This window comes from Anomaloglossus baeobatrachus, chromosome 4 (genome assembly GCF_048569485.1).
Source record: "Anomaloglossus baeobatrachus isolate aAnoBae1 chromosome 4, aAnoBae1.hap1, whole genome shotgun sequence".
Taxonomy (NCBI): domain Eukaryota; kingdom Metazoa; phylum Chordata; class Amphibia; order Anura; family Aromobatidae; genus Anomaloglossus; species Anomaloglossus baeobatrachus.
Genome location: NC_134356.1, coordinates 389,447,230 through 389,591,408, shown reverse-complemented (window position 1 = coordinate 389,591,408; position 144,179 = coordinate 389,447,230). Strand labels below are relative to the sequence as shown.

General features: G+C 47.4%; 2 protein-coding genes across 3 annotated transcripts in view; both read left to right on the top strand.

The window, feature by feature from the left end:
- Positions 1–140, top strand: part of HSPA14 (heat shock protein family A (Hsp70) member 14) — an 81,256-nt gene extending 81,116 nt beyond the window's left edge. Inside the window, exon 14 of the mRNA XM_075345243.1 lies at positions 1–140. This exon is cut by the window's left edge and continues 729 nt beyond it. The gene's annotated coding sequence lies outside the window, so the exon portion shown is untranslated.
- Positions 141–43,295: 43,155 nt separating this feature from the next.
- On the top strand, positions 43,296–133,728 carry SUV39H2 (SUV39H2 histone lysine methyltransferase). Of its 2 annotated transcripts, XM_075345241.1 has the most exons (7): positions 43,296–43,334; positions 57,697–57,842; positions 76,006–76,677; positions 104,908–105,054; positions 125,195–125,324; positions 129,177–129,229; positions 130,493–133,728. In XM_075345241.1, the coding sequence occupies exons 1-7, from the start codon at positions 43,316–43,318 to the stop codon at positions 130,547–130,549; spliced, it is 1,224 nt and encodes a 407-aa protein (XP_075201356.1). In that variant the 5' UTR covers positions 43,296–43,315; the 3' UTR covers positions 130,550–133,728. The 2 variants fall into 2 exon arrangements, with proteins under 2 accessions (XP_075201356.1, XP_075201357.1); XM_075345242.1 differs by having other exon boundaries at positions 129,177–133,728.
- The last annotated feature ends 10,451 nt before the right edge of the window (positions 133,729–144,179 follow it).

The following is a 144,179-nucleotide window of genomic DNA, read 5'->3' as shown; positions in this document are numbered from 1 at the left end:
GTGCTGAAGTTTGTGAGTGATTTAGCTTATCCTAGAGCTGGATTCACCGTTACACAGCTCAGTACTAATGTATTAATCTTCCCCATGCAGCTGCTACTTCTGCAGATATCTTAAACATAGAAATAAAGAGCAGGAATTCATTGCTGTATGCTGTGTATCTTTGCAGCTTGTCTCCAACCACTAGTCCAGAATGAAATGATAATTATAGCGAGAGGCTGCAATGGTAAAACTGGTGAAAAGTGATGATTCAGAATATACATTGCCTTATAAAAAGTTCATACTCTGTGTATTTTTCCACATTTTTTCACTTTACACCTATAAACGTTAACCTATTTTATATGATATACCAACATTATGTAGCAAGTATTTGTGATCTGTAAGATAAGTGGTACATTATTTTCAAAATATTTTAAAAATATAAATCTGAAAATTGTGATGTTTGTTTTCATCCCCCCTGGTTCAATACTTTGTAGTACCACTTTTCGCTGCAATTACTGCTGCAAGTCTTTTGAGTTATGTTTCTCCCTGTTTTGCACATCTAGAGGCTATTTGTCCATTCTTCTCTGCAAAATGGTTCTAGGTCAGTGAGATTGGATGGAGTGCATCTGTGAACAGCAGTTTTCAAGTCTTGCTGCAGATTCTCAATTTTTGTCTGGACTTTTGACTGTGCCATTCAAACACATGCTTTGATCTAAACCAGTTTTTCAAAAACGTCATGTTTTCAGGATTTCTTTACTGTTGAACAGATGATGGAATCTATCAAGGCATCACCTGTGCTATATTAAGGATATCCTGAAAACATGACCTGTTGGGGGTGTGAGGACTGGAGTTTGGGAACCAATGATCTAAACCAGGGGTCCCCAACTCCAGTCCTCAAGGGCCACCAACAGTGCATGTTTTCAGGGTCTCCTTAGTATTACACAGGTGATAATTTAAACACCCATGCAATGCTAAGGAAATCCTGAAAACGTGCACTGTTGGTGGCCCTTGAGGACTGGAGTTGGGGAACCCTGATCTAAACCATTCCATTGCGGTATGGCTGTATGTTTAGAGTTGTTGTTGTGCTGGGAGATGATCCTACGCACCCCAGTCTCAAGTCTTTCACAGCCTAGAATTTCACTGTCCCCACTGGATAAAAACATCCCCCACAGCATGATGTTGCCACTAGCAGGTTTGATGGTGTTTTCAGGGTGTTTGTTATTATAGATTGGGATGATAATCTATGTAAAATTACCACAATCTAAATTCCCTATCAGTGTGGGAGGAACCCCACGCATACACAGGGAGAACATACAAACTGCTTGCAGATATTGTTATTGGCGAGACTTGAACCCAGGACTCCAGAGCACTGCAAATCAACAGTGCTAACCACTGAACCACCCTTGTGCTGCTGTTGGGTGAAGTGCAGTGTTAGTTGTATACCACACATAGTGTTTTGCAAAGCTCTATTTTCGTCTCATCTGACTAGAACATTGTCTTCCACATGCTAGCTGCCCTCAATTTACTACTGAGGTGACTTCTGGAGGCAGTTGGTCACTCAGAATTTTATTTAGGGGTCTCAGACTACAGAAGACTGAATAAATCAATTTTCAGAATAATGGTTTTATAAATATTTAAAACTATGTCTCATTTCCTTTACAAGTCACAAATACTACTTAGTTTTATTATATCACATAAAATCCCAATAAAATAATTTAAGTTTGTGGCTGTAACGTGAAACAAATGTGGAAAAGTTCAAGGAGCTGTAAATCTGTTTTCTCTGACGCCTCATTGGGGGACACAGGCCATGGGTGTTATGCTGCTTATCCATAGGAGGACACTAAGTAGATGCAAAGATGCTAGCTCCTCCCCTGCAGTATACACCCCCCTGGCCCAGCCAGGCTACTTCAGTTTTATTTTAGTGTCTATAGGAGGCACATCTCTGCAGACTACTGCAGCAAGAATTTTTTTTTTAGAGGGCGACTGTTCCTTCAGGGACCGATTTCCCAAAACCATCAACAGGCGGGAACGCGGAGTGTCGCCTCCCCGTACCCCCTCCTGCGACGCTGGATCCTGGGGTGTTAATCACTGGACGACGGGTCTCACAGGACACCGATTTTTCCAGAGCCCAGAGCAGATGAAAACTTCCTCAGTCCCTCTTGCAGGCTCTGAGTTGATACACGCTCTGCACCAGCGTGACCAGACTGCCATCTCCACAGGAGCTGAGGTGAGAATTCCGATTTTCCAGAGCAGATGGCAAAACTTCCTCACTCCCTCTGGCAGGGTCTGAGTTGATACATGCTTCGCACCAGTGTGACCAGGCACAGCAGGCATCAGACTGCCAACTCCACAGGAGTTGAGGTGAGATCAGTCTGATTTTCCAGAGCAGATGGAAAAACTTCCTCAGTCCCTCTGGCAGGGTCTGAGTTGATACACGTTCTGTGACCGGGCACAGCATCTCCACACTAGTTCCCTGACAGAAATTGGAGCAAAGGTCAGATCCTCCTTGATTGTATTCACATGGGCTGATTGCAGACTCCTGCATAGCATTCCACCTGTGGCGGGGGGAGGGGGGAGAGCTCCCTGGACTCAGTGCACCCGCTGCTGCGGTACACTTGAGTTTTTTCTGTCCACCATTGTTGTGCAGGCCTGGAGGGGGGGAAGGGGAGTCCCTTCCCACCATTTTTTTGTTTATTATTTTCTCATGCTTTCTTGTCGGAGCTAAGCCCCGCCCCCTCCGACCCCTCACGAAAGCGCGCGTAACCCTCCTCACACAGGATCTGCAGAGCATTGCTCCCTCTTGTTGTGATCAGAGCCTATGAGTGTCTCTCAGAGCTGGCTTCCTCCTTCCCACAGGAACTGTGACACAGGAGGAGGGGGGGAGGGGCCATCAGGGTTCTGGGTGAGTTATAGCCTCACTTGCATATTAGCTCTGCAGAGCATTGCTCCCTCATTGCAATCAGAGTTTGTGGCTCATCAGCCAGGGGCTGCAGTCACATGTTTTATGCTCTGCACAACTACAGCAACAACTATAAGACGCTGGATGATAGCACCTCTTCCTTCTGTGAGTCCGGTGCCCCTGTAGCTCACCCCCCCACCACCAGCGCAGCAACTGCTGCCAGCCCAGAGCCTATGGCTCCCAGTCCCCCGGAATGGGCACAGTTCCCAGAACCTGGTGCTGACTATGCAACATCGTCCTCACACCCCTCGGGGCCCCTGGACAGAACTCAGCCTGATGACACCTCTATAGAGGGTCCTTCTGATAAGAATCAGCCCTCTGCTTCACTGGTTGCAGATCAGAAAAAGGGCATGTCCCCCATGGTTCTCCCTCTGAGGTACACAGATGGGGTTCTCCCACATGTTCCGCAGTCTCAGGAGCCGGAGGAAGGGGAATGATGTTTGTACCGGGATGATTCCTTGGTTTCAAACTCCCCGAGCGATCAAGCTGCGATGGATTTGCTTATTGCAGCAATCAACCAAAACTCTGCATGTGAAAGATCTCCCATCCACTACTACTGACCCTGCGGTCTCCTTTAAAAGGGTGGAGAAACCTCAAAAAAAAAACCATTTTTTTGACGGCGCTTCGGTATCCATAAACTCATGGAGTCCCGATACCTCTTTGACTTAGCTGTCTCTAAGGGCTGGGCTGATCTGGCCTCGGTGGACCCTCACCTGGCTTCCGCCTGCCTGAAGGACCCTCCTGTCTTTTACTTGATGGATTGTCCTTCAAGGACCCGACAGACAGACAAGTGGAGCAGCTTGATCGCTCTGCCTCAAGGCCGCGGGTCCCTCTCCCCTTCCGTGTGGGTCGCACAGGCACCAGGACTATGTTTCCCTCAGACTCTCACAGATGTAACAGTTCACATTGCTGCGGCGGCAGAGTACCTCATGCAGGCCTCCCTTGATGCTGCTACCTGCGCAGTTATTGCCGCCTCAAATACCATAGCCATCCGTAAGGCCCTCTGGTTCCGATAATGGAGAGCGGACTCTGTCTCTAAGAAGCCTCTCACAGTACTCCTTTCCAGACCGATGGTTTGCCGATCGTCTGGACAGGCTCTTTTTTTTTGTCTGACGCCACGGGAGGAAAAGAGTACCTCCCTCCCCCAACTCTAGCCCAGGATGTTTTTTACTAGACACGCAGTGCCCGACCTTCTCAGCCCTCCTCGAGTCCACCTCGTCCTGGCAGTCTAGACAAAGACCGAGGAGTCTCGTCCTCCTTCATCTGGGCCGCCGCCTCAGACCACAAATGGGTGTGATACCTTGTGTCTTCCGGTTACCACATTGAATTCTGGACCCGATCCTCTGGTCAGTCTTTTCTCTCAAACCCACCCAAAGGCTCCAAAACACCACGAGGCCTTCTCAGCAATCCACTCCCTTCAAACGGCAGGGGTGATGGTACCTGTTCCGGACGGTGAGAGGTTCAAGGCCTTCTATTCCAACCTCTCGTGGTCCCCAAAAAAGGACGGGTCAGTTCGTTCCAACATGTGCACGTAAGGAGATTCAGAATGGACTTCCTAGGGTCCATTATTACTTTCATGGTCGACGGAGAATTCCTTGCCTCCCTAGCTTTCAGGGACGCGTACCTGCACATACCCATCGCTCCAGCTCACCAAAAGTTCCTCCGCTTCGCGGTTCAGGACTTCTTTTTTTCATTTGTGGCCCTACCCTCGGCTCTGCCACAGCACCAAGGGTCTTAACTAAGGTCATGGCAGCCGCCATGAGTGCCCTTCACGCCAGGAGAGTGGCTGTTCTGCCTTGCTTGGATGACCTCCTCATCAAGGGCTCAACCAGCGTGCAGATTTCTGTGGGCACCCTATCCCGCTTAGGGCGGCTTCTGACTCCAGTCAAACCATCCCCGGTCCCGTCAAAATCTGTCACCTCCCTGGGCATGTTCCTGGACACTCTTCGGGGCTTGATATTTCCCCCTCAAGACAAGGCAACCGCTCTACAACAAGCGGTACACTGCCCTCTACGTACTCCTCTCGCTCCACACGATTCAGTATGAGAGTACTACGTAGGAGAGCGGCGGCTATAGAGGCAGTGCTGCTCGCTTAGCCACACCACCGCCCACTGCAGATTTCGCTTCTAGCTGCCTGGGACAAGAGCCCCTTTTCCTTGGACGAACTTTTGACCTGACACCTTCAGTCAGGTATGCGCTTTGCTGGTGGCTTCAGTCCTCTTCCATATCGAGAAGGAGTTTTTCTCCCCCAAGTGGACTGGCTACTCCTGACCACGGACCTCTTAGTCTGGGGAGCAGCGTACTGGCTCCACACTGTTTCGGGACGTTGGACACCCCAGGAGTCTTCCCTTCCCAGAAATCATCCTGAAAATCAGCACGATCTTCTCGCGCTCAGGTCATTCCCCCCTTCTGCTAGCAGGTCGTTTTGATTCGGGTCCAATTGGAAAATGCAACAGTTGTGGCCTATGTCAATCGGCAGGGAGGTACCAGCAGCAAGACAGCTTATCTCGAGGTCCTCAGGATCCTCACCGGAGCCAAATCGACGGGGCCTGCGTTTTCAGCGTTACACATACCGGGAGTAGGGAACTAAATCGCCAAGGCCTGGCCGCCAGAGAGTGGTTTCTCCACCCAGAAGTGTTCCCACACATCTGCACTCACTGGAGTACACCAGACGTGGATCTAACAGCCTCAAGGTTGAACGCAAAGGTACCCGCGTTCTTAGCCAGGTCACGTGATCCACAGGTCATTGGCGCGGATGCTCTAGTCTTCTGAAGTCGTTTCCATCTGCCTTACATGTTTTTTGCCTCTGCCCCTGCTGCCGCGAGTAATCAGGAAGATCAAGGCAGAAGGAGTCCCGGTGATACTAATAGCACCAGACTAGCCCAGGTGTGCCTGGTATGCTGAATTGGTACAATTGCTCATGGCGCCTCGTAAGCATCCCAGACCTGCTGACCCAAGGACCCATTTCCCATCAGAACTCCAGAGCCCTGAAGCTGATGGCCTGGCCATTGAGACCTGGACTTTAACAAGAGCGAGATTCTCCTGCGGTCATCTCCACCATGTACAGTACCCGAAAGCCGGCCTTCATCCCGTTTTTACCACCGTACGTGGAAAACTTTCCTTTCCCAGTGCAGGGAATCTAATGTCCAACCTATGCCTCTGGGATCCCCAGAATTCTTGATTTTTTTTTTGCAGTCAGGTTGCAAAAGGGGTTGGCCCTCAGCTACCTTAAGGGGCAGGTTTCATCTCTATCAATACCGCCTAGCTTGCAATCCGCAAGTCAAGACTTTCCTAAAGGGTGTTTCCCATCTAGTTTCCCTGTATAAATGGTCGCTGGACCCATGGGACCTCAATCTCGTTTTGGACGGTATCCAGAGGTCCCCTTTTGAACCTCTTAAGGAATCTTCTCTTGCTCTTCTCTCCTGGAAGGTAACATTCTTAGTGGCGATTACGTCCATCAGACAAGTTTCGGAACTGGCAGCACTCTCTTGCCTTGAACCCTTTCTGATCTTTCATCAGGACAAGGTGGTTCTACGCCCCCTTCCGGATTTTCTTCCGAAGGTTACTTCCCAGTTTCATATGAAAGAGGACATTGTTCTGCCTTCCTTTTGTTCACACCCAGTCCATAGGGTGGAAAGGTTCCTATATTCGCTAGACCTTGTGAGGGCTCTCAGATATTACGTACCCAGGACAGCCCCTTTAGGAACATAGACTCCTTGTTCGTCATTCTTGAAAGGCCTAAGAAAGGAGAGGCAGCTTCATAGGCAACACTGGCTCGCTGGATTCGCTCTGCGATCCAGGAGGTCTACCGCTTGCAACTCAAGCCCATTCCTAGTGGGCTGCGGACCCCTTCCACGCGAGCAGTTGGCGCCTCTTGGGCCATTAGGCATCAGGCTGCAGTGGAACAGAGGTATAAGGCTGCGACCTGGTCTTGCCTACATACTGTTTCAAAGCATTACTGAGTCCATACCCAGGCTTCGGCTGAGGCGAACCTAGGTAGGAAAATTCTGCAAACGATAGTGGAGTACCTATCTCAGTAGGCGCTCCTGGCTATCTGGGACTGGTTTCTAGTCCTTGGGTTGCGTTGTTTATTGATTACCCACCCATGGACTGCTTTAGGACGTCCCATGGTCCTGTGTCCCCCAATGAGGCGCCAGAGAAAAACGGATTTTTGTGTACTCACCGTAAAATCGTTTTCTCTTAGCCATCATTGAGGGACACCGCACTCTCCCTTTTGCCCTGTTGGGCCTTAGCTTTTTTCTGTCTCAGTACTTTTTTGTTATGAGTATTCACTCACGTTTTTTGTTACTTCTTCTCCTACTGCTTGTATACTAAAACTGAAGTAGCCTGGCTGGGCCAGGGGGTGTATACTGCAGGGGAGGAGCTAACATCTTTGCATCTACATAGTGTCCTCCTATGGATAAGCAGCATAACACCAATGGTCCTGTGTCCCCCAATGATAGTCTCATTGGCAGCACAACAGCTGGAGATATTCTCCTCTCTGAGAGCTCATAGGACAAGTGGAAATTTCAGTTGATACCTGAACACTATTAGCTGTCCTGAACTCCACCTAATTGTGTAATTTAATCTTTTATTAGTGGAGTGAGCCTTGTGCTGCTGACTGGGCTAAGGGAAATCGGTTTACATTTTAAATCCTCACTTACCTTTTGTGTTCCATACTGCAGCACAACAAATGGGGATATAGCAAGAAAATCCATTGGGAGGGTCCAAAGCTCAACATTAACTACCAAAAAGCATTCTTTCCTATGGATCTTTAAATAGTCTTACACTAGGTAAAGAAAAGTATTAGGAGTGTACGAGAGGCTACGTTACATGTTTACTTCCAATAAATTGGGATTTTGATCTGGCATTAAATCCTAAGACTTACGAAAAGGCTTGTTTAAAAAGCCTTTTTTGACTTTTAGGATTGCTACTTTATACAACAACAGACGAGGTGGAGGAAAGCTTGACACGCCCAATAGAATAGGTCACCACACATCCATGGAGTGCAACGATATAAAGTCTGCAAGGTGGACTGTAACTTGAATAGAAGGAAAAGATATCAGCACATCAACGTAAAATAATTTCTTTCTTTATTGAAACATAGTATTAAAAAAAGTCCATCCATATTTAGAAGACCGACGCAAAAGAGCGTCCTTAATCATAGGCTTCCAATAGGTGGCGCTAGAGTTTGTCTCCTTCCTCACTGGAGGGACAATTTGAATGTTTGCTCCACTGGCACAAAGTGCATAATACAATACTTGAGGTTGAGATACTAGGCCTCTAGCATATATCATTGAATTTTTGAATTGTAAGCTTACTACAACTTTCTTTTGAAGCTGTGGCTGATTTTATTTGAGGTTTTCTCTTTTTTGGGTAGCAATGTATTTTGTTTAACCCCTTCACAACAGGCCGATTTTGCGCTTTCTATTTTTTTTGTAGGTTTTTTATTTTTTTTTCTTCATTCAATCTGGTCCTGTAAAGGCTTGTTTTTTGCGGAACGAGCTGTACTTTCTTTGTCGCTCCATTGGGAGACCCAGACAATTGACAATTGGGTGTATAGGCTATGCCTCCGGAGGCCGCACAAAGTATTACACTAAAAGTGTAAAGCCCCTCCCCTTCTGCCTATACACCCCCCGTGCTCCCACGGGCTCCTCAGTTTTTATGCTTTGTGCGAAGGAGGCAGACATGCACGCACAGCTCCATAGATGGGTCAGCAGCAGCTGCTGACTATGTCGGATGGAAGAAAAGTGGGCCCATATAGGGCCCCCAGCATGCTCCCTTCTCACCCCACTCTTGTCGGCGGTGTTGTTAAGGTTGAGGTATCCATTGCGGGTACGGAGGCTGGAGCCCACATGCTGTTTTCCTTCCCCATCCCCCTTAGGGCTCTGGGTGAAGTGGGATCCTATCGGTCTCCTGGCACTGAGACCGTGCTTCATCCACAACTCCTGGGAGCCTGCTGGATAGGAGCCGGGTATCGTTCAGGGACATGGCCCTGCTACTTGGAGGTACTCTGTGTCCCCGTGGGGACCGAGCACAGCAACACTCCAGCATTGCTGGGTGTGCTAGTGCACCGGGGACCGCGGCGCTGACCGGGTTAAATGTGCCATTACACACTCAGCGTCGTTGAGTGTGTTTATGTAGGGGGACTACCGCGCTGACCGCCGCCGCCATGTTTAACACTGAGGCGCGGCTGGGACTTGTAGTGCGCCGGGGACTTCCGCGCGGCCGAGCTTTTACGGCGGCCGCGCTTATTACTCGAGTCCCCGGCTTTTTTGCGGCCTAGTCTTTCTTCCTCCCGCCCACAGCCCTGACATGCAGGGGAAGGGCGGGACACTGTACGGACGAGCAGCAATGAGGGCTGGAGCATGCTTTGCATACTCCACCCCCCTCACTGTGCACAGTGTGGCACCAGTTCCCGCACTCTCTGGGTCACGCCCACGGCTCCCTCCTCTCCTCAGGACGCCGGCAGCCATTCCTGTCAGCTCCTTGAAAGCTGCAGAGGGGGACAAATTCTGACAGACCCAGGCAGGGACCCTGGTGGCCTCACAACCGCTTTAAGCGGGTGGTATGCAGCACCTGTGGTGCTAGCCACATTTGTGCAGGAGTGTAATTTTAAATTATATGTTTATAAGATATACTTTACACTGTATGGTGCACAGTTGATTCTGGCTATATATTGTGTTGCTCAGGGAAGACAACAGCATGGCGCCCATAAAAGGCAGGGGTGCCAAACCACAGGCTTACTATGCTGCCTGCGCCGCATGTACGACCCCGCTACCGGCAAGATCCACTGAGCAATCCAGACCGGTATCTCAGCACAGGGGCACTGTTGAATCATTGCTCCCTGGCCCCCCTCAGTTGGACCAGCAAGGTCCCCCCGGGGTGTCTCATAGATCCCAGGGTGAGGTCTCTGATACAGACCCCAGCCCCTGACCGACTAAGCGAGCTCGCTGGGAAATTCCCTCGACATCTTCATATTGGTCAGGGTCTCAGCGGGGGGAATCTCTGGAGGATGAAGCGGAGACAGCTGATCAGGATTCTGATCCTGAGGCCGCTCTCAATCTTGATACGCCTGACGGGGACGCCATAGTGAACGATCTTATTGCGTCCATCAATCAAAGTTGGATATTTCTCCCTCAGCTCCTCCAGCGGAGGAGTCAGCTTCTCAGCAGGAGAAATTCCGTTTCAGGTTTCCCAAGCGTACACAGAGTATGTTTCTGGACCACTCTGATTTCAGAGAGGCAGTCCAGAATCACCGTGCCTGTCCTGATAAGCGTTTTTTTCTAAGCGCCTTAAGGATACACGTTATCCTTTTCCCCCTGACGTGGTCAAAGGTTGGACTCAGTGTCCCAAGGTGGATCCTAGACTGGCGGCTAGAGCCATACTTGCAGTGGAAGATGGGGCTTCACTCAAAGATGCCACTCACAGGCAGATGGAGCTCTGGTTGAAATCCATCTATGAAGCTATCGGCGCTTCTTTTGCCCCAGCATTTGCAGCCGTATGGGTGCTACAAGCTATCTCAGCAGGTCAAGCGCAAATTGACGCAGCCACACAGACGTCGGCATTTGCGTCTTACGCTATTAATGCTGTCCTGGACTCTGCGAGCCGTACGGCGGTTGCATCCGCCAATTCGGTGGTACTCCGCAGGGCCTTGTGGCTACGGAAATGGAAGGCAGATTCTGCTTCCAAAAAAGCGCTTAACCAGTTTGCCAATTTCTGGCGACCGATTGTTTGGCGAACGTTTGGATGAAATCATCAAACAATCCAAGGGAAAGGTTACATCCTTACCCCAGCCCAAACCGAACATACCCCAACAGAGGAGGGGGCAGTCGAGGTTTCGGTCCTTTCGGGGCGCGGGCAGGTCCCAATTCTCCTCGTCCAAAAGGCCTCAGAAAGATCAAGGGAACTCCGATTCATGGCGGTCTAAGTCACGTCCTAAAAAGACCACCGGAGGTGCCGCTACCAAAGCGGCTTCTTCATGGCTTTCGGCCTCCTCAATCCGCATCCTCGGTCGGTGGCAGGCTCTCCCGCTTTTGCGACACCTGGCTGCCAAGGGTAAAAGACCGTTGGGTGAGAGACATTCTGTCTCACGGTTACAAGATAGAGTTCGCCTCTCGTACCCCGACTCGATTCTTCAGGTCATCCCCGCCTCCCGAGCGAGCCGAGGCTCTTCTGCAGGCGCTGGGCACTCTGAGGGCAGAAGGAGTGGTGGTCCCTGTTCCTCTTCAGCAACAGGGTCACGGTTTTTTCTCCAACCTGTTTGTGGTTCCAAAGAAGGACGGGTCTTTCCGTCCTGTCCTGGACCCGTAACTGCTCAACAAAGACGTAAAGACCAGGTGGTTCCGGATGGAATCCCTCCGCTCCGTCATCGCCTCAATGTCCCAAGGAGATTTCCTTGCATCGATCGATATCGAAGATGCTTATCTCCACGTACTGATTGCTCCAGAGCACCAACGCTTCTTGCGCTTCACCATAGGAGACGAACACCTGCAGTTCGTGGCAATGCAGTTCGGCCTGGCTACAGCCCCACGGGTTTTCACCAAGGTTATGGCTACTGTAGTAGCGGTCCTCCACTCTCAGGGTCACTCGGTGATCCCTTACTTGGACGATCTGCTGATCAAGGCACCCTCTCAAGAGGCATGCCAACACAGCCCCGACGCTTCTCTGGAGGCTCTCCAGAGTTTCGGGTGGATCATCAATTTTCCAAAGTCAAATCTGACACCGGCCCAATCGCTGACATATCTTGGCATGGAGTTTCATACCCTATCAGCGATAGTGAAGCTTCCGCTGATCAAGCAGCGTTCACTACAGAAAGGGGTGCAATCTCTCCTTCAAGGTCAGGCACACCCCTTGAGGCGCCTCATGCACTTCCTGGGGAAGATGGTGGCAGCAATGGAGGCAGTCCCTTTCGCGCAGTTTCATCTGCGTCCTCTTCATTGGGACACCCTACGCAAATGGGACAGGAAGCCGACGTCCCTCGACAGGAACATCTCCCTCTCTCAGTCAACCAAAGCTTCCCTTCGGTGGTGGCTTCTTCCCACTTCATTATCGCATGGGAAATCCTTCCTACCCCCATCCTGGGAGGTGGTCACGACGGACGCGAGTCTGTCAGGGTGGGGAGCAGTCTTTCTCCACCACAGGGCTCAGGGTACGTGGACTCAGCAAGAGTCCTCGCTTCAGATCAATGTTCTGGAGATCAGGGCAGTGTATCTTGCCCTAAAAGTGTTCCAGCAGTGGCTGGAAGGCAAGCAGATCCGAATTCAGTCGGACAACTCCACAGTGGTGGCTTACATCAACCACCAAGGCGGAACACGCAGTCGGCAAGCCTTCCAGGAAGTCCGGCGGATTTTGATGTGGGTGGAAGCCACGGCCTCCACCATCTCCGCAGTTCACATCCCGGGCGTCGAAAACTGGGAAGCAGACTTTCTCAGCCGCCAGGGCATGGACGCAGGGGAATGGTCCCTTCACCCGGACGTGTTTCAGGAGATTTGTTGCCGCTGGGGGATGCCGGACGTCGACCTAATGGCGTCCCGGCACAACAAGGTCACGGCATTCATGGCACGATCTCACGATCACAGAGCTCTGGCGGCAGACGCCTTAGTTCAAGATTGGTCGCAGTTTCAACTCCCTTATGTGTTTCCTCCGCTGGCACTGTTGCCCAGAGTGTTACGCACGATCAGAGCCGACTGCCGCCGCGCCATCCTCGTCGCTCCAGACTGGCCGAGGAGGTCGTGGTACCCGGATCTGTGGCATCTCACGGTCGGCCAAACGTGGGCACTACCAGACCGACCAGACTTGCTGTCTCAAGGGCCGTTTTTCCATTTGAATTCTGCGGCCCTCAACATGACTGTGTGGCCATTGAGTCCTGGATCTTAGCGTCTTCAGGATTATCTCAAGAGGTCATTGCCACTATGAGACAGGTTAGGAAACCAACGTCCGCCAAGATCTGCCACAGGACGTGGAAAATTTTCCTGTCGTGGTGCTCTGCTCGGGGTTTTTCTCCCTGGCCTTTTGCCTTGCACACTTTTCTGTCCTTCCTTCAATCTGGACTGGAAAAGGGTTTGTCGCTCGGCTCCCTTAAGGGACAAGTCTCTGCGCTCTCTGTGTTTTTCCAGAAGCGCCTAGCCAGACTTCCACAGGTACGCACGTTCCTGCAGGGGGTTTGTCACATCGTTCCTCCTTACAAGCGGCCGTTAGAACCCTGGGATCTGAACAGGGTGCTGATGGTTCTTCAGAAACCACCATTCGATCCAATGAGGGATATTTCTCTCTCACGCCTTTCGCAGAAAGTGGTTTTCCTAGTAGCAGTCACTTCACTTCGGAGAGTGTCTGAGCTAGCAGCGTTGTCGTGCAAAGCCCCTTTCCTGGTGTTTCACCAGGACAAGGTGGTTCTGCGTCCGGTTCCGGAATTTCTCCCTAAGGTGGTATCCCCCTTTCATCTCAATCAGGATATCTCCTTATCCTCTTTTTGTCCTCATCCAGTTCACCAATGTGAAAAGGATCTGCACCTGTTAGATCTGGTGAGAGCACTCAGACTCTACATTTCTCGTACGGCGCCCCTGCGCCGCTCGGATGCACTCTTTGTCCTTGTTGCTGGCCAGCGTAAAGGGTCACAGGCTTCCAAATCAACCCTGGCTCGGTGGATCAAGGAACCAATTCTCGAAGCTTACCGTTCTGCTGGGCTTCCGGTTCCCTCAGGGCTCTAGGCCCATTCTACCAGAGCCGTGGGCGCGTCCTGGGCTTGAGGCACCAGGCTACGGCTCAGCAGGTGTGTCAGGCGGCTACCTGGTCGAGCCTGCACACTTTCACGAAACACTATCAGGTGCATACCTATGCTTCGGCGGATGCCAGCCTAGGTAGACGAGTCCTTCAGGCGGCGGTTGCCCACCTGTAGGAAGGGGCCGTTTTACGGCTCTATTATGAGGTATTATTTTACCCACCCAGGGACTGCTTTTGGACGTCCCAATTGTCTGGGTCTCCCAATGGAGCGACAAAGAAGAAGGGAATTTTGTTTACTTACCGTAAATTCCTTTTCTTCTAGCTCCAATTGGGAGACCCAGCACCCGCCCCTGTTTTTTTGTGTACACATGTTGTTCATGTTGAATGGTTTCAGTTCTCCGATATTCCTTCGGATTGAATTTACTTTAAACCAGTTTATAATTTTTTTTCCTCCTTCTTGCTTTTGCACCAAAACTGAGGAGCCCGTGGGAGCACGGGGGGTGTATAGGCAGAAGGGGAGGGGCTTTACACTTTTAAGTGTAATACTTTGTGCGGCCTCCGGAGGCATAGCCTATACACCCAATTGTCAATTGTCTGGGTCTCCCAATTGGAGCTAGAAGAAAAGGAATTTACGGTAAGTAAACAAAATTCCCTTCTTTTAAATGAATCCATGAATCCATTACCACAGTGTACTGGAAAAGGCAAAAAAAATTCCAATTGCGGAAACATTACAAAAAAAGTGCGATTGAACTATTGTTTTTGAGATTTTATTTATTGTGTTCACTATATGGTAAAACTGTTATGTTGGTGTGATGTCTCAGGTCGGTGCGAGTTCGTAGACTCCAAACATGAATAGGTTTACTTTTATCTAAGGGGTTAAAAAAAATTAGAAGGTTGTCCCAAAAAAGTAACGTACGTTTTGCGACATTTTCCGTGACCCGTAGCGTTCTCATTTTTTGGTATCTATGGCTCAGTGATAGCTTATTTTTTGCGTATCAGGCTGACATTTTTAATGGTATATCTTTTGCGCAGATGCTACATTTTGATTGCCTGTTATTAAATTTTGCGGAAAATCTGCAGTAACCAAAAAACGTAATTTTGGCATTTGGAATTTTTTTGCCGCTACGCTGTTTACCAATCAGATTAATTGATTTTATATTTTGATAGATCGGGCATTTCTGAAAGCAGTGAAAGCAAATGTGTGTATTTTTTTTAACCTTTTAATTTTCAGTGGGGTGAATTATTTGAACTTTTAGCTTTTTTATTTATTTTTATTTATCTAGCTCTTCTAGGGGGCTATAAGGATCAGCAGTCTGATTGCTCGTTCATTTCTCCCGATCAGAGCAGCACCGCTCAGACCGGGAGAAATGATCATCTCTTGTAAGCTGCAGTACTCTGCTGTTTCTTACAGGACCTTTTAGTCAAGTGAGCTACAGGAGTCATCACATGACCCTATGATACCATGACAACAATCGGATCCACGTGATCACGTCACGTGACTTCCGGTGGCAGCCTGTGAGTATTTGATTACCGCGACTGCCGTTAAAATGGCGCTGTCACATCTTGAGAACGCCGTTTAAGGGGTTAACAGGTACGGGTGGATAGCGATTCCACTCGTACCTGTGAGGCACACGTCAGGTGTACAAATCGTGGTCTTTAAGGGGTTAAAGCTAGTGGTCATAGATGGCACAACGGTACTGTCCTTGCCGTAGCAAGAGAACTCCGCTGTGAATGATGTTCAGTCACATAGTTTACTGGAGAACAGGAAAAGGCAGCAAACATGACTAATATTGACAAGAAAGTGGAAACTTTGGGTTAAGCAATAACAAAACTTAAACACGACCTATTCTGGATGGCATAGAAAGTTCCAAAGAGCCTAGAGCAGGAAACTCTGTATGGATATTTTCAGACGTGGTCTGGCAGAAGCCTCAGTAAAGAGACTTTTTCTAAGAAGGCAAAACAAACATTTATATCTCTTTTCAAAAGTTTCCTCAAATGTTCAAAGTGAGGGCCATACACATGCAAAATGTTGAGCACCACAGTGTATAGAAATTAACGCTTTTTTTGTGGGGTTTTTTCCTTTTTAGGAGGTTTACTAATGGTTTGTAATTTGTCAGGATATTACAGTCCTTTGGATGTCAGTAGAGCAGGATGACCTTCCATCAAAAGTCGTTACGTTTGGCTCCTTTGAGACCATAGATTTTTATTATCGCTATTCAGCCAATTCAGAATTAGGGATATGAGAAGTGTGATTCTGCTATAGTTAACTAACTGGAGTAAAGAAAAATCCATGGTATTAACATAACATCTACCGGAAAGTTCAGGAGCAGTTGTGGGCATATGACTCCAACATATCCCAAATCAAAGGGTTAACAAGGCAAAACATGAAGCGAATTATCTTCAAGATATTTAGGCTTAAACTCATTGCATTTTCTTAGGATGAACCTAGAAGATTAATGATGTCTTAACATGCTTGTCTGCCTAGTGCTAGGAGTCTGATGTAATGGACACTTTTGAATTGTGCTGTAATAAGCCACAGTATAATTCTTCTCCAAAAAGGCAAAACAAACATGTATAGTAGCCAGCAACCTTAGAATAAGACAAAGGCTACGGATAAACTCTACATTGCATACACTTTTATATCGTGTGTATTTCCTTCCCCCAGCAAAGTCTATGAGATTTCTATTTTACTGTCTGCACAGTGTATCTTTTTTTTTTGTTTGCGTTTTTGAAGATGCAGCATGTCAATTCATTTTGCGTTTTGTCCATACGTTTCTTAGTAGTGATGGGAGGACTGGCAGATCAGTCCCCTGCTGACTCTGGGTCGGCAGAGGATTGATCCCTGGTATATGGCCAGATGCAGGTCCCCATATAAAAGTCTATGGGGACCAGGATCTGGCGCAAAGGGGTTGGAGCAAGCACTTCATACTTACCGATTCACCGACCCAGCTGTAACACTGCTCCTGCTGCCGCTCATTACCTTAAAGGGGTGGTTCACCCATTTTTTTATTTTCTGTAGGAGTTCTACTTACCTTTCTAGGCGTTTTCTCCATTGGCTTCTGTTTCCAGTTCTGGCACTGAGCGGCGCTATCCTGCACGCTCAGTGCCTGTCACATGACCCCCTGGAGCTGTGGCCGCCAGTATCCTCTGACGTCCCGGCATTTCCGGGCTCTCAAACAAGACGGGTATGTCAGAGGAGGCTGGCACCACTTAGATTGAGTGACAGGGCTGTGGGCGGTGACTACCGCACATCACAGCCCAGTATCGAGGGGAGGATCCGGAGGACGTCAGTGTGGAGCCGGCGTCCTGCAGATGGTGAGGCACGGGGCGCCAGTGTGCAGTACAGGGGGGGGGTTCTTCAGCTGAATCCCCCCCTGCACGTAAGTATGTGATCACACTGTCCACCCGCCCGGTCTGCTGCGATGTCAGGAGAGCGGCCGGTGTCGGGCAGAGTGATCATCTGCTCCTCCCAGCAGCAAGACACTGACAGGCATGTCACCGCTGTGCTCTGCCATCTGTCCTGCTGCATGGGACCAACTGTCTGCACTCTGTCACCTGCACCACAAGTCACAGAGTGGAGACAGTTGGTGACAGAGCACCTCTGCCCCCCCCCCTTCTTTCCCCACTCTCTTCTCTCCCCCCACTCTTCTCTGCCCCCCTCTTATCCCTCTCCCCCCCCTCGCTCTCTTCCCCCCTCGCTCTCTTCCCCCCCTCGCTCTCTTCCCCCCCCGCTCTCTTCCCCCTCCCCCTCGCTCTCCCCCCGCGCTCTCTTCCCCCCTCGCTCTCTTCCCCCCTCGCTCTCTTCCCCCCCTCGCTCTCTTCCCCCCCCTTGCTCTCTTCCCCCCCCCTTGCTCTCTTCCCCCCCCTTGCTCTCTTCCCCCCCCTCGCTCTCTTCCCCCCCCTCGCTCTCTCCCCCCCCTCGCTCTCTTCCCCCCCCTCGCTCTCTTCCCCCCCCTCGCTCTTCCTCCCCCCCGCTCTTCCTCCCCCCCGCTCTCTTTTCCTCCCCCCCGCTCTCTTTTCCTCCCCCCCGCTCTCTTTTCCTCCCCCCCGCTCTCTTTTCCTCCCCCCCGCTCTCTTTTCCTCCCCCCCGCTCTCTTTTCCTCCCCCCCCGCTCTCTTTTCCTCCCCCCCGCTCTCTTTTCCTCCCCCCCGCTCTCTTTTCCTCCCCCCCGCTCTCTTTTCCTCCCCCCCGCTCTCATTTCCTCCCCCCCTCGCTCTCCTTTCCTCCCCCCCCTCGCTCTCCTTTCCTCCCCCCCCTCGCTCTCCTTTCCTCCCCCCCCTCGCTCTCCTTTCCTCCCCCCCCTCGCTCTCCTTTCCTCCCCCCCCCTCGCTCTCTCTTCCCCCCCCTCGCTCTCTTTTCCTCCCCCCCCTCGCTCTCTTTTCCTCCCCCCCCCTCGCTCTCTTTTCCTCCCCCCCCCTCGCTCTCTTTTCCTCCCCCCCCCTCGCTCTCTTTTCCTCCCCCCCCCTCGCTCTCTTTTCCTCCTCCCCCCCTCGCTCTCTTTTCCTCCTCCCCCCCTCGCTCTTTTCCTCCCCCCCTCGCTCTCTTTTCCTCCCCCCCCCCTCGCTCTCTTTTCCTCCCCCCCCCCTCGCTCTCTTTTCCTCCCCCCCCTCGCTCTCTTTTCCTCCCCCCCCCTCGCTCTCTCTCTCTTTTCCCTCGCTCTCTCCTGGCATGGTCAGTACAGAAATCTCTCCATCGTGGAGGGGTGAGAGGGAGTAATAAACATGGAGTCCCTACTGTGTATTTATTTCTAATAAAGTTTTTTTCTCTGTGTGGTCTTTTTTTTTTTTTTTTAAACCCTTTATTGGAGATTCTTAATGGCCAGGTCAAACTTGGCCTGACATTAAGAATCTCGGGCTTTATACCAGCTGGTAAAACATAGCTGGTATTAACCCCTTATTACCCAGCGTGCCACCTGCCACCAGGGCCACTGGAAGAGTTGGATACAGCGCCAGAAGATGGCGCTTCTATGAAAGCGCCATTTTCTGGGGCGGCTGTGGACTGCAATTCGCAGCGGGGGGGCCAGAAAGTTTGGGCACCCTTCACTGCGGATTCCAATCCCCAGCTGCATAGTTGTACCTGGCCGGACTCAAAAATTCGGCGAAGCCCATGTCATTTTTTTTTTTTATTATTTCATGAAATTCCAGTTCCGGTTTCCAGCCGGGTACAAATGGGCAGCTGGGGGTTGGAGGCAGCCCGTAGCTGCCTGCTGTACCTGGCTAGCATACAAAAATATGGCGAAGCCCACTTAATTTTTTTAAAAAAGTTTTTTCAGGCAAAAACCTTTATAAAAAAAATATGCTTCCCTGGATTTCTATTGCCAGTGAAAGTAACACCAAGCAGCTGGGGTTAGCAGCCAGTAGTTGCTTGGGTTACCCTTAACAATAGAAAATGCAGCGGGAGCCCACAAACAATGTGATTTTTTTTTTTATTTTTTATTTTTAATGAATTTTTAAAAAAAAAAAAAAAAAATCGACATGGGCTTCGCCCATCGAGCACCAGAGCATTTTACTGCTCAATTCATCCCAAGTAATCAGATGACTGCAGTGTCTGCCAATTACTTGTTCTGTGTCCCCCTGCATCCATTGCAGCGTGTACGGGCTGTGAGGTCAGCGGAGTTCACTCCAGCACTGGAGTCAGCTGATCTGAACTCAGCTGAACTCCAGCCTGCACACGCTGCGATGGATGCAGGGAGACATAGAACAAGTAAGGTCTAAGCCACACGGCGAGAAAAACAGTGCGAGTGGAGTGCGATCAAACATCGCATTCCACTCGGACCAATATTAGCCTGTGTGTCAGCACACATGAGCGATTATATTCTCCGCCCTAATTGGACCGAGAAAACAATCGCAGCATGCTACAACTGTAATGCAAGACTCTCTCTTTTACCCATTCAAGTGTATGTGGTGAGAGAAAAATCACACTGCACTTGCGGTACATCGGTGGACTACGGAGGAGAGAGGGAGAGAAATCCCTCCCACCTCTCCTCAGTGCTGGCCCACCCCTTGAGTGCCGGTCCGCCCCCGCAGCTGAGGTCTGCTCGCAGAGTCGGACCTCAGTCGCAGGGACACACGCATGACACTCAGCTCTGCTGTACTGAGCGTGAGCCGAGTGTAATGCGAGGGGATCGCAGTAATCCCCGTGTGGCCCCAGCCTAATCGGCCGACACTTGAGTCAGCTGATCTGAACTCAGCTGAAGTCCTGTACACACAGCCCGCACACGGTCACATATGACCGGCAGCAGGCAGCGACTGCTGTTAAGGCTACATTCACATGACCGTTCCGTTTTTGCGGGCCACAAAAAAACGGTCCTTTTTTTTATGGATGCATCCTAGTGGCATCCGTGTGACATTTGCGTGCCTTCCGGTTTTTTTTGCGGACCGCAAAAAACGGAAGCAGCAAGAAAGATAAATAGATGAATAGATATAGAGATGAATAGATAGATATAGGGATAGAGTGAATAGATGAATGAATGAATGAATGAATAGATAGATAGATAAGAAATACATATATAATGTCTTCCCCCCTGCATATTCTAAGCTGACACCCTTTTGTGACTTTCATGTGGCACTAAGGGGTGCTTAGCCTTGTATTTAGCCAAAAAATAAATAAATAATAAAAAAAATGACATGCGGTCCCCCTATCTTTTGTAGCCAGCTAGGGTAAAGCAAACGGCTGCAGCCTGCAAACCACAGCTGGCAGCTTCACCTTGGCTGGTAATCCAAAACAGAGGGCACCCCACGTTGTTATTTTAAACTAGAAGGTGGCCCGATTCTACGCATCGGGTATTCTAGAATTTACGTATTGTGTAGTTCATGTATGATTTTTGTTATATATATATATATATATATATATAGATGTTGTTGTGTGTAGTTACCAAGTGTTTGTGTAGGGCGCTGTACATGTTCTGAGTGTCGCGGGGGGTGAGAGCGGTGTTGTATGTGTGTTGCGTGTGTTGCGTTGTTTGTGGAGCGCTGTGTGTCTGTAGCGTTTGTGTGTGTGTGTGTGTGTGTTGTGCGGTTTGTGTGTGTGTGGTGTGTTTTGGGGGGAGGTATGTTTTGAGCAATGTGTGTGTTGTGCAGTATGTGCGTATATTTGTGTGTGCAGCGTTGTCTGTGTGTGTGGGTGTCTGTGTAGGGCGTTGTTTGTGATTCCTAGTGTGTGTGTGTTGTGCAGTGCGCGTGTGTGTGTGTGTTGGGGGGAGGTGTGCACCTCCCATCGTGCTCCATCCGGCATGCTGCGCACTCCCAAACGTGCTCCATCCGCCATGCTGCGCACTCCTAAACGTGCTCCATCCGCCATGCTGCGCACTCCCAAACGTGCTCCATCCGCCATGCTGCGCACTCCCAAACGTGCTCCATCCGCCATGCTGCGCACTCCCAAACGTGCTCCATCCGCCATGCTGCGCACTCCCAAACGTGCTCCATCCGCCATACTGCGCACTCCCAAACGTGCTCCATCCGCCATACTGCGCACTCCCCATCGTGCACCATCCGGCATGCTGCGCACTCCCAAACGTGCTCCATCCGTCATGCTGCGCACTCCCAAACGTGCTCCATCCGTCATGCTGCGCACTCCCAAACGTGCTCCATCCGCCATGCTGCGCACTCCCAAACGTGCTCCATCCGCCATGCTGCGCACCCCCCATCATGCTCCATCCGCTTGGGAGTGCGCAGCATGCCGGATGGTGCACGATGGGGAGTGCGCAGTATGGCGGATGGAGCACGTTTGGGAGTGCGCAGTATGGCGGATGGAGCACGTTTGGGAGTGCGCAGCATGGCGGATGGACCACGTTTGGGAGTGCGCAGCATGGCGGATGGACCACGTTTGGGAGTGCGCAGCATGGCGGATGGACCACGTTTGGGAGTGTGCAGCATGGCGGATGGACCACGTTTGGGAGTGCGCAGCATGGCGGATGGACCACGTTTGGGAGTGCGCAGCATGGCGGATGGAGCACGTTTGGGAGTGCGCAGCATGGCGGATGGAGCACGTTTGGGAGTGCGCAGCATGGCGGATGGAGCATGATGGGGGGTGCGCAGCATGGCGGATGGAGCACGTTTGGGAGTGCGCAGCATGGCGGATGGAGCACTTTTGGGAGTGTGCAGCATGGCGGATAGAGCACGATGGGGAGTGCGCAGCATGGCGGATGGAGCACGTTTGGGAGTGCGCAGCATGGGGGATGGAGCACGTTTGGGAGTGTGCAGCATGGCGGATAGAGCACGATGGGGAGTGCGCAGTATGGCGGATGGAGCACGTTTGGGAGTGCGCAGCATGGCGGATGGAGCACGTTTGGGAGTGTGCAGCATGGCGGATAGAGCACGATGGGGAGTGCGCAGCATGGCGGATGGAGCACGTTTGGGAGTGCGCAGCATGGGGGATGCAGCACGATGGGGAGTGCGCAGTATGGCGGATGGAGCACGTTTGCTCAGCCTCTCTCCTTCCAGCCTCCCTCAGCATCAGCCTCCCCCTCCCAGCCTTCCCCAAGATCAGCCTCTCTGCTCCCAGCCTCCTCCAGCACGCCGTGCTCCTCTGCCGACACTCACCCACACCCGATCGCATCCACTCACCCACACAACCGATCGCATCCACTCACCCACACAACCGATCGCATCCACTCACACACAACCGATCGCATCCACTCACACACACAACCGATCGCATACACTCACACACACAACCGATCGCATACACTCACACACACCCGATCGCATACACTCACACACACAGACACTGACGATATTGCACATACGCGCTGATACTCATAACATCCGGGGATATCACATGCTTCTGGCCATGTGATCCTCCGTCAGGTCCTGGAAGCTCACAGCACAATATCGCCGCCGAGAAGCAAGCGATATCCCAGGATGTTGTGAGTATTTGGATGCGATGTGATGTGTGAGGTATGTGTGAGTGTGATCTGATTTGTGTGTGTGTGTGTGTGCTGTTATGTGTGTGTGCTGTTATGTTATGTATGTTCCGCAGCTGCAGGACCTTGATGTGTGGATGCGATGTGATGTGTGTGTGAGGTGTGTGTGAGAGTGAGTGTGAGCCGGTGTACACTGGTAACTATGATACACATCGGGTAACTAAGGGACCTTAGTTACCCGATGTGTATAATGGTTACCAGCTTTCACGGTCTCCGTTAAGATCCCAGCATCGCAAGGTTATGTGTGGCGCTGCCGGGATCCTGACGGAGCCGGTGTAGAAGCAAGCGATATCCCAGCATGTTGTGATGTGTGGATGTGATGTGTGGATGTGATGTGTGAGGTGTGTGTGAGGTGTGTGTGAGAGTGAGTGTGATCTGATGTGTTTGTGTACTCACCTGGGAATCGGAGCCCCGTGTCAGTTAGCCCAGAGCGAGCGTGCATTGCGTGAGGGTGGCGGGGCCTGCAGAGAGCCGGGGCGAGAGGCCAATCCGTGTGGGGGGGCGGGGCCATGGCGAGCCCAGCGGCCAATCAGCTTTGTGTCACCGTAAGGACACAATTTCGGAGCATGACAGACAGACAGATAGACAGACAGACAGACAGACAGAATAAGGCAATTATATATATAGATTAAATAAATAATTTAAAACAAAAAACACGGGGTCCCCCAAAATTGGATCACCAGCCAAGGTAAAGCGGACAGCTGTGGTCTGGTATTCTCAGACTAGGGAGGTTCACAGTTATTGGACACTCCCCAGCCTAAAAAAATAGGCTGCAGCCGCCCCAGAACTAGCGCATCCATTAAATGTGCCAGTCCTGGTGCTTCGCGCCATCTCATCCCGTTGCCCTGGTGCGGTGGCAAACGGGGTAATATATGGGGTTAATACCAGATGTGTAATGTCACCTGGCATCAAGCCCTGGAGTTAGTGATGTCAGGCGTGTATCAGATACCCGGCATCACCAACCCAGGCAGTAATAAAAAAAAAAAAAAAGACAACAAACACATTTTTATTTGAAAAAACACTCCCCAACACATTCCCTCTTTCACCAATTTATTAGAAAGAAAAACAAATCCAGGTCTGGTGTAATCCAAGGTGGTCCCACGATGATCCATACCATAGTCAATGTCCCAGTCAATGAAGAACAGAATGTTCCCTATTTGCTGGGAGAGCCGTGCAGTGACCTGAGCTAACATCAATAGGTCAGCCCAGGTCACTGCAGGGCATGACGAGTGCTGCTATCAGGAGGTTAGCGAGGGATATTACCTGCGATGATCGCTGAACTCCTGACAGCATCGCTGTCACTGAGTTCAATGACCGCCGCCTTCACAAACCAAGTATCGCAAGCGGCCCGTGACGTCACCACTAGTCACAGTATCGGGTCGACAGCGAGAGGTGATGTGACAAGCGGCGGGCATAGAAGGCAGTGACGACCGCTGACGTCAGGAGGGCAGGACTTCATCACCGTAGGTAATGAAATTACTAACCTCTTGACGGTAGCGCTGGTCATCCCCGCGGCTGCAGACACTGCAGTGCGGGCCGCTGCTGACACTGCTGAGCGGGCAGCCGCGGGGCTGGGGCTGGAGCGTGACACTGACTGCACGGGCACCCGACGGAAGTCACATGGAAGTGCTTCCGTGTTGCTTCCGGGAATTTTGCGGACCCATTGACTTGTATTGAGTCACGGTTCGTTATTACGGAACAGAATAGGACATGTTCCATAATAACGGAGCGGACATACGGCATCCGATGTGGTTTTTTTTGTAGGATCGGATGCACATGGAAGTGCTACCGTGTACCATCCGATCCTACACAAAAGACATTGAAAATATGGTCCGGTCTGTGGGGCCGCAAAAAAAACAGGAACTGACCAGGACACACGGAACGGTCATGTGAATGAGCCCACCTGCAGCCATTGCAGCGTGTGCGGGCTGTGAGATCAGGAGTCAGCTGACTCCAGCGCCGGACGATAAATTCTGTGTCCCGCTGCAGAAGGATCCAGTAAAATAACGGGTGCATGCGCTGCACATTTAATCCACAGGATCCGGTCATATGCGGTTTGCGGATGATACGGACGACACACAGACTAGGCAAGAGGGAAAAAAGCAATCTCATCACCCGTCACTTTTTTTACCCCAATTATTTTTTTCACATGTTGCGCAGACTAATAATCATAATTTCTGTATACACACACACACACACTGTATATACGCACACACACACACTGTATATACGCACACACACACTTTATTCCCCTGGCTGTGCAGAACTGCTGTATCTGTGATTTCTCTCTGGGCATCAACTGGGAAGAGGCAGGGAGGAGGGTTTGGTCGGAGAGCAGAGTGGGTGTATTAGACACAATGGGTGTGTTAGATAAGCTAGACACCGCCCTAGAGCCACAAAGAGTTCTGGGACTTGTAGGAACTGAACACAGGAAGTCAGAGGAGAGATTAACCCCATCAGAGTTGGAGCCAGCAATGAGCATGTGCTGCTAGTGCACAATAAAAGGTAATTTTGCTGAAAAAACATAATAGATGTGTTGAGGGGCACATATTAGCAAGATTTATCAGAAAAAAATCAGTTTTGGTAACTGGACAACTTCTTTAATTGAATATGGTTGCAGTCAGACGCGCCCCCACGCTGAGTGACAGCATGTCTTAACGCTTCCAATCACAGACACCGGTGGGCGGGTCTGTATCGTAATGTAAAATAACAAATTTTAACAAATTGGCGTAGGGTTCCCCATATTATGATATCCAGCACAGATAAAGCTAAGGCTACAGGCTGCAGCCCTCAGCCATGCATTTATCTTAGCTGTGTAAGAAGTCTCAAAAGCTTGCTTTGTAACATTGTTTATTTTATTTTTGTTAGCCATTAAAAGGCATCACAACTACAAGATTATTTTGTTTCTCCCACTGAGACCAATTAATATGTAGACAAATGACACCGTAAAAAAAAAAAATCTCAAATGGCAAAAAATGCACATTCCGCTGTGGATTTCAATCTGCAAATCTACAGCATTATACAGTTAGGTCCAGAAATATTTGGACAGTGACACAATTTTCGCGAGTTGGGCTCTGCATGCCACCACATTGGATTTGAAATGAAATCTCTACAACAGAATTCAAGTGCAGATTGTAACGTTTAATTTGAAGGTTTGAACAAAAATATCTGATAGAAATTGTAGGAATTGTACACATTTCTTTACAAACACTCCACATTTTAGGAGGTCAAAAGTAATTGGACAAAAAAACCAAACCCAAACAAAATATTTTTATTTTCAATATTTTGTTGCGAATCCTTTGGAGGCAATCACTGCCTTAAGTCTGGAACCCATGGACATCACCAAACGCTGGGTGTCCTCCTTCTTAATGCTTTGCCAGGCCTTTACAGCCGCAGCCTTCAGGTCTTGCTTGTTTGTGGGTCTTTCCGTCTTAAGTCTGGATTTGAGCAAGTGAAATGCATGCTTAATTGGGTTAAGATCTGGTGATTGACTTGGCCATTTCAGAATGTTCCACTTTTTTGCACTCATGAACTCCTGGGTAGCTTTGGCTGTATGCTTGGGGTCATTGTCCATCTGTACTATGAAGCGCCGTCCGATCAATTTTGCGGCATTTGGCTGAATCTGGGCTGAAAGTATATCCCGGTACACTTCAGAATTCATCCGGCTACTCTTGTCTGCTGTTATGTCATCAATAAACACAAGTGACCCAGTGCCATTGAAAGCCATGCATGCCCATGCCATCACGTTGCCTCCACCATGCTTTACAGAGGATGTGGTGTGCCTTGGATCATGTGCCGTTCCCTTTCTTCTCCAAACTTTTTTCTTCCCATCATTCTGGTACAGGTTGATCTTTGTCTCATCTGTCCATAGAATACTTTTCCAGAACTGAGCTGGCTTCATGAGGTGTTTTTCAGCAAATTTAACTCTGGCCTGTCTATTTTTGGAATTGATGAATGGTTTGCATCTAGATGTGAACCCTTTGTATTTACTTTCATGGAGTCTTCTCTTTACTGTTGACTTAGAGACAGATACACCTACTTCACTGAGAGTGTTCTGGACTTCAGTTGATGTTGTGAACGGGTTCTTCTTCACCAAAGAAAGTATGCGGCGATCATCCACCACTGTTGTCATCCGTGGACGCCCAGGCCTTTTTGAGTTCCCAAGCTCACCAGTCAATTCCTTTTTTCTCAGAATGTACCCGACTGTTGATTTTGCTACTCCAAGCATGTCTATCTCTCTGATGGATTTTTTCTTTTTTTTCAGCCTCAGGATGTTCTGCTTCACCTCAATTGAGAGTTCCTTAGACCGCATGTTGTCTGGTCACAGCAACAGCTTCCAAATGCAAAACCACACACCTGTAATCAACCCCAGACCTTTTAACTACTTCATTGATTACAGGTTAATGAGGGAGATGCCTTCAGAGTTAATTGCAGCCCTTAGAGTCCCTTGTCCAATTACTTTTGGTCCCTTGAAAAAGAGGAAGCTATGCATTACAGAGCTATGATTCCTAAACCCTTTCTCCGATTTGGATGTGAAAACTCTCATATTGCAGCTGGGAGTGTGCACTTTCAGCCCATATTATATATATAATTGTATTTCTGAACATGTTTTTGTAAACAGCTAAAATAACAAAACTTGTGTCACTGTCCAAATATTTCTGGACCTGACTGTATATATATATTTTAAAAAACTTAGACTGTCAGCCCAGCCGACACATGAAAAACTTAAATACTACTGTCCCTGCTGTCCTCTGTAGCTCACTTGTCGTCATCTTCATCATCATCTTCTTCTTTGTTCCTATTCATAATCTGGAAAAGAAAAACAAGCTTTCCTGCTTTATTGGGTCCCAACCGATTTCTCAATTTAGAATGAATGAGTCCAAAGGAAGAGAATATTCTTTCAACGCCTGTAGAAGAAGCTACTGCTGTTAAAAGTGAAATCATTACTTGAACAGTCTCTAAATCCAAGCGCTTAAGTGACTTCCACCAGTTTACTGGTGTGACCTTCCTTAAAATATCTTCAGCAAACATATATTTCTTGAATGGTTCCCCCTTAGCTCTTAAGTTTATTATAGTTGGCATTAAAGATGGATGATTGCTGGATACCCATGTCATAGCTAACTCCTCTTCCTCAGCACTTAGGTTTTGACCCTGATATTGGATATTGACAATATTTGCCAAAAAATGAGCTGGAGTCAGTGCTTGTCCCATTCGTTTGTTTTCTGCTTGTAATTTAATTCTGTCCATGTGTAGTTCTGTTTTTAAGTGTTCACTCAGTTCCTTCCAAATTTCAACAGCATCCGCAATAAAACAGCTAGTTTTCTGTATTTTGTTTAAAGCTTGAGAGATGGGTTTCAGGAAGCTCAGCATATGTTCAACCTTTCTCTTAAGCCCAATGTTGAGGATTTTGGCCGTGACAGTGCCATCTATTTTATCTTGATTTTCTTCACAAAGTGTCATCAGAATAGGCCAGTTTTTGATATACTGCTCAAAACAGTCCACCACAGAGTTCCATCTAACATCTTGTGGGAGTGTTAGCTTGGCTCCACCCATCCTTTTCAGAGCTGCTGCAGCAAAATGATTATTACGGAAGTATTTAGCAATTTCAACAACATTAGCCTTTATTTCTGGAACACTTAAGTCTTTGGCTAAGAGGTGCAGCAAATGAGCACTGCAACCATATGTTTTTAGCAGCTTTGTATTCCCTCCCTGCTCTTCTAAATCTCTTCTCATCTTGGATACGTTTGCAGCATTGTCAGTGACCAAACTGCGTACTAGACATTTGAATTTTTGTTCACATGTCGTTATAGCCTTTACTGCCACTTCTTGTAAGTATTCTGCTGTGTGTGCATTTCCTGATGTATCAGTTGTTTGTGCAAGGAAGACTTTACCTTCTTCTGTTGTTATACAAGCACATACAATAGGATCATTGTGGACATTACTCCACCCATCAATACTTAGGTTAACAATTTTACCCTCCAGAGCTGTTGCACATTGCTCCATTTCTCTGTCATACACTTGATCCAGCAGTTTCCCTGCAACATCAGCTCTGCTGGGTGGACTGTATCCTGGTCTCAGTGACTGAACCATATTAATGAAATGTGGGTTCTCAGTCAGACGGAAAGAAGAGTTCGTTGCATAAATAAACTGGGCAATTTTTTCATCAATCAACTCTTTTTCTAATCTGCTAGTTCTTATCACAAACCTATCTATGGTGGTTCCAGGAGGTAAAGGTTTTTTCTTCCTTTTGGGTGATGGTGATATGTGGCTGTGGGTGTCTGATGATGATGATGCTGCTGCTAATGAAGCACTATCCTGGATGGATAACTTTGAAACTGTAGAACAGGATGATGGTGATCTTGGAGGTGGATAGTTTCCAGAATCCATGAATTCCCCTAAACAAAAAATGTCAATGCTGTTATTTTATTGTTTATTATACAATTTCTGCTTATTGTACACACCACATCACTGCCCCTGCCCCAAAAGGAATATTTGTTTTTCTTCATAACTGTACCAAATGACAGTAACATGCAGTAATAATAAGAAATATAATTTTTCTCACACATGACAGTTCAGTCTTTAGAAATAGGATTCAATAAAAATGTTTACCAACCTGAAGATCCTGCCTGTTCAGAAGTGTTTCTTTGGTCATCTTCATCACCGCACTTCTCATGATGTTGCCTCATTCGCGCCACCAGGCCTTGCATCTCTTTGTTGCATCGTTTGCATTTTGCACGCATGCCTGCCTTACCGATAGGCGAAGGAGCTTCATTAAAATATTCCCAAACTGGGTCTCTTTTATGGCCTGCTGCCATTATAAGGAAAGAATGTAATAAACCTCAGATCGTACACACAAACAGATCCAGACTTGTCTGTCTGTGGCTATGCTGCAGTATTGTGCTCAAAGTTTCACTTTCATTTTCTTGTCTGCTTGCCCTTCCTCCACCTCACACTTAGATTCACATTCTTCTTGTGTTGTGCAGATCTATTCCACTCCAAACAATCAGAAACATATTGTCTAACTTCTTGGACTTGGCACTGAAGGGGTTGATTCTGTATTCATAGGTTTGTAGAACAATAGGATTAAGGTCTTTTTCTCAACTCTGTTCATGTTGTAATATTTTTGCCGTGAAGAAGAGGCTGGGACCTCTGCGGAGTCAAATTCAGTTTTGAGAACTGCGTAAGTAAAGCGAGCGTCTGTGATAATATAGGAGAGAAACTGCCCACTAATCCTACAGAAACCTCCTGGAAGAGCATGGCATTGTGAATGTTACACATATACAGCCTTTATTCTACTGAGTTAAACAACTCAGCTTTATCTCATGATGGAAGAACCTTTGGATGACTAATATAGAAACGAGGGTGGGTATTGTGTAAAAATCATATAACCCTTTAAAATTACAAATTTTATTGATATTTATTAAAATCCACAACCTTTGTGCAAATATTGAAGAAAATAAAGAGGGAAGAAGGTAAATGCTTACCCTTTATGATGGCCCTCCCTCCTGTCCACTACCTACCGCGGGGGTCGGCACCCTGATAGCTACGAAAATGGCGCCCCCACTCGGCGGTGGCTGACCCTGTAATATCCCTCAAATAGCCCTCAAAAGGGTGGTGAAAAACAGATGAAGTCAAGGGTCATAAACAGGGTACACTCATACTTCAGTGGACAGAAAGATTGGGACAACCACACATGAACACCAGGTTCATACCACCTCCAATGTCATTGGTGATCCTGGGGTAGTAGTACAGACCACCGATATCAAATACACTGAGTGCATAGTCCTGTACGACCCCAAAAGGCAATGTAAATAGCAGGTGCATACATTAAATGCCCAAAATTACCCCTTGGTATGCACATTAAAGAGCTTAATGGTGTTTAGTGCAATAAAATACACATATTTATAAACACACCTTGGCCTCCGATGCTGACTGGTATAGACGGCCGGTTTGCTCATATACAGAATAAATCAGCGCATACCTGGTGCAGTTGCCTAAGAACAACCAACTATGATCATTGAGGTTAGTCAAATAAATACATCAAACACTTATCGTGTGAGGAGGGTTCATGTGTGGGTCCCAGAATCGCCCCAGTTCTGCCTCCATTGAAAAAAAACATTGATTTTTATCCACCCTGTTAGGTACCTTGGTGACCCTACAAATGTGACCTGGTGCCTGTAATCTATTACAGCCAAATTTATATTCCAAAACTTAAATGGCGCTCCTTCTTTTCTGAGCCTTTCAGTTTATCCAAATAGAGGCGTCTGACCACATGTGGGGTATCAGCGCTCTCAGAAGAAACTGGGTAACTAATTGCGGGGTTGATTTTGTTGTGTGATCTCTTGTAAAAGTTAATAAATTGAGGCTAAAGCAACATTTTAGAGTAAATTAGATTTTTTTTCTTCATTTTACTTTGCATTAATTCGTATATAGCATCTGAAGGGTTACAAATTTTCCTGACAGCAGTGTTTAAGTATTTGAGGGGTGTGGTTTTTAAAATGGTATCAGTTTTGGGGAGTTTCCATTACATAGGCCTCTCAAAGTCCACTTAAATCTGAATAGGTTCCTAAAGAAATAGATTTTGAAAATTTCTTGAAAAAAATTAGAAATTGCTGCTAAACTTTTAACCCTTCCAACACCCTAGAAAATAAAATGACGTTGGAAAAATAATGCAGATGTAAAGTAGACCTATGGAAAATAATATTATTTACTGATTATTTTGTACAGCATCACTAATTGGTTTACAGATATAAAAATTTAAAGTTTGAAAATAAACACAAAAAATATTGACCTAAATTTACTACTATTGTAAAGTTCAAAAATAATATGATAATCACTGGGATACGTTGAATCATTCCAGAGTTATTACTACATAAAGTGACATTGACCAGATTTAAAAAAATTTGGCCTGGTAGTTAAGGTCAAAATTGGCACGGTCCCTAAGGGGTTAATATGTAGTGGATCACTCCTGTGTGGACATGCCATAAGGGTTTATTTATATATTCTATCATGTCAGTTTTTACTGCAGTTTCAGAAGTCGTTACAACAAAATTTGATGTCACAACAACATGAGATTGTTACGATTCTCTGAGATTACACTGGATTACTAAATTAAGGACTAAACTTCGGCGTTTGAGTGCCGTAGTTTAATATTTAAATTTGTATGCCCTTTTTGACTTCTGAGCACCAATAATATTTTTCTAGTGAGCCAGACCAATCCTTCATTTACACTGGATTACTGGCTGTCCTAGAATCAGGAAACATCAGTTTGTGGTCAAGGAATCAATCCAAAAAGTAGAAATTGTACAAAATGGAGAACCACCGAAGATACAAAAATGGTTGAGTGTCCATGTCCCCTTCCTGGACACCTCAGGAAACTTTTAGTGATCAGATCTTCAACAATCAGACATCTTTGGAATATATATGTATAAAGGAATAGGATTGGTTCACTGTTCTCCGATCGCATGTTATCCCCACTGCATATAGAGCTATACACATTCATAATTTCAGTCTATAGACTTCTATACTTGTATGGAAACCTCGTTCAAATACATGGAATGTAGATTTCTATGGACTTGGGTGTGGAATCTGTGCCAAAATCCTTGTAAAGCTACATCCACATGTTGAGAATTTGGTGAGGTTTTTTACATCAGCGTTTGTAAGACAAAACCTGGAGTGGAACAATCAGAGAAAAGTAAAATAGAAACTCGTCACCACTTCTGTATTTTTTATCCACTCCTGGTTTTGGCTTACAAATACCTAGGTGAAAAACTCACCAAATACTCAGTGTACATGGTCTTAGACCTCATTCAGACGCCAGTGAGTCACGTAAGTGTTCTGTGTTTTTCATGCGTAAAACACTTAAAAAAAAATACACATATTTGGTATCGCTGCATTAAGCAAAATATAAAATCAATTAATCTGATCTGTATATGGCGTGGCAAGAAGAAAATGCCAAATACCAAAATTACTTTTTGGGTCAATGCAAGTGTGGTGCCCCTGAGGCTTCCGTTGCCACAGAGGTGCTGCACCTCATCCAGAGGTGTGGTATCCCATCCTAGGGTAAGGAAGGGGTCATTCACCGGTTCACACGACATACACACACAGACTCATCACAACATTCCACTAAACCGTGGTTAGGGCCTAGTGCAGCTGGATTTTTATAGTGGCTAGCACCATCCCCAAAGCCAGTCTGGGGGTGGAGCTTAGTGGGTGAGGTGTCTGAGGTGAGTGGGCGGGAAGACAGTTGACAGCTGTCAGTTAGAGGTTAACAGTCAAGTGGGGTGGTGAGGAGGCCACCGTAACGTAGAGAAGCGGGGGTCCTGCTCGTCCCGGGTGACACAGAAGAAGGGATCCTAGAGATACAGGAGTGTGGGAGGCAGCCATGGGCTTGCTCCACAGAACACCAGCTGGAAGGATCTGGCCAGAAAAAGGGGTCCCTAGACTAAAAGAAAACTAACGCACTCTTTAGTAACACCGGGGACCTGAGTGGCTACAAGCATCCAGGGCTGAAAATCAGCACACGAATCTGCTGGAAGTGGGCCACAGAGGATCAGGGAGCCAAGCAGGCAGAAAACCCATTGAAGGTCCGTGGCCCCTGGCTCAGGGCACTGTGTGCGGAAGCGCGGGACAGGAGGGCGAGAGTCAGCGCAGTAGAGGCGACCAGGAAAGGCACATCTGAGGGGTGCACCGGTATTGACCCTTGAGCTGCCCGGGATCGGCAGGAGGCCATCACGGTGGATCCCAGCATTCTGCGGGTGATTGCCGGCTTACTGTACACCTGTGGAACTGGTACCGTGAGTAAAGACTTTGACTGCAACCCCCAGTGTCGTCTACGTCCTTCCCGTGTCACCTCATGATCCCCGGGCCTCAAGCTCTACCTTTGGGGAGCAATATCACCTCAGCTGCGCCATCAACATCTGCCCTGGGGAATACACAGCGCAGCGGCGGCCCACATAGCTGCAGTACCGCAGGCGTCACAAACCTTTACTTTTAACTACAACTCCCATCATAATCATCATCCCTTTATTATTGAAAGACACCGCCAGGGTCACGGAATTGGGCCACGCCGCCACGACATCAGTGGACTAGTCTGACCCAGTAACGAATACCCCACAACCCTGGACGTGTCACAACATTTGTTTAAAATGCAATAATAAGCAATCAAAACAGAGCATTTACACAAAAATGGTATAATTAAAAACGTCAGCTCAAGACAAAAATACGTAATTACTTACCGGTAATGTGTTTTTTCTGAACCCATGACGGCACCACGAGAGAGGATCTGCCCATTCAAGACAGGAAACTTTCAGGTTAAAAAGGGGCGGTCCTCTCGCCGCCTCAGTTTGATTACAGAGCATGAGAGGACCTCCGAAAAAAACAACAGGTTAGTATAAAGCCACCACCAGAAAAAATTGTGGAAGAAGGAAGAAAGGTAGGTGAACCAACCAACAATCCCCAGTGCAGGGTGGGAATATAAGGGTGCCGTCATGGGTTCGGAACAAACACATTACCGGTAAGTAATTACGTATTTTTCCCTCACCCTATGACGGCACCACGAGAGAATTACAGCGAAAGAAAAAATCAGGGCGGGACCACAGCCTGTAGAACACGTCTCCCAAAGGTGAGGTCGGAGAAGGAAAGATCCAATCTATAATGCTTATAAAAGGTCGAGGTTGATGACCATGTGGCAGCTTTACAAATTTGAGCAATGGAAACATCCGCCCGTTCCGCCCAAGAAGATGCTACAGCCCGCGTGGAATGTGCCTTCAGACCCACCGGAACGCCCGCACCCCTAGCCGTGTAAGCTAGTGTAATGGCGTCCCTAATCCACCTGGCCAGCGTGGATTTGGAACACTTAACCCCCTTTTGAGGCCCCTGGAAAGAGACAGAGACTTGTCCTTCCTCCAGGAACTGGTGACAAGAAGATACTGGAGGAGACAACGACGGACATCCAGACAATGCCAACGCCATTCCTCCGCACGAGTCAGGTTAGTGCAAAAGGATGGCAGCACAATCTCCTTAGACGTATGAAACCGAGAAACCACCTTGGGGAGGTACGCAGGGTCAGGGCGCAACACTACCCTATCGTCCAGTATTTGAGTGTAAGGAGGGTCAATAGAAAGGGCCTGAATGTCGCTAATCCTACGGGCCGAGGTGAGGGCTACCAGGAGGACCGTCTTAAAGGAAAGACATTTTACAGGTATGGAGTCAAGGGGCTCGAACGGAGGATCCGTCAGGGTCGCCAAAACCAGGTTAAGGTCCCAAGGGGGGAGGGAGACTACCCGTTGAGGACGCTGGCGCGAACTAGCCCTGATAAACCGAGCCACCCAAGGGTTCCCCGCGAGATCATAATTGTAGAGTGCTGCTAACGCAGAGATCTGGACCTTGAGTGTGCTAACCGCCAATCCCTTGTCCAACCCACACTGCAGGAATTCCAGGATGGGACCGATGGGAACCTCCCTGGTCACACTAGCACCTGAGGAAGATAATAACTTCCTCCAAGTCCTACAGTAGATCTTGGTCGTCACTGGTTTTCTACAACCTAACAGCGTGGAAACTAAATTGGGGTAAAACCCTTTACTGATCAGTAACGCCCTCTCAAATTCCACGCCGCCAGGTGCAATTTGACTGTCGGAGGATGGCATACTGGTCCCTGGGACAGGAGATTCGGAAGTTCTGGGAGGACCCACGGGTCGGTCAGGGACATCCGAACCAGCCAAAAAAAAACATGGTCGCTTTGGCCAGAAGGGAGCAATCAGAAGCACTCTGGCCCCGTCGTCCCTGATTTTCTTCAGGACCGAGGGGAGAAGTACCAGCGGGGGGAACGCACACGCCAGGGAAAAGTCCCAGGGGATTGACAGGGCGTCCACAGCATACGGACGTTCCTTTGGATTGAGAGCAGAACTGAGGAACCTTCCTGTTCCGTTTGGTGGAGAAAAGGTCGATGACTGGAACCCCCCACCTGGCCGTGATGGGGGCGAAGACTGACGGGTTGAGTGCCCACTCCCCCTCGCGCAGACGAGTGCGACTCAGAAAATCCACCGCGAGGTTGTCTTTCCCCCTGATGTGAACAGCAGTGAAGGACAGAAGGTGAGTTTCTGCTAGGGACAGAATCCTGTCGGCTATCAACATAAGGGACCTGGACCTTGTGCCCCACATCAGACCTTGTGCTGATGGTTCAGGTAAGCCACCGTCACCTGATTGTCCGACAACACCCGGGTATGGTGACTGGTCAGTGAAGGGAGAAGTCCAGTCAGTGCCCGTTCCACGGCCAACAGCTCTCTGATATTGGAGGAGGAAGCTGCCTTCCTGGGCGACCAGAGACCTTGAATCGGACGGCCCAGCAGGTGAGCCCCCCATCCGGACACACTGACATCCGTAGTCACAATTCGGGACACCGGGACAGACCACGGGACTCCCCTTTGCAGGTGCGCAGGAACCAGCCACCAGTGCAGGGAGGCGATGGAGCTGGAGCTCAGTGTAATCCGATTGTTCAGTTTGTCCCCCAGAAACGACTGATGCTCCAGAATGTCCCACTGGAGGGCCCTGGTATGTCCTTGAGCCCATAAAACTGCGGGGAGAGTAGAGGTCAGGGAGCCCAGAAGAGACATAGCCCGTCGTAGAGACATGTGCGGAACCGCCACCGCCTGCTGCACCAGAGTGTAAATCTTTTCCACTTTGGAAGGTGGGAGACGACATTCTTGTAGGAGAGAGTCCAAAGTAAGTCCCAAAAAGACTTGCACCGAGGCTGGAAGCAACCTTAATTTCTCCCTGTTCAAAATCCAGCCTAGACCTTCCAGCTTTGAGCAGACAGTCTGAAGGACGGCAGTACAATGGTTCGCTGAATCCCCCACCACGAGGAAGTCGTCGAGATACGGGATAATGAGAATTCTGTCTTCCCACAGGTGGGCAGTGATTTCCAGGATGAGCTTCGTGAAGATTCGGGGCGCAATTGCCAGGCCAAATGGTAAGGCCCTGAACTGCAGATGACGCACCGACCCGTCGACCATCACCGCCACCCTGAGATATTTCTGGAAGGGAGGAGCGATGGGAACATGATAATACGCGTCCTTCAGATCCAGGACAGCCATATGACAATTCGGGTAGAGAGACTTGATCGTGGACTTCATCGATTCCATCTTGAAGGACAAGATGTGCAGGTGGCTGTTCAGACCTTTGAGGTTTATGATGACCCGAAAGGAGCTGTCCGGTTTCCCGACCAGAAAAAGAGGGGAGTAGAACCCCTCTCCCCTTTCCGCCAATAGGACATCTGTCAGGACCGCCCGGCGCAATAGGGACTTCACTTCCCCCTCCAAGGCATGTTGTTCGCTCGGAGACGTCCTCGGGGATGTCTGGAGAAAGCGCCTGGGAGGAACACTGCGGAATGGAAACGTCAGACCTGATCGGATGATATTGAGAATCCATGGACTCGAAGAAATACGTTCCCAGGCTGGAAGAAAGTAGGTCAATCTCACCCCCACCTGGGGAAGGGAGTCATTGGGAAGACTTCTTGGATTGGGAAGGGCCCTTGAACAAGAAACCCTTATCTTCCTTCTTGCAATCTGACCAGGCACTTCTATTCCTGGGGGTGAACTTATGGGTGAACTGCTTCTTACGAAAGGATCGCTTGAAGGAGGGAAAGGACGCGACCGGAAAATTCCTTTTTCTGTCCCCAGCCTTTTCAAAAACATCGTCTAGAACCGAGCCGAAAAGGAACTCGCCCTGACAGGGAATGGAACACAGCTTAGACTTAACCTGTAGATCCCCGGACAACATTTCAACCATAAAGCTCGACGAGCCGCATTAGAAAGGGCTGCAGTCTTAGCAGCTAGTCGAGTGGAATCTGCCGATGCATCTGAGATGAAAGCCGCTGCTCCCTGCAGCCTGGGCAGAGAAGAAATAATCTCGTCCCGAGGAACCTTGGCCCTCAGCTTCTCCTCCAATTCGGACAACCACATCGCCAGAGATCGTGCCGTACAAGTAGCTGTAATGGCAGGCCGGAGAGCACCTGCAGAGGACTCCCATGCGGTTTTAAGGAAGACATCCGCCTTCCGATCCATAGGGTCCTTTAAGGATCCCATATCCTCGAAGGGAATGGAAAACCTTTTTGATGCCTTAGCCACTGCCACATCCAATTTGGGTGCCCTATCCCAGTGGGAACAGGTAGCGACCTCAAAGGGATACTTGCGCTTGAAGCCGCCTGGAAGAGAACCCCGCTTATCCGGCTTCTTCCATTCCCTGGAGATCAACGCCTGTATCTTGTCCACCACCGGGAAGGTCCTGCGCTTTCTATGCTCCAGACCCTTAAACATGACATCCTGGACTGAAGGCTGCAATTTCTCTTCAGTAATGCCCATAGTGTCCCTGACAGCTTTAATCAATTTGCTCGTGCCTGCTACAGGGAAACATTGGTGGACGTCAGCCTCACTGTCAGAGGAAGAGGATGCAGAACCAGAAGACCCACACTCTCCCTCAGATCGACTGGATGGCGAAGCCGGGGAGGCCTGTCTATGCCGCTTACGGGGAGGTTCTTTCAGGGACTGCAGAGAACTCTGAACTTCGGACCGGATGATGGCACGAAGATCACTAGCAAACCCATGAGTCTCATCTGAAATGGTCTGCTGGATACAGTCTTTGCAGAGCCGTTTGGACCAGGACGGAGTCAGTTGCTGGGCACAGAGGGCTCATTCCCTGTTATTCGATTTGGCAGTACACTTCCGCGGTTTTTTAACCTACGCATGACAGGGACGGAGGGGAGACACAACACCAGGAAAAACAATAAACAACAGGTACACATGCCCGAAGATCACTCACCCACTAGGAGATGAAGGGTCGGTACGGTTCTGAGGAAGGAGCTTTCATCAAGTCTTCCCTCTGGAGGCGCCTAGGGAGGAGGACTCACGCACCAAGTGCCGGTCCCCCTCACGGTGCCCATCCTCCTAAGGCCTTATTGCAATGGCAACAAACACCTCGGTAATGCAGGAGGACTGGAGCACGTTCCCCAGTTCAGAGCTCCATTTTTAAACTCAGCGCTGGAGCACTGGAGTACGCCCCCCCCCCCCGCGCCTCCGGACCCACTTCCGGGTTCTGATGTCGCCGCCGACGTCAGCGCATGTTCGGTGTGGCTGCCGCACATGCGCAAGCCCGCACACTCAAGACACGCCCCCAAGATGGCGGCGGCGTGCAGCACACGCGGCCGCGAGCAGCCCCGCCGCCCAGGAAGGACCGGCAGGCTGCTGTACTTACCTGCTGCTCGATGCACTGCACCCGCTCATGGACGCAACCCCCGGGGGTCCGCCATGGCGCCTCCAGGCACCCGAACGGGACAAGGCAGGACCCGTGCCACCGCCAGAACCGCCCGTCGGGACCGGGTAAGTCTTGCTAGAAGATCCACGGCCCTCCAGGGCCGCATCCTGAGGTATCCGTCCAGGACAGAAAACCAAACTGAGGCGGCGAGAGGACCGCCCCTTTTTAACCTGAAGGTTTCCTGTCCTGGATGGGCAGATCCTCTCTCGTGGAGCCGTCATAGGGTGAGGGAAAAAATAAGCCGTCACTGAGACCCAGATCCCGAAAAATGAGAACGCTACGAGTCTTGCACAATGGCCGCAAAAGTGCTATTCTTTTTTTGGGTAAACTTCTGATTTTTTTTTTCACCACTTAGATAAAAGTAAAAATAGACTTTTGGTATCTACGAACTCATACCGACATGAGGCATCATAATGACATGTCAGTTTTACCATATTGTGAACAGGGTGAATAAAATACCCCAAAACCATTGTGGAATTTCACTTTTTTCACTATTTCTCTGCATTTGGAATTTTTTTTCCTATTTTCCAGGAAAATATATGGTAAAACTAAAGGTTTCAATCAAAAGTATAACTCGTTCTGCAAAAAATAAGCCATCTTATGGCAATATTGATGGAAAAATAAAGTTATGGCTCTCGGAAGAAGGGGAGGAAAAAACGAAAATTAAAACCGCCCGGGGTGAAGGGGTTAAAAAAGTGTTTCTGTGCCGAGATAATCTTATAAATGTCCAAATCCACAAAGGGAGAAAAGAAATGGTGGCACTCACCCTTAGTAGAAATCTTTTTATTTCATCAAAAATTTAAAAACATATACAGGAGGAGGATACGGCTATCACGCAAGTTTTTCACGGACGTGTCAAAGGTGCGTAATGCCCTCGGTGTGCCGTGTGTATGGCACACGTGTGTTCTCCGGGTGTTATCCGTGATGACACACGGAGAACGGGAACTTTCTACTCACCTGTCCCTGGCGTCGGTGTCTGTGGTGCTGATCTTCGGTCTCCCGCCCTGCCGACTCCCCGCAGCTGCTGCTTCCGGCCCGCAGTGAAGTGAATATTCAATGAGCATAATGAGCGGCAGTCGGAAGCAAGTGACAGCAGCGGCAGAGACAGGAGGGCTGGAGAAGGTGAGTACAGGTTTTGTTTTTTTTCTCGCAGATACATGTGTTTTCTCCGGCGCGTGTCACACGGAACACCTCCGTGTGTGTTATGTGTGACCCGTTTGCGTTCCGTGTGACACCCGTGATGCCGGAGAAAACATGGACATGTCTATGTGTGGAGCACACGGCACACGTACACACGGTCCATGGCAAAATACGCACGTGAACGCAGACTCATTGATTTTAATGGGTCTACGTGTTACCCGTGTCTCCGGTACGTGAGAAATATGACCATACACATAAGTGAGGAACGGACGTATGAAAGAGGCCTAAGATGCAGGGCACGCCAAAACGACGGTGACTGTTTCGTGTACCTAAGCACTTTGTTGGGTCCTGTGTTTGGAATTGGTGCTGGACCTTCATCTCCTTTGTGAATCGTATAAACGTGCCCCTTCTATGTACTGTGTAATGGCCGTGTCTGACCGTACAGTGACACGGTCTGATCATACCACAGCTCCTGGGCAGGGGAGGAAGTAAGACAGTACACAGATCTTACAGCATAGGATCGCAAATTATTCTTTGATGTAAAACTTTTTAACAACAGACAGGGAAATGCTTTACCTCACAAAAGGAATCAGATACGATCTCGTGCTGTGCTATCTGTATACTCCTGCTTCCTCTCAAGTCCAGGAACTGTGTATGATCAGACCATGTTGGCTTTAGCAAAAACTTCATTGTGAACACAGTCTCGGGCCTTTTTGCGTGCTTTTACGGTGGTCACAAGCATCTGGTTTTCAAGAATCACTCTTGTCATATTGCACTCCTGAAGGTTTTTTTTTTTAGCATCTTTTGTTTCGTGAGCATTTTTCTAAGGTTTTTTCCTCATGCATTTTTTTTTAATTTACGTTTTATCAGCATGTATTTGATTGTATTTTCATTTGGATTTTATGGAGGTTTTCTTTTTTTTTTTTTTAATCCATTAAACAATGGAGACACTAGTGTTTTTGAAGCAAAAATGCTCAGATATGATGCCAAATTGCCTGATATTTATTGCAAAGTATGGAGCGTCTTCCTAGCAGAAACCGCCTGAGGAACGGACAGACTTCACCACTTGGCATTTTGAAAGCCTGAAGTGAAGCTCAGAAGACGCACAACATATAAACAAGTCAATACAAATTGGACCATAGGACCATTCTTTTGAGTGCTTTATTAGCGGTTTTCGCGTTTTTTTATGCATTTTTTTTTTAAATCAGACTGGCTCAATACATGTCAGAAAAAGACACAATGTGAACTTGGTGCTAGATGTATAAACGTTTCCGTCATAATCTAGTTATCCATTGTGTTGCACTCTCAGTGAAGTTGCAGGGGCATGTACAGTACTGAGGGGCAAGTGATGTATTAGGCGAGCAGCAGCTGCGGCACTGGCAGTCTCCACACACAGTACTGAGGGGCCCGTAGTGTATGAAAGGCCAGCCCAGGTACTGCGGCACTGGCAACCCCACACAGAGTACTGAGGGGCCCGTGCTGTATGAGAGAGGCCAGCCCAGGAACTGCGGCACTGCAGCCTCCACACAGAGTACTGAGGGGCCCGTGCTGTATGAGAGAGGCCAGCCCAGGAACTGCGGCACTGCAGCCTCCACACAGAGTACTGAGGGGCCCGTGCTGTATGAGAGAGGCCAGCCCAGGAACTGCGGCACTGCAGCCTCCACACAGAGTACTGAGGGGCCCGTGCTGTATGAGAGAGGCCAGCCCAGGAACTGCGGAACTGCAGCCTCCACACAGAGTACTGAGGGGCCCGTGCTGTATGAGAGAGGCCAGCCCAGGAACTGCGGAACTGCAGCCTCCACACAGCGTACTGAGGGGCCCGTGGTGTATGAGAGAGGCCAGCCCAGGAACTGCGGAACTGCAGCCTCCACACAGAGTACTGAGGGGCCCGTGCTGTATGAGAGAGGCCAGCCCAGGAACTGCAGCCTCCACACAGAGTACTGAGGGGCCCGTGCTGTATGAGAGAGGCCAGCCCAGGAACTGCGGACCTGCAGCCTCCACACAGCGTACTGAGGGGCCCGTGCTGTATGAGAGAGGCCAGCCCAGGAACTGCAGCCTCCACACAGAGTACTGAGGGGCCCGTGCTGTATGAGAGGCCAGCCCAGGAACTGCAGTACTGCAGCCTCCACACAGAGTACTGAGGGGCCGTACTGTATGAGAGGCCAGCCCAGGAACTGCAGCCTCCACACAGAGTACTGAGGGGCCGTACTGTATGAGAGGCCAGCCCAGGAACTGCGGAACTGCAGCCTCCACACAGAGTACTGAGGGGCCCGTGCTGTATGAGAGAGGCCAGCCCAGGAACTGCAGCCTCCACACAGCGTACTGAGGGGCCCGTGGTGTATGAGAGAGGCCAGCCCAGGAACTGCAGCCTCCACACAGCGTACTGAGGGGCCCGTGCTGTATGAGAGAGGCCAGCCCAGGAACTGCAGCCTCCACACAGCGTACTGAGGGGCCCGTGCTGTATGAGAGAGGCCAGCCCAGGAACTGCGGAACTGCAGCCTCCACACAGAGTACTGAGGGGCCCGTGCTGTATGAGAGAGGCCAGCCCAGGAACTGCAGCCTCCACACAGCGTACTGAGGGGCCCGTGCTGTATGAGAGAGGCCAGCCCAGGAACTGCAGCCTCCACACAGCGTACTGAGGGGCCCGTGCTGTATGAGAGAGGCCAGCCCAGGAACTGCGGAACTGCAGCCTCCACACAGAGTACTGAGGGGCCCGTGCTGTATGAGAGAGGCCAGCCCAGGAACTGCAGCCTCCACACAGAGTACTGAGGGGCCCGTGCTGTATGAGAGGCCAGCCCAGGAACTGCAGCCTCCACACAGAGTACTGAGGGGCCGTACTTTATGAGAGGCCAGCCCAGGAACTGCAGCACTGGCAGTTTCCACACACAGTACTCGGGGCCCGTGTTGTATGAGGCGAGCAGCAGCTGCGGCACACAGAACTAAGGGACCCCTGCTGCACTTGAGAGGCCAGCCCGGGAGCTGCGGCACTACAGTCTCCTCCACACAGTACTGAGGGGCCCGTGCTGAGAGAGAGGCCAGCCCACTGAGCCCAGGACCTGCGGCACTGTACAGCCTCCTCTGTGTTCTACGTGACTGTATGATGACAACAGGAAACTATATTGGCGGCAACAGTTTGTTCGAGTTAACCGCTCTGGAGAAAGAGCCCGCCCCCTGGTGACGTGTGAGTTGTGAAGGCTGCGGTGATTGGCTGGAGTGGGCGGGCTGTGTGCAGAGTATGGGGGCGCTGTGACGTCACGAGGAGATGTGATTGGCGGCGGCACAAGATGGCCGCTACGCGTGGAGGTGAGTGGCGCAGCGGCGATTCGCGATTTCTGTGATGACATAGACGCGCGGGATACAAACTGGAAAACATGAGTAACAGCGTGTGCGGCGGCCGGAGAGACGCTGGCCGGCCATAGGGGCTGCACCGCTGCTGTGCCCAGCGAATGAGTCTTCAGGGTCTCTGCCGCCCGGCGGTGTGTTGGGCAGGCATCGGCTGCACGGTTATGACAGTGCTCACGTTGTGGGGCAGCTTGGCTCGGGTGGTGCGGCCGAGGCGTCTACATACTGGGAAAGAGCCCGCACGTGCGGGGAGGCTGCACAGCTGTGAGGGCAGCGGCTGACAGGCGCCTGGCATGGACCCGAGGTCACACCATCGCCTGGTGGAAAACCTGTCGGTGTAACCCAAAGCACACAGATCCTTTCACTTTCATAACTTCTGATTGGTTACTTTGGGCAATGGAGCAGTGGTTGGGATCCGTAAACAGCAGTTATATAACCTGGCCTTCCTTCACCCTACCTGCTGCTGCCAATTTTCATTTTTCCCACTTTTATTTTTCCTCCCAGATTATATATTGGGGAAAGAGCTGGGACTGTCGCATCTAATGGATGTGACAATCTTGGGGGGCTGCAAGCTGCTATTTTTAAGCTGGGGGGGCCTGGCTATGTGGTGGTGTGTGTGTGTATGCCATGGATGTATACTCACCTGTCCCCGCTGCTGTCCGTGGTGCTCTCCGTCTCTGCTGCATCCGGCTCCCGCTGCCTGTCACCTCTGCAGCTACTTCCGGGTCGGCTCTGGCTGCATTCATGAATATGCATGCCATAATGAGCCGGCCAGGAAGCTGCAGACTGCAGAGGTTGCACAGAGCGTCGCTGGAGCCAGGTGAGTTGAAAATGTTTTTTATTTTCAATGTGCGTGTTTTTCTGGTACGTGTTTCACGGATCACCCCATAGTGTGGTCCGTGAGACAGTGATGCCAGAAAAAAATGGACTTGTCTCCGTGCGACAATCACGGGCATGCGTGTACGCCGTACAGAGACACGGTCTGTGACAAATCACTGCTGAGTGCGCAGACTCATTGATTATAATGGGCCTGCATATGTCAGTGATTCTGCTACGTATAAAAAAAAGCACTGTCCGGAAAAAAAAACCGCATCGCGCCGCATCCAGCCGATGCGTCGCGATTTGCTATGCATGCCTATGGACGCCGCATGCGGCGTCATGTGGCAAACACCGCATCCGGCCGCCGCATACGTTTTTTTCCACTGCGCATGCTCAGTAGCGTGCCGCAAGCGGCAAAAACCGGACGGGCCGCATGTCAAAAACTTATGCAAAGGATGCGGTTTTGTCGCCCCATCCGTTGCATAGGTTTTAGAGCCGGATTGGCTGGCTCTGCTAAAACCGAATGTGTGAAAGCAGCCTTATCTGCAAGTCTGAACATCACTAGTCACAATGTTGAGACGACAGTACTCTGCAGGTTGCATCAACATATTAGTGCAGCAGGGGGTGAGTATTAGGCCCTGTGCGCATGCTGTGGTTTTTACCGCTGTTTTGCTGCAGAAAATGTTCATAACCTTGCTGCATGTTTTCTGCAGCAAAAAGAATTGCATGTCACTTCTTTTCCACAGGTACTTGCGGTTTAGGCCATAGATAATGGTCAAAAACCGCAGGGAACAACCCGCGGTAAACCCGCATACGGTTTTCGGGTGCGGTTTGCTGCGGTTTATTACCGCAGGTGTGATAATCTTTCAGAGGGACCGGAATTTTCTTAAGAAAATTCAATTTTCTCGTGCGCACAGGGCTTAAACCTCCTATTGTGTGCAGCATTTGCATGAATGCAATACATGGGTGTAGTCATTAGTGTACATGGTAATGCGATTGTACCACGTTTTACCTACACACATGGATTAACAGAATGTAAGAAAAGTATTACCCATTGGTGGTAGCACACTATTAGCCCCTTCACACGTTTCATGTTGATCGCTTCCTCAGGGGTTGTGACCACATCCATAAAGCTTCCACTTTAGGCTGGAATCACACTTGCGAGTGTAAAATCGGTCAGATTCTCATGCTGGAAAGTCAGACAATTTTAGTTCACTTTTCATCAGTGTGCTGTCAGTCTGCAATCAGTTTTCACCCTCAGCAGCTGCTACTCATGTACTGTTATGTACAGGAGCATTTACAGTGCTCTCTGCTACATGCGTGAAATGTATTGAGAAAAACGGGTGTTACTAGGATGGTGTGTGTGCCGTCCGTGTGACATCCATTTTTTTTTTCACGCACCTATAGGCTTGCATTGATGAGACTCGTGCGAGAAACTCACCAAAACGCAGCATGCTGCGATTTTTTTTCTCAGTCTGATTTGGACTGAGAAAATAATAGCAGATGGGAGCTGCCTCATTGATTAACATTGGTCCGAGTGCAATGCGAGATTTTCTTGCATTGCACTCGTGCGAGTTAATCGCAAGTGTGAAGTCGGCCTTATGTGCTGGACCTGCAGGCAGGCAGGAACCTACTTAACCCCTTCAGCCCCCGGGCACTTTCCGTTTTTGCGTTTTCGTTTTTTGCTTCCCTTCTTCCGAGAGCCGTAACTTTTTTTATTTTTCCGTCAATCTTGCCATATGAGCGCTTGATTTTTGCGTGACGAGTTGTACTTTTAAATTAAACCATAAGTTTTACCATATGGTATACTGGAAAACAGCAAAAAAAAGTGTGATGGCACAATAGTTTTTGGGATGTTTTATTCAGTGTCCACTATATTGTAAAACTGATGTGTGGGTGTGATGTCTCAGGTCGGTGCGAGTTTGTAGACACCAAACATGTATAGGTTTACATGTATCTATGGGGTTAAAAAAATTCACAAGTTTGTCCAATAAAAGTGGCGTACGTTTTGCGCCATTTTCCGAAACCCGTAGCGTTCTCATTTTTTGGGATCTATGCCTCAGTGACGGCTTATTTTTTTGCGTCTCAAGCTGACATTTCTAATGGTACCATTTTTTATACCGTTTTGATGGCCTCTTATTGCATTTTGTGTAAAACTTGCGGCGACCAAAAAACGGGATTTTTGGCATTAGGAATTTTTTTTCCACTACGCCGTTTACTGATCAGATTAATTGATTTTATATTTTGATCGGGCATTTCTGAATGCGGCGATGCCAAATATGTGTATATTTTTATTTTTTTTTAACCCTTTAATTTTCAATGGGGTAAAGTTTTTATATTTTTTTTTTTTTTACTAGTCCCCCTAGGGGGCTATAGCGATCAGCAATCCGATCGCTCTGCCCTATCTGCTGATCACAGCTATACAGCTGTAAACAGCAGATACGGTCACTTCCTGCTTCACTGGCCTCCGGGCTGAGTGAAAACGAAAGTGACTCTTCATAGCTGCAGGCGTCATCACATGACCCTGTGCTACCATGGCGACCACCGAAAGTCACGTGATCACTCACGTGACTTCCGGTGGGGGCGGCGGTAAGTAAAAATCATGACCGCGCGTATATACATCTCGCTGCCAGGCTTTGGCAGCGAGATGTAAGGGCTTAATGTTACGGGTGGAATGCGATTCCACTCGTAACATGCAGGCACACATGTCAGGTGTTAAAAACAGCTGATATGTGCGCGGATCGCCGCATCCTGCAGGGGGCGGGGACTAACGACACGCTCCATGACGGAAAGATCCGTCAAAGGTGGTGAAGGGGTTAAAAAGAATCTGTCACAAGGTTTTTGCTCCCCCATCTGAGAACAACATAATGTAGGGGCAAAAATCCTGATTTCAGCGATGTCACTTACTGAGCTGTTTGCTGTCATTTTTATAAACTCAATGTTTCCTCTGCTGTAGATCTATTAGTTATACAGAGCTCATGAATATGCTGGACTACGAGGCAGCACTCCAAGTAGTCCTCTAATGATAAGCTACTACTGGTTAAGAGTGATTTTATCAAAGCTATACTAAGCAGCCCAGTAAGTGAAACACCGTTAGAATTGGGGTCTCTGTCCCTTTAAATTGAACTTTGAAAACTGCCTCATATTGTAGTTCATTCCTTTCTTATTTGCAATTTTCAATTTAAGGAGATTCCTGCCTGCCCATAAAATTGTAGACTTTAAGCCTGCATAGAGACGTGTTAGGTTAGAGACCCAACAAAGAAATATACCTTGTTGCTAGCTGTTGGGCTCTCATAAACTAGCCATTTTATGCATTATTTAATTTTTAAAACTTATTTTCAATAGCAGACAGTAAGGGTATGTGCGCACTAGGCGTTTTTTTTTTTTTGTGGCATCAAAAACGCTGCGTTTCTGGCCACTAAAAAACACACATGCAAAACACATAAAAAAATGCATGCATTTGTACTGTGATTTGGTGCGTTTTTGGCTGCGTTTTTGTTCACTGCGTCTTTATGCGTTTTTTTTTATCCGTGAACATGCCATTAAAGATTGGAGAAGAAAAAAAAAATCTGATGTCATTTTCTGCTTCAATCTGTTCTCCTTCAATCTCCACTGGTGTATGCAGGAGAACAGACAGCAGCTGCATAACTACAAGGCTCAACATGCTCCATCTAGTATTGTATGCTGGAGAGAGAGGCAGGGGGAGCAGAACTACATGGCTCAGCATCCTCCATCCACTAGTGTATGCAGGAGAGCAGACAGCAGCTGCAGAACTAAACTATAAGGCCCAGCATCCTCCATCCAGGACTGAATGCAGGAGTTTTTTGCCCAAAAACGTAAAAAAAAAAAAGACATGGGCTTCGCCATATTTTTGTATTCTAGCCAGGTACAGCTGCCCCCAACCCCCAGCTGCCTATTTGTACTTGGCTGGGAACCAAAAATATAGGGAAGCCCTTTTCTTTTTTTTTTTTTAATAATTTCATGAATTTAATGAAATAATAAAAAAAAAAAAATGACTCGGACTTCGCCCAATTTTTGTGTCCAGCCAGGCACAACTAGGCAGCTGGGGATTGGAATGCGCAGGGTGCCCATGTTTTCTGGGCACCCCTGCTTCGAATAGCAGTCCGCAGCCGCCCCAGAAAATGGCGCTTTCATAGAAGCGTCATCTGGCGCTGTATCCAACTCTTCCAGCGGCCCTGATGCCGGGTGGCTCGCTGGGTAATAATGGGGTTAGGGCTAGCTGTGTATTATCAACTGGCTCTAAGCCCGAAATTCATGGTGTCACACCAATATTAGACATGGCACCATGAATTTCTAGTAAAGATAAAAAAAAATACACAGAAAAATATTTTTCTTAGAAATAACACACAATTAGTGACTCCATCTTTATTGAAATAAAGAACCCCTCCTTCCCTCCGCAGTATTCCTGGGTCAAGGGTCCAGCGATGTCCAATCCGATCCAATATCAACTGATCGGTTTGCCAGAAAAAAGGCAAAGCGATCAGATGATGTGTCAGATTCAAGGATGGGGATCACATGACACATCAGCTGATTGTATAAAAGCCGTTTATACAATCATCTGATGCATCAGTAGAAAAAAAAAAAACTGCACACCTCTGTGCAGATTCCCGTCCGATCGCTGCAGGAGCTGCCAGTAATCAGTGATACGGACACCTGACCGCATCAGCTGACAGTTTAAGCCGGCTGGGCGGTAAAAAGCCGGCCTCAAGGCGAGACTTACAGTACTGACCAAAAGTTTGGACACACCTCCTCATTCAAAGAGTTTTTTTTCTTTATTTTCATGACTCTAAAAATTGTAGATTCACATTAAAGGCATTAAAACTATGCATTAAAATGTGGAATGAAATACTTAGTGTGAAACAACTGAAAATATGTCTTATATTCTAGGTTCTTCAAAGTAGCCACCTTTTGCTTTGATTACTGCTTTGCACACTCTTGGCTTTCTCTTGATGAGCTTCAAGAGGTAGTCACCGGAAATGGTCTTCCAACAGTCTTGAAGGAGTTCCCAGAAATGCTTAGCACTTGTTGGCACTTTTGCCTTCACTCTACGGTCCAGCTCACCCCAAACCATCTTGATTGGGTTCATGTCTGGTGACTGTGGAGGCCAGGTCATCTGGCATAGCATCCCATCACTCTCCTTCTTAGTCAAAAAGCCCTTACACAGCCTGGAGGTGTGTTTGGGGTCATTTTCCTGTTGAAAAATAAATAATGGTCCAACTAAACGCAAACCAGATAGAATAGCACGCCGCTGCAAGATGCTGTGGTAGCCATGCTGGTTCTGTATGCCTTCAATTTTGAATAAATCCCCAACAGTGTCACCAGCAAAGCACCCCCACACAATCACACCTCCTCATCCATGCTTCACTGTGGAAACCAGCCATGTAGAGTCCATCTGTTCACCTTTTCTACAAAGACACGGTGGTTGGATCCAAAGATCTCAAATTTGGACTCCTCAGACCAAAGCACAGATTTCCACTGGTCTAATGTCCATTCCTTGTGTTCTTTATCCCAAACAAGTCTCTTCTGCTTGTCTATCCTTAGCAGTGGTTTCCTAGCAGCTATTTTATCATGATGGCCTGCTGCACAAAGTCTCCTCTTAATAGGTGTTCTAGAGATGTGGTGTGTCCAAACTTTTGGTCTGTATAGTATACGATCAGCTGATGCGGTCAGGTGACCGCATCAGCTGATCACCGGCAGGTCCTGCAGCGATTGGACGTGTCCCGGGAGTCTGCACACAGCCATAGCAGGGTGGCGATACTGGGAAGAGAAGCTGGGAGCGGACATGTACCGCAGGGCTGTGGAGTCGGTAAGCCAAACCTTCGACTCCGACTCCGACTCCTCAAATTCTCTTGCACCGACTCCGGCTCCGACTCCGACTCCGGCTCCGACTCCGACTCCTACATATATTGCTTATAGTTAGGTGAAAAATTTATTGTAGTACATGAATATGTGTATGTGAACATCAGACATTTAATAATTTTTATGATACAATAATCAAGATATTTGGATAGAACATAAAATATATTTATTGGAATACAACTTTAGAACACATAAAACTGTAATAAATTGTAAATATGTAATACACTATGTAATATACAGTAGATTACATATATATCTTGTGTGTGTATATACACTGTATGTATATATATATATGTATATATATATTACATATTTACAATTTATTAGTTTTTTGTGTTCTAAAGTTGTATTCCAATAAATATTTTATGTTCTATCCAAATATCTTGATTATTGTATCATAAAAACAATTAAATGTCTGATGTTCACATTGTACTACAATAAATTTTTCACTTAAATATAAGCATTATACTAAATGTTATTATTTAGTAAAATATTCAGCACATTCTGCATTGCACTCCTGTCCCCAATTTATTATATATTTTAGGAGTCGGAGTCGGTGCATTTTATACCGACTCCGACTCCGACTCCGACTCCACCAAAATGAGCTCCGACTCCGACTCCACGACTCCGACTCCGACTCCACAGCCCTGATGTACCGGGAGTCTGCAGACAGGCGAATATATATTTATTTTTTTATTTTTTTTTTTTACGCTTCACTTTTGATTTCACAGCGGCTTCCACCTCCCGTCCGGAGATGGTGCAGGATGGGAGTGGACATGGTGGAATAAGGGGTGGCGGTACCGGAGGACTCACTCTTCTGTGTTTACCGACAGAAGGAATCCTCTTCCTGTACACGTTACTGTACTTCACACCCCTTGCGTTTAATAGCTGCGCTTTTAGTCATAGAAACGCACTAAAACGCAGCTATATTTGCAATTTGTGGTTTTCATTGTGTTTTTTAACATCCCATTGAATTCAATGGGTGAAAAACGCAGGAATAATTGACATGCTGCGTTTTTGTGGGCACCACAAAAACGCAGCTAAAAAAACGCTGTATGCGGACAGCAAAAATAAAAACTCATACTTTGCGGGTGAAGCAAAGTCATGCAGTTTTCTGAACAAAAACGCACCCGAAAAACGCCTAGTGCGCACATAGTTTTATGCAGTTCCAAAATTACTTTATTCGTTGTTTGCATACCTTAGTATTTCAGAATGCAGGTGTATATTTTTTTTAGTAGTATATTGCGTTTTCATGTTGCACCTATTCATATTTATCTCTTTGGATGTGCTGGTCAGTTTTTTATTTCATTTGTAGTTAAACTACCATTGATTTAATCATCCGGCATGTGCAGGGAAAGATGTAGGCTAGGCTTGCAAGCTGTTATCAAAGGAGGCTACACAACATATGATGTAAATATAAATCATATGTCGTGAAGGGGTTGAGGACCAAGCCAGTTGGTATGTTAAAAGGGTGGTTTACTACTTATTTGTCCTAGCCACATTGATATAATGTTGAGAAACAAAGCTTCTCTCAAATACCTTGTATAGCCAATTGTTCATGTGAACGGCGCTATTGCGGTCTGCTCATCCCCTTCTCGTGATCCCCCGGGCTCCATGAACTCTGGGATCCGGTGATGGCACGTCACCTTCCAGTTGACCTGACATCACCGCAGGCGACCCAGTCTTCATCAGTGACTGGGCTGTGGGTGGCATTTCATCGCTTATCACAGCCCAGCATTGCTCCTGGTTGTGGTGCTCTACAGTGAAGGAGAGATGCTGGTCTGTGGGAGACTGGGGTGGCTGTTTTAGGGTCTGTAGCACCTGGTGCTCGGGGGGCTGTTTCGGGGTCTGCGGCGGCTGGTGCTGGGGGGGGGGGGGGCTGTTTCGGGGTCTGCGGCACCTGGTGCTGGGGGAGCTGTGAAGGGTCTGCGGCGGCTGGTGCTGGGGCGGCTGTTTTGGGGTCTGCGGCACCTGGTGCTGGGGGGGCTGTTTGGGGGTCTGCGGCACCTTGTGCTGGGAGAGCTGTGAAGGGTCTGCGGCTGCTGGTGCTGGGGGCGGCTGTGCGGGGTCTCCGACAGCTGGACTGGCTCTGCGGGGCGCGCGTTGAGGACTTCGAATAATGCCACCTGGAATCAGCGTGTGCGCAAATTGAGCCCTCAGCTCAAGCTTTCATCTGCGCACGCGCCGCCTCCGGCCCTTTGATCTCCCAGCAGCGGTCTTAAATAAAATTTGGAGTGCGTCTTATAATCCAGTGCATCTCATAAACCGAAATATACGGTATGCCACACAAAATACTTAAATAGTATTAATTTTTTAAACATAATTTTTGTCTTTTTAGGAAGTTAGAAGGGTTAAAAGTTTATTAGTAATGTTTTATTTTTTTTTCAACAAAATTTTCAAATACATTTGTTTTAACCCCTTAACGACTGTGGGTAGTAATATTATGTCCTAGCGGTCATAGTGTTACTGCCTGCGGTGTGCTGCCGGCAGAATACAGTGATCGGCGCACATCTCAGCTGATTTTTACAGCTGAGATGTGTGCCTGCTAGGCACGAGCAGAATCGTTATCTGCCCGTGCCGTTAAACCACTTAAATGGCGCTGTCAATATGTGACAGCGCCATTATAATGGCATCGGCGGTAAACATTTACTTACTGGCCGATACCGGAAGTCACGTGACGCTATCACGTGACTTCTGGTGGTTGTAATGGTAGCACAGGGTCATGTGATGACTCCTGTAGCTTACATGATTCACCTTCAGTTTCACCCGGCCGAGAGCTGGGTGAGACATGAAATAAGTATATCTGCTCTTAACAGCTCTGTAGCTGTGATCAGCAGATATGGCAGAGCGATCAGATTGCTGATCCTTATAGTCCCCTAGGGGGACTAGTGAAATAAAAAAAGTTTTAAAAAATTTAAAAAAACCTAAAAGTTCAAATCACCTCCCTTTCTCCCTAATGAAAATTAAAGGGTTAAAAAAATATACACATTTGGTATCGCAGAGTTCAGAAATGCCCGATCTGTCAAGATATAAAATCAATCTGATCGGTAAACGGCGTAGCGGCAAAAAAATTCCAAACACCAAAAGTAGGTTTTTTGGTCGCCGCAAGTTCTGCGCAAAATGCAATAACAGGCGATCAAAACGTAGCATCTGCACAAAAATATTAAAAACGTAAACTCGAGACGCAAAAAATAAGCCATCACTGAACCATAGATCCCGAAAAATGAGACCACTGCACGTCACGGAATATGGCGTAAAACGTGCGCCACTTTTTTTAAACCAATTTCTGATTTTTTTTTTTTAACCCTTTAGGTAAAAGGAAACCTATACATGTTTGGTGTCTTCAAACTCACACAGGCATCACAGTGACACATCAGTTTTACCATATAGTGTACACAGTGAATAAAATATCTCAAAAACAATAGTGCTATCGCACCTTTTTTTGCAATTTTTTCCGCATTTGGAGTTTTTTTGCCTTTTTCCAGTACACTATAGGGGAAAACTTATGGTTTCAGTTAAAAGTACAGCTCGTTCCACAAAGAATGAGCCCTCACCTGACCATTTTAACTGAAAAATAAACAAGTTGCGTGTCTCGGAAGAAGAATGTCGGGAAAAAAAAGGAAAGCGAAAAATTGGCTGGTCGTGAAGGGGTTAAGGGACTACATCACATTTGAAGGGACTGAAAGGCCTAGATGACGGAAACTACGTAAACGTGATACTGTTTTAAAAACTACTCCCCTCAATATGCTCAAAACTATATCCAAGAAGTTTATTAACCCTTTAGGAACTAAAGCAAATGGAATGAAAATATTGCTTTTCCTTACAAAAACATTGCTTTAGCCCCAAATTTTTCATTTTCACAAAGGTATAGTGCCTTGCAAAAGTATTCGGCCCCCTTGAATTTTTCAACCATTTCCCACATTTCAGACTTCAAACATAAAGATAAAAATTTTAATGTTATGGTGGAGAATCAACAAAAAGTGGGACACAATTGTGAAGTTGAACAAAATGTATTGCTTATTTTAAATTTTTATAAAAAACTGAAAATTGTGGCGTGCAATATTATTCATCCCCTTTACTTTCAGTGCAGCAAACTCACTCCAGAAGTTCATTGAGGATCTCTGAATGATCCAATATTGTCCTAAATGACTGATGATAAATATAAGCGACCTGTGCGTAATCAAGTCTCCGTATAAATGCACCTGCTGTGTGATAGTGTCAGTGTTCTGTTTAATGCGCAGATAGCATCATGAAGACCAAGGAACACAACAGGCAGGTCCGTGATACTGTTGTGGAGAAGTTTAAAGCCGGATTTGGTTGCAAAAAGATTTCCAAAACTTTAAACATCCAAAGAAGCACTATGCATGCGATCATATTGAAATGGAAGGAGTATCATACCACTCAAATCTACCAATACCCGACCGTCCTTCAAAAATGTCATGTCAAACAAGTAAAAGACTGATCAGAGATGCAGATCACTCTGGATGAACTTTAGAGATCTACAGCTGAGGTGGGAGAGTCTGTTCATAGGAAAACAATGTCGTACACTGCACAAATCTGGCCTTTAGGGAAGAGTGGAAAGAAGAAAGCCATTTCTCAAAGATATCCATAAAACGTGTTGTTTAAAGTTTGCCACAAGCCACCTTGGAGACACACCAAACATGTGGAAGAAGGTGCTCTGGTCAGATTAAACCATAATCGACCTTTTTGGGCACAATGCCAAACGATATGTTTGGCGTAAAAGCAACACAGCTCATCACCCTGTCAAACATGGTGGTGGCAGCATCATGGTTTGGGCCTGCTTTACTTCAGCAGGGACAGGTACTCCTCTCTGCAAGTCCCTCCACTGGCTCCCAATCTTCCACCGTATCCAATTCAAACTACTAACACTGACCTACAAAGCTGTGCATAATCTGTCTCCTCCGTATATCTCTGAAATAATCTCCCACTACACTCCAACACGTCACCTCCGGTTCTCCCAAGATCTCCTTCTCTCCTCCTCTCTTATTCGCTCCTCACGCAACCGACTCCAAGACTTCTCTCAAGCATCCCCAGTCTTCTGGAACTCGCTGCTTCAGCACGTCAGACTATCTCCTACCCTTGCAAGCTTCAAACGTAAGCGACCACCGTGCGGAGCTGCCGCCCGGCCCCCGTGCGGAGCTGCCGCACAATCTACACCCCACCTACTGTCTCCTCCCCAAAATCCTATAGATTGTAAGCCCGCAAGAGTAGGGCCCTTTTCCCTCTGTACTAGTCTGTCTACTGTAACTTGTGTATGTATTCTGTATGTAACCCCTTCTCATGTACAGCACCATGGAATTAATTGTGCTCTATAAATAATAATAATGATAAAATGGTTAAAATTGATAGGAAGATGGATGGAGCCAAATATAGGACCATTCTTGAAGAAAACCTGTTAGTCTATGAAAGACCTGAGACTGGGACGGAGATTTGTCTTTCAATAAGACAATGATCCCAAACATAAAGCAAAATCTACAATGGAATGGTTCACAAATAAACGTATCCAGGTGTTAGAATGGCCAAGTCACAGTCCAGACCTGAATCCAATCGAGAATCTGGAAAAAGCTGAAAACTTTTCACAAACGCTCTCCATCCAACCTCACTCAGCTCGAGCTATTTGCAAAGGAAAAATGGGCAAGAATTTCAGTCTCCCAATGTGCAAAACTGATAGAGACATATCCCAAGTGACTTGCAGCTGTAATCACAGTAAAGCTAGTGCTACAGAGTATTAACTTAAAGGGGCCGAATAATATTACACGCCCCACTTTTCAGTTATTTTTTAAAAAAGTTTAAACTAAGCAATAAATTTCATTCAACTCCACAATTGTGTGCCACTTGTTGTTGATTCTTCACCATAACATTAAAATTTTTATCTTTGTTTGAGGCCTGAAATGTGGGAAAAGGTTGACAAATTTAAGGGGGCCAAATACTTTTGCAAGGCACTGTAACAAGATAAAATGTATCGTACAATTTCTCCTGAGTACACCAGTATCCCATATGTCGTGGAAAACTACTGTGGACGCCCAGAAGGGATGGAGTGCTGTTTTTAATTGTGGAGCACAAAATTGTCTGGAATAGATAGCGGACGCCATGTCACATTTGCAGGACCCCTGATGTGCCTAAACAGTGGAGCTTCCCCACAAGTGAGCCCATTTTGGAACTACACCCTCAAGGAATTGATCTAGATGTGTGGTGAGCACTTTGAGCCCACACGTGCATCACAGAATGTCATAACGTTGAGCCATGAAAATGTAAGAGTACTACCGTAAGAAATGGTGAATATAAATATAAATGGTACAGTACCTGAAGAGGTGAAAAGAAGTTGAAGAAGCAAAGGGGTTTATTAACCAGGAGAATAAATGGTTGATGGCCACGGTATGGCTACAAAAAAAATGCAAGGGTTGAACAAACTGAAAAACTGTTAAAAAAAAATGTGTAAATGTGTTGTTGGAATAGAATTTGTCGAGAATCTTGCTTGTCACAAAACGGTCAAACTTAGAAGTGCGGAGTTTCTACTGTAGGGTAAATGCTGTGCTTCATAGTTGCCAGGAGTAGCTGTGCGTAAGGGAGTAGTGGTTTAAAAGATAATAGAAAAGCAATCCATAAATGGGCAAGGAAGCCCTGTGTGTGTAAGGATGATAATGGATATTGCTAGAATGATTGTACAATCTTTCCTTAAAGGGAAAATGGCTTAGCCACAAGTAGCTGCTAGTACCGGGACAGATCTCTGTGGAGATACCTGTGACACTGCACGCCAGGCTATCTCATTGCTGTATTTACAATGAGTAAGGGACAATGCTGGAACAGGTGCAATTAAATATATTCTAGGACAAATGTCAAGACCCATGGAAGAAACGTGTGTGTGTGTGGATGACTGCTGTGGAAGGATTGAGTTGGAGTAGAGCAAGCTCGCAGGAACGTTGACAGGAGCCGTGTATGTGAGGCAGGGTGGGAAGCAACAGTCATGTAGCAACAGAGTCCCGCTCGGAGGTTGCTCTGCCTAATAGGCGCGCACTATAATATTAACACCTCACCATGGGTCAATGCTTTTATTCAGTTACAGCAGGGTATACGTCCATATTGTTTTTCTTTGGTGTTTCATTTACCTATACAGTCAGACATGGCCATTACTTAGTTCCTTCACAAGCACATGTATAAGATTCTCAGGATAAGAACATTTATTTATTTTCTTAAACATACGTCCACTTGTAGAACCAACTGTAAAATGAACTTTGTTCTTGGTAAAACCTCTTTAAATTTTTAGAAATGTCTTCTAATCTGTAGAATGAATAATTCTATTTTAGTTTAAGGCATGGATCAGATAGTGGAATAAAAACCCCAGACCTGTCTGCAGCGCCATGTGCTCATCCGCATAGTGTACTGGGTCAGATACATCAATTTCATTCTCATGGTTTATAAAATGGACTATACTAATGCACATGGTAAATTGCTGATGCGCACAGGCTCATATGTTATTATTGGTCAGGGTGCTGTCCAAGTTGCGCCCACTGATGACCATAACGCTTAGGTGTTGGACATAGTTTGGTGAGCTTGTGTGTTAATTTGATAAAGCAATGTCTCACTGTACCCTCTCTCCTCACAGCTTGGTGCGTGCCATGCCTGGCTTCCAATGAAACCCTTCAAGAATTATGTCGGAAAGAGTTACTCATCTGCCAATGTCTCGGGATTACGAAGAGGAATCTAAAAGATTATGAAGTGGAATATATCTGTAACCAGAAGATTGAAAAGGTACAGCGTACTGTTAGGAGAGAGAACTCTGTGGCTTTAAGTCTCATACATAGAGATGTGTGTTTGGGGTATGTGAGCACAAAACGCTGTAAGAAAGTAAACCTAATGCACATCGGAGGTTGTTTTATTACTCCTTTTAACTTATGAGTTCCCAACGCTGTAATGGTTAAAAGAAGTAACGTTAGCTCTTTGGACAGCTTCTTCTAGGATAACCTCAGTGGCACCATTATCTGAATTGACGTTGTGTACATATACTCTTAGGCCTTGTGCACGCTGTGTTTTTTTTTTTTTTTTTTTGCCTCGTTTTTTTTTCTTGCAATTTTGGTCCCAAAACTGAATGCATTTAATTCCCCAGCAAAGTCAATGAGATTTCAGTTTTTCTGTCCGCACGTTGCTTTTTTTTTTTTTTTGCTGCGTTTTAGGCTATGTGCGCACTGGGAAATGGAATTTTCTTGAGAAAATTCCGCATGCTCTCAAAGATTACCGCACCCGCGGTAAAAAACCGCGGCAAACCGCACCCGAACGCCGCATGCGGTTTGCTGCGGTTTCACCGCATTATTGTTCGCGGTTTTGCCGTGTGCTGGTTGGGATGTGCTTTATTGCATTCAATGCAGTAAAGCACATTGAAGAAAAAAAAAAAAAGTAATTTAATTCTGAGATAGTAGATAGACAGAAGAATAGATAGAGGGATAGATAGATAGACAGACAGAGGGATAGATAGAGGACAGATCGCTGCATTTCCCACGGTCGGCAGTGAGTTCACATTACCGGCCGTGGGAAATGACCGGTAATTACCTCTGCTGTCTGCTGCATTCATTCAGCGCTGTCTGTGACAGTTGCGGCTGGATGTAAGCAGCGCAGGAGCTGTGGATTATGCCGGAGCTTTGGTGCGGGAGTGGTTAATAAAATGGTGAATGAGGCTTGTTTGTTTTATTTAAAATAAAGGATTTTTCGGTGTGTGTGTGTTTTATTCACTTTACTTACGGGTTGATCATGTCAGCTGTCACATAGACGCTGCCATGATCAAGCCTGGAGTTAATGGCGGTGATCCACCACCATTAACCCCTTGTATTACCCTGCTGCCACTGCTACACGGCGGCAGGAAGAGCCGGGGACACGTCGGTGCTGCCGCATAATGCATGCGACAGTCCCGGGGCAGCTGCGGCTGATATCTCGGCTGCCGGAGGGGGAGTGAGGCAGGGGACATTAACCCTGCCCCTCTCCCTCCCCAGCCTGAGAATACCGGGCCGCCGCTGTGTGCTTACCTCGGCTGGAAGGTAAATACAGCGGCGCCCACGTTCTTTGTTTTCTATATTTCCGTTTTCTATGTGTGTTCTATGTGTCTGTGTTCTGTGTCTGTGATGTCTGTGTGTGTCTGTGATCTGTGTGTGTTTACTCTCTGCACGGCTTCCTCTTCCTGTAATGACATCACTTCCCTGCAAAACCGCAGACAGGCGATGTACATTACCGGAGGTAAACCGCGAAATACCGCAGGGAATAACGCAGGAAAACGTAGTGAACCGCACAGAATTTGCTTCCTGCGTTATTCCCTGCGGGATTTTACGATTACATTGGAGTCAATGGAGTGAAATCCTGCAGCGACGTGCGGAAAAGAATTGACATGCAATTGTTTTTGCTGCGGGAATCCCGCAGCAAAACATGCAGCTGTCAAATTCCGCCTAGTGCGCACAGGATTTTTTTTGCCCATAGGTTTTGCTGGTGATTCACTGCAGAGATGTTATGAACATTTTCTGCAGCGAAACATGCAGCAAAACCGCAAAAAATCCGCGGCAAAATCCGGTAAGTGCGCACATAGCCTTAGTGGTGACCACAAAGATTGCAGCATGTCAAGTATGTCCATTCTTTCTGTGTTTTTTCCAGCGTTTTTGAGCCCTTCCAGTCAATAGATTTGACTGAAAAAAGCACAGGGCAAAAACACAGTAAAAAAAAAAAAAAAAAAAGCAGCAAAAAATGCATGCTGAGGGTGCGTTTTTTGGGACCAAAAACGTGCATCTTTATGGTCACCACAAAAATGCAGCGTGCTCACATAGCCTTAGAGCAGGGGTCTCAAACACGCGGGCCGCGTGCGGCCCGTCAGGCTGCTTCGTGCGGCCCCCAGGCCCGTTTCCCTGTTCACTATCGCGGCCGGTGCAGGGGCCGCAGCCACTGTCTGCACTTTGTTAGATAAGTGTTTTGCCGGCGCTGCGTTCTCAGAGGCAAGGACTGTGCGCGCGCAGCGCCGGCAAAACATTCATCTGACATAAATCGCTGCCAGGGGCAGTCACCGGGGCACTGCCTGCAGACAGCGAGAAGCAGAGGTGAGGAGCCGAGGGAACACGGGACAGATGAGAAGAATGGTGTTTTTTTATTTTTTGTGTATGTGAAGGACGGCACATTAACCCCTTAGCGACCTATGACGTACTGGGTACGTCATGGCTCCCTGGTACTTAAGGACCCATGACATACCCAGTACGTCATGGTGAAATTGCAGCCCCGGTGGCTGCGATCGCTGTTTGCATTGCAAATAGCAAATATACCTTAGATTCGGGGAGGAGGGAGCCTCAGGAGGGGTGGTGTCTCCTCCCTGGACCTACGGAGGCTGTGATTGGCTGGCGACGTTCGTCAGCCAATCACAGCCACTGTAATGTTTCAGCCATTGAAAATGGCTGTAACATTGAAATCCAGCCCTAATCAGTGCAGCTGTAGCACTGATCATTGGCTGGAGCTGGGTGACCTCAGTTTCACCCGCCCCCAGCTCTGATTGGAGAGATCGGTCACAAGGCCGGTCTCTCCAATCACTGTGGATCTGGGACTGGAGACCGCTCCCTCAGCTTCACTCCAGCGTCTGTGGATGGAAGCGGAGAACGATCGGTAAATTATAGCGCCCCCTTTCACAGGCCGCCGCCACTGCCCCCACCACCCATTACTACAGGATGGGGACATTACTATAGAATAGGGACAAGGTGAGCACATGATGACTATAGGATGGGGACAAGGTGGGCACATGTCTATAGGATGGGGACAAGGTGGGCACATGTCTATAGGATGGGGACAAGGTGGGCCCATTACTATAGAATAGGGACAAGGTGGGCACATTACTGTAGAATAGGGACAAGGTGGGCACATGACTATAGGATGGGGACAAGGTAGGCACATGACTATAGGATGGGGACAAGGTGGGCACATGACTATAGGATGGGGACAAGGTAGGCACATGACTATAGGATGGGGACAAGGCTTGGGACATTACTAAAAGATGGGGACATTACAAGGATGGGCGTAATACTATTGGATGGGGACATTACTATAGAATAGGGACAAGGCTGGGGTCATTACTATAGGATGGGGACAAGGTGGGCACATTACTATAGGATAGGGAACATTACTAAAAGATGTTGGCCAAAATTTCTATATAGTGATAATTGTAAGACTATTAGTTACAAGAAAGGGATAAAATGTAAAAAAAAAAAAATAAAAATAAAACTTTTTTTTTTACCATCAAATTTTTTTTTTTTATATTTAACCAAAGAATGTGCACATTTGTTATAATAAACAAGTGAAAAATGTTGAAAATCAGTGATCCAAAGGTGTGTAAAAAAAATATATATGGTACCAAAAAAAATGTCACTTTGTCCCGCAAAGAATGCGGCCCCCCAAATTATTTTTCTCCTTTTGTGCGGCCCATACACCCAGCCGAGTTTGAGACCCCTGCCTTAGAGGTTGCCTGACCCTGCAACCATCTAATAGCCAGAGCAGAGAAACTATGAGCCATCTTCTATCATTACATGGACGGACGGTTGTTCTTTTTAGCACTCTGTAATTGCTTGCAGCTCCTGCTGGGTAATTACACGTTTCCTGCAATGCCTCTCCACAGATCTCACCTTTATGATCTTTAACAAAAAACAATTGTCCATGGCAGACTTCACACTTAGGCTATGTGTGCACGTTGCGTAATTATATGCAGTTATGCTGCGCTTTGTAGCGCAGCGTAACTGCATGCGTCCTGCGTCCCCTGCATAATCTATGGAGATTGTGCAGGGGCCGTGCGCACGTGGCGTCTTAGAGCGCAGCGCTTCGGCTGCTGCCCGAATCGCTGCGTTCTAAGAAGTGACATGTCACTTCTTCCTTGCGCTTTGCCGGCAGCCCCTGTTCTCTGCCGGCACCATGCGCTTCAGAACGGAGCTTTTCAGCTGCGCTCTGATTCGCACCTTTTAGGTGCGGTGCAGAGCGCACACGTGCGCACATAGCCTTAACCCCTCACCCCATGGTAATTTTCCGTTTGTTTGTTTCTTCCCTCCCCTATTTCCAGGAGTCATAACTTTTTTTATTTTTCAGAAAGTATAGATGTACGATGGCTTGTTTTTTTTACGGGACAAGTTGTACTTTTGAAAGACACCTTTCATTCTGCCACATATTGTACCGGAAAACGGGATAAATATTCCAAATGCGATTAAAATTGCCCAAAAAAAGTGCAATTCCACAGTGTTGTTTTTTTTTTTTTACCATGTTCAATATATGGTTAAACTGATTTGACAATAAGATTCCCCAGGACGAGTATGTAGATACTATTTTCTCTATCGTTTCATTGGGGGACACAGGACCATGGGTTATGCTGCTGTCACTAGGAGACTGACACTAAGTAAACATAAAAAGTTAGCTCCTCCCTAGCAGTATACACCCCGAGCCGGAGGCGGGCTCAGATCAGTTTTAGCTTAGTGTCGTAGGAGGCTGATGTGGGCCGTCTCGGCCCCCCTCAGCCATTTGTGTTTTTGCGCTTTTTTCCTTTATTTCGGCGCCGCTCATCGCTCTCATACCTGTCTTCTTTTTCTCTGCAGGTATTCTCTTCACTCATCCTCCGCAGCCCTATGGGTACCACTCCCCAGGGTCGCAGGGGCTTGAGATTTCGGGCCCTCTCCCCCCGTCCATCCCCGTGGTACCACTCCCGGGGTTGCGCGTGTGGGCAGGTTGTCGTGGGCACCCCTGATTCGCCCTGCGGTATCACCCCAAAGGGCGTACAGGGGCATACAGCAGGGATGGAACCTCCGCAGCGTTTGTAATTTGATGGGGCCCTTTCACGCTGCCTTCTCCTGCAGGGGGGCTGCTTCCCCCATCATGATGTCCACTTCCCTGCCTCAGCACGCTCTCCCCCGGAGTCCTCAGTCTTCCTGGACGAGAGCACTGTACACAGGCAGGGGCAGGGCGCCCTGCCTGCACCGCATCCGTCGCTGGGCCGGCGCCGCCGAGAACAGGTAGGACCGACCTCTCCTGCACCTTTCCCCCGGCCCTCTCCAAAATTTAGGCCCCGGTCTCGGCCTAGTCTCTCCTGCGTCCTAGCCACGCCCCTGCTGCAGCGCTATTGGCCGCCGGTCGTCTGGCCCAGTCTCCTCCCACCGCTCAGCCTCCTGGCTTGTGGTGGGGGCTGTGGATCCTCCGTTTATTCGCGCCTGAACGCTGCTCCTCCCCCAGCCTCCTCCAGCGTCCCCTCACCATTTTTAGCCTGTGTCTGATCCCCTGAGGCTGCAGCGCGCCGGCGTTCTCACTCTTCTGGCCAGCTCACTCCTGGACTCCCTCTTCTGGACTGGTGGGCGGCACACAGGACCTGGGTAAGCCCTGCTCCTAAGGAGTAGCCCTCACTAGGTAGCGTTCTCTGAGTTTAGGGACGAGTTAACCCTCTCCTGTCTCCTTCCTAGCAGCCACCAGGAAGAGTACTTTTTTCACCATGCCTAATGCTAAGTCCACCCGACCCAAGCAGGCCCCCTTTGCCTTATTTTTTGCATGCTCCTCCTGCAAGACCAAATTTACCCAAGGCCAGGACGCCCCACTATGCTCCGTCTGTTCTTCAGACTTGCAGCCTCCGCAGGACCCCTCGGCCGACGCTTCTGATACCGCAGACGCCACAGCGCCAGATGCTACAGGGCCCTGCGTCCCGCCCCACCCCCGACTGGCTAGCATCCCTGTCCCAGTCCGTAGATTCCCTCTCTGAGGCTTCTCGAACCATCGCGCAAGCACTGCGCCTGCTGCCATCGCTCGCCCAGACTCCCGCAGACCTGACGCAATCGCCTCCGCAGCAGGTGAGCCCCGTCGCAGGGACCTCCTCGGCTGCTCGGAAGCGGACCCGCCAGGTCTCGCCTTCAGCCTCTTCCCAGGTTTCACCTTCATCCCCAGGTCCAGACCATCATTCCTCCGGGGAGACTTCTAACCACTCCGATGATGATTCCGATGCAGCACCCCTGCAGGACTCAGAGCAGGCGGCTGATATTCGGCGTATGGTGAATAGCCTGATAGAAGCAGTAAACCAGACCTTAAAGGTACAGGTGGACCCCGTCTCCTCCCAGAGCACCCAGGTCTCGTTTAAGCGGATGAAGCGGGCCCAAAGCGCATTCAGCGGACATCCAGAATTCGCTGAGTTACTGCGCAGCCACAGGCAACAGCCGGACAAGGTATTTACCAGCGGTAAGTCCATTGATTTGCATTATCCCTTTCCTGAGGGTCTTCGAAAGGATTGGGCAGGCTCCCCTGTGGTCGACCCCCCCCCCCCCCCCCAATCTCCCGCCTGTCTTCTCACACAGTCCTTCCACTCACTACCAGTACGTCTCAAGGACCCCACGGACCGTACTATTGACAGGTTGGCCCGTTCCGCCTTCGAGGCAGCGGGCACATCCCTCTCACCGGCCTTTGCCTCGGTTTGGGTTGCGAAGGCACTGATGTCCTGGGCGGACACGCTACGCTGCGGACTCCGCGCCATTCCTGCCAATCCGGACCTGGTCCTCATCGCCTCGCAGATTTCCCTCGCGGGTGAGTACCTGCTCAATGCAGCCCTGGCATCTGCCAATTGTGCGGCCCAGGCCGCCAGCAACAATGTGGCCATCCGTCGAGCCCTCTGGCTCCGGTCCTGGAACGCGGATGCGGCCTCTAAGGAGTCACTGACTTCCCTGCCCTTCCTAGGGGAACGTCTTTTCGGAGATAAGCTGGACCAGTTGATCTCCGATGCGACGGGAGGAAAGAGTACATCTCTCCCCCAATTGCGCCCCAAGCGCTTCCAGAATCGGCGCCCCACCGCTCGTTTCCGGCCCTTTCGCAGCTTCAACTCCACTCCCCAGCCGCGAAAAAGCCGCTCTCCTCCGAGAGACAGGAGGACCCCGTCATTCAAAACCAATCCCGCCTGGCGTTCACGTCCCCGCCAGTCCACGAAATCCTCTTCCGGTTACCGCCGACGCTCCTCCAAGTGACTCGCGGTCGGCGCGCAACAGCGCCAGACTCGTGGGAGGGCGTCTGTCTCGTTTCCAGCATGTGTGGATCCCCCTGACCACCGATGCCTGGGTCAGAGAGATCATCACCTCAGGCTACAAAATAGAATTCGAGTCAAAGCCACCGAGACGTTTTTTCCTACCTCGCCCTCCCGAGTCTCCCGCGTTCTTTCACTCCATAGACTCCCTCCTCCAAGCCGGAGTCGTGGTACCAGTCCCTCCCGCAGAACATTTCAAGGGGTTCTATTCCAACCTTTTCGTGGTCCCCAAGAAGGACGGCTCTGTCCGCCCCGTCCTCGACCTAAAGCTTCTAAACAGGTCGGTGAGGCCTCGGCCGTTTCGAATGGAGTCACTCCGGTCCGTGATCGCGTCCATGGATGTCGGCGAATTCCTGGCATCGCTGGATATTCAAGACTCCTATCTTCACGTCCCTATAGCCATCTCTCACCAACAGTTCCTCCGCTTTGTGATAGCGGAAGATCACTTCCAGTTCACGGCTCTTCCTTTCGGCCTCGCATCCGCCCCCAGAGTCTTTACGAAGATCATGGCGGCTGCCATGTCCGTCCTACATTCCAGGGGTGTTATGGTCATCCCGTACTTGGACGATATGTTGATCAAAGGTTCTTCTTTCAAAGACTGTCGTCTTGGGGTTCAGGTCACGATCGACACCCTTTCACGGTTAGGGTGGCTGATCAATCGGAAGAAGTCCTCTCTGACCCCGGCCCGACGGATCACCTTTTTAGGCATGGTATTCGATACCACCCAAGGGCGAGTTTTCCTCACACAGGAGAAGATGTCCTTCCTGCAACGAGGCCTCCGCGCTCTCCGGCGTCAGCGCCAAGTTTCCATCAGGTTCGGCATGCGAGTCCTCGGTCGTATGGTGGCGGCGATGGAAGCGGTACCCTTTGCACAGTTCCACCTCCGGCCCCTCCAGCTGGCCTTGCTGAAGAAGTGGAACAGATCTCCCTTTTCTCTGGACCGCAGGTTTCATCTTTCGCCGGAGACCCGCCACTCCCTCCGTTGGTGGATCAATCAACGCAACCTCGCGTCAGGAAGGTCATTCCTCCCGCTCCACTGGAAGATAGTGACCACCGACGCCAGTCTCCAGGGCTGGGGGGCAGTGTTTCGGCATCACACAGCGCAAGGCCGATGGACACCGCAGGAGAGCTGTCTCCCGATCAACATTCTGGAGATAAGAGCCATCCGGCTAGCCTTGCAGCAGTTTCGGCACCTAGTACAGGGTTGCTCGGTCAGGATCCAGTCGGACAATGCGACGGCGGTGGCGTACATTAACCACCAAGGCGGCACAAGAAGTGTCGGGGCGATGCGAGAAGTCAGGAAGATTATGCACTGGGCCGAGTGTCATCACTCCCTGATCTCAGCGGTACACATCCCAGGCGTGGACAATTGGGCGGCGGACTTCCTCAGCAGGGAAGGCCTCGCCTCCGGAGAATGGTTCCTCAACCGGGAAGTCTTCAACCAGATCTGCGACAGATGGGGAGTTCCGGATGTGGACCTAATGGCCTCCCGGTTCAACTGTCAGGTTCCGCAATTCGTAGCGCGGTGCCGCGACCGCTTGGCTTTAGGAGTCGACGCCCTCACCCTGTCATGGAGCCAGTTCAGTCTCCCGTACATCTTCCCTCCGCTCCCTCTGATCCCGAGGGTCCTCAAGAAGATCAAGGCAGAAGGAATACCAGTCATCCTAGTGGCTCCGGACTGGCCCAGGCGAGCATGGTTCGCGGAACTCACTCAGCTCCTCTCAGACGCTCCGTGGCGTCTTCCAGACCGTCCAGATCTCCTGCAGCAGGGACCTCTTTTCCATCAGAACTCAAAGGTCCTAAATTTGACGGCCTGGCCATTGAATCCTGGGTTCTAGCTCAGGCTGGTTTTTCTTCAAGAGTGATACAAACAATGATTAGGGCCAGGAAGCCATCTTCATCAAGAATATACTACCACACGTGGAAGGTCTTCTTCAGGTGGTGTGAAGAGCACAGCATTTCTTCTCCTCTCGCCTTCTCCCTTCCTTCCCTATTGGCATTCTTGCAGTCAGGCCTAGATGCGGGTCTCGGTATCGGCTTTGTCAATCCTGTTCCAGAAGCCACTGGCCTCTCGTCCACAGGTTAAGACCTTCATCCAGGGAGTGGCCCACCTGGCCCCGCCGTATCGTCGGCCTCTAGAACCGTGGGACCTTAATCTAGTCCTAGGGTCGCTTCAGGGTCCCCCCGTCGAGCCCTTGCGGGATTCTTCCCTTTCTCACCTGTCTTGGAAGGTGGTGTTCCTCGTTGCCATCACTTCTATTCGAAGGACGTCAGAGCTGGCAGCTCTCTTGTCGTGCCCCCTTTTTGATTTTTCACCAGGACAAAGCGGTTCTCCGGCCAGATCCATCCTTTCTCCCAAAGGTGGTCTCCCCGTTCCATCTAAACGAAGAAATTGTCCTTCTGTCCTGTTCCCTCTCACAGCTTGGAAAGGTCCTTGCACACCCTGGACCTGGTGAGCGCCCTTAGAATTTATGTCTCCAGAACCGCGCCGTTCCGTAAGTCGGATGGTCTGTTTGTCCTTCCTTCTGGTCCCAAGAAGGGTGAATCGGCATACAAAGCCACAATTGCCAGATGGATCCGTTCTGCCATATCTGAGGCCTATCGGATTCGGGACAAGTCGCCGCCGCGGGGGGTAAGGGCGCACTCTACCCGAGCAGTGGGAGCCTCTTGGGCGATTAGGCATCAGGCGTCGGCCGACCCAGGTCTGCAAGGCCGCCACCTGGTCCAGCCTGCATACCTTTACTAGGTTCTACCATGTTCACACCCAAGCATCGGCAGATGCTAGTTTTGGAAGAAAGGTCTTGCAGGCAGCAGTTGCACACCTGTAATAGGGTGACAGCATTCAATTATAGTACAAGCCCGCCGAGGGAGGTCGTTTTCTTCCTATCTGCGGTGCTTCTGTATTCCCACCCAGGGACTGCTTTTGGACGTCCCATGGTCCTGTGTCCCCCAATGAAACGATAGAGAAAGTAGGATTTTTGTGTACTCACCGTAAAATCTCTTTCTCTGAGTCTTCATTGGGGAACACAGCACCCACCCTGCTTGGTTTTTTGGTTGTTTAATTGCATTTGCCTGCCATTTTCAGCGGTCTTATGTTCATAGACCTCTTGTTCGCACGGCTGCATTATTTTAGTTATAACTTTGTTTTATGTATGGTGATTCTGGTACTCCTCCTAATGCTTGTGCACCAAACTGATCTGAGCCCGCCTCCGGCTCGGGGTGTATACTGCTAGGGAGGAGCTAACTTTTTATGTTTACTTATAGTGATGAGCGAGTATGCTTGTTACTACTCGGTACTCGCACGAGTATCAATGTACTCGGGCTACTCGGCGTGGACCGAGTAATCTCGCGATACTCGTGCTGTACTCGTGGTCTTCATGTTGGCGCTCTTTTTACAGCCATCCCTTATGCAGGGATTGGCTGGCAGACCACTGCAATGCCACAGCCCTGTTGTGGAATTGCAGTGATTGGCCAGCCCGCACAGCGTGACCGTGCCTTTAGCCCGACACTTCCCCGCTCGGCTACGGCCCCTCCCGCACTCCACTCCGCGTGTATATATATATATATGCACGCTTACACACACACGCACGTTTTTTTTTTTAATTTACAGTTTTATGGTTTCTACATGCTGCCGGGGGTCATTTCAGAATAATACTCGGGTCTCCCATAGGATAACATTGGGCTCGGTGCTCGGGCCGAGTACACGAGTATTTTGAGATGCTCGGCCCGAGCCTCGAGCTCCCGAGCATTTTAGTACTCGCTCATCACTATTTACTTAGTGTCAGCCTCCTAGTGACAGCAGCATAACCCATGGTCCTGTGTCCCCCAATGAAGACTCAGAGAAAGAGATTTTACGGTGAGTACACAAAAATCCTACTATTTATTATTATAGCGCCATCAATTCCATGGCGCTTTACTTGTGAAAGGGGTATATAATAGGGACAAGTACAATAATCATAAACAATACAAGACACAGACTGGCACAGGAGGATTAGAGGTCCCTGCCCGCGAGGGATCACAGTCTACAAGGGATAGGTGAGGATACAGTAGGTGAGATACCAAGCATATGTAGTATAGTTTTTTTTGTTTTTTTTGTTTTTGGTTATTTTTGGTTATTTTTTTTTCACCATTTTTTTTTTTTTTTAAAAAAAAAAAAAAAACAACTTACTTTCGACCACAATTTTCCAAAATGCATGACATTTTCATTTTTCTGGATCCGGGGCTGTGAGAGGGCTTTTTTGTTGCACCATGAGCTGACGTTTTTACTGATAGTATCTTGCAGAAGATATGTTTTGATTAGTATTTTATTTTTTATTGCAATGTTGCAGCAGATAAAAAAAAAAGAAAAGAAATACAACACAATTCTAACATTTTGACTTGTTTTCTCATTACACCATTTACGGATCGGATTAATTTTTTTATATTTTGATTGGACTTTTATCTAGAACTGTAGTAGACTTGCACCTGCTATCCTTCAATCACTTGCAGTATACATAGTATATCACAGGTACCCTGATGATGAAGTGAAATGCGCCCCCCCCCAAGCACCTGAAATACTCTGACAGTGTCATTTAACATTATTAACACTTGATGTTAGGGGCAGATAATTCTTAACGGAGTCGGCAATCCCAATTGGATATGTCAGTCGGATGTGTGACTGAAGCCTAAGTTCTGTCTGATTTTATATATATTTTCTGAGGGCAATAGAGTAGAATTGATGAGTTCACACATCTATTAAATTCACAGGTCTGAGAACAAGATTTACCTAAAAATGTTGCTTTAGCCTCAATTTATTCACTTTTACAAGAAATAGACAACAAAATGTGTTGCCCAGTTTCTTCTGAGTGTGCCGATACCCCACATGTGGTCAGGAACCTGTTTGGGCACATGGCATGGCTCGGAAAGCGATCAGCGCTATTGATTTTTGAAACTCAAATTTGGACAACGTGTTGCATTTGCAGAGCCCCTGAGCTGCCAAAATGTAGAAATGCCCACATGTGATCCCATTTGGCAAATTAAACCCTATAATGAATTCACCTATTGATGTGGTGAAGATTTTTACCCAATAAATTACACAGAGTTTTATTAGATTGGGCTGTGAAAATGAAAATCGTAGGGTTTTTCCTCTAAAATTTCATTTTAGCCTCAAAATTTTAATTCACACAAAGATTAACAGGAGAAAATGGACAGGACAATTTATGAATTTTTACCAAACGTGGCAGTACCCCATATGCGGTTACACTAGTATTTGAGTACATGGCGGAGAGCAGATGGGAAAGAGCGCAACTTGGTATTTAGAATGCAGATTCCGTTTGAATAGATTGTGGCCTCTAGTAGCCAAGCCCCTGAGGTGCCAAATGACCATAGACCATTTTAGTGGTAAAAATGTAAAAATTTTTATTAGCTGCAAATTTGTCAGTTACACAAGGGTTAAAAGGTGTATATGGACCCTAAAATTTATTACGCAATTTCTCCTGAATGCAGTGATGTCCTATATGTAGAGCTGGTCGAACAAGCAGAAAACCAAACTGGCGGGTCCCTGCTGAATTTTTTTTTTCTTCAGCGCTCTATTGGGAGACCCAGACGATTGGGGTATAGCTACTGCCTCCGGAGGCCACACAAAGCACTACACTAAAAAGTGCAAGGCCCCTCCCCTTCTGGCTATACCCCCCCGTGGTATCACGGGTTCTCCAGTTTTCAAGCTTTGTGCGAAGGAGGTCAGACATCCATGCATAGCTCCACAGATTTTAGTCAGCAGTAGCTGCTGACTATTTCGGATGGAAGAAAAGAGGGCCCATATAGGGCCCCCAGCATGCTCCCTTCTCACCCGTTGATGGTGTTGTAAGGTTGAGGTACCTATTGCTGGTACGGAGGCTGGAGCCCACATGCTGCTTTCCTTCCACATCCCCCTGGGGGGCTCTGAGGAAGTGGGATCCTGCCGGCCTCAAAGCTCTGACGCCGGGCTCCATCCACAGACCCATTTGAACCTGCTGGATACGGAGCTGGAGTACCGTTCAGGGACATGGCCCTGCACCATTACAGGTACTCTGTGTCCCCGTACACACAGGCACAGCACACTCCAGACTTGCTGGGTGTGCTAGTGCGCCGGGGACAGTAAAGGGTTACAGTCACTGCAGCTTTGCTGAGTGACTGTGTATTGGGAACTACCGCGCCGGACGCTCCGGGAGCGGCGGCGCGGCTGGGACTTGTAGTTCGCCGGGGACTGGGCGCCGACCGCGCTTTTACGGCGGCGGCGCTTATAAATCCAGTCCCCGGCTTCTGCGGCCTAGTGCCGCTTCGTTCCCGCCCCCTCCCTGTCACTCAGGGAAGGGGACAGACGCTGAGCAATCAGCAGCGCCGAGGGCTGGAGCCTTATTTACATGCTCCAGCCCTCTCACTGCACACTGTCGGACGCCGGATTCCCGCTCTGACTTGGGGCACGCCCACGGCCCGCCCCTCCTCACACGAGCTGGGGAAGACGCCGGCAGCCATTACTGCAGTCCGAGCTCGGACTTTCGGCAACCAGGCAGGACGGTGGCGACCATACACCCGCTTATAGGCGGGCGGTAAGCGGCACACATAGTGCTGACCCCAATATATACTGCAGTGTGTACATGTGTATTTTAACTGCATAGGTCGCTATATGCCCGCTTGGAGAGCGACACATCAGCAGCAGGAAAGCAGGTGTGCTAAGGCACAGGCTTTCTAGGCTGCTTGTATTGCACGTACTGAAGTGTTCATTTGTGTTTATGCTTGTATGCTATACACTGCACTGTACAGTCGCTAGTCTTAGCTATATTCTCCTGGAATGGCTAGACTACAGCAGCAGAAAACCAAGGGTGCTGGGGCACAGGTTTTTTTCTATGCTGCTTGTATTGCATGGGCTGCAGTGTGCATTTGTACTTGTGCTTGTATGCTATACATTGCACTGTATGGTCACTCTTCTGGGCTATATTCCCCTAGATGACTAGTCTACAGCAGCAGAAGAGCAGAGGTGCCAGGGCACAGGCTTCTATGCTGCTTGTATTGCTTGTGCTGCAGTGTTCATTTGTACTTTATGCTTGTATGCTATACATTGCACTGTACGGTCACCAATCTTGGCTATATACTTCTAGATGGCTAGTCGGCAGCGGCAAAAAAGCAACACAGATTTTCAGTGCTGTTTTTACTACATGGGATGCTGTTCATGACACCGTCCCATTGTGTGCATGCTCCCCTGTAGCACTTCGTCTGCCGGGGTCTCTAGCACTTCGTCTGCCGGGGTCTCTACTAGTCGTGGCCAAAGAAACCACCTGTCATCCCTGTCCAAGGACAGGGACGGAGTTGCAGTTTCGACAGATATATTGTCATAAGATAGAGACTTGCAGTCCAGACAGGCCATGGGCAATCTTCCTGACCAACCTCATTTGGAACGGGGGGGGTCCCAGGAGGACTCTCTGTATGATAAGGCAGCTCTCCAGGACTTTGATCCTGACATCGCTATCAATCCGGATACACCGGATGGTAACGCCATACGGAATGATCCTATAGCGTCCATCAATGGAAGGTTGGATCTTTCTCCCTCAGCTCCCCCAGTGGAGGAGTCAGCTTCACAGCAGGAGAAGTCCCTTTTCAGTATCTCAAACGGATATTGAGTATTTTTCTGGCCACGCTGACTTCAGAGAAGCAGTCCAGAAACACCACGCTTACCAGATAAGCGTCTTCTCCACACGGCGCCCATGCGCCGTTCCGATGCACTTTTTGTCCTTGTCGCTGGTCCGCGCAAGGGGTTGCAGGCTTCTAAAGCCACCCTGGCTCGATGGATCAAAGAACCAATTCTAGAGGCCTACCGTTCTGCGGGGCTTCCGGTTCCTTCAGGGCTAAAAGCCCACTCAACCAGAGCCGTGGGTGCGTCCTGGGCATTACGACACCAGGCTTCGGCTCAACAAGTGTACCAGGCAGCTACCTGGTCCAGTCTGCACACTTTCACCAAGCATTATCAGGTGCATACCTATGCTTCGGCGGATGCCAGCTTAGGTAGAAGAGTCCTGCAGGCGGCAGTGACACCCCCGTAGGGGAGGGCTGTTTTGCAGCCCTAACATGAGGTATTTCTTTACCCACCCAGGGACAGCTTTTGGACGTCCCAATCGTTTGGGTCTCCCAATAGAGCGCTGAAGAAGAAGGGAATTTTGTTACTTACCGTAAATTCCTTTTCTTCTAGCTCTTATTGGGAGACCCAGCACCCGCCCTGTTGTCCTTCGGGATGTTTTTGTTGTTTGCGGGTACACATGTTGTTCATGTTGAACGGTTTTTCAGTTCTCCGATGTTACTCGGAGTTAATTTGTTTAAACCAGTTATTGGCTTTCCTCCTTCTTGCTTTGGCACTAAAACTGGAGAACCCGTGATACCACGGGGGGGTATAGCCAGAAGGGGAGGGGCCTTGCACTTTTTAGTGTAGTGCTTTGTGTGGCCTCCGGAGGCAGTAGCTATACCCCAATCGTCTGGGTCTCCCAATAAGAGCTAGAAGAAAAGGAATTTACGGTAAGTAACAAAATTCCCTTCTTTAAAAAAAGCAGATCCAGTCTGGAATCTGGTACTCTTATAAGTCTATCGGAACCAGTATCCAGAGATTAAAAATGTTGGTAAAAGGGATAGGGGGGAAGGAGCGGGTGCGGTGTACTCACCGAACCTCCATCATGGCAGCAAGCTACTTCCAGGTCACGCTTTCCCTTCCGGAGCCAACAATCAACCCTCATTCAACATTCACTGCTTTCCCTGCCCACCAGTGTGTATAATTGGTTGCAGTTAGACGCGCCCCCACCCTGAGTGGGAGTGTGTTAGCTGACTGCAACCATTCAAAGGCACCTGGACGACTGGTGGGCGGGTAAAGCAGTGCAACTGTCTGCGGGGGAGTATCGTGGTATAAAAATAAATTAATAAAAGAATCTGTGCAGGGTCCTTGTATTCTGATACCAGCACATATAAAGCCCACACTGCAGCCCCCAGCTGTCTGCCTTTATTCTGGCTGTGTATCAGAATAAGGCCAGAGTCACACACTTGCGCGAGTCTCGCATTGCATCACTTGGCAGCACACACTCTCCTGACAGGAGCGTGCATCTGCATGTAGTTCTATGCAGCTGCATGCTCGTGTTCGGGGGGGTGCAGCTGCCAGGTGATGTGATGCAAGACGAATCATACAGTCTTTGTGAGTGCAACGTAAGGCTCGAGTCACACTTGCGCGAGTCTCGCATCGCATTACCTGGCACGGCCTGATGCTCTCCACACACGAGCATGCAGCTGCATAGAACTACATGCAGCCGACCCGCTCCTGTCAGGAGACTGTGTGACTGTGCTGGGTTATGCGATGCAAGTCCCTTGCAAATGTGACTCCGGCCTAAAAGGACCTGCATGCGTTTTTTTTTTTTTTTTTTAACTTAATTTATATAAATAAAAAAAAAACAACGTGCGGTCGCCCCAATTTTGGTACCAGCCAAGATGAAGCTGACAGCTTGGGCTGTATTCTCAAACTTAGGAGGTCCAGCCTAAAGATATCAGCCACCCGCAATTGTCGCATCTATTAGATGTGACAATCCCAAAGCTTTATCTTGCGCTTCCCTATTGCCCTAGTGCGGTGGCAATCGGGGTAATAAGGAGTTAATGGCAGCCACTAAGTCATGGATTAGTAATGGCAGCGTCAATGACACCCCCCCCATTACTAATCTGTAAGTGACAGTAAATAAACACACTGAAAAAATCTTTTATTTGGAATAAAATACAAAACCCCGTCCTTTTTCACCACTTTATTAACCTCCACACACCCCTGAAGGTCCGACGTAATCCACACGAGGTCCCATGACAATGCAGCTCTGCTACATCTGAATATCACGGAGTGGCCACAGAGCATTATGGCTGCCCGCTGTGAGTGCAGAATGAATAAGCCGCCATGAGCGGTGACTGGATGCAGGGAGACGCGGTCACACAGGCTGGGGTGCGTCTGACTGCAACTAATCACAGACGCCAGGCCGGCCGGTGGGTGGGGAAAGCCGTGCATATGAAATGAGCGGCACAGGGAGGCAGCAGGAGCAGCGTACAGGAGTGCGGTAGCAGCGTACAGCCGGCCGGACCCCCGGTAAGTATGAAGCGCTCGCTTCATTCTTATTTTCTTTATTTTTCCTATATTTTTTTTAAATTCTTTGAAATCCGGATCAAACAGCCGGAATCCCGGGTCCGGCACCCGGGCAACTTTGAAACAGGTCAGGTCAGTCCAGGTCCACTCAGCCCTACCTGTATGTCATCAGAATCTACTATTTGGCCACACGGCAGGGCTGAGAGGAAATGAGTGCTATTTGTCTTTTGGAGCACAGATTTTGCTAATATAGCTTGTGTTTGACAGGTGCAGAGCCCCTAAGGTGCCGGAATAGCAGAAAAACCCCAACGGTGACCCATTTGTAGAAATTCTGCCTCTGGAATAATTTATCTACGGCTGCACTGACTATTCTGTAGCATCCACGCCACGCTCTTTTCATGCCAGTTTAGTGCCCATACATTGTGCTCCCATATATTGTAGCGCCCCTATACATTTTTATACTGATTTTTACTCTGTGGGCCCTCTGCAGCCAGTTTATCTATTCTGTGATTGTGATTATACAACCCCCAACCTGGTGAGCACATCGTTCCATTGTACTCCGTTACCACCCTGTTAAGACCCTATTGCGTTCGTGGCTCTTCCAGTTTTCTTCTCTCTAGAGCGGTCTGCCCTGAAGATTGGGAAATGTCTTAGTGAGTGATACTAGCCTCACACACACGACTATAGTCACCAGCTGTAGAGCTTGTACATACAGTCCGTGTGCGCTACATATGGTTCTTATGTTAACAGCTCGCTCTTCTTTGTTCTTGTAGGGTACTGAATATTTCCTTGTGAAATGGAAAGGATGGCCAGAGTCGCATAACACATGGGAACCCAAGCACAACCTGAGATGTTCATCACGTTTGAAGCAGTTTTACAGCGACCTCTTCAACTATGTATCCCAACTTAAGTCTGGTAAAGCAAATGTGTTTACAAACAGCATTAAATGTTTGGATCATTCGGCTGCCGACTATGTAGTCAAGAAGGCTAAACAACGAATTGCACTCAAGCGATGGGAAGAGGAACTGAACAGAAAGAAAGCCCACGATGGAATGCTGTATGTAGAGAACGATGTGGATCTGGAGGGTCCCCCCAGAGACTTCTATTACATAAATGATTATAAAGCCACTCCTGGGGTCAACACTTTGGAGGAAGCCATTGTTGGTTGTGATTGTACAGATTGCTTTACTGGGAAATGTTGCCCTACTGAAGCAGGGGTTGTTTTTGCATACAATGAACACAAACAGATTAAGATCAAACCTGGACGACCTATTTATGAATGCAACTCTAGGTGTAAATGTAGTCTGGATTGTCCAAATCGTGTTGTACAGAAAGGGCCTCCCTATTCTTTGTGCATCTTTAGGACACACAATGGATGCGGCTGGGGAGTTAAAACACTTCAGAAAATCAAGAAGCACAGCTTTGTCATGGAATATGTTGGCGAGGTATGCTATATAACTACCTTTCAACCTTTTTAGCTATTGTGAATCAGTGCTGAGCCTATAATATTTTGTTTGATAGTATTTTGTATAAGATATTATAAATGCCTGTGTCTATGAAGGGTAACAGTTGGGAACAGCGACAGTCGTGCTGCTAGTCTGAACGGAGTGCTCTCATATTGTATGGAGAGGCAGGTTTCACTGTGTACCATGAGAGAAGCGCAGATTCAGAGCAGTGGGTGTAGACTCTAATGCAGAAAGCACACAGGTGCGCTTATTTCTGCTGAAAAATTACCACCTGTGAGAACGACCGGTAACTTAAGTGACTGTCTCTGCACCATAAAATTAAAAATTTTGTTCTTGAATAGCAGGTAAATTGCATAGTTGCTTATTTTTACAAGCACTTTTCAATTTTGCCCTTTCTTTATCGTTCCTATGAGAGACCCAGACATTGGGTGTATAGCTTCTGCCTCCGGAGGACACACAAAGTACTACACTCAAAAGTGTAGCTCCTCCCTCTGAGCTTATACACCCCCTGGAGATCCAGATCTAACCAGTTTATCGCTTTGTGTTCAGGAGGTCACATCCACACATGCATTCTCATCTGATTTTTTTCATTTTTTGGAAAGAGTTTGAAGAAAAGCGGGTCCAAGCCTGGACCCCCGGCATGTCCCTTCTCACCCCACTGTGTCGGCGGTGCTGTTAAGGTTGATTCCCAGGCTGGAGCCTTACATGCCGTGCTCATTCACCATCCCTCCGGGGCTCTGGCTTGAAGTGGGAGCCAGCACGGTTCTCCATGCTTGGCATGAGACCGGTCTCCATCCGCAGCCCTTTAGGATCCTGCTGGACCGGAGCACTCATCCCCAGGGACTGGCTACCCTGCGTCTCAGCAAGCTAAGTACCTGAGACGTTTATTTGTGGGGGTCCCTTGTACTTTATTGTGGTGGGAGCGTGTGCTGAGTGATTTTTATGACATTTCCGGCGGGTTCTCTGGCTGTCGCCTGAGAACCGCGCCGATGGTGCCTGCGCGCCGGCCGCACCGCTCAAATTTAGGCCCCGGCTTCGCCGGAGGCCTACTTCGGTTTCACTGCCCTCGCATGTCATTCATGCAGAGGGACAGCGCGGCTCCGCCCAGCGGCCGTTCTACAAAGGGGAGAGACACTCCTCACTGAGTACATGTCTCCTCCCCTGTGAATCTCTTTGGCCCTCCAGATCCCGCTCTCAGAGTGAGTCCCGCCCCCTCTCTTCACTCCGGTGGCCATTTTCTCAGCGTTTTCCCTGTGATCACCACTGGTCTGCAGCATCCCTGCTGAGGTGCTTGGGAGTCCGGGCTTCGGGATCTGGAGGGCACACAAACCGCTCCAGCGGTCTGGTAAGCCACAACCTCTGGTTGTGGATCTTCTGTATATACTCTCTGGGGGTCATTCTGGCAGAGCCCTCACTCCAGCAGCATGTCTCACACAAGGAGCAAGGCGCCAAAGCTGGTTTCAGTATGCACTGCATGTAAGCTCCTGCTGCCGGAACCGAGCACCTATCCACATTGTGATGCCTGCTCTAACCTGACGTTGCCTCAGCCTGGAATCGCCCCCCCAGGGGTCTCTCAGGCTGCTCCGGCTCCTGTGGCTGAACCCCCGGCTTGGGTAGAATCCTTAACCAGGTCTATCTCCCAATCTTTTGCTGATTCCATGGGACATCTGTCCAGGACTCTGCTGAGCATACATCAGCCCCCGTCGCAGGGTGCCTCTGCTGCTAGGTCTCTCTCAGGACCGGAGCTCACAGAGGATTCATCATCTGGTCCCAGGCCCCGTCCTTCTAATAAGAGACGCAGGGCCCCCTCTCCTTCGCCCCGCGGCTCGGTTTCAGAAGCTGACTCGCAGGATGAGGAGGATACCTTTACTGGGGGCTCGGAGACTACCTCCATGTGCCCCATTGGTCTGTCCGACAGTGACTCGGATGTTAGTGATTTGATTGCGTCCATTAATTCTGTACTGGATCTCAATCCGCCAGTATCAGAGGAACAACCCTCTCTGGCAGAAAAGCACAAGTTTACCTCGCCTAAGAGGACGAAGAGTGTGTTCTTTAACCACTCCAGTTTTCAGGCCGCTGTGACCAAGCCCAGGGCCTGCCCTGACAAACGCTTTCCAAAGCGTAGTTCTGATGACCGTTTTCCCTTTCCACCTGAGGTGGTCAAGGAGTGGGCTCATTCACCAAAGGTAGACCCCCCGGTGTCTAGACTCTCAGCCCGGACCGTTGTATCAGTGGCTGATGGCACCTCGCTTAAGGATTCCACAGACCGCCAGGTTGACCTTCTGGCCAAATCTGTATTTGAGGTGGCAGGAGCCTCGTTCTCCCCGACTTTTGCAGCAGTGTGGGCTCTCAAAGCCATCTCTGCTTCTCTGGAGGAGATGCAATCCCTTACTAAGGAATCTATGCCTGAGATGGTTGCCTTAACTTCCCAAGCTTCGGCTTTTTCATCCTATGCCATGTCTGCCATGCTGGAGGCTTCTCACCGCACTGCGGTGGCTTCGGCTAATTCCCTCGCTATCCGCAGGACCTTGTGGCTTCGAGAGTGGAAAGCAGATTCTTCTTCTAAGAAGTACCTTGCGGGGCTCCCTTTTGCTGGGTCCCAGCTGTTCGGTGAACAGCTGGATGAAATTATTAAGGAAGCAACTGGCGGGAAGAGTACTTCCATGCCACAAACCAAAACCAGGAAACCTGTCCAGGGTAGGAATCAGTCGAGGTTTCGTTCCTTTCGTTCCTCCAACTGGTCGTCCTCTAAGCCCTCGGCCTCGTCCACTAACACTGCCAAGGACCAAAAATCCAGCTGGCGCACAAAAGCGCGTCCACAGAAGACCGCAGGTGCTGCTGCCACTAAGGCAGCCTCCTCTTGACTATCTGTCCGCGCCAGCAACGTCCTTAGTCGGTGGCAGGCTCTCCCACTTTGGCGACGTGTGGTTTCAACACGTCTCCGATCAGTGGGTGCGGGATATCATCTCCCACGGCTACAGGATAGAATTCTCTTCCAGCCCGCCAAACAGATTTTTTCTGTCAACTCCCCCCTGCTCCAAGGCCGTCGCCTTCTCACAGGCCGTGGCATCCTTGCAGGCCAACGGAGTAATTGTACCGCAAAGTAGAAAAAGTATAGCACTCACCGGTTAAATTGCTGTGCAGAAAAACTGTTTATTTAAACAGCGGAGGTTACATGTGCGGAGAGGGCTGGTGGGGAGAGGGAGTGTGCGCTGTAGCAGACGACGGCCGTTTCGCACCTGTCCGGTGCTTCAGCTGGTCTGATTAGGTATGACATCATATCCTTTTTATCCACATCCAAAAAAAAAAAAAAATATCAGAAATTAGAGTGTGATCCCACTAACAAGTTGAAAGAAAAACTGCGTAGCCTTTTGAATAGGCATATGATGTTGGGTTTCATTACAAAGAATAGAGCGGAAAAGCTTTTTCCTTTATTCCCTACAAAGCCACATTGGTATTTTTTACCAAAGGTGCATAAGTCTGAATTTAGACCTCCGGGGAGACCCATCGTCTCCGGTTCAGGTTCACTCACGGAGCCCCTCTCGGCATACCTTGATTGGTTATTACATCCCCTATTAAAAATAATTCCCTCCTTTGTGAAGGACACAGGGGATCTGGTGACACAATTAAATCATTTTGAATGGCAAGACACTTTTTGCTGGGCGTCATTAGACGTTGAAAGTTTATTTACAAGAATACCACAGCATTTGGGTGTCAATGTCATTATTGATATGCTGAGGGGGCTCGGTGAAGATGATTTACTGATAAATTTTGTAGAAGAGGCTCTGCTCTTTGTGTTGAAAAATAACACCTTTAAATTTGGGCATGTTTGGTACCAGCAAAATAGCGGGGTGGCGATGGGGACTCCTGTGGCTTGCACCTTTGCAAATCTCTTCCTTGCGCATATGGAAGATAATCTCATATACAGTCCTACTAATCCTTTCATAAAACACATAAAGTGTTGGGATGGGGACAGATCTCAATTTGAGTCTTTTGTGGCATACCTGAATGATAATAACTACAATATGCTGTTCACACACCATTTTGGTGATAAAACTATGGAGTTCCTTGACGTTAAATTGACGGCCCAGGAAGGGAGAATTATACGGGAACTTTATAGAAAACCTACTACTGTGAATGCTTTGTTGCATTTTGATAGTGCCCATCCGACTCATGTATTGAGATCTGTTCCCTTTAAAACCGTTTACGTGATTTTTTGCCCCTGCCACTATTTTTACATTGGGAAGACGATACGGCAGCTCTTTGTAAGATTTAGAGAGCATAGGAACTCCATTCATAGTGGAATAGGGGCAACTAGGTTAATCAACCATATAAGAGAATTTCATAATTCTGATTGCAATGTATTATCCTTTGCAGGGATAGAATTGGTTGAGCCTAACGCTAGGGGAGGTGATACGCATAAAATGCTATTAAGAAAAGAGGCTGAATTTATTATGAGATTCAACGCAACAGGCCCTCTAGGGTTAAATGATAAAAATGACCTTAGTGTGTTTCTAGGTTGATTTATGAGGCATTTGGCTTCTTCCATGTATATTTATATATGTTTGCTGAAAATTGTTGCTGAAATTCAAGTATTGTATGTATATTCTTTGTTTTTAACATATGTTTTAATTATTTGACATCAACCACAAAAAAAAAAAAAAAAAAATAAACAGTTTTTCTGCACAGCAATTTAACCGGTGAGTGCTATACTTTTTCTACTTTGCATTGCAAGATTTGTTATCTATTGATATAAGCACCCCGGTGTTTGCTTCCAGCCTCTGAATACAGGACTTTCTTTGTAATGGACAAATAGGCTTGTTGAATACTGAGTAGTGCCCTGGAATTCCTCCCTTTTTCCGGAGTAATTGTACCGGTTCCCGGCCGGGAACGGTTCAGAGGTTTCTACTCAAATCTCTTCCTAGTCCCCAAAAAGGACGGTTCCTTCCGGCCCATCCTGGATCTCAAGCTTCTCAACAAGCATGTTCAGGTGCGGCATTTTCGCATGGAGTCTCTGCGGTCAGTCATTGCATCAATGACCCAAGGGGATTTCCTGGCATCCATCGACATCAGAGATGCCTATCTGCATGTGCCAATTGCAGTTTCTCACCAGCGTTGGCTACGTTTTGCAATCGGAGAGGAACATTTCCAATTTGTGGCTCTCCCCTTCGGGTTAGCCACAGCCCCTCGAGTATTCACCAAGGTCATGGCAGCAGTGGTTGCGGTTCTGCACCTACAGGGGTTGGCAGTGATTCCTTACCTGGACGACCTTCTAGTCAAGGCTTCATCCAGCGCAGACTGTCAGCGGAGTGTCTCGCTCACTCTTGCCACTCTAGCCCAATTCGGGTGGATTGTCAATCTTCCCAAATCCACTCTGACTCCGACCCAGAGTCTCACGTACCTAGGGATGCAGTTCGAGACTCTGCCGGCACTTGTGAAGTTGCCCTCAGTCAAACAGCAGTCCCTCCAACTGGCGGTCCGCGCTCTGCTGAGGCCCCGCCGTTATTCCATCAGGCACCTGATGCAGGTCCTGGGTCAGATGGTGGCGTCAATGGAGGCTGTTCCCTTCGCCCAGTTCCATCTGCGTCCCCTGCAGCTGGACATTCTCCGCTGTTGGGACAAGCGGCCTTCCTCCTTGAACAGGTTAGTGGCTCTGTCGCCACAGACCGGGAGCTCTCTTCAGTGGTGGCTTCGGCCCCTCTCTCTGTCTCAAAGGCGCTCCTTCCTGACCCCGTCCTGGGTGATTCTCACCACGGATGCCAGTCTGTCCGGCTGGGGAGCGGTATGTCTCCACCACCGAGCGCAGGGCACTTGGACTCCGTCCGAGTCAGTCCTCTCGATCAATGTGCTGGAAACCAGAGCTGTGCTTTTAGCTCTCCTAGCCTTTCACCATCTGTTGGCGGGCAAGCACATCCGAGTCCAGTCAGACAACGCGACAGCAGTTGCCTACATCAATCACCAAGGCGGGACACGCAGCCGCCTGGCAATGTTGGAGGTACAACGCATCCTTCAATGGGCGGAGGACTCCAAGTCCACCATATGCGCAGTCCACATCCCAGGCGTTGAAAACTGGGAGGTAGATTATCTCAGCCGTCAAAGCGTGGACGGCGGCGAGTGGTCCCTGCATCCGGCAGTGTTTCAGTCAATCTGCCGCAAGTGGGGCACTCCGGACGTGGACCTAATGGCATACCGTCACAACAACAAGGTTCCGGATGCATTCGCCGCGGACGCTCTGGTCTAAGACTGGTCCCAGTTTCGTCTGTCCTACGTGTTTCCCCCTCTAGCGCTCTTGCCCAGAGTTCTGCGCAAGATCAGACTGGAGGGCCGTCGAGTCATTCTCATTGCTCCGGACTGGCCCAGGCGAGCTTGGTACCCAGACCTGCTTCTTCTGTCCGTAGAGGTGCCGTGGCATCTTCCGGACCGTCCAGACCTTCTCTCACAAGGTCCGTTTTTCCGCCAGAATTCTGCGGCTCTCAGATTGACGGCGTGGCTCTTGAGTCCTGGATCTTGACGACTTCTGGTATCCCTCCTGAAGTCATTTCCACTATGACTCGGGCCCGTAAGTCTTCCTCCGCCAAGATCTATCACAGAACTTGGAAAATTTTCCTGTCCTGGTGTCGCTCTTCCGGCCATCCTCCTTGGCTATTTTCCTTGCCGACCCTTCTGTCCTTTCTACAGTCCGGTCTGCAGCTGGGACTGTCCCTTAACTCTCTTAAGGGACAAGTCTCAGCTCTATCAGTGCTGTTCCAGCGGCGTCTCGCTCGGCTGGCTCAGGTCCGCACCTTCATGCAGGGCGTGTCTGAAATCATTCCGCCTTACCGGCGGCCCTTGGATCCCTGGGACCTTAACTTGGTCCTCACGGTTTTGCAGAAACCCCCCTTTGAGCCTCTTAGGGAGGTTTCTTTGTTTCGTCTTTCACAGGTGGTCTTTCTAGTGGCCATAACTTCCCTCAGGAGAGTCTCTGATTTGGCTGCGCTCTCTTCGGAGTCACTTTTTTGGTTTTTCATCAAGACAAGGTGGTTCTCCGTCCGACTCCGGACTTTCTTCCTAAGGTGGTCTCTCCTTTCCACCTTAACCAGGACATTACCCTACCGTCCTTTTGTCCGGCTCCTGTTCATCGCTTTGAAAAAGCGTTGCATACTTTGGATCTGGTGCGTGCGCTCCGGATCTATATGTCTCGCACCGCTGTTCTTAGGCGGTGCACCTCTCTTTTTGTGCTAACCACAGGTCGGCGCAAGGGCCTCTCTGCTTCTAAGCCGACCTTAGCCCGTTGGATTAGGTCGACCATTTCGGATGCCTACCAGTGTTCTCAGGTGCCTCCCCCGCCGGGGATCAAGGCACACTCGACCAGAGCTGTCGGTGCCTCTTGGGCTTTCAGGCACCAGGCTACGGCTCAACAAGTCTGTCAGGTTGCCACTTGGACTAGCCTGCATACCTTTTCAAAGCACTACCAAGTGCATGCTCATGCTTCGGCAGATGCGAGCTTGGGCAGACGCATCCTTCAGGCGGCTGTCGCCCATTTGTGAAGTTAGGCTCCGCCTACTTCTTAGTTGTTCTGTTTATTTCCCACCTATGGACTGCTTTGAGATGTCCCAATGTCTGGGTCTCCCATAGGAACGATAAAGAAAAAGAGAATTTTATTTACTTACCGTAAATTCTTTTTCTTATAGTTCCGTATTGGGAGACCCAGCACCCTCCCTGTTGCCTGTTGGCACTTTCTTGTTCCGTGTGTTATCACCGGCTGTTGTTGTTGACAGAGTCTCCGGTTGTTCCGGTTCTTGCTCTGTTTTTACTTGTGGGTGGCTATTCTCCTTCAGCTTTTGCACTAAACTGGTTAGATCTGGATCTCCAGGGGGTGTATAAGCTCAGAGGGAGGAGCTACACTTTTGAGTGTAATACTTTGTGTCCTCCGGAGGCAGAAGCTATACACCCAATGTCTGGGTCTCCCAATACGGAACTATAAGAAAAAGAATTTACGGTAAGTAAACAAAATTCTCTTTTTTAACAAGATGAGACGGTCTCTTAATTTTATATTTAAAGGAGTTGTCGCCTACTTTAAAAGTTAATAGGCCATATCAACGTTCAACAGAGGGTGACCTGTAACCGCAGCATTCACATTTCGTCCCATTGGAAAATTTTGGCTTGGGGCAGAATGGGTAGTCTGCACAATTGGTGGCCACTGGCTGGCAGTAGTCATCTGCCTCCCTATGCCACATGTTGATGCCTGTAGATTGGTGTGCCTACAACGCAGTGGTGAATGGGGAGGAGTGGCACAAGTCCAAGAGTTTAGGGTGCTTTACACGCTGCGACATCGCTAACGATATATCGTCGGGGTAACGTCGTTAGTGACGCACATCTGGCGCTGTTAGCGACATCGCAGCGTGTGACACCAAGGATCAATGATCGCAAAAACGTCAAAAATCGATCGTTGACACGTCGCTCCTTTTCATAATATCGTTGGTGGGGCATGCCGTTGGTTGTTCGCCGTTCCTGCGGCGTCACACATTGCTATGTGTGACACCGCAGGAACGACGAACATCTCCTTACCTGCGTCCACCGGCAATGAGGAAGGAAGGAGGTGGGCGGCATGTTACGGTTGCTCATCTCCGCCCCTCCTCTGCTATTGGCCGGCCGCTTAGTGACGTCGCTATGACGCCGAACGTCCCTTGAAGGAGGGATTGTTCGGCGGTCACAGCGACGACACTGAAAAGGTAAGTGTGTGTGACGCTGCCATAGCGATAATGTTCACTACGGCAGCAATCGCCAAATGTCGCACGAACGACGGGGGCGGGTGCTATCGCTCGCAACATGGCTAGCAATCACTAGCCATGTCGCAGAGTGTAAAGCACCCTTTCTTTGTCGCTCCATTGGGAGACCCAGACAATTGGGTGTATAGGCTATGCCTCCGGAGGCCACACAAAGTATTACACTAAAAGTGTAAAGCCCCTCCCCTTCTGCCTATACACCCTCCGTGCTCCCACGGGCTCCTCAGTTTTTATGCTTTGTGCGAAGGAGGCAGACATGCACGCATAGCTCCACAGCTTAGTCAGCAGCAGCTGCTGACTATGTCGGATGGAAGAAAAGAGGGCCCATAACAGGGCCCCCAGCATGCTCCCTTCTCACCCCACTCTTGTCGGCGGTGTTGTTAAGGTTGAGGTATCCATTGCGGGTACGGAGGCTGGAGCCCACATGCTGTTTTCCTTCCCCATCCCCTTTAGGGCTCTGGGTGAAGTGGGATCCTAATCGGTCTCCAGGCACTGAGACCGTGCTCCATCCACAGCTCCTGGGGACTCTGCTGGATAAGGAGCCGAGTATCGTCAGGGACAAGGCCCTGCTACTTTGAGGTACTCTGTGTCCCCGTGGGGACCGCGCACAGAAACACTCCAGCATTGCTGGGTGTGTTAGTGCGCCGGGGACCGCAGCGCTGACCGCGCTTGTGCCATCACACACTGCAGCGTGGCTGGGTGTGTTAGTTTACTGGGGACTACCGCGCTGACCGCCGCTGCCATTTTTACACTGCGGCGCGGCTGGGACTGTTAGTACGCCGGGGACTACCGCGCTGACCGAGCTTATACGCCGGCCGCGCTTATAACTTTAGTCCCCGGCTTTTGCGGCCTAGTCTCATTCTTTCCCGCCCCCAGGCCTGCCAGTCAGGGGAAGGGCGGGACGCTGTACAGGAGTCAGCACTGAGGGCTGGAACATGCTTTGCATACTCCACCCCCCCTCACTGTGCACAGTGGGGCACCAGTTTCCCACACTTTCTAGGGCACGCCCACGGCCCCCTCCTCTCCTCAGGACGCCGGCAGCCATTCCTGTCAGCTCTTCTGACGCTGGAGAGGGGAGACAGGCTCGGGGAGACCCAGGCAGGGATTCTGGTGACCACACAACCGCTTTCAGCGGGCGGTAAGCAGCACCTGAGGTGCTGGCCCCACTTGTGCAGACGTGTACTTATAGATTATATGATTATAGGCTATACTTTACACTGTATGGTGCACGGTTGATTTTTTTTGGCTATATACCCTCCTGGATTGCTCAGGGGAGACAACAGCATGGCGTCCACAAGAAGCAAGGGTGCCAAAACACAGGCTTACTATGCTGCCTGCGCCGCATGTACGGCTATACTACCGGCAGGTTCCACTTACCCTCATTGTGTGCAATGTTCGGCCCCTGTGGCACTTGTTCAGCCGGGGCCTCTGCTAAGGGTGGCCCAGGGGGAACCACCTGCTAACACTGTCCAGGTGACAGGGACGGAGTTTGCAGTTTTTACTGAAAGACTTTCTGAGACTATGGCTAAGATACTAGAAGCCTTGCAGTCCAGACCGGTATCTCAGACCATGGGCACTGTGGAATCATTGCTCCCTGGTTCCCCTCAGTTGGAATAACAATGTCCTCCCGGGGTGTCTCATAGATCCCAGGGTGAGGTCTCTGACACGGACCGCAGCCCCAGACCGCCTAAGCGAGCTCGCTGGGAAATCCCCTCGACATCATCACATTGTTCAGGGTCTCAGCGGGAGGACTCTCTGTATGATGAAGCGGAGGTAGCTGATCAGGATTCTGATCCTGAGGCCGCTCTCAACCTTGATACTCCTGATGGGGACGCCATAGTGAACGATCTTATCGCGTCCATTAATCAAATGTTGGATATTTCCCCCTCAGCTCCTCCAGTAGAGGAGTCAGCTTCTCAGCAGGAGAAATTCCGTTTCAGGTTTCCCAAGCGTACAACGAGTATGTTTCTGGACCACTCTGACTTCAGAGAGGCAGTCCAGAAACACCGAGTTTGTCCAGATAAGCGTTTTTCCAAGCGCCTTAAGGATACGCGTTATCCCTTCCCCCCTGACGTGGTCAAGGGCTGGACTCAGTGTCCCAAGGTGGATCCTCCAATCTCCAGACTGGCGGCTAGATCCATAGTTGCAGTTGAAGATGGGGCTTCACTCAAGGATGCCACTGACAGACAGATGGAGCTCTGGTTGAAATCCATCTATGAAGCTATCGGCGCGTCTTTTGCTCCAGCATTCGCAGCCGTATGGGCACTCCAAGCTATCTCAGCGGGTCAAGCGCAAATTGACGCACTCACACGTACGTCTGCGCCGCAAGTGGCGTCCATAACCTCCCAAACGTCGGCATTTGCGTCCTACGCTATTAATGCTATCCTGGACTCTGCGAGCCGTACAGCGGTTGCAGCCGACAATTCGGTGGCAATACGCAGGGCCTTGTGGCTACGGGAGTGGAAGGCAGATTCGGCTTCCAAAAAGTGCTTAACCGGTTTGCCATTTTCTGGCGACCGTTTGTTTGGTGAGAGATTGGATGAAATCATCAAACAATCCAAGGGAAAGGAAACATCCTTACCCCAGGCCAAACCAAACATACCCCAACAGAGGAGGGGACAGTCGAGGTTTCGGTCCTTTCGGGGTGCGGGCAGGTCCCAATTCTCCTCGTCCAAAAGGCCTCAGAAGGATCAGAGGAACTCCGATTCATGGCGGTCTAAGTCACGCCCAAAAAAGACCGCCGGAGGTGCCGCTACCAAGGCGGCTTCCTCATGACCTACGGCCTCCTCACACCGCATCCTCGGTCGGTTGCAGGCTCTCCCGCTTTTGCGACACCTGGCTGCCACAGGTAAAAGACCGTTGGGTGAGAGACATTCTGTCTCACGGTTACAGGATAGAGTTCAGCTCTCGTCCTCCGACTCGATTCTTCAGAACATCTCCGCCTCCCGAGCGAGCCGACGCTCTTCTGCAGGCGGTGGGCACTCTGAAGGCGGAAGGAGTGGTGGTCCCAGTTCCTCTTCAGCAACAGGGTCACGGTTTTTACTCCAACCTGTTTGTGGTTCCAAAGAAGGACGGGTCTTTCCGTCCTGTCCTGGACCTAAAACTGCTCAACAAACACGTAAAGACCAGGCGGTTCCGGATGGAATCCCTCCGCTCCGTCATCGCCTCAATGTCCCAAGGAGATTTCCTTGCATCGATCGATATCAAAGATGCTTATCTCCACGTACCGATTGCTCCAGAGCATCAGCGCTTCCTGCGCTTCGCCATAGGAGACGAACACCTTCAGTTCGCGGCACTGCCGTTCGGCCTGGCGACAGCCCCACGGGTTTTCACCAAGGTCATGGCTACAGTAGTTGCGGTCCTCCACTCTCAGGGTCACTCGGTGATCCCTTACTTAGACGATCTGCTGGTCAAGGCACCCTCTCAAGAGGCATGCCAACACAGCCTCAACGCTACTCTGGAGACTCTCCAGAGTTTCGGGTGGATCATCAATTTTCCAAAGTCAAATCTGACGCCGGCCCAATCACTAACATATCTTGGCATGGAGTTTCATACTCTCTCAGCGATAGTGAAGCTTCCGCTGAACAAACAGCGTTCACTACAGACAGGGGTGCAATCTCTCCTTCAAGGCCAGTCGCACCCCCTGAGGCGCCTCATGCACTTCTTAGGGAAGATGGTAGCAGCAATGGAGGCAGTTCCTTTTGCGCAGTTTCACCTGCGTCCTCTTCAATGGGACATCCTACGCAAATGGGACAGGAAGCCGACGTCCCTCGACAGGAACGTCTCTCTCTCTCAGGCAACCAAAGCTTCCCTTCGGTGGTGGCTTCTTCCCACTTCATTATCGAAGGGGAAATCCTTCCTACCCCCATCCTGGGCGGTGGTCACGACGGACGCGAGTCTGTCAGGGTGGGGAGCAGTTTTTCTCCACCACAGGGCCCAGGGTACGTGGACTCAGCAAGAGTCCAAACTCCAGATCAATGTTCTGGAGATCAGGGCAGTGTATCTTGCCCTAAAAGCGTTCCAGCAGTGGCTGGAAGGCAAGCAGATCCGAATTCAGTCGGACAACTCCACAGCGGTGGCTTACATCAACCACCAAGGGGGAACACGCAGTCGGCAAGCCTTCCAGGAAGTCCGGCGGATTTTGATGTGGGTGGAAGCCACGGCCTCCACCATCTCCGCAGTTCACATCCCGGGCGTGGAAAACTGGGAAGCAGACTTTCTCAGTCGCCAGGGCATGGACGCAGGGGAATGGTCCCTTCACCCGGACGTGTTTCAGGAGATCTGTTGCCGCTGGGGGATGCCGGACGTCGACCTAATGGCGTCCCGGCACAACAACAAGGTCACGGCATTCATGGCACGATCTCACGATCACAGAGCTCTGGCGGCAGACGCCTTAGTTCAAGATTGGTCGCAGTTTCAACTCCCTTATGTGTTTCCTCCGTTGGCACTGTTGCCCAGAGTGTTACGCAAGATCAGGGCCGACTGCCGCCGCGCCATCCTCGTCGCTCCAGACTGGCCGAGGAGGTCGTGGTACCCGGATCTGTGGCATCTCACGGTCGGCCAACCGTGGGCACTACCAGACCGACCAGACTTGCTGTCTCAAGGGCCGTTTTTCCATCTGAATTCTGCGGCCCTCAACATGACTGTGTGGCCATTGAGTCCTGGATCTTAGCGTCTTCAGGATTATCTCAAGAGGTCATTGCCACTATGAGACAGGCTAGGAAACCAACGTCCGCCAAGATCTACCACAGGACGTGGAAAATATTCCTGTCGTGGTGCTCTGCTCAGGGTTTTTCTCCCTGGCCATTTGCCTTGCCCACTTTTCTGTCCTTTCTTCAATCCGGATTGGAAAAGGGTTTGTCACTCGGCTTCCTTAAGGGACAAGTCTCTGCGCTTTCTGTGTTTTTTCAGAAGCGCCTGGCCAGACTTCCACAGGTACGCACGTTCCTGCAGGGGGTTTGTCACATCGTCCCTCCTTACAAGCGTCCGTTAGAACCCTGGGATCTGAACAGGGTGCTGATGGTTCTTCAGAAACCACCGTTCGAGCCAATGAGGGATATTTCTCTCGCACGCCTTTCGCAGAAAGTGGTTTTCCTAGTAGCAGTCACTTCACTTCGGAGAGTGTCTGAGCTAGCAGCGTTGTCATGCAAAGCCCTTTTCCTGGTGTTTCACCAGGACAAGGTGGTTCTGCGTCCGGTTCCGGAATTTCTCCCTAAGGTGGTATCCCCCTTTCATCTCAATCAGGATATCTCCTTACCCTCTTTTTGTCCTCATCCAGTTCACCAATGTGAAAAGGATTTGCACTTGTTAGATCTGGTGAGAGCACTCAGATTCTACATTTCCCGTACGGCGCCTCTGCGCCGCTCCGATGCACTCTTTGTCCTTGTCGCTGGCCAGCGTAAAGGGACACAAGCTTCCAAATCAACCCTGGCTAGGTGGATAAAGGAACCAATTCTCGAAGCTTATCGTTCCTCGGGGCTTCCGGTTCCCTCAGGGCTGAAGGCCCATTCTACCAGGGCTGTGGGAGCGTCCTGGGCCTTGCGGCACTAGGCTACGGCTCAGCAGGTGTGTCAGGCAGCTACCTGGTCGAGCCTGCACACTTTCACGAAACACTATCAGGTCCATACCTATGCTTCGGCAGATGCCAGCCTAGGTAGGCGAGTCCTTCAGGCGGCGGTTGCACACCTGTAGGACGGAGCCGTTACGGCTCTATTATGCGGTATTATTTACCCACCCAGGGACTGCTTTTGGACGTCCCAATTGTCTGGGTCTCCCAATGGAGCGACAAAGAAGAAGGGAATTTTGTTTACTTACCGTAAATTCCTTTTCTTCTAGCTCCAATTGGGAGACCCAGCACCCGCCCCTGTTTTTTTGTGTACACATGTTGTTCATGTTGAATGGTTTCAGTTCTCCGATATTCCTTCGGATTGAATTTACTTTAAACCAGTTTATAATTTTTTCCTCCTTCTTGCTTTTGCACCAAAACTGAGGAGCCCGTGGGAGCACGGGGGGTGTATAGGCAGAAGGGGAGGGGCTTTACACTTTTAGTGTAATACTTTGTGTGGCCTCCGGAGGCATAGCCTATACACCCAATTGTCTGGGTCTCCCAATTAGAGCTAGAAGAAAAGGAATTTACGGTAAGTAAACAAAATTCCCTTCTTTGAGAAGGCATGTGTTGTATTTCTTTATTATCCCACTTTGGGTCCATTTCCTTTTATTTGACCACTCTTTTAATATACATTATCAGTAACTATTTAATAAAATTGTAGCCTGATTAAATATTCCAAAGATGTTTAAAGGAAATCTGCCATATAAAGAAATAACTCATATTAACCCTTAGATTGGGGGTTACTCTGCAGGTTAATAGCATTCTGAAACTGTGGCACCGCCACACTGAGCCCTGCCGGCATCCTTGTGCTTTCAGTCGTAGGGGTGCAGCCAGCATGGTTTCAGCCACCCTTCAGTACGTAGTGAGCGGCGGCTGTAACTTGGCACTAACTGATGGCAAACTCAGCATTGTATTAGTGTGCAGCTGACTGTGTCAGTGTCAGGGGCGCGGTTACAGCCACTATGCACTGACCAGTAACTGAAACCATGTCTGCCGCGCCCAATGACTGAAAGATCATTATAGAGAGGGGGAGCCAGCACTGCCTATGAATGGCATGCAACAAATACAAAGTGTAAAATTCACAAATTCATTCCGACTGTACTATAATGCAAAATGAGATTTTTTGCAATTGATCAATAATTTGAGCCATCCCTGCCACGTCACGGCAAATCTCAATAGGGGGTCCTACTCTATATTGTATAAATTACTATTGTGCCATACGACCTCCTAAATATTTTAATAAGCAGAACCATATAAAAGCAACACATATACCTGTGACATCTCAGAACTGCTCGTTGCAAAGACAGACATCTGCGAATCAAGGCAGCCCAGGTGCCAGCATATGCAGCAAGGCCACACACACCAGCACAATGTCAGAACTGGCCCTCAGTGTCAGACCAGCAGCCATGGATAAAGGCAGAGCAGGCCCAAGTAAATGGTGCTTAATTAATGATAGGGGGGTCCTACTCTATATTGTATAAATTACTATTGTGCCATACGGCCTCCTAAATATTTTACTAAGCAGAACCATAATGACTGAAAGCCAAAGGCTTCCAGGAGGAGTAAAGTTAATTTCCTCTCGACAGCAGTGGCTGCACGCGTTTTGAAATGCTATTAACCTGCAGATTATCCCCAAATTTGTAGGGTAATAATGTTATTATTATTATTGGGCGGCACGGTGGCTCAGTGGTTAGCACTGCAGTCTTGCAGCGCTGGGGTCCTGGGTTCAAATCCCACCAAGGACACTATCTGCAAGGAGTTTGTATGTTCTCCCCGTATTTGCGTGGGTTTCCTCCGGGTACTCTGATATCCTCCCACACTCCAAAGACATACAGTTAGGGACTCTAGATTGTGAGCCCCAATGGGGACAGTGCTGCCAATGTATGTAAAGCGCTGTGGAATTAATAGCGCTATATAAATGAACAAAATTATTATTAATTATTATTTGACAGGATCCTTGTGATGAATGAACACTATCATGCTCTGATATGGGGTACTCTTTAAAGGGAATCTGTCTGCACGTTTATGCCACCTAATTTGAGGGGCACCATAATGTAGGGGCAGAGACCCGGATTCCAGTGATGTCACTCACTCGGCTCCTTGGTGTAGTTTTGATATCACTGTTAATCAGCAGTAGATTACCATTAGAGGACTACAGGTCCTGCTGTCAGGTAGTCCAGCATATTCATGAGCTCTGTATAACTCTAGATCTGCAGCAGAGAAAACATTTATTTTATCAAAATGACAGCCAATGACAGTAAGTGACACATCGCTGGAATCCGCTTCTCTGTCTCTACATTATGCTACTCTCAGATGAGAAAGCAAAAACCTGCTGACAGATTCCCTTTAAGAGCAGATGCTCTCGAGTCGTAACTCGAGTACCAGAGTTTAATGATAGTCAATGGGCAGCTCAAACATTGACTTCCATTATACTTGAGTTGCGCCCATCGGAGCATCCAACTGCTCGTTACGAGTACTGAGCATGGTAGAGCTCGCTCATCATTGCAGGTTCCATTTTAAATGTAATCTTTCAGAATGATCAACTTTCACAGCCGTTTATATGACGTTGCTATCTTAACCCCTTCACACCCCAGCTGTTGTCACCTTCCTGACCAGACCAATTTTTTTCTATTTTGCCTAGTGTCACTTTGTGAACATAACTCTGGAACACTTCACTATATTCCAGTGATTCTAAGATATTTTGTGTGACATATTATACTTCATGTTAGTGGTAAATTTAGGTCGATATTTTTTATTTGTTAAAATATCAAAATTTTGGTGAAAATGTTGCAATTTTTTATGCCCTTAAACCAGATTATCTCACACAAAAAAGTTAACAAGTAACATTTGCCACATCCGCATCATTTTTGAAACATCTATTTTTTTAAGAAGCTTAAAGGGTTAAATGTTTATCAGCAATTTCTCATTTTTTCAACAAGATTTACAGATGCAATTTTTTTCTGGGACCACATCATATTTGAAGGGATTTTTGAGGCGTCTACATGACAGAAAATGCCCAAAAGTGACACCATTCTAAAAACTGCACCCCTCAAAGTGTTCAAAACCATTCAAGAAGTTCATTAACTCTTCAGGTGCGTCACTAGAATTAAAGGGAACCAGTAACCAGGTTTTTTCCTTATGAGCTGTGGCCACCACCAGTAAGGTCATATATACAATATTCCAGAATGCTGTATATAAGAGCCCAGGCCACTCTGTAGAATGTAAAAATCACTTTATAATACTCACCTAGGGAGCAGTCCGGTCCTATGGGTGTCGCTGCTCTTGATCCTGTGCCTCTTCATCTTGTGTGATTGCCGTCCTCTTGCCCAGCCCCGTGTGCACAACACGTTCTGCATCATTCACACAGATGCCGCCATTGCACTTTTGCGCATGTGCACTTTGATCTGCTCGACTGAGGGCAGCTAAAGTATTGTAATGCGCATGCGATCTTTGACCTTTCAGTTGGCCAGATCAAAGTGTGTATGTGCAGGAGTGGAATGGAGGCCTGTGTGTGGATGACATAGGACACGTCATGCACATGGGGCTGAGCAGGAGGACGGCAATCACTCAAGATGGAGATGAGTATTATAAAGGTGTTTTTTACGTTGTACAGATCAGCCTGGGCTCTTATATACATAATTCTAGAACGCCGTGTATAAGGGCTCATACTGGTGGTGGCCACAGCTCATAAGGGGAAAAACCTGGTGATAGGTTCCTTTAAAACCGTGTAGAAGGAACCTTTGCTTTAGCCCCAAATTTAGCATTTTCAGAGGCGTAACAGGAGAAATTTAACCATACAATTTGTTGTGCAAATTCTTCTGGGTTGGCTAGTATAGCAGATGCCATGGCGTGTTTGCGGAGCCCCTAATGTGCCTAAACTGTATAAACCCCCTACAACTGACCCCATTTTGGAAACTCTAAGGCTAGTTTCACACTTGCGTTGGACGGCTTCCGTAGCATTGCGTTGTGTGACGGATGCAACGGATGCATTGCATATAATGGCACAACGGATGCTACAAATCGTACAAAACAACGGAAAGCTTTTTTTTTTTATTTTTTTTTTTATTTACAATTTTACCGGCAGCAGACTATTGTGAACGATCAGCTGATCGCTCTTAATAGCCGGCGGCCGGTCGTTCAGCTGAGCGCTCTTACTTGCCGGCGGCCAAGCGCTCAGCTGAGCGCGCTCACTTGCTTGCGGCCGAGCATGCCGGCGGGCGGGCGCTCAGCTGAGCGCTCTCACTTGCCAGCGGATGGGCATGCCGGCGGGCGGTCAGCTGAGCGCTGTCACTTGCCAGCGGATGGGCATGCCGGCGGGCGGTCAGCTGAGCGCTGTCACTTGCCGGCGGGCATGCCTGCGGGCGGGGGCTCAGCTAAGTGCTATCACTTGCCGGCGGGCGGGCGCTCAGCTGAACGTTCGGCCACCACGAGACAAAATAAAGTTTGTGATTTAAAAAAAAGAGCATGCGCAGTGAAATCCTGAGGATTCCGCTGCTCAAAACAACGTTACATGCTGCAATCCTCCCGCTGGGCAGAAGCAACGCAGCGTCGCCCAGCAGAAGCAACGCAGGTCCTTTTGGCACAATCAGTCAACCATACAAGTCTATGGGAAACAGCGGAATCCGTTAACGGATTCCGCTGTTTTCCAAAAGGGCGAATTGTAACGGAAGGAAAACAACGCAAGTATGAAAGCAGGGTGGATAAAAATCAATGTTTTTTTTTAAAAAAAATTAAAAAAATCGGATTTTTTTTATTTAAATCGGATTTTTTTTATTTAAATCGGATTTTTTTTAATAAACTGCTTTTTGAGGAAAATATTTTACCATCCAAAGGTTCTTCCATCATGAGATAAAGCTGAGTTGTTTAACTCAGTAGAATAAAGGCTGTATATGTGTAACATTCACAATGCCATGCTCTTCCAGAGGTTTCTGTAGGATTAGTGGGCAGTTTCTCTCCTATATTATCACAGACGCTCGCTTTACTTACGCAGTTCTCAAAACTGAATTTGACTCCGCAGAGGTCCCAGCCTCTTCTTCACGGCAAAAATATTACAACATGAACAGAGTTGAGAAAAAGACCTTAATCCTATTGTTCTACAAACCTATGAAGACAGAATCAACCCCTTCAGTGCCAAGTCCAAGAAGTTAGACAATATGTTTCTGATTGTTTGGAGTGGAATAGATCTGCACAACACAAGAAGAATGTGAATCTAAGTGTGAGGAGGAGGAAGGGCAAGCAGACAAGAAAATGAAAGTGAAACTTTGAGCACAATACTGCAGCATAGCCACAGACAGACAAGTCTGGATCTGTTTGTGTGTACGATCTGAGGTTTATTACATTCTTTCCTTATAATGGCAGCAGGCCGAAAAAGAGACCCAGTTTGGGAATATTTTAATGAAGCTCCTTCGCCTATCGGTAAGGCAGGCATGCGTGCAAAGTGATTCTAAAAATCTTCATCTACTTGCATGTTAAAGTAGCAAGAACTAGTTTAGGTAGAAACTTTGATTTAAATCACTGATTTAAATCAAGCCTTACTGACTAGTGATTTAAATCGTGATTTAAATCAGTTAGATTTAAATCAAATCCACCCTGTATGAAAGTACCCTAAGGAATTTATTTAGAAGTGTGGTGAGCACCTTAAACCCACAGGAACGTCACAGAATTTTATAACATTTGTGTCTTGAAAATGAAAAATACATTGTTCTTACAAAAATGTTGCTTCAACCCCAATTTTTTCAGTTTCACATGGTTAACAGAAAGAAAATGGACCTTACAATTTCTGGTGCAATTTCTGTTGAGTTTAAGGGTATGTGCGCACTAGGCGTTTTTTTCACGCTGCGTTTTTATGTGCGTTTTTGTCTCAAAAAACGCACCCGCGGCTAAAAAAAACGCGACAAAAAACGCATGCGTTTTTGCCGCAATTTGGTGCGTTTTTTGCTGCGTTTTTGCGCACTGCGTTTTTAATCAGTGCACAATGCCATTAAAGATTGTTAATGAAGAAAAAAAAAAAGTCTGATGTAATTTCCTTCTTCAAAATGTTCATTGTATGCAGGAGAGCAGACAGCTGCAAAACTACAAGGCTCAGCATCCTCCATTCACTAGTGTATGCAGGAGAGCAGACAGCAGCTGCAGAACTACAAGGCTCAGCATCCTCCATCCAGGACTGTATGCAGTTTTTTGCCCAAAAAGAAAAAAAAATTACATGGGCTTCGCCATATTTTTGTATGCTAGCCAGGTACAGCAGGCAGGTACGGGCTGCACCCAACCCCCAGCTGCCTATTTGTACCCGGCTGGGAACCAAAAATATAGAGAAGCCCTTTTTTTTTAATAATTTCATGAATTTCATGAAATAATTAAAAAAAAAAAAAAAAATGATGTGGGCTTCGCCTAATTTTTGAGTCCAGCCGGGTACAACTAGGCAGCTGGGGATTGGAATCCACAGTGCAGGGTGCCCAAGATTTCTGGGCACCCCCACTGCGAATTGCAGTCCGCAGCCACCCCAGAAAATGGCGCTTTCATAGAAGCGCCATCTTCTGGCGCTGTATCCAACTCTTCCAGCTGCCCTGATGCCGGGTGGCTAGCTGGGTAATAATGGAGTTAGGGCTAGCTGTATATTATCAGCTGGCCCTAAGCCCGAAATTCATGGTGTCACGCCAATATTAGACATGGCCACCATGAATTTCTAGTAATGATAAAAAAAAAAAAACACACAGAAAAATATTTTTATTAGAAATAAAACACAACACAATTAGTGACTCCATCTTTATTGAAATAAAGAACCCCCCTCCGCAGTAATCCTGGGTCAAGGGTCCCTCGCCGTCCAATCCGGATCCAATATCATCTGATCGGTTTGCTGGAAGGCAAAGCGATCAGATGATGTGTCAGGTTAAACTATGTGAATCACATCACACAGCAGCTGATTGTATAAAAGCCGATTATACAATCAGCTGATGCATCAGTAGAAAAAAAAAAAAAAATACTCCACTTATGTGCTGTGCGGATTACCGGCAGCTCCTGCAGCGATCGATTGGACAGGAGTCTGATCCTGTCCGATCGCTGCAGGAGCTGCCGGTAATCAGCTGATGAAGTCCCCTGACGGCAGGATCAGCTGATAGCCGGCCGGGCGCGAAAAAGCCGGCGAGACTACGATCAGCTGATGCGTCAGGTGACTGCATCAGGTGATCCACCGCCAGGTCCTGCAAGCAAGGTCCTTCCCCGGGGAGACTGCACACAGCCAGAGCGGCGGTACCGAGACAGGGGCTGGGAGCGGGCATGGCACCGGGACCCTGCAGACAGGTGAGTATATATGACATTTTTTTTTTTTCTACTGTTCACTTTTGTTTTCGCCGCTGCCTCCACCTCCCGCCCAGACATGGCGCCGCACGGCAGCATACATGCCCAGGACGGGAGGTGGACGCAGAGGTGACGGTACCGGGAGGATTCATGCTTCTGTGTTTACCAACAGAAGGAATCCTCTTCCTGTACACGTCACTGTAGTACCCACCCATTGCGTTTATAGCTGCGTTTTTAGTCATAGAAACGCGGCTATATGCGTTTTTCATTGTGTTGTTGAACATCTCATTGAACTCAATGGGTGAAGAACGCAGAAATAATTGACATGCTGCATTTTTGTGGTCACCACAAAAACGCAGCTACAAAAAAACGCTGTGTGCGGACAGCACTTATGAAAACCCATAGACATTGCTGGGGAAGCAATGTCACTGCGTTTTCAGCACAAAAACGCCGCTAAAAACGCGGCAAAAATGCCTAGTGCGCACAAGGCCTAAAGGGAACCTGTCAGCAGAATTTTTGCAATAAACCTAAGATTCCCCCTCTGCAGCTCCTGGCTGCATTTCTAGCAAGGTTCCTGTTGTTATTGTGCCCCCTTTGAGACCAAAATAAATGCTGTATAAAGTCTTACCTTTTTCCTATGCAAATCTTTTTTTTATGTACACGGGGGTGGGCTGTCTTGCGTCCGTTAGTCGCCCTCCTGTCGCTTTCGCCGTCCCCCATCGCTCATTTCCATAACTGAGGACGTCGCCCAGTGCTCCCGAGGTCTCGCGCATGGGCCGTGCCACTCTCGCGGGACTGAGCACTGTGCACTGAACTGTATAATATTGGTCTGATTAAATGGAAATAAATTCCACTAAAATTTTGCTTTTGCCCAAAGTTTTTAATTTTCAAAAGGGTAATAGGAGAAAATTAATCATACTATTTTACACAATTTCTTGTGCATACACAAATACCCAATTTGTGGTTGAAAACTGAGGTATAGTGCAAAGGTCAGTAGAGAAGCTCCTCACTCCGCTCAGATTTTGGTGGAATGGTTTGGGCTGCCATGTCCAATTGGCAAAGCCTCTGAGGGCCAGGCCAGCAAAACCTCCCCCAAATAATTGACCCCACATTGCAAACTACACCCCTAAATGAATTCATGTAGGGGTGCAGTAAGCATGTTGACACACATACTTATGTGCCTCTCAGAATCTTACAACATTGGGCAGTGAAGAAAGAATTCAAGTTTTACTTCTAAAATGTTGATTTAGCGCCATGTTTTTAATTTGTACAAGGGCTAATAGGAAAATGTGGACTTCACAGTGTAATTTCTCCTGAGTGCTCCAATACCCAAATGTAATCAGGAAATACTCTTCGGGCACAGTGGAAAGCTCAGAAGGAAAGGAGCGCCATAACATAAAGCAGACTTTGCTGTTATGATTTGCTGGTGCCATGACCCACTGGAAGAGCCCCTATCGTGCCATTTCAACAGATACCACTTTCATTTTACAAGCTTACACCACTCCATGAATTCATTGAGGGGTGCAATGATCATATAACCGACTGTGGCACATGAGGTATCGCTTCAAGTCTGCAACCTTGTGAGTTTTACACGTTCTAATCATATCATTTCTGTATGCAAGGTGTCGATTCGTATTGAATTGATGATGCCCTACAACTTTGTAATTCACTTTTTTTTCTCTATCTCGTTACGTTTTCGAGATAAAAATGCTAACTCCGTTGTTTTCCACAAGGTGGCGCTATAGGTGGTTTCATTGCGTAGCGCATTGATTTACTATACCTAGACACCACTTCTATGCCTATAGCTGCCGCCGTTCTCAAGTTAATGGCGGTGGACAGGATATGGGTGGACACACTATATTTTGATCAAACATTTATGGATGCAGTGATTTCAAATGAGTAGGTGCTTTTTTTTTTTTTTTTCTCTCTTTTCTCACTGCATTCGTTGAGGGAACCTGAACCTATAATATCATCACCTATGTACCGTATTTTTCAGACATTTTTTGCAGGAAAAACACAGCTGCAAAAAACTTGTTTTTATTGTTTTCGATGTTGAAAAGAAAGTCAAAAACGCAGAAAGAATTGACATGCTGCAGATTTTTTTTCTGCAACCAATATGCACGGAAATAATCCTGAATGTGTGCACACACTTCAGGATTCTGATAGACTTTGCTGGCATAAGGATATACTTGCAGATTTGTAAAAATCTGCAAGCAAAAACGCACCGCGTGCACAAAGCCTTAGATGCATCAGATCATAAGACACACTTAGGTTTTAGAGGTGCAAAATAGGGGAACAAAATATTTAATAACATACTGTAATATTTCACCAGTATAAATGTAAACCACTCCAACAACAGAATTAACCACCATTATTACTGGCTTTAAGTACGGAAACTCCTCTAATCATCAGGGAACCCCAAAATCACCACAGTCCACATTTATAAAGCTCCTCAGAATCACGAGTATCCGTTTTTTCTCTGTTCATGGAGGAGCGACCCTGCTCCAGCCCCCTGTGACACTGCTCTGCTGCTACACCTCCACAGCGAGCCAGGGCTACGTCTGGACTATAAGACGTACCTCCCACTTTCCTCCCAAATAGTGCTTCTTGTAGTCTGAAAAATATTGATAGAATTTGTAACGTTAACATGGCTTCTACAGAAAACTCTTTTGTGCCTAGCCTCTTATTACTGCTCCAAAAGCCTCTAGGCACGATTGGGAACTTATTAGGGGAAGCTATCATCAGAAAATGAGCTGCTTTTTAAATGTTATTTTTTTCCAGGTATTTATTAAAAAAATGTTTAACAGTGTGATGTATGCAAGTCCAATTTTGGGCCGTTGATCACTTTGTTCTTCTATAGACAAGCCCCTAACACATGTCTGTTGGATGCTTTCTTATAGAGAGCACAGAACCACACGGTTGAGCGGCGAGAGCCCCTGTGTATGGGAGAGACGGCTGACAGCCATCTAATGTGTATGGCAAACTTAAAGGCATTATCCTTAACCCTAATTGTAATTTTTTATTCATCAATCGTGCTGTTATGTGCCGCTAAATGCACTCTTTATTATACTCATAAATATACTCTTATTATAGTAATATAAACCTTTTATCATGCAGATAGCATCACCTGGGGTCTGCAAGCTGCAGCTCTGATGTTTACATTGATAACCACCTCTCCCCAGGTTTACTGTACTGTATTTCTACAAGTTCCATCATGCATTGCAGTAGCCTATGAGCCAGCACTTGGCACACCCCCTAAATTCTCCACCCTGTATTGCAAAAGATATAGTGAGATACCAAGTGTAAGTGCAGCCAAGGGTAGGTAACAGCCCATCTTTCAATTGCCAGATGGCCAGTACAGCCCTGCAGCTGATTGTTATGCAAATAGTGGTGCTTTTCCTCTGTCCATGTCTGTGAGTGGATTACCTAAACCCTTTCCTTTTGAAATGCAGTTCATATCACTTCACTAGCAAAGGTGTTGGCCCCTACTTTTACTGCTGAAATGGTCAGCTCCGCTTTTGTGAGGCAGACTAATTGTGTCTTCAGGACTTCTGCTCAGGCAGCTGTCATTCACTCCAAAACATCTACATCCACCATCAGGAGTCCAGTAGCAAATTCCTTTCATTTGGTCGGTTTTCTGTTCTGCAAAAGGAAGTATCGAATATAAGAGGAGGAAGAAGAATCTACATACCAATCCAGTACTATGTCATCCCTGCTGAGATGCACTCATAGAAGCTATACATCTAATACAAGTATATTACAAAAGGTATTATTTTGAAGAGCTATGATATATGGCAAGGGGGTGAAAAAGTAATGGAAAACCACTTTAGCTTTCTGTGGTTTCACTAGTCACATGTACAAAACAATGGTCAGACGCTGTCTGCATCTTTTGTAGTGAAGCATTCAATGAGCCTGTGCAAAGTTAATTGTGAAAGGAGGGGTGAGCAGCTCTAGCATCACCTATTGTGAATGGTGGACCCTGTTAGCTGTGTATAACAGGGGTACTGTCAGTGTAATCCTGCCACTGATAATATGGACCCTTGAAAACGTCCTGGAAACAAAGTATGAGGCTAAAAAAGTCACTTTGGACAGTGTGAAAATGACAGATTTTGTTTGTTAATAAAGATTGAGATGAAAAACAAATTCTAACAGAAAAATCCTGATTTTAAACAATGGATCATTTCCCAATAGCTTCACATTTTCCGTCAATAAAACCATATGAGGACTTCTTTTTTTGTGGGACAAGTTGTATTTTTGAACGCCACCATTCATTCTTGCAACATATTGTTCTGGAAAACGGGGGAATCCAAATGCAATGTAATTGCAATTGCACAATGTTTTTTGGGAGTTTAATTTACCATGTTCACTATATGGAAAAACTGACAGGGCATTATGATTTTCCAGGTCGGTATGAGTTCATGGATACAAAACATGTATAGTTTTAATTTTATCTAAGTGGTGAGAAAAAAGCCAGAAATTTTGTCAAAAAAATAGCGGTTTTTTCGCCATTTTCCGAGACTCATAGAGTTCTAATTTTTCGGGATATGGGGCTCAGTGACGTCTTATTTTTTGCATTTTGAGCTGGCGTTTTTAATTGCACCATTTTTGGGTAGATGCAATGTTTTGATCGCCTGTGATTGCATTTTAATGCAATGTTACGGCGACCAAAAAACATAATTTTGCTGTGTGGATTTTTTTTTCTCTTGCTACGCCGTATACCGATCAGATTAATTGATTTTATATTTTGATTAATTAGGCATTTCTGAACTCGGCGATACCAAATATGTGTGTTTTTTATTTACAATGAGGCAAAAAAGGGGGCTGATTTGAACTTTTAGGTTTTTATTTTATATATATATATATATTTTTTTTCTTTAATTTTTTTTATTCATTTTACGATTGCGTACAGTGTCTAATCACTTCTTATCAGAGCAATACTTATAAGGAGAAATGCTGCTCTGCTGGCATTCACATTAAACACGTCATAGCAGCGACAGGAGTCATCATCTGACCCCATGCTGCCATGGCAACCCATTGACACCCCAATGGCGGCAGGGAACGCCATGATCCCTGCCAGACCACTTAAGATCCCACTGTCTGAGTTTGACAGCACAATCTTATGAGTTAAAAGGCATGTGTTAAGCTGGTGTCACACTAAACGACAGCGACAACGACGTCGCTGTTACGTCACCATTTTCGGTGACGTAACAGCGACCTTGTAAGTCGCTGTTATGATCGCTGCTTAGCTGTCAAACACAGCAGAAGCAGCGATCATAAGGTCGCTGTGCTACATGTGCAGAGAGCAGGGAGCCGCGCTTAGCGCTGGCTCCTTGCTCTCCTGCAGCACACATCGGGTTAATTAACCCGATGTGTGCTGCAGCTACATGTCACAGTGCAGAGAGCAGGGAGCCGCGCACACTGCTTAGCGCTGGCTCCTTGCTCTCCTTGCTACAGTATACATCGGGTTAATTACCCGATGCATACTGCAGCCACATGTCACAGTGCAGGAGCCGGCGCTGGCAGCAAGAGCGGAGGCTGGTAACCAGCGTAAACATCGGGTAACCAGGGAAAGGTCTTCCCTTGGTTACCCGATGTTTACGCTGGTTACAGCTTACCGCAGCTGCCAGTGCCGGCTCCTGATCGCTTCATTTCGTCGCTCTCTCGCTGTCACACACAGCGATGTGTGTGTCACAGCGGGAGAGTGACGACCAAAAAATGAAGCTGGACATTCAGCAACGACCGGCGACCTCACAGCAGGGGCCAGGTCGTTGCTGGATGTCACACACAGCGACAGCGACGGGACGTCGCTGCAACGTCACAGAAAATGGTGACGTAGCAGCGACGTCGTCGTCGTTATGTGTGACACCAGCTTTAGCCTCACATATCTGCTGATCAGATCAGCAGACATGAGCTGAGATAACCGTGGGCTTGCCGTGCGAGCCTGTGGTATCTGGACAGACACAGCCAAGGACGTACCAGTACATCCTTGGTCGTGAAGGGGTTAACCACTCTACTGAAATGTTAATATTGCGGACACTTGGTTAGTGTCTGGGAAGGCACTAGAAGCCAACCTCCATGGAAACCTGCTGTAAACTAGGAAAGATAAAAGCTCTCATTGCAGGAAAATGACAGCAGATAAAAAGAAAGTTTGCAATTATTTTTTTCTATGATTAAAGCAATTTAACTTTAACTACCCTTTTAAGATGCTGCTTAATACATTGTATGCAAAGGTATCCATCACGTGTATATTATGAGCTTTTAATTAGTTTTCGTTGCAATATTTATTGACCAGAATGCGTTATTCTCTATAGATGATGGTTATCATGGTTATTTGTCACAACCTGTTTAATGATCACTTCTGCAGCTTTAACAATTTCTCTTTTTAAATCAATCCACTAGTCTAATATTCAAACTCCAATGATTTTAACATTTTCCTGTGTCATTTAGGAAAGCTGTTAATGGCAGTGAAGAAGAAAAACACAAAAAGCCCAATCATTTTGTCACTCACTGATTTACTTTTTTCCCCCATTTTTTTTTTTTCAGGTAATAACAAGTGAAGAGGCCGAGAGAAGAGGTCAGCAGTATGATAGTACAGGAATCACTTACCTCTTTGACTTGGACTATGAATCAGATGAGTTCACAGTCGATGCTGCTCGATATGGGAATGTCTCGCACTTTGTAAACCACAGTGTAAGTAGAAGTGTAATATTTATTTTACTTATTCTGCCATCATGTCCCACAGCACTTTAGGCATTAAAAACCGGAGGAAACACCCACATAAACAAGGGAACATACAAACTTCTTGCAGATGGGATTTGAACCGAAACCCCAACGCCCGGTGCAGAGCCAACTGTCAGTCAGTGCAGAGTGTGCATATAGCCGCCGCTCTGTGATGTGACTAATTGCTCCAGGTATAACTCCAGCTATATGACGAAGAGTCGACGTCTCCCTGGAGCAATAAGTGCCCCTCTTTCAGTACTGTGGCCAGGCAGCTCCATAATGATGTTAAAGGGAACCTGTCACCAGATTTTTCCCTATTAAACTAAATGAATCCCCTTCTGCAGCTCCTGGGCTGCTTTTTATGAAGGTGCACCTTGGCCCTGACTCCCCTTCCAGACCCCAAAAATAACTTTATAAAACTTGGCTGTTAGGTATGCTAATTACCTGTGTGGGCCAGATGGTTGGGCTCATTTTCTGCTCCTGTCCCCCCTCTTGCTGCTGATCGCTGTCCTCCTTTCTTGATTGACGGGATGACGCCTCTGTCGTCATCATCGCATTTTCAAAACTCGCGCCTCTGCAGTTAGGTCGGCTCGCGCAGGCGCAGAGATTATGCTCAGCGCTGTGCATGACCTCACCAGCGCCATTCTCGTACCCGCCCATAATCTCACGCCTGTGTATTTAGCTCACCGGCGCGATCGAGGGCAGCTGTGTTTTCTGCTCTGCCCACGATATGGCAGAACGAACTGCGCCTGCGCGAGCTGTTCTAACTGCAGAGACGTGAGATTTGAAAATGCAATGAGGATGATGACTGAGGCGTCATCACATCAATCAAGAAAGGAGGATGGTGATCAGCGGCAGGAGGGGGGACAGAAACAGAAAATGAGCCCGCCCATCTGGCCCACACAGGTAATTAGCATACCCAACGGCCAAGTTTTATAAAGTCATTTTTGGGGTCTGGAAGGGGAGTCATGGCCAAGGTGCACCTTCATAGAAAGCAGCCCAGGAGCTGCAGAAGGGGATTCTTTTAGTTTAATAGGTAAAAATCTGGTGACCGGTTCCCTTCAATACTATTATGTGCTGGTTAATAGTGTTATCGGACATGACCGGTTCCCTTTAAAGGGAATGTATCGCGTTTTTTTATTTTTGTATTAAAAATAGTGATTATGAAATCAAATATTTTTAATACAAAATGAAAATCGCAGCTTATTTAGTTTTTATGTAATTCTAATTTTACTGGAGGCCATGTTGGATTTGCTGTGTGTGTAACGACAGTTACTTCTTTATGGCAGCCCCTGTGCATAGAGAACAGTGGTCGGGATCCGACCCCATCATTTACGTTACAGTGGGCGTCTGCTGCGATCTGGACGCGCCCCCTGGGCTGTCCAGATCACAGTAGAGGGAGGAGATCAGCGCCATCATTGTGGAGCTCACAGCGTATTGTGTTTGCTCCACTATACCCCTGTCAACCGCCGGGATATGTAAGTACGGGCCGCCTCCCCTCCCCCCGTTACAGTCTCCGCTGACACCCCATCCCTCCGCTCTGCCCCCGCTACTGCTACCGCCGCCCCTCCCCCCCACCGTTACCGTCTCAGATGACACCCCATCCCTCCGCTCTCCTCAGCCACCGCTCTGCCCGCTACTTGTGCGTGGTAGTGTATTATTTCTCTATACTACTTTTTGATGACCCCTGAGGAACCTTCTGTTGGAAGGGGAAACGCGTCGGGTCGATTAGGGGTAGAGGGTTGACAACCTCCTCACTAATATAGGAAGTGGCAGTATATACAGAACTATATCTCAATACAGAACCAACTAACTTAGGGTAAAGTGCTGCCTTTAGGGATCTTGACTGTAGGACCCTTGACTACTGGACTGTTCAGGGATATACTTCCGTACTATGCCTTACTGACATTTGTTCTTGCTCCTAAATAGGGGAAACACATAGGAGTTCAATAATAAGGGGGATATATGTTTTGAATTGTTGTATTGCACTATATGGATATTTCTTCGGCGCTCCATTGGGAGACCCAGACGATTGGGTGTATAGTACTGCCTCCGGAGGCCACACAAAGCATTACACTAAAAAGTGTAAGGCCCCTCCCCTTCTGGCTATACACCCCCAGTGGGATCACTGGCTCACCAGTTTTCTGCTTTGTGCGAAGGAGGTCAGACATCCACGCATAGCTCCACTGTTTAGTCAGCAGCAGCTGCTGACTATGTCGGATGGAAGAAAAGAGGGCCCATACTAGGGCCCCCAGCATGCTCCCTTCTCACCCCACTTTGTCGGCGGTGTTTGTTAAGGTTGAGGTACCCATTGTGGGTACGGAGGCTGGAGCCCACATGCTGTTTTTGTTCCCCATCCCCCTGAGGGGCTCTGAGGAAGTGGGATCTTACCGGCCCCCAAGCCCTGAGGCCGGGCTCCATCCACAGACCCATGGAACCTGCTGGATACGGAGCTGGGTACCGTTCAGGGACAAGGCCCTGCGACATTCAGGTACTCTGTGTCCCAAACAGGCCGCGCACATTCCAGACTTGCTGGGTGTGCTAGTGCGCCGGGGACAGTAGCGCTGCGCGCTGGGGTTACAGTCACTACAGTTTTTCTGAGTGACTTTATGTGTTGGGGACTGCCGCGCCGGCCGCCCCTGGAGCGGCGGCGCGGCTGCGACTTGTAGTGCGCCGGGGACTTAGCGCCGACCGTGCTTTTACGACGGCGTCGCTTATAAATTTAGTCCCCGGCTTCTGCGGCCTAGCTCCGCTTCGTTCCCGCCCCCACCCTGTCAATCAGGGCAAGGGAGAGACGCTGTACGATTAATCAGCGCCGAGGGCTGGAGTCTTATTTACATGCTCCAGCCCTCTCACTGAGCACAGTGGGACGCAGGTTTCCCGCTCTTTGTCTGCACACGCCCAGGGCCCGCCCCTCTCCATAGGACGCCGGCAGCCATTCCTACATGCAGTCTGGCTGGAGAACGGACACAGGCTCTGGGAGACCCAGACAAGGGATTTCTGGCGACCACACACCCGCGTTAAGCGGGCGGTAAGCAGCACTTTAGTGCTGGCCCCACTAGTGCCACAGTGTTATTTTGGTGTACCTTTTTTTCTCTATACCATATATATATGTATATATATATTGCACTGTAAGGTCGCTTCTTGGCTGTATACCCTATCTTGCTCTGAGGAGACGACAACATGTCATCCGCAAAACGCAAGGGTGCCAAGACACAGGCTGTAAGCGCTGCTTGTGCCGCTTGTGGGGCTGATCTACCGGCAGGTTACAATGACCCCCATTGTGTGCAATGTTCGGTCCCTGTGCCACTTCGTCAGCCGGAGTCTATGGTGGTAGTGGCCCAGGCAGAGTCGCCGGTGAACCCTGTCCCGGTGACGGGGACAGAGTTTGCAGTTTTTGCTGACAAGATGTCTGTCACTATGACAAAGATCCTAGAGACCTTGCAGGCCAGGCCAGTTACTCAGACCATGGACACTGCTGCGGCAACGTTCCCCGGTCCCCCTCAGTTGGAGTTAATCCGTGCTTCAAGGGGGTCCCAGGCATCTCAGCCTGACGGCTCTGATTCAGATGACAGTCCCAGGCAGCCTAAGCGTGCTCGCTGGGAGAGACCCTCCACGTCATCACGCGGATCAGGGTCTCAGCGAGAAGAGTCTCTACATGATGAGACAGAGGAGGGTGATCAGGAGTCTAATCCTGAAACCGCTCTCAATCTGGATACTCCTGATGGTGACGCCATGGTAAATGACCTTATAGGGGCCATCAATAGTCTATTGGAAATTTCTCCCCCTGCCCCTTCTGCAGAGGAGGCAGCTGCACAGCAGGAGAAGTTCCATTTCAGGTATCCCAAGCGTAAACTGAGTATTTTTCTGGACCACGCTGACTTCAGAGAATCAGTCCAGAAACACCATGCTTACCTGGACAAGCGTTTCTCCAAACGTCTTAAGGATACACGTTATCCCTTTCCCCCTGACGTGGTCAAACGCTGGACCCAGTGTCCAAAGGTGGACCCCCCAATCTCCAGGCTTGCGGCTAGATCCATAGTTGCAGTGGAGGATGGGGCTTCACTTAAAGATGCCAATGACAGACAGATGGACCTTTGGTTAAAGTCTGTCTATGAAGCTATCGGCGCGTCGTTTGCTCCAGCATTCGCGGCCGTGTGGGCACTCCAAGCTATTTCAGCTGGTCTGGCACAGGTGGACTCTATCATACGTCCAGCAGTGCCGCGAGTAGCGTCCCTAACCTCGCAAATGTCTGCGTTTGCGACTTACGCTATCAACGCTGTCCTGGACTCTACAAGCCGTACCTCAATGGCGTCTGCCAACTCTGTGGTCTTGCGCAGAGCCTTGTGGTTAAAGGAATGGAAAGCGGATTCTGCTTCCAAAAAATGTTTAACCAGCTTGCCACTATCTGTAGATAGACTGTTTGGTGAACAATTGGCTGAAATCATTAAGCAATCCAAGGGTAAAGACTCCTCCTTACCCCAGCCCAGATCAAGCAAACCTCAACAGAGGAAGTGGCAGTCGAGGTTTCGGTCCTTTCGAGGCTCCGGCAAGACCCAATTCTCCTCGTCCAAAGGGACTCAGAAGGAGCAAAGGAGCTCAGATTCCTGGCGGGCTCACTCACGCCCCAAGAAAGCAACCGGAGGAACCGCTTCCAAGGCGGCTGCCTCATGACTTTCGGCCTCATCCCTCCGCATCCTCGGTCGGTGGCAGGCTCTCCCGCTTTTGCGACATTTGGCTGCCACAGGTCAAAGACCGGTGGGTAACAGACATTTTGTCTCACGGGTACAGGATAGAATTCAGTTCTCGTCCTCCGCCTCGGTTCTTCAGAACCTCCCCACATCCCGACCGAGCAGATGCCCTTCTGCAGGCGGTGTGCTCACTAAAAGCAGAAGGAGTGGTGATCCCTGTTCCTCTGCAGGAACAAGGGCAAGGTTTTTACTCCAATCTCTTTGTGGTTCCAAAAAAGGACGGCTCGTTTCGTCCTGTTCTGGACCTAAAGCTGCTCAACAAGCATGTGAACGCCAGGCGGTTCCGGATGGAATCCCTCCGCTCCGTCATTGCCTCAATGTCTCAAGGAGATTTCCTTGCATCAATAGACATCAAAGATGCTTATCTCCACGTGCCGATTGCTACAGAGCACCAACGTTTTCTACGTTTCGTGATAGGAGACGACCATCTCCAGTTCGTAGCTCTCCCATTTGGTCTGGCGACAGCCCCACGGGTTTTCACCAAGGTCATGGCGGCAGTGGTAGCAGTCTTGCATTCTCAGGGACATTCGGTGATCCCTTACTTAGACGATCTACTTGTCAAAGCACCCTCTCAAGAGGCATGCCAACACAGCCTGAATGTTGCGCTGGAGACTCTCCAGACTTTCGGGTGGATCATCAACTTTTCAAAGTCAAACCTGGCACCGACTCAATCACTAACGTATCTTGGCATGGAGTTTCATACTCTCTCAGCGATAGTGAAGCTTCCGCTGGACAAGCAGCGGTCACTACAGACAGGGGTGCAGTCTCTCCTTCAGGGTCAGTCGCACCCCTTAAGGCGCCTCATGCACTTCCTAGGGAAGATGGTGGCAGCAATGGAGGCAGTCCCGTTCGCGCAGTTTCATCTGCGCCCACTTCAATGGGACATTCTCCGCCAATGGGACGGGAAGACAACTTCCCTAGACAGGAAAGTCTCCCTTTCTCAGACGGCCAAGGACTCTCTGCAATGGTGGCTTCTCCCCACCTCATTATCACAGGGAAGATCATTCATGCCCCCATCCTGGGCAGTGGTCACGACAGACGCGAGTCTGTCAGGGTGGGGAGCAGTTTTTCTCCACCACAGGGCTCAAGGGACGTGGACTCAGCAGGAGTCCACCCTTCAGATCAATGTTCTGGAAATCAGGGCAGTGTATCTTGCCCTATTAGCCTTCCAGCAGTGGCTGGAAGGAAAGCAGATCCGAATTCAGTCGGACAACTCCACAGCGGTGGCATACATCAACCACCAAGGAGGGACACGCAGTCGGCAAGCCTTCCAGGAAGTCAGGCGGATTCTGATGTGGGTGGAGGAAAGAACATCCACCATATCAGCAGTTCACATCCCGGGCGTAGAAAACTGGGAAGCAGACTTCCTCAGTCGCCAGGGCATGGACGCAGGGGAATGGTCCCTTCACCCGGACGTGTTTCAGGAAATCTGCCGCCGCTGGGGGGTGCCGGACGTCGACCTAATGGCGTCTCGGCACAACAACAAGGTCCCGACCTTCATAGCGCGGTCTCGCGATCAAAGAGCTCTGGCGGCAGACGCCTTAGTGCAAGATTGGTCGCAGTTCCGGCTCCCTTATGTGTTTCCACCTCTGGCACTCTTGCCCAGAGTGTTACGCAAGATCAGATCCGATTGCGGCCGCGTCATACTCGTCGCCCCAGGCTGGCCGAGGAGGTCGTGGTACCCGGATCTGTGGCATCTCACGGTCGGCCAACCGTGGGCACTACCAGACCGTCCAGACTTACTGTCCCAAGGGCCGTTTTTCCATCGGAATTCTGCGGCCCTGAACCTGACTGTGTGGCCATTGAGTCCTGGATCCTAGCGTCTTCAGGATTACCCCAAGGGGTCGTGGCCACCATGAGACAGGCTAGGAAGTCCACTTCTGCTAAGATCTACCACAGAACGTGGAAGATTTTCTTATCCTGGTGCTCTGCACAAGGAGTATCCCCCTGGCCATTCGCGTTACCTGTCTTTCTTTCCTTCCTGCAATCTGGGTTGGAAAAGGGCTTGTCGCTCGGCTCCCTTAAAGGGCAAGTCTCGGCACTATCCGTGTTTTTTCAGAAGCGTCTAGCACGACTTTCTCAGGTGCGCACGTTCCTGCAGGGGGTTTGTCATATCGTACCTCCGTACAGGCGGCCGTTAGATCCGTGGGATCTAAACAAGGTCCTTGTTGCTCTTCAGAAGCCGCCCTTCGAGCCTCTGAGGGATGTGTCACTTTTTCGACTCTCACAGAAAGTGGCCTTTCTGGTAGCGGTCACGTCTCTTCGGAGAGTGTCTGAACTAGCAGCGCTGTCATCCAAAGCTCCTTTCCTGGTGTTCCACCAGGACAAGGTAGTGCTGCGCCCCATTCAGGAGTTTCTCCCTAAGGTGGTATCCTCTTTTCATCTTAATCAGGATATCTCCTTGCCTTCCTTTTATCCGCATGCAGTTCATCGGTATGAAAAGGATTTACATTTGTTGGATCTGGTGAGAGCACTCAGAATCTACATTTCCCGCACGGCGCCCCTGCGCCGCTCGGATGCTCTTTGTCCTTGTCGCTGGTAAGCGCAAAGGGTCGCAGGCTTCCAAAGCCACCCTGGCTCGATGGATCAAAGAACCAATTCTTGAAGCCTACCGTTCTGCTGGGCTTCCGGTTCCATCAGGGCTGAAGGCCCATTCTACCAGAGCCGTGGGTGCGTCCTGGGCATTACGACACCAGGCTACGGCTCAACAGGTGTGCCAGGCAGCTACCTGGTCGAGTCTGCACACTTTCACCAAACATTATCAGGTGCATACCTACGCTTCGGCGGACGCCAGCCTAGGTAGAAGAGTCCTGCAGGCGGCAGTTGCCTCCCCGTAGGGGAGGGCTGTCTTTGCAGCTCTAACAGGAGGTATTTCTTTACCCACCCAGGGACAGCTTTTGGACGTCCCAATCGTCTGGGTCTCCCAATGGAGCGCCGAAGAAGAAGGGAATTTTGTTACTTACCGTAAATTCCTTTTCTTCTAGCTCCTATTGGGAGACCCAGCACCCGCCCTGTTGTCCTTCGGGATTTTTGGGTTGTTTTTCGGGTACACATGTTGTTCATGTTGAATGGTTTTCAGTTCTCCGATGTTACTTCGGAGTGAATTTGTTTAAACCAGTTATTGGCTTTCCTCCTTCTTGCTTTTGCACTAAAACTGGTGAGCCAGTGATCCCACTGGGGGTGTATAGCCAGAAGGGGAGGGGCCTTACACTTTTTAGTGTAATGCTTTGTGTGGCCTCCGGAGGCAGTACTATACACCCAATCGTCTGGGTCTCCCAATAGGAGCTAGAAGAAAAGGAATTTACGGTAAGTAACAAAATTCCCTTCTTTCTGTACAATGTGGAAGTGTTTTTTTAATAAATTGCTTCTGTTAATAAAATTAATATTTTATAAATTAAGGAGTTTTTAGTCTGTGAACCTGGTGTGTGTGCCACTGCATGTAAGTACCGCCGCTGATACTGTCTGCACGGCTGTGTATCTAATCCTCTCCTGTGTGATACTGTCTGCATGGCTGTGTATCTAATCCTATCCTGTGTGATACTGTCTGCTGAGCTGTGTATCGAATCCTATCCTGTGTGATACTGTCTGCTGAGCTATGTATCTAATCCTATCCTGTGTGATACTGTCTGCACGGCTGTGTATCTAATACTCTCCTGTGTGATACTGTCTGCATGGCTGTGTATCTAATCCTATCGTGTGATACTGTCTGCACGGCTGTGTATCTAATCCTATCCTGTGTGATACTCCTGCTGTCCTTGGTGACACTTTAGACATTTCTGGTCACCAACAAAATGGCTCCGTACTGTGTCCCTACATGTCATTCCCTGTTATCTGTTGTAAACACTCAGATTAGGAGGGGGGAGGCGTGCCATCACACACAGGAGAGCAGACTCTTACTGCAGTTGTAATGTGAGCTTTTTATACAGTTGAATTTCTGTAGGATTTCAGCAGCTGCTCCCCCTAGTGTTTAACAGTGGAAAATATTAACCCCTTTAACGACCTTTGACGTACTGGGTACGTCATGGTGACATGGTGCTAAACGACCCATGACGTACCCAGTACGTCATGGCGAAATCGCGGTCCCGGAGCCCCGGGGAGTCCAATTTGTTTAATTAAACAGTAGATTCGGGAAGGAGGGGACCTCTGCCTGACCTCAGGAGGGGTGGTGCCTCCTCCCCGAACCTACAGAGGCTGTGATTGGCTGACGAACGCCGCTCAGCCAATTACAGTCACTGTAATGTTCCAGCCATTGAAAATGGCTGGAACATTGAAATCCAGCCCTGATCAGTGCTGCTGTAGCACTGGCCATTGGCTGGAGCTGGGTGATCGGTGCTTCACCCGCCCCCAGCTCTGATTGGAGAGACCGGTCTTGACCGATCTCTCCAGGTGACCTGTGTCCGTCCCTGAGCGTGCCCATCGGTAAGTTGCTGCCCCCGCCGCCCGCCCCTGTCCCTGATCGCCCTGCCAGCCCCGCTGCTGTCTCCTATCGCCCCGCCCGCCACCGCCAGCCCCGCCGCTGTCTCCGATCGCCCCGCCGCTGTCTCCGATCGCCCCGCCAGCCCCAACCCCGCCACTGTCTCCGATCGCCCCACCCGCAACCACCAGCCCCGCGACGGCCCCGATCGCCACCGCCAGCCCCGCCGCTGTCTCCAATCGCCCCGCCGCTGTCTCCGATCGCCCCGCCACCGCCAGCCCCGCCGCGGCTCCGATCGCCACCGCCAGCCTTGCCGCTGTCTCCGATCGCCCCGTCGCTGCTCCCGATCCACCGCTGTCCCCGATCGCCCCGTCGCTGTCCCCGCCGCCACGCTCGCCACTGACCAGCCGACGTCGCACCAACCTTTTTTAGCCGCTGCTGCCCCCGAATCGGCCCCCACTGTTCCTGATCGGCCGCCTCTTCTTTCATCGGCTGCCCCTTCTCCATCGCCACTACACCTCCTCCCCCTCCATGTGCTGCAAGCCACCCTACCCCACATGTGGGGGGAGGGTGGCTTGCAGCACATGTGCTGCAAGACACCCTCCCCCCTCCATGTTCTGGGGGCCACCCTCCCCCCCCCCCCCCCCGGGGCTCCCCTCCTCCATGTGCCATCTCTCTCTCCCATCAGACTCTGCCCCCCTCCCCGATCTGCTGCCTGCTCTCTCCCATCCTCTTCATCTACTGCCCCCTCTCACACTCCTCAATCTGTTGCCTCTTTCATCTGCTGCCTCTTCTGTCTGCTGTGATCCTGCTGCCTAGATCCATCCTGTAAGGTAGGTATCCCCATCTCACCTCCCTCCCCCCCATCCTCCGCAGCTCCTCCATCCGCTGCGCCATTTCCCATCATCTGCTGCGCCCTTTCCCATCCTCTATCCGCTGCGCCCTTTCCCATCCTCTATCCGCTGCGCCATTTCCCATCCTCTGCCGCTCCTCCATCCGCTGCGCCCTTTCTCATCTTCCATCCACTGCGCCCTTTCTCATCTTCCGCCCTCTCGCATCGCAATATCCAGCGCAGTTGCTCGCTTCCAGACTGGAGTGGATGATGCGATGCGAGACTCGTGCATTGCTCTCACGTTTGGCACTGGTCTTAGTGGCAGGCGCTCATAATTTTTTTTTTTTTTTTTACTGATGTCTGTATTTTTTATTTCGCCAAACTAATTTTTTTGTATGGCGGGGGTCTAGTTTCCAAAATGGGATCACATGTGGGGGAGCTCCATTGTGTAGGCACCTCAGGGGGTCTCCAAATGCAACATGGCGTCTGCTAATAATTCCAACCAATTTTACTGTGAAATGGCGCTCCTTCTCTTCTGAGCCCCGCCGTACGCCCAAACAATTGATTTCCACCACATATGAGGTACCTGTGTACTCAGGAGAAATTGCACAATACATTTTATGGTGCATTTTTTCCTGATACCCTTGTGAAAAAAAAGCTACCTGTTTGAAAAAACAATTTTGTGGTAAAAATATAAAATATTTTCACGGCTGAACATTACAAACGTTTGTGAAGCCTCCAGGGGTTCAAAGTGCTCACTAAACAGCTAGATAAATTCCATGAGGGGTCTAGTTTCCAAAATGGGGTCAATTGTGGGGGAGCTCCATTGTTTAGGCACTTCAGGGGGGTCTCCAAACGCAACATGGCGTCTGCTAATAATTCCAACCAATTTTGCTGTGAAATGGCGCTCCTTGCCTTCCGAGTCCTGCCGTGTGCCCAAACATTTGATTTCCACCACATATGAGGTATCTGCGTACTCAGGAGAAAATGCACAATACATTTTATGGTGCATTTTTTCCTGATACCCTTGTGATAAAAAAAGCTACCTGGTTGAAGCAACAGTTTTGTGGTAAAAATAATTTTTTCTCTTTTCACGGCTCAACGTTATAAACTTCTGTGAAGCCCCCAGGGGTTCAAAGTGCACATCAAACATCTAGAAAAAATATTTGAGGGCTCTAGTTTCCAAAATGGGGTCACTTATGGGGGAGCTCCATTGTTTAGGCACCTGAGTGAGTCTTCAAACCCGACATGGCGTCCGCTAATGAGTGCAGCTAATTTTGCACTCAAAAATTCAAATGGCTCTCCTTGCCTTCCGAGTCCTGCCGTGTGCCCAAACATTTGATTTCCACCACATATGAGGTATCTGCGTACTCAGGAGAAAATGCACGACACATTTTATGATGCATTTTTCCTGATACCCTTGTGAAAATACTAATTTTTATGGCTAAAGTAACATTTTTGTGTTAAAGTAAAATTTTCATTTTTTCTTCTACATTGCTTTGGTTGCTGTGAAGCTCCTAAAGGGTTAATAAACTTCTTGGATGTGGTTTTGAGCAGAGTGAGGGGTGCAGATTTTAGATTGGGGTCACTTTGGGGTATTTTCTGTCGCCTAGCTTTCTCAAATCACTCCAAATGTTATGTGGTACCTAAAAAATTTTTTTTTGGAAATTTTGTTGGAAAAATGAGAAATTGCTGATGAACTTTGAACCCTTCTAACTTCCTAACGGATTTTTTTTTTTTTCTTTCAAAAATTGCGCTGTTGTAAAGCTGACAAGTGGGAAATGTTATTTAGTAACTATTTTGTGTGACATATCTCTCAGATTTATGGGCATAAAATTTCAAATTTTGAAAATTGCGAAATTTTCGCTAAATTTCCGAAATTTTCACAAATAAACGCAAAACATATTGGCCTAAATTTACCACTGACATGAAGTACAATATGTCATGAAAAAACAATGTCAGAATCGCCAGGATCCGTTGAAGTGTTCCAGAGTTATAAACTGTCAAAGTGACACTGGTCAGAATTGCAAAAAATGGCCGGGTCTTTAAGGTGAAAACAGGCTGGGGGCTGAAGGGGTTAAACTTTTTAATTTTTTTTTATATTTTGCTCAATTAAAAAAAAAAATTTAAACAAAATATTACTTTACATTTTTTCAGTTATTGAATTTTTTTTTCTGACGATACATTCCCTTTAATGCGTTCAATCTTTTGTATTCATGGCAGATCTGCCAATTCCAAATGTCTGCCACTCTACCAATGAACAACACATGTACGCATGGCCCAGCATGTATTATAGGGAAGAATAACTGGCCTACAGCTATCTAAGGTGTATTGCCATTTTTACATATGAAAAGTACTGAGCTTATAACTTTGTTATTGCTCATTAACCTTAAAGGGGTTATTTGGGACTCTTATTGTTTTGTGTATGGGGTTAAGAACGATCAGGCAGGTAGATGTGAATTACTTGCCTGGCATTGAATTCTGTTGGCTCAGGGCGGTCATGGACCATTCCTGTGCAGATTACCCTGCTTCTGCTGATGGCACATGGACAGAGCAGCATCTTCTCTTCCGATCTACTCTATTGACGGGGGCATCACTACTGATAGCTGATTTGCAGCGGTCTCCTCGCTGCCTAACTGTGGAGCCGGCTGTCAGTCAGCATGATTTTTGCAGTGACTCCATTAACAGAGCAGACCATAAGATTAAGAGCGGCTTTCTTTAGGAGAGGTGAAAAGACAGGGAATCCATGGCTGACCTGGCAGAGATGGTGCCTGTGCAGAACAAGTAGGTAATTATCTTCTACCTTCAATCAAGGTTTATACCAAACAGGTCAACAATAAACTTTAGGAGATTATTTTGGATCTTAAGTTGTCATCTGGCAAGACTGGGGGGATCGAGCAATACTATCTTTGGACGCTGCTCGAGCATATGATAGTGTGGAGTGGGAATTCCTCTGAAGGCTAATATACAAGACCGCAATAGGGTACATGTAAGGATCAGAGAGCCAAAATAAGGTTTAATGGATATACTGTATATTGGAGATGATGGGACTAGGGTGGGACACATTGCAGGGCGGTCCCTGTTTTCCCCTCCTCTTTGTCATTTGCAGTCATCCATTGGCATGCTTGGTAAGATCTACTAATAGCGTTTCGATGCAGGAGAGTACAGAGAATATTCCTATATGCTGATGAGATGTTAATATATTTGGGGAATGCGCAAAAATGTATGGAACCTGACAGAAACATTATTATAGAATATGAAAAATAGCCTGGTATACTTATTAATTAGTATAAGTCTGTGCTTCTACCTGCCAATGGGAGTTTTGATAAATCCTTTGAGATATATATTAGGTAGTGCAAGAATGTATTGAACATGCATATTAAGTCATCCTCCTTATTGCATTCAATTTGAATCTGAATCCGGAAAAATGCATAACTAAAATTTACCACAAGGTGTAAATTACAAATGTCTGTTATTTGCCAAGGTCATTTAATAAAGATAATACTAATGCCCCAAATTCTGTATATACTTTAAAATCTCTCTGTATGGGTCCCAATGAGGTACTTTGATAAATTTCATGGCTTATTTAGGTCTCTTTGGGGGAAAAAAAAGCAGGCAACAATTATGGAACATTTACAAAAAGACAAATATATTTTCTAGCTGTTCAAACCCAACAATTAAAGGATTGGGGCGAAAAACAACCTTAAACATGGCTGGAAAGCTAATTATTGAGAACACGCCATGGAAAATACCTTATCTATCTATTACAGATACACATATATAACAGTTTGTGTGTGTGTATGTGTGTGTGTATATATATATATATATATATATATAATATATATATACACACACATACACACACATATATATATATATATATTTTGTGTAATGACGACAATTTTTTTATGAAACCATGTGCAATCAAGGAGCTTTTATGGGTAATTTAAGAATAAGTATTGCTTTTTTTTGTTGTTGTGTTTTAAAAAAAAAAAGTTCCCCCTTTCATTCAAATGAAATAAGGCAAAAATTATTTTTTCCCCCAAAAAAGGACATGCAATTTTGCATTATTGAAACGATGATAGTAGTAACTAAGCAACTTTTATTATTCGTTTTTTAACAAATACGGTATAAAACAGTTAATTATAAGTACAATATGTACAAAAGAAGTGTTTAAAAAAATTTTCCCATGAATTTTAGATTCAAAAATTCAATTTTTTTCGATTTCGCATGTAGTTCCTCCATCAGTTTTACAGCACGTTCAGCATTTTGGTTAGATCTGGGAATGTCAATTAATGACTCCTCGACCAACCAGTGCGCCTTCAAACACTTGCCTTCTTGCACTTTGTCTTGGTGAGTCAGGTTAACAGTTCATTGAAGGTTGCTTCGTTGTAGTGTTGTGACTGGAACCAGGCATTTGCCCATTCATAGCAGATGAAGTCGCATGCTATACCGAGGACGTGGCGCCACTCTGGTATTTTTGTATTTCGGTGTGCGTTCAGGAGAAGATGACGCGGAAGAAGAGGTTGGCTTTGGAGTCTCGGGTAAAGATTCAGAGACAGTATCATGTGTGGGTTGCGATTGCGAAGTGTTGGCTTGAGCTTGAAATATTGATAGTCAGATTCGTTTTCTTGGATGAATTAATTCCAAAGGAGCTTGTTTGAGCGTCGAATAACCAACCTTGCCTCCACTCTCAACTTGCCTCAGGTAGAGCTCTTTATCCTCCGAGTTTTTCCATTCTCCATTAACGTTGGTGACATCAAAGAACTGAGAAAGTGTTGCAGTGAATTTATCAGAAGGTTTCTTTTTGTTTTTCTCATTTAGATCAATCAGACGATTGAGTTTCTTTCTGATGAGTGCACTGGATAAAAGTGGGGAAGTCTAGAGTTTCCCTCCAGCGCAATTCTATATCCATTATCATATTTTTTATTCAATCCAGTCGCCATTTCTCGCTGTTGAACAGAAAACTGAAGTTTCCAAGCATTTGGCAGTTCGTTGGCATCCGCATGAGATTGGAGAGCTTTTCAACATATGGAATAATTGGATCCCTTTTCTGTTGAGAATAGGAGGGCAGATTCCTCGTCCAGATAGACCTGTTTGCCTTTATACTGTTGGAATTTCTAGACGAAATTTTCTGAATGACCTGCACTTCTTGATCGTAAAACTTGAAGCTTTGAACTGAAAATGAAAAGATAATACTAAATTAAAAAATATTTTAAAATATTCCAGAATGTTCTAGATGTGAATAAAATACCACTTTGTTACATCTTAGAAAGATATTTGTCTCACTTTCTTTTTATATCTTTCACTGAACTACCAGACCTCCCCTGTACGCACTCTTTCATATCAACATTTACTTTCTTATTTTCTTTCCCAATATTACCTAGAAATCTATAAACATTTACACTATTTATTGCGATAATTTTATCACTTATTCACTTCATATACACTTTTTAAGTTAAAAAAACGTATTCACAGTAAAATTCACTTTCTAGTATCCAAGATGGCTGCCTGACTCCAAATGTACCACATGCTTTTCAATTCTTTCAGCTCTTCTTATAGCACGTTTGTAAGGCAAGATCTAACTTTTAAAGAAAACGTTAAATATAAATTTTTAATGGGTAACAATTAAAAATGTCATTTTTTCACTAGATTATTCTTATTCTAGATGTTCTAACTTATTCCTGAATATTCTTAATCATTCCAGAATCTTCAAAAAATTAAAACACGAAAAATCGTTTTTGTTTTTTTTTAAATTTTCAAATGAAAAAGAGGGGGAACTTTTTTGAATATTTTACAAATTTGATGATACTAATGTCATTTGAATGCAATTGTTCCTCAAATGTAAGGGGTTTCATTTTCGTTTTGTAAAATTTTTAAAATAGTCCTCACACTAATATATATATATATATATATATATATATATATATATATATATATATATATATATATATATATATATATATATATATATATATATAGATTATTATTATTATTATTTGAGACTGGTAAGTGTGAAGAGAGGTTCCTCCTACACTTGCGATAATTAAGGTGTAGGATAGGGGAAAGGCGATAATGGGAATTAGCGGACATACTTGCCTCATTGTGGCCTGAAATAACTAAACTAAGTAATTTTATGTGTTGTGAAAGGAAGGGGCATCAGAATGTTTAAATAGGCGGCTTCCTCAAACATTTTGGGCAAAGTAAGTTAGATTTTAGTTTAGCTTATATCCAATTTTGCAAATATCTCCAATTTAGGCATGCATATAACACATAAAACATGAACGTATATAGTACGGTAACTCTTTTATTGAAGCCAGTTCATCTAGAGAACTAATTTCCACAATTTATAGGTATTTAATAGAACATGGCAAACATTTTCCTCTGTATAGTAAATGGGCTGAAGATGTGGGAGAAATAGGTGATAACCAATAAAACACCATTTTGGAACTTATTCCACAGTTCTCGTTATGTGAAGCACAGAGATCATCCCAATTGTACTTTGCAAATAGGAAATACAGAGATCCCAACACCTTTAATAAAATGGGATTAAGATCAGATAATGCCCAAGGTTTGGAGTAGAAGACAAGCATTGAATGCTTATGCTATGGGAATTTCAGGCTCTTGGGAGTTTTTGGACAGAGATAATTCATAAGACATAATGTTACAGCTAATTCCCACAGTTTGTGTTTTATGGTTGATAAAAAAATGAGATGGACTTTGATCCAATACAAATAGGTAAATCTAGAGTTTTATTTCAGTCAAAAAAGTATTACTTTTAGATGGATTCAGAATTCACCCCCATCAATAGTGTTCATTCTATTTTGAAATTCGACTATCAAACTGGAGAGGTATATGAAAATAAAAAGGCTATTCGTAAATATGAAAAAAATATGGAGTCCTTGGTTGGATTTGCTGGATCTACCTACTGCACTGCTACTCAGGAATAGAACGATGGATATATTATAACCAGTTAAAAAATTAATAGAATTTGTATTTTCCTTTGTATAATATATGAAAGTTGTGTATTTTGGTTTTCTGTTCATGAAAAATGTTTAAGGGCAATAAAAATCCTCTACATGAGCAAAAGGGTAACAATGTTTTGAACTTTTGACTTTCAGGATCTACATTCTCACCATCGACTACAGCTTTGGGCATGGGACTACCTTTATTTTATAGACAGTCATCTTGCCTATCTCATACATTTATTTGACTTGCAAATATTTAGCATATGATTAGTTATGCAGATTCTTGTTGTATCACTGCATTGTTACTGTTTTGCTCGTAAAAATCTAAATTTTAATTATTTTGTTAATCCACCTTTTGGCTTTCAACACTGCCTGAATTCTTAATCAGATTTACGCTTGTATCAACTGAAATCTGATCTCAGGTCTGACATGTTCCAAATGTTGGTGCATAACTGGTCCACTCACTTGGTTATGTATACAGCTTTTTCTTCAACTCTATCCATGAGTGTTTGATTGGGTTGAGGTCTGCGGACTGTGGGGCCAATCCAGTACATTTTATTCATTGTCATTTAACCATGTCTTCAACAATTTCGACATACAGTACAGACCAAAAGTTTGAACACACCTCATTCAAAGAGTTTTCTTTATTTTCATGAAAATTGTAGATTCACATTGAAGGCATCAAAACTATGAATTAAAACATGTGGAATGAAATACTTAACAAAAAATTGTCAAACATCTGAAAATATGTCTTATATTCTAGGTTCTTCAAAGTAGCCATATTTTGCTTTGATTACTGCTTTGCACACTCTTGGCATTCTCTTGATGAACTTCAAGAGGTAGTAACCAGAAATGGTTTTCACTTCACAAGTGTGTCCTGTCAGGTTTAATAAGTGGGATTTCTTGCCTTAGAAATGGGGTTGGGACCATCAGTTGTGTTGTGCAGAAGTCTGGTGGATACACAGCTGATAGTCCTACTGAATAGACTGTTAGCTGCTTTTTTTTCTTGCCAGAATACAAATTCTAAGTAAAGAAAAACGAGTGCCCATCATTACTTTAAGAAATGAAGGTCAGTCAGTCCGAAAAAAATGGAAAACTTTGAAAGTGTCCCCAAGTACAGTGGCAAAAACCATCAAACGCTACAAAGAAACTGGCTCACATGAGGACCGCCCCAGGAAAGGAAGACCAAGAGTCACCTCTTCTGCGGAGGATAAGTTTATCCGAGTCACCAGCCTCAGAAATCGCAAGTTAACAGCAGCTCAGATTAGAGACTAGGTCAATGCCACACAGAGTTCTAGCAGCAGACACCTCTCTAGAACAACTGTTAAGAGGAGACTTTGTGCAGCAGGCCTTTATGGTAAAATAGCTGCTAGGAAACCACTGCTAAGGACAGACAACAAGCAGAAGAGACTTGTTTGGGCTAAAAAAATACAAGGCATGGACATTAGACCAGTGGAAATCTGTGCTTTGGTCTGATGAGTCCAAATTTGAGATCTTTGGATCCAACCACCGTGTCTTTGTGCGACGCAGAAAAGGTGAACAGATGGACTCTACATGCCTGGTTCCCATTGTGAAGCATGGAGGAGGAGGTGTGATGGTGTGGGGGTGCTTTGCTGGTGACACTGTTGGGGATTTATTCAAAATTGAAGGCATACTGAACCAGCATGGCTACCACAGCATCTTGCAGCGGCATGCTATTCCATCCGGTTTGCGTTTAGTTGGACCATCATTTATTTTTCAACATGACAATGACCCCAAACACACCTCCAGGCTGTGTAAGGGCTATTTGACTAAGAAGAAGAGTGATGGGATGCTACGCCAGATGACCTGGCCTCCACAGTCACCAGACCTGAACCCAATCGAGATGGTTTGGGGTGAGCTGGACCGCAGAGTGAAGGCAAAAGGGTCAACAAGTGCTAAGCATCTCTGGGAACTCCTTCAAGGCTGTTGGAAAACCATTTCCGGTGACTACCTCTTGTAGCTCATCAAGAGAATGCCAAGAGTGTGCAAAGCAGTAATCAAAGCAAAAAGGTGGCTACTTTTGAAGAACCTAGAATATAAGACATATTTTCAGTTGTTGCAACCATCAGAGCCTAGTCTGCATATGTAAATGAGATTTTCGCCTCATCACTCTACTGTCCACTTTTCATACTTTTTTTGCAAACTTGAGCCTATGTTTCTTATGATAATGAATTTGAGGCTTCTAAACCTTTTTTGACCATCATTCAAGACTTGTCCATGCAAGCACTTTGTGACACATGTTACACATCTATGATGTCAATATTACGAAGCATACCATATGAGCCACCTCCACTGTCACGTTTATTACTCCAGAACTGATACACCTTGTGATGATCCGACTTGTTAACTCTGTTATTTTGCCTGGACATCTACCTCTTGGCTTTTGAATGGATGTATAGACTTCATTTTATATTTTTCCAACTGTCATGGCACTCTCATGATGCAGTTTTGCAATTTTCATAGCCAAGAGACTGCTATTGATGAGCTAGATTATTCTGTTTCTCTTTCCTTGGGAAATCTTTTTCATAGCTGCTTCTGAATATGAACCAGTAATCTTTCGTTTGGGAATCAAGCTGATAACACACTGAGCTATTAGGAAGTGTGAGAACAGGCTGTAATTTGTAGTGTACAGAAAGTAATTTTTTTCCACCACCACCTGGAGCAAAACATTAACAATGTAGTGACATAAGAATCTGCATAACGAATCATATGCTAGTTGCAAGTGAAATATTTAAGTATGAGATAGCGAAGATGATTGTCTATAAAATGATGGTAGTCTCACGCTTGAAGCTGTAGTGTATGGGGAGATATGGAGTCTGAAAGTGAAAAGTTCAAAACATTGTTACCCTTTTGCTAGTCAGCGTACCTGCCAGTTACTACTTTGCCCCATGCATAAAAATAATTCCTGGATAACCTCCTTAATAAATATATTCTTTTGGGGCTTTTAAAACTTACTGTCCACCTCCTTTGTAATTAAACTACCTCTCAGTATTCAAAAATCCCTCTCCCACCTTTTCACGTCTTGTTTTTATACAGACTTTTTTTTATATATATATTTAAACTTACATAATGTTGTTTGAACCTAGACGTCACAGATCTTTTTTTATTTTGTCTTGCATTTTAGTGTGATCCCAATCTTCAGGTATACAACGTATTTATTGATAACTTAGATGTGCGTCTTCCTCGAATTGCGCTGTTTTCAACAAGATCGATTAAAGCGGGAGAAGAGCTTACGTTTGATTATCAAATGAAAGGTATGAGTTGTAGTTAATGCAATACGCTGCAAAATGTAAGATGGATATACATTACTACGTTACATCAGATGGACCTTTCGTGGTGTTGGAGTCAGCACTGTGTAATTTTGTGCCTCCCTATACTTTTATTGCATATTTAAATGAGATCTCCTCTGTGTAGGCGTTTATCACACACCCCCATCACTAACCTAGCAAATAAAGTTTTGTTTGTTTTTTTTTTTTTAAAAAAAAAAAACTACATAAAAAAACGTTTTTGAATAAACACTCCCCCTCACTCCCTCATTCACCAATTTTATTATTCCGACGAAATCCAAAGAGTAATGTCGCACGAGGTCTATCAATTCCTATGGAACGGCATTCTGAGAACTCTCTCAAAACAATGCTGCTTAGGTCATTGCCGGTCAGTGGCAGTCTGGAATTTCTCAGGAGCAATGATGTCAGTAACTCAGTGACCTCACCACTCGTCAGAAATTTCAGGCTGCTGCTGACTGGCAGTAGCCTATGGAACCTCGTTCTGAGAAAGTTCTCTGAACGAGGCTGCATAAGTCACTCCTGGTCAGCGGTACATACAGAATTTAGAGATTTAGAAAAAGCTAGTGAGAAATTTCGGTCTGATCTATTGAGCCTTGTTCTGAGAACATTCTCAGAATGCAGCTCCATAAGAATAGATGGGCGTTGTAGGACATTACTCTATTGCATTACATCGGAACTTCCAGGATTTCTTTTGAATTAATTGGGAATGTAGGGGAGTGTGTATTCAAAAACTTTTTTTTTTTTTTTTTTAAACTTTGTACTTGTTGGATTAGCACTGAGGGTATGTGATCGGTGTCTATCCATTACTAACCCCTGGGATTCCTGCCAGCTGTCAATTCACCGCTGACATAAACCCAAAAAGTATTACTCTAATTGCCCTCGTACCAGGGTAAATCGGAAAGAGCTGGGAAAAACAAAATTGGTACATCTAATGCTATTTTAGGTTGGCAGGGGTCAAACAATGCTCCTCAGCTGTCTGCTTTACTTTGGCTGGTTATCAAAAATAGGGCGATTTTTTTTCTATTCTTGGTAGCCAGCTAAGGTAAAGCTTCCAAATAAGAAAGCCGCGGAGACACCATCACGTGTTTCTCAATGCTGCCAAGAAACTAGCCAGGTCTTTCACCGGGAAGGAACAACCACGGGAAGGGCAGTCTCCAATCAAGGAGACCACCTATACCAAACATGGTATCCATCCACAGACAGCCGTTTCGGGGTATTTGCCCCTCATCAGTGTGGAGTAGGAATCTGGCTAGTGGGGGCAATGCCTAGTAAAAGACTACTTAAGCAAGCATTGTTGACCTTAGGGAGATCAACATATCCACTGCGGAGACACCATCACGTGTTTCTCAACGCAGTGATTCTAGAGCATTGCCCCCTGGGAAGTATGCAAATAAGAAAGCCGCGGAGACACCATCACGTGTTTCTCAACGCTGCCAAGAAACTAGCCAGGTCTTTCACCGGGAAGGAACTATTTGCATACTTCCCAGGGGGCAATGCTCTAGAATCACTGCGTTGAGAAACACGTGATGGTGTCTCCGCAGTGGATATGTTGATCTCCCTAAGGTCAACAATGCTTGCTTAAGTAGTCTTTTACTAGGCATTGCCCCCACTAGCCAGATTCCTACTCCACACTGATGAGGGGCAAATACCCCGAAACGGCTGTCTGTGGATGGATACCATGTTTGGTATAGGTGGTCTCCTTGATTGGAGACTGCCCTTCCCGTGGTTGTTCCTTCCCGGTGAAAGACCTGGCTAGTTTCTTGGCAGCGTTGAGAAACACGTGATGGTGTCTCCGCGGCTTTCTTAGTTGCATACTTCCCAGGGGGCAATGCTCTAGAATCACTGCATTGAGAAACACGTGATGGTGTCTCCGCAGTGGATATGTTGATCTCCCTAAGGTCAACAATGCTTGCTTAAGGTAAAGGTTGCAGCCTGCAGTTGTCTGCTTTATCTGTACTTATCAAAAATAGGTGGGAGCCCACATAATTTTTTTTTTTTTTTTTGTATATTCCTTATCCACATTTGTTTGCTGGGCAATTGCCCCCATTTTTGCTTCTTTTTGCAGCCCCCTAGCCCTTACTACAACCTTTTTACAGCCATTTAAAAGCACAGAAGTTTGGGTCTCCATCGACTTATATGAGGTCCAGGTTAAGTTCAGGGCTTGAACTGAACCTTTAACTAAAGTCCGGCTGAGCCTGCTCAACCAAGAGCTTCCACGGGTCCGTTCATCTCTACGCATGACGGAAATTATATCACACCTACCAGGAGCGTATATAATTCTAGCATCTTCCGTTTGTACTGTGCACGGCAGCCTCTTCATTGCATACGCAGTGCAAACTGTCGGAAAATTTATTAAAATCACAGACATTGCTTGTTTTTGGCCAGATGGTGTAGATTGTAGAGAAAAGCATCCTGGCTGTACTGACAACCTAACTCACTGGTCACATAAAACGATGTGTTAGGCCAAATTTGGTCTGCAGTCCTAGAGTTTGACACCAGCGCTTTAGACCGTAGTCAAATGGATTTGTAGAGACAACTAGACAAGAATTGATATGTCACAGGTACAAGTGAGAAGATCACATAAGTAAAGTCTGCAACTGAAACCACCAAGGGCTCAGAGGTGCTTAATTGATTTTAAAATCAGTTTAATATAAAAGCAACAAAAAATAAATGTCATTACTTACAGCAAAGATGGAACTGCAGATGTACATTGCCTAGGACAAAAACTACTACTCCAGCAGGATACAGCTAAGCCTCCACTAGGTGGAGGCATCACAGGTGCAGGAGGAGCAAATCACACACCAATTCCAAAATATGGAGGGGGCGATTGCTGGTTGGTAAAGCTGCACTCTGATAATTTGCATAGAGCTCCGGTCACACTTACAGATGCACAGTCACAAGCCCGCAGCCTATTAGGTGACGCCAATACTATTAGATCAAGTGGGCTGCCAAGCTGTACTCTATCTGCGCACCATACAGGGACAGGAACTCTAATATGCAAGGCCTAACAAAAAGGGGCTTGGCATATTAGGCTATGTACCCATGGGAGCTCGTACCTGCGGATATATCCGCAGGTACGGCCGCAGGTTTCTCGCAGCACCTCCCCGGAATATGTATAGCTGCGGGATTCCAGCAGAATTGTTGCGGTAAACTTGCGGCTATTCATGCCATTTACCTGCGGAAGTCCCGGCCTCTGTCTCCATAGTGGAGGGCTGGGATTTCCGCAGGTAAATCCACAGGAATAATTGACATGCAGTTATATGCAGCTGCGGGACATCTGCAGCATATTCCGCAGCCACACATTCCGCAGCATGGACACAGCACTCCCCATGTCCCATAGGATAACATGGGGAGTGTCTGTACTTGCTGAAACCTGCGGATGTATCTAGAAAATCCAGATAAATCCGCAGGTTTTCCGCAGCAAAATCCGCAGGAGCAAGATCCCGTGGGCACATAGCCCTAGAGTTCCTGTCCCCTCCATATTTTGGAAGCGAGTGTGTGATTTGCTCCTCCTGCACCTGTGATGCCTCCACCTAGTGGGGGCTTAGCTGTATCCTTCTGGAGTAGTAGTTTTTGGCCTAGGCAATATACAGCTGCAGTTACATCTTTGCTGTAAGTAATTAATACCAGTTTACTTTAAAAAAAGAAAAAAAACGGAAATGTCTGTACTGTAGAGCCCCTTCCATTGGGGAATAATTTCTGTGCTCTTCTTACAATTATTTACCACCAATCTTTCGATCATTGTATTTTCTCCTTTCAGTCGACAGTTACGATTGTTATTGAAGATATGCTCTTACATTTACCTTTTTTTGGTTATAGGTTCCGGAGACCTGAGCACAGATTCTATTGAGCTGAGCCCAGCTAAGAAGAGGGTGAGGACGGCTTGCAGATGTGGAGCTTCAAGCTGTAGAAGATACCTTTAATGTATTTCATAATGTGTATTTTACTATGCTGTGATGAGTTTTATTTTAAAAGACACAATTTTTGATTTTTATTTCTTTATTTTTAATTTTTTTGGGAGTATAAAGTATGTGTGAGCTTTTAATGTGCAAAATAAACGTAACCGATTTCTTTTTAGTCTGGGATAAACTATAATTGTATATAGAACATTTATAACATTTATTTTTTTAAGAGGCTTCCACATAAAGGTAGTGGCAGCTAGAGTCGTTGATTGGAATGAAGTAAACCCTTCAAGCCAATAGGGTTATATGTTCCAATTTTGGTAAAAGCGGCTTGTAAAGTAAATAGAACATTGTTTTATTAAATATGCTGTCCAGTAATCTGGGTTCAGCAGTAGGAATTGTTATTTAAAATTACCCCAACCATTCTGAAAGTGATGACCCAGCCCAAGCATAAGCTCTTAATATCATCGTCCATTTAACAGGATAGTTGGGGCAATTTGTTGAAAGATACGGGTCTAGTTCTTGAAAATTTCCAAGAAATAGCTGATGTCGCTTTTTGCGACTTGTTAGCTTTAATGTATGTAGACATGGAGTTTTGTTTGTTTTCCTGTTGATTTTACATTGTAAAACTACTTTGAGTTTCATACTTTTAGCAATATGAGCATTTTTTTTCCTGCTTCAATGTTTGAAGAGCACCTGGTGTAAGGCCATGTGCGCACGTCTGCGTATTGCATGCTTTTACGCTGCGTCTAGCACTGCAGCGTAAACGCATGCGTTCTGCATCCCCAGGAAAGTCTATGTAACTTGTGGAAATTCCATGCACACGTTGCGTTTTAGAACGCAGCGATTTGCATGCTAGATTGTGTGGCCGAATCGCTGCGTTCTAAAAAGCAACATGTCACTTCTTTTGTGCGTTTTGAATGCATTTCCCACTCTATCGCAAAGCAAGCATCTAGAACGCATGAATTCTACATCCATTCCGCATTCAAAATAATTCCAAAACGCAACTTTTCGGCTGCGTTTTGAAACGCACATGCAGTGACAAAACGCTGCAGAATATTTGTCACGCAGAACGCAATGTGCGCATATAGCCTAAGAGTGCATGGTGTTTGTTTTTTTTTGTGGTCTTTGTTTGTAATCTACTCCAAATCTCACCTTGTCCCATCAAGAACCTGAAACAAAACCTCTTCAAAAACACTTTAGGAAACTAATAACTTTAAAATCTTATTTCAGATGAATCTGCTTCAAAATCTGCCTAAGAAAAAGTGCACAAAAAAGTCTAAAGGATGAACACATACCCACTAATATGTAAAAACAACTTGCTGTTCATATGCTCAGACTTCTGAGGGTCTTTTAACATCGTCCATTTTCAAGTCTCCAAACAGCTAGAAGTGACCTGACCATTCTTCAGGCATTTTCCCCCCCTTCTGAAGACACTCCTTATTTCACCATACGGCTCAATGAAAAGGCTCCGACATCTCACGGGTGTCTTTTAGAGTATTTTCCCAGTTTTCTTATTCATTGTTTAATGGAGCAAAAAAAGTAACAAAAAAAAACAAGTAACCGGAAAATGCCAGTACAGCAGACGACCAAAAAATTATGGAAAAACTAAAGGAAAAAAAAAACGTTAGCAGTTTAAAAAGACAGGCAAGTGCTCAGGAAACAAGCAAAAAGATTTTTCAGGACAAAAACTGCTGACATGTCCTGAAATTTCTTCCTTTTAGTAAATTCAGCGTATTTGCTCTCTATAAAAGAAATGTTTCCTGAAGTTTCTAGTGTCCAGGTTTCTGTGACTTCGGTTTAGTCCCCAGAGCAAAGGCTCTATTTTTAGAGAGCTACTATACTCTCTAAAAGTCTGTACTTGCTAAAACCTGCAGTTTTATCTAGAAAATCCAGATAAATCTGCAGGTTTTCCATTGCAAAATCCTCGGGTACAGAGTCCCGTGAGCACATAGCCTAAGGGTGCACACATTCAGTATTTTGGGGAGGGTTTTTTTACCTCAGTGTTTGTAAGTAAAATCAGGAGTGGAACAAATACTGAAGTAAAAACTCACCAAATACTCAATGTGTGAACACTGGCTTACATTATTTACTCCAAACATCTTTCCAGATGCCTGAAGGATCAAACCTAGAGTAAGTTTGTTTCTTTTTATGTCATAAATCAGTAGTACACGTTAAAATAAGCAACTTTGTAATATCTTATCAGAGAAATCTGCTTCTATCTCACCAGAATTGATCAGTCAATATCAAGTCTCAATTCTTTGGTAAAATTACTGAGATGTCAATTGCTTCTGATAAAATTCTACGTGGAACAGAGAAAGGCAGACCTTTGCCTCTAGCTTCCCCCCCGCTCTTCCTCTAGCTTCCCCCATGCTAAGATTTATTTATTTTACTCCCAAACGTGGGAATACAATTGACTTACTGCAAGATTTTTTTGAGGCAAAATTATGGCCCTCACCAATAATGTGTTTTTTCTCTACCTAAACTTTTTCTTTGTATAATTTGCAAATTTTTATCATTCATGGCTTATGGTTACCTTAACTAAGTAAAGTTAATTTATCTGCAGTTTTCAAAGAAATGTAATACACATGTTAAATATTTTTTAAAATGAAAACATTTTTCTAAATACTTTTTATATAGCAAAAAGATATGCCTTATCTACTGCACTCAAGATTTTACACATGGCAACTGCCAGGACATGCAATAGGATGGGCTGTATGAAGCACAAGGCAGACTCACTAAAACTGTCAGGCTGACCTAGATGGATGTTCATTCTAAGTCAGCTAAACAAATGTTTCTTCTTTAGTTTGCTCCGCTTAGTGTCCTGTCAGCTTGACTGAACAGAGACATGTCAGTTCACAATGCTTGATCGACTGCTTCTCTGACCTGTCCTCTGATGTCTAGGACGGGTTGTGATTGATGGTAGTTGCCATCTTGAAATTCTGACAGAGTACAGTAGATAAAGCACACATTTTAGCTATGTAAAGGGATTTAAAAAAAAATGTTTAATATTTAAATATGGGTTTTTTTTTAGTACATTTCTCGGAGAACCCCCCCTTAACCAAGTCTAGCTATTTGATGGTGAAGCCGGAATATTGAGCTTTTATGTAAGAAACATAGTTCTCCAACTCCTAGATATATGTACAGTGGAACCTCACTTAACGAGTAACCCAGTTAGCGAGTATTTTGATTAACGAGCAAAGCTTGCTGCACATTTGTAACTCAGTTTACGAGCAAGCTTTGCTGAACGAGCAAAATACTAACTGCACACACTTCCGGCTCCATACATCCACCGCGCTCTAACCCGCTCTTGCAGTCCACACAAACATGCACAAACACACACATTATGCTCACCTTACCTTCCCTTCCATCGTCAGCCTCATGGTTCTTGTAGTTCGCCGCTACAGGATGTGTATCGGCAACCATTGCGACGAGGGAGGAACTTCCGATGTCAGCCGCTACTCACAGGCAGCGCGCTGGCAAATCAGAGGCAAGCGGCTCCTGCCTTTGACGTCAGCGCTCTGGCAGCAGAAGTTCCTCTCTTGTTGCGATGGTTACCCGATACACATCCTGTACCGGCGAACTGCAAGTTCCAGGAGGCCGGCGATGGAACGGAAAGTGAGGTGAGCATAATATGTGTGTTTGCGTGTGTTTTGTGCATCTGTGGAATGGCACAATAGGGGACCAGGATGGGACATTTAACAAGTTGTGGAACGAATTGTCTGCATTGCAATGATTTCCTAGGGAAATCTTGCTTCGCTGAACGAGTAACTTAGTTAACAAGCACACTCCCAGAACGGATTGTTCTCGTTAACCAAGGTTCCACTGTATAGGGAAACCCCTATAAAGGACCATTTCCCATGTGACAGATTTTCGTTTTTCTCCGTGCATATTTATCACTTGTTTTGGATTATTATCCGCACAACACACATTTTCACTGATATTTTGATTTTGACATTACAGTTTAACTCAAAATATAGAATTTTAAACCAAAATATTGCAATGGGGGTTAAATTGGAGGTGGTTTTTTTAATTGAATTACTTTATTAAGCCTTGGACATCACAGTAAATTGTGTGCGACACAGGTCACATGACCAAGTTTGTTCAATGCTGCTGCTACATCGCAGTGCAATGCACGTGAATGGGGACATATTGCGATCTCCTAGAGTCATGTGACAAGCAAGTGGCAAAAAAATCAGTCTGGTTCAAATTTAGCAACTTGCTTGTCCCAGCTTTCTGGTTCACCTGCATTGTTTTGCAATGTAGTAGCAACAGCATAGAGCGTTATATAGTGGTCGCGTCCTAAGTTGCTCCAGCCTAAAAGTGTAGTACCAGTTATTTGCCATTCTGTATTACCCATAATGTGAGATGTAGGATGAGTCTTTTTTCATTGTAAGCTGTTACTTTGGTTTGAAATTGTCTTCGCCTTCAGCAGATGGAATATTCTAGAAAATTAAAGACCTTTTACATCACTGTTAATGCGGCTTTTTTCTTTTCTTCCTATTGATATTGAATATATTACAGCACTCAGTTTCACTTTCCTGTATGGAGTTCACATGTGATCTTGTTTGGATTCTGGCTGCAGTACCTTACTGTATGTAAGAAAGGCTATGTTTTAGTGTTTTTAAGTTCATTTATTGGTAAAGTATTGGGGCAGATTTACTGCAACTGAATTAATTGTAGGCATAGTAATAGAACAGGCATACTAAATTTCAGTGTGGCTCATGCTAGGTGAACATTTGGCACTGTCAAGTCCTTTATTTATTTTTTTTTTTTTGTGGCACGGCTGCATGTAGGCTGCAGACAGTTTTGATAAGTGTGCCCCAATGCTCTGAAGTTGAAACTCCATGAAAATGTGGAGCACTGTGTTAGGCCAGTTTCACACTTGTGTTTGTGCGGCATTCGTAGCATTGCGTTGTGTGACGGATGTAATGAATGCGTTGCATATAGTGGCACAACTGATGCGATGAAGACTGCAAAACAACGGAATCCGTCGTAGCTTTTTTTTTCAGCAATTTACTCAACTGAGCATGCGCAGTTGTGTAAAAACGGATCCGTCACAGGAATCCGTCAAATGACGGATTCCGCCACCATAGGCTTCCATTCTAAAAATGACGAACGCCAACGGAATCCAGCACACTGCGTTTTTTTGACGCTCTGGGAAGCGCAGAAAAACGCATACTGTGTTCTTTCCGCCCAGTGGATGCAACGCAGCGTCGGCCGGCGGATGCAGCGCAGGACCATCAGTCGCAATGCGTCGTACATACAAGTCTATGGGAAGCAGCGGAATCCGTTAACAGATTGTGCTGTTTTCCAAAACGGCAGATTGTCACTGAAGGAAAAAAACGCAAGTGTGAAAGTACCCTTAAGGGAAATAATTGCAAATAATAATTAAAAAAAATCACCAGAAAAAGCCATTCGGCAACAAGGGTCAAATGGCAAACGCACTCACAGGATGCAGCCGGGTAACACAGCTGCAGAATACTGATAAGACTTACAGCCTACCATTTCATTTGGGGCTTTGGTTGCAGGTATTAAACATGCACACAGATGAGGTTTGAATTTGGTGCCAGTTACACAGGTACAGGCTGCCCAGCACTATATCTAAGTGCGTCCCACAGGACCGACACCCCAAAAGGGAAATAAGTTACTAAGCCTCCTTTACACTGCACATTTGTCATTTTAAATTAAATACATTTCTTGTTTATGCTAGTTTAAAAACAAATCAAAGATCCATGTCATAACTTTATTTTTCTTCTCAAGAAATGCATTTAAACTGTTTCTGGTGGGCATTGAAGGGTTATTCCGAGCTCCACAATCCTCTCTCATACAGTGGGTACAGAAAGTATTCAGATATGCAACAACTGTAGAAAAAGACATGGATCACAAAATTACACTTTGATCTAAAGCTGCTAGGCAAAAATTAAATACCTGAACATGAGGTTCTTGGTTTAACATTCTGATCAGACTGTGTGAAGCCCACTACGAAAAACACCAAGAAAGAGGGGAATACGGGCACTGCTAAGCCATATATATTCAATGGAAAAATCCATAATAAACGAAGCAAGAGTCTCTCTCTCTCTCTATCTATATATAAATAAATATATGCAAAAGTGTAAAGAATTTATTAGACAAAAGCAGAAACCTGAAAACCATTAAAAAATGGGGGGACAAAGAATGATCCACTCATATGCAAAAAGGCACAGAAACCACAATGACCTCACTATGTAATGTGATGAACCAAATACAGTACAGCTCAATAGATTATGTACACAGTATTATATGCAAATACATTGTCACCCAGCAGGTAACTAGCAAAAGAGCAGGTAACTAGCAAAAGTGTGGTACAAATCAAGTAGAGTCAGGATACTAACCAAGCGGTATTTTTAAACCTTAAAGGAGGTATTGTGAATTCGCCTGCCCCACAGGTTACGCCACCATGTGTGTCTTCATCAGGGGATGTCCACTACTACGTCTCAACGAACCTCGGGACCAAGTGGGTCCCTAAAGGGTGCTTTTACGTACACGCTGCAATATCTGTAACGATATGTGCGTCACATCGGTAGTGACGCACATCTGGCGCAGTTACCGACATCGCAGCGTGTAACACAAATGAGCGACTATCAACGAGCACAAAAACGTTAAAAACCATTGCTCGTTGACACGTCGCTCATTTCCTTAATATCGCTGCAGCGACAGGTACGATGTTGTTTCTCGTTCCTGCGGCATCACACATCGCTGTGTGTGACGCTGCTGGAACGACAAACATCTCCTTACCTGCCTCCTCCGGAAAAGGAGGACGGAAGGAGGTGGGCGGCATGTTCTGGCCGCTCATCTCCTCCCCTCCTTTTCTATTGGGCGGCGGTTCAGTGACGCTGCTGTGACGTTGCTGTGATGCTGGACGAACCGCCCCCTTAGAAAAGAGGCAGTTTGCCGGTCACAGCAACGTCGCAGAGCAGGTATGTGCGTGTGATGCTGCCGTAGCGATAATGTTCGCTACGGCAGTGATCACCACATATCGGCCGTACGATGGGGGCGGGTGCTATCGCGCTCGGCATCGCTAGCGATGTCGCAGCGTGTAAAGTACCCTTAAGTGTGCTGGTGCTGTGTGGTGGCTATTGTTGTGGTGGCTTTTTGTCAGTTGGGCCTGGAGCCATGGGGGCATGGTGTTGTGAGGCACCAGGTTACCTGCCCTGCTGGTGCATTGCTGCGGTGGTTGGCGCACATGACGTACCTTCAAGGCATAGGTTAGGCTGCTTGAAGCTGCTTTTGTATGTGGAGGTGATGTGTCCCTCTGCTCCTTTCCAGAGGCAGCCTCTGTCATGTGCGAGCAGAGCGATATCACATCGGACCTTAGTCTCCACCCCCCTTGTGATTATGTGACTGATCAGATTATGACGCTAACGCTGCGAAGCCATGATTTCTTATTAGAGGGATGCGTCTGACGTAATTGGTCACATGACCTCCCGCAGGTCCTTTTATAAGGTACTACAAGGCCAGTCAGACTACCACACACCTCTAAGAAGAAGCGGGCAGCCTGCCCACGAAATAGCTGTCAGGCTCCTTACCTCGGTCCTTCTACACTGCTAACCTTATGTTATTAGGTAAGACAATGCTGCAGATTTTGAATAATGATCTGTATAGCACTCTGAACTGTTCCACATGAACGCTACATTTATGTTTCAAATAGGATTAACTTAGTATACAGGCGACCTCTTGTGGCAACTCCATAGAATTGCACTTCATATGCACAACTGCACTTCATGTCTTTGCCTAATTAGATTAATGGTAATGTCTTTTTGATATAGGTAATTATAATATTCTTAATGGTCTAGCAGTGGTACAGTGCTCAATTTCCGTCCCCTCTTTCAAATCTTGTATTTTGCTATTAAAGATTTCATTATTATCTACGCTTAAATCTTCACTATTTTCTTGTTTGCATTCCATGTTTGAAGAGCGTATTTCCCTGGGTGTTTGCCCTATGATTATGACAGCATGATTACCCAAGGGTAGTAAATTTAAAAGCATTGTTATTTTGGCATATCTGTAAAGTTTAATGTATTGTGAACTGTGCCTTAGGTACACTCTGCTTCATAGTGCAGATGACCGTAAGTGCAGTGACTTCTGATCATGCGCACTGAGACTAAAGCCAGCCTTCAGAGCCGATGAATCTGAGCACCGAATAGCGTTCTGACATGCTGAGAGGGCAGACTAGTCAGGGGAAATAACGCCCTTGTAACTGGTCCCTGCGCTCATTAGCATCTCAAAGGATCTTTAGAAATACTTTTTCTAAGGATCTGTTTGTGCTAGTATATGCTGGGACAGTTGGGGAGGAATTAAATATTTGCACACAGAACCACTTGTGGTTCTGGGTGCATAGGGTACCTGATAGGTTCCCTTTTAAAGTTAGTATGTCTTTGTTCTTCTACATGATGTATTCTCGCCAAATATACAGTAAGGCACAGACTGTCAATTTTCACACTGGTCTTGGAGGGTGCCTGATGCAGTCAGACACTTCTAATTCATTAAGAGGCGCACACCTACACCTCATCATGAATCAGGAGCATCTAATCAGTTGTATACACATCGCCATAAACACTATTCCAGTCAGTGACTGTAGTAAGATTTCTAGTGTACTGAATGCCATACCACATCTGATCCATTTTGGTGGAGAAGGGTGAAATTGTCGTAAAAACACCCAAGAGTCACAAAATTTTTCTGAAACTCTAAGTTGCGCAAAAAGTCTCAGGAAACGGCTCTTTGGTTCTTCTTGCTGGTGTTAGAGTGGGTAGAGTGTGAGAGGTTTCCTAATGAATCAGGAAAGGTGCAATGGGTTGTGCTCCTTGCTACAAGTCTTACTCCAGTAAGGCTGTAAACACATCTATGCGAGTAAAATCGGTCCGAGTTAGCTGAAAAAAACTCGGCTGATTTTAGTTCACGTTAGGTGCAAGTGCGATGCTATTTCTGAATAAATTAATGATTTGGCTAGCGTGTGTAATGCGTGTGTTCCTTTTTTTTCCTCAGCAGCTGTCATCTGCCATTGAGCTCTGCTACATGGCCGCTGACAGCAGACACAGCCAGAGGGATGTAGCAGAGCTGAATAGCCGCTGACAGCAGACACAGACAGAGCCGCACGATCAGAATGAAGTCGGATGAACGTCACCCGACTTCATTGTCATCCTTCGGCTCTGTCTGTGTGGCATGGCCTGATTTCGGTCACCGGTGACCGCAAATCCCCTGAGTTACCGCAGTGAGCCGCGCTATCAGCGGTTCCGTCACTGAGGTTACCCGCGGCCACAGCAGAAGTTTTCATGCTGAGAGCAGTGGCCGCGGGTGACCTGAGTGACGTCATCGCTGATAGCGCGACTCACTTCAGTCGTTGCCGGGAGCTCACAGAGAGCGGTCGTGCTCTGTGACCGCTCTCTGTCAGCTTCTGATGTAGCAGAGCTGACAGCGTCGAGGGACCTCCGTGGATTACGTTGGACAAGGATGTTTTTTTTTGCGTACTTAACCTCATAACGACGGCCGTACGACTTAAAGCAGCGGCAAAACAGGGTACTTATTCTGTTCCGCCGCTTTAAAGCGTCGGGCCAAAAAAACCCTGTAGCGCCCCCCAGCGACCGAAAATCTCGGGGTTTTCAGCTACCGGGGGTAGCTGAGACCCCCCAGATTATGAATCAGGGTGTTTGGTTTTTTTTACCCCGATAATGTGATCGCCAGTATACACCGTATACGGACGATCACATAAAAAAAAAAAATAAATAAATGGCCGTTAAAACTGATTTTTTTTCATCTGACGTGATCAAACATGTCAGATGAGAAAGAAATATAAACCCCTAGTGCCCCCAAAGCCCCCGGTACCAGAGAGTCCCCACCCCTACCCCCCCTCCGGAACAGTCAAAATGGCGCCAAAGCGCACAGAAAACTGCCGCCGCCGCCGGCTCTGCATTCATTTCCCTCCGATCTGAAATGATCAAACATTTCAGATCGCAGGGAAATGTCCTCTCCCTGACCCTCCTCCGGTATACCAGAGCCCTCTGGTCCCCCGGGGCCCCCTCCGGTTCTCCAGAGCCGCCCCCCTTCCCCCCCTCCCGAGCATGCAAGATGGCGGCGCGCAGCGCACAGTAGCGCGCGGCCGCATTCATCCTGCTCTTTCTGCCGCATGTGACACGTCACATGCGACAGAAAAGTTGTCCCCAGGTCCTGCCGTCAGCCCCCGGTCTTCCCTGTTACCTGGCTGCTGCTCTGTCCCCGTGATCACTCCGCCTCCTTCTGGAAAGCTGCCGGCGCATGTGCAGACAGTGGCTGTCAGCTGGCTCCTTTGCAAGCAGGGACGCTGACCTCGCTGCTGCGCTGTGGACCGGGGGAGAGTGAGTGCAGTAATCTGCAGCCACACTCCTCACATGGAGAGCCTGCTGTTCTAGAAAATGAGGGGTACGTTCTGTGAGTGTGCCCCTCATATTCTGGAATGAGGTTACTGCAGGTCACTCTGCCCTAGGTTGGACCCGGGGCAGTGTGAGTGCAGTATTCTCAGATTACTGCACCCACACTGCTCATGGAGAGCTTGTTCTTCCAGAAAATGGGGGATACGTTCCCTGAACATGCCCCCCATATTCTAGAAGGTCCAGAGTCGTCGAGGGACCTCCAAAATGGATTACAGCGACCGGAATTTGTTTATTTTCAATAAATTTGTGAAAAAGGGAATGTTTCGGGGAGTTTTTTTTTCTATTACTGACTGGGTTAGTGATGTCGGGTATCTGTTTAGATGCCGTGACATCGATAACCCCAGGGCTTGATGCCAGGTGACATTACAGCTGGTATCAACCCCGTATATTACCCCGTTTGCCACCGCACCAGGACGCGGGATGAGCTGGGGCGAAGCGCCAGGATTGGCGCTTCAAATGGATGTGCCACTTCTGGGGTGGCTGCGGCCTGCTATTTTTAGGCTGGGAAGAGTCCAATAACCATGGCTCTTCCCACCCTGAGAATACCAGACCCCAGCTTTCCGCTTCACCTTGGCTGGTGATCTAATTTGGGGGGGACCCCACGTTTGTTGTTTTTTTTTTTTTTTTAAAAAAATTGCCTGGGGAGCCCTCCAAATTGATCACCAGCCAAGGTGAAGCTGTCAGCTGTGGTTTGCAGGCTACAGCTGTCTGCTTTACCCTAGCTGGCTATCAAAAATAGGGGGGACCCCACGTAGTTTATTTTAATTAATTTTTTGGGGGGCTAAATACAAGGCTAGGCACCCTTTAGTTCCACATGAAAGGCACTAAAGGGCGCCAGCTTAGAATATGCAGGGGGTGGGACGTTATATTTGTTTGACATCTATCCATTCATCCATTGTAGCATTTTAGGCTGTGTGCCCACAATCAGGGTTTGCAGCGTTTTGGGCGCAGAGTGTTTTCCCTGCAGCCATAGCGCTGCGTTGTGCAGTAGAAGCACAGTGGAAGGATTTTTGGAAATCCCGTGCCCACTGTGCTTCTCTTCTCCGCAGCAGACACTGACCTGTGGTGCAGCTTCCCGAGCCTCAGCATGTCAATTTATGCTGCGGAGACAAGAGTGTTCTCTGCAGGTAGCATAGAGCTCCACAGCAGCCTGAACCCAATTCGTGGGCATGGGCAGCTGCGTTCTCCCGTGGACAACACTCACATCGCTGGAGGAAGGCTGACACAGTATACTAGATGCCGTGTCGCTGGATCATGGCCACATAGCCTAAAAGTGAGACATTTGTTGCTACAGCAACATTTTTGTGAAGTACCTGTGGATTCAAAATGCTTACTATACTCTTGAATGAATAAAATCCAGTTTCCAAAATGGGGTCACTTGGGGGTTTCTGCTGTATAGGTACCCAATGGGCCCTGCAAATGTGACATGGTGCCCGCAATTTATTTCAACTTTTCCAGAATTCAAATGGTGCTTCTTCCATTCCAAGCCCTCCCATTTATCCAAACAGAGGTTTTTGGCCACATGTGGGGTATCCCTGTGCTCATAAGACATTGGATAACAACCTGTTGGGTCCACGGTTTGTTGTTGCCTCTTGAAAAAGTAAGAAATATGATGCTAAAGCAATTTTTTTGTGAAAAAAAAATGAAAATTTTCAATATGGCAACCTAAACTTTATCAAATTCTGTGAAGTACTCTTGGATTAAACTGCTCACTATACACCTAGATAAAAGCCTTGAGGTGTCTTGTTTCCAGAATGGGGTCACTTGTGGGGGACCTTCAATGTTTAGGCACCTTAGGGGCTGTCCAAATGCAACATAGCATCCGCTAATGATTCCAGCCAATTGTGCAGTCAAATGGCGCTCCTTCCCTTCCGAGCCCTGCTGTGCACCCAAACAGTTGATTTTCATCACACATGAGGTATCAGCATACTCAGGAGAAATTGCACAATAAATCTTATGCTGAATTTTTTCCTTTTACGCTTGTAAAAAAAAAAAAAAAAAAAAAAAGCTACCTGGTTAAAGTAACAATTTTGTGGTAAAAATTTATTTTTTTATTTTCGCAGCTCAACATTATAAACTTCTGTGAAGCACCTGAGGATTCAGGGTACTCAAACATCTAGATAAATTCCTTCAGGGGTCTATTTTCCAAAATGGGGCCACATGTTGGGGAGCTTCACTGTATAGGCACCTCAGGGGCTCTCCAAATGCAACATAGCGTCCGCTATTGATTCCAGACAATTTTGCAGTCAAATTGCACTCCTTCCCTTCCGAGCCCTGCCGTGTACCCAAACAGTTGATTTCCACCACATATAAGGTATCACCAAACAATTGTGAAATTGCACAATAAATTTCCTGGTGATTTTTTTCCTGTTACCCTTGTGAAAAAAAAAAGCTACCTGGTTGAAATAATTTTGTGATAAAATTTTATTTTTTTATTTTCATGGCTCAATGTTCTAAAATTCTGTGAAGCACCTGGGGGTTCAGGATACTCACCAAACATCTAGATAAATTCCTTGAGGGGCCTAGTTTCCAAAATGGGGTCACTTGTGCGGGGTTTCTGCTGTTTAGGTACCTTAGGGGACCTCCAAATGCGACATGGTGCCCGCAATCTTTTTCAGCCAAATTTCCTTTCCAAAATTCAAATATTGTTCCTTCCGTTCCAAGCCCTCCCATTTGTCCAAACAAAGGTTTCAGACCACATGTGAGGTATCACCGCGCTCATAAAAAAAGTGGGTAACAAACCTTGAGGTCAAATGTTTGGAATTACCTCTTGAAAAAGTGAGAAAATTGATGCTAAAGCAACATTTTTGAGAAAATAATTAAATTTTTCAATATGACAACGTAACGTTAACAAAATCTGTGACGTACCTGTGGATCCAAAATGCTCACTATTGCTCCTTCTGTTCCGAGCCCTCCCATTTGTCCAAACAGAGGTTTCTGACCACATGTGGGGTATCGGTGCGTTCATAAGAAAGTGGGGAACAAGTTTTGGGGTTGTGTTATTTCTTCTAAAAGTGAATAAATTTGGGTTAGAGCAACATTTTTAGGTAAAATTTAATTTTTGCTTTTTTTCATTCCACATTGCTTTCTTCATCGTTCCTTATGGGAGACCCAGACCATGGGTGTATAGCTACTGCCTCCGGAGGACACACAAAGTACTACACTCAAAAACGTGTAGCTCCTCCCTCCGGGCTATATACACCCCCTGGATGACAATCTAACCAGTTCAATGCTTTGTGTTTCAGGAGGTCACACACACACATGCATTCTCTGATTTTTCATTTTTAAGATTTTGATTTTAAAGATATGGAAGAAAAGCGGGTCCAATCTGGACTCCCGGCATGTCCCTTCACACCCCACTGTGTCGGCGGTGCTGTTAAGGTTGACTTTACAAGGCTGGAGCCTTCTCATGCCGCGCTCCTTCAACATCCTTTTCAGGCTCTGGTTTGAAGTGGGAGCCGTCTCGGTCCTCTCTGCTTGCAGGAGACCGGTCTCCATCCGCAGCCCTGTCAGGTTCCTGCTGGACGGAGCGTTTAATCTTCCCTCAGGGACATGGTCCTGCGTCTCAAAAGCTAAGTATTGAGACGTTTTTCAGGGGTCCCGGGTCCTTTTATTGAGGGGGAGAGTATGTTTTGTGTCTTTACTGTACATTCCGGCCGGTTCTCGGGGTTTTTCCTGAGAACCGCGCCGGGGGTGCCTGCTCGTCGGCCGCATGTTAAAATCTAGGCCCCGGCTTCAGTTTGGGCCTAGTTTCGGTTTCAGCTTCCCTGCATGTCATTCATGCAGAGGCATGGCGTGGCGCCGCCCACCGGCCGGCCAGCAGAGGGGAGGACACTCCTCTCTGAGATGTTCACTCCCCTGTATCTCTCCTTAGCCCTTCGGTTTCCCGCTCTTGAGTTAATGCCCGTCCCCGTCCTCCTTCCAGCGCCATTTTCTCAGCGTTCCCACGCTGATCGGCGCTGGATGCTGCAGCTGCTGCTTTTTGGAAAGGCTGACGCTTCACTAGGGGTCCGAGCTGTGGAATCCGGAGGGCACACAGAGAGCGGTCTGGTAAGCCACAACCTTGGTTGTGGGCTTTTTATTATACACTCTCAGGGCATTCTACAGGAGTGTATTCTGGCTGCAGAGCCTCCACCTCAGCAGCATGTCTGTCACTAGGAGCAAGTCTGCTAAGCTGTACGCTATATGCACTGCATGTAAGCTCATTCTGCCAAAGCCAAGCACATACCCACATTGTGATGCCTGCTCTAACATGGTGGTCCCTCACCTGGAGCCTCCTCAGGGGTTCCTCCGGCCGCTCCAGCCCCGGTGGCTGATCCCCCGGCTTGGGTAGCATCTTTTTCCAGAGCTATTTCCCAGTCTTTTGCCGACTGCTGCTCTGAGCTCTGCGGAGCTCTCAGAGCATGTTCTAGGACCCCGTCCTCCCAAACGGAGACGCAGGGCCCCTTCTCCTTCCTCGTCCCACGGCTCTGATT

What these genes read in the sequence shown, in the direction of transcription:
- SUV39H2 (XM_075345241.1), top strand. An exon ending in GTAACCAGAAGATTGAAAAG is followed by an intron (nt 57,843 to 76,005) that starts GTACAGCGTACT and finishes TTGTTCTTGTAG; the next exon opens with GGTACTGAATATTTCCTTGT. An exon ending in TGAGCCCAGCTAAGAAGAGG is followed by an intron (nt 129,230 to 130,492) that starts GTGAGGACGGCT and finishes ATCTTATTTCAG; the next exon opens with ATGAATCTGCTTCAAAATCT.